This window comes from Acomys russatus, chromosome 4 (assembly GCF_903995435.1).
Source record: "Acomys russatus chromosome 4, mAcoRus1.1, whole genome shotgun sequence".
Taxonomy (NCBI): Eukaryota; Metazoa; Chordata; class Mammalia; order Rodentia; family Muridae; genus Acomys; species Acomys russatus.
This window is the reverse complement of record NC_067140.1, coordinates 4582509-4696206: the sequence shown is the minus strand read 5'-3', so window position 1 is coordinate 4696206 and position 113698 is coordinate 4582509. Positions and strand designations below refer to the sequence as shown.

At 45.3% G+C, this 113698-nt stretch overlaps 4 protein-coding genes, 1 non-coding gene and 2 pseudogenes across 5 annotated transcripts in view; 1 reads left to right on the top strand and 6 right to left on the bottom strand.

The window, feature by feature from the left end:
- Positions 1–4318: 4318 nt before the first annotated feature.
- On the bottom strand, positions 4319–15538 carry LOC127188348 (NADH dehydrogenase [ubiquinone] 1 beta subcomplex subunit 6-like; annotated as a pseudogene).
- Positions 15500–96620, top strand: Pigu (phosphatidylinositol glycan anchor biosynthesis class U). Its single transcript, XM_051143574.1, has 12 exons — positions 15500–15666; positions 26431–26495; positions 34540–34599; positions 35648–35710; positions 40725–40834; positions 43323–43423; positions 59223–59320; positions 73715–73869; positions 76219–76362; positions 77685–77809; positions 83165–83307; positions 96470–96620. The coding sequence occupies exons 1-12, from the start codon at positions 15537–15539 to the stop codon at positions 96581–96583; spliced, it is 1308 nt and encodes a 435-aa protein (XP_050999531.1). The 5' UTR covers positions 15500–15536; the 3' UTR covers positions 96584–96620.
- LOC127187567 (40S ribosomal protein S12-like) lies at positions 55919–56534 on the bottom strand (annotated as a pseudogene).
- LOC127188767 (U6 spliceosomal RNA) lies at positions 64842–64946 on the bottom strand. Its single transcript, XR_007830608.1, has one exon. It is a non-coding gene; the product is annotated as a U6 spliceosomal RNA (small nuclear RNA).
- LOC127188303 (protein transport protein Sec61 subunit gamma-like) lies at positions 73299–73639 on the bottom strand (the record flags this gene model as incomplete). The annotated part of the gene is made up of 1 exon (XM_051144804.1): positions 73299–73639. A coding segment is annotated over one exon (264 nt), but the record flags the coding sequence as incomplete, so codon positions are not given.
- A 452-nt stretch (positions 96621–97072) lies between the features above and the next one.
- Map1lc3a (microtubule associated protein 1 light chain 3 alpha) lies at positions 97073–98694 on the bottom strand. Its single transcript, XM_051143573.1, has 4 exons — positions 98451–98694; positions 98088–98143; positions 97898–98004; positions 97073–97652 (listed from the first exon to the last, which is right to left on the bottom strand). Exons 1-4 carry the CDS (start codon positions 98488–98490, stop codon positions 97481–97483), a joined length of 375 nt encoding a protein of 124 aa, XP_050999530.1. The 5' UTR covers positions 98491–98694; the 3' UTR covers positions 97073–97480.
- A 14839-nt stretch (positions 98695–113533) lies between these two features.
- Dynlrb1 (dynein light chain roadblock-type 1) overlaps positions 113534–113698 on the bottom strand; it is a 20298-nt gene continuing 20133 nt past the window's right edge. The window contains exon 4 of the mRNA XM_051143572.1: positions 113534–113698. This exon is cut by the window's right edge and continues 167 nt beyond it. The gene's annotated coding sequence lies outside the window, so the exon portion shown is untranslated.

Sequence of the window (113698 nt, the reverse complement as noted above, 5' to 3'; positions counted from 1 at the left end):
TCTGAAAGTCTGAAAACTCATGGGAAAGTCATTTAGGAGTCATCTGATTATGTTTACCGCTGAGGAGAGTGAAGTCTGGATGCGGGTCTCAGCCTTTAATCTGTGTCTCTCAGCCATCCCCCTAGAGTTCAAACTCAGTCAAGTTTCATGCTCTCAGTATCTAGCATAGACAGCTAACAGAACTGTGGTGTGTTTGTGCAATAGACTCATACTCAGCAAGAAAAAGGAAGGGCCTTCTAACGCTTGACACAAACCTAGATGAAATTAAAAAAAAAAAAAAAAAAAAAAAAAAAGAAATGCTCAGCCGGGCGTGGTGGCACATGCCTTTAATCCCAGCACTCGGGAGGCAGAGGCAGGCGGATCGCTGTGAGTTCGAGGCCAGCCTGGTCTACAAAGTGAGTCCAGGATGGCCAAAGGCTACACAGAGAAACCCTGTCTCAAAAAAAAAAAAACAAAAAAATAAAAAAAACAAACAAAAAAAAAAATTAAAAAAAAACATGCTCAGTAGAAGGCAGACACAAAAATGACACATTGTACAACTGCACTTGTATGGAATTCTAGAGCAGACAAGTTACATACACTGACAGACAGCAGATCCATTGTTGTCCAAGGGTGGGTAGAAGGGTGATTACAAAGGGAGGTGAGGAGGCTGGGCAGTGGTGGCGCATGCCTTTGGTCCCAGCACTCGGGAGGCAGAGGCAAGTGGATTGTTGTGAGTTCGAGACCAGCCTGGTCTGCGGAGTGAGTCCAGAGCAGCCAGGACTGAACAGAGAAACCTTGTCTCGAAAAACAAACAAAAAACAAAGGGAGTTGAGGTCCCCACTGTGCATGTGTACCCACACCCATGTACCTACTCATATACCTACATGACGCCCCCCCAAACACTTGATGTAATATCTCATTAAAGCAACACCATAACCCAACATAGAAGCTACTTTTATTATCTCTACCTCACAGCTTGGGAAACTGAGGCACAAGGCTTGTCAGCTGCTGAGTGCCGAGACTGGGCTACGATCTTCCCATCTTGCTCTGGGGCCCATCATCTTAGGCACTGATGCGTTGCCGCCCATCAGTCTGACTTTAGAATAATAGCAAAGTCTTTTTGCCTCCAGACACCTGCTTCTCTGGCAGCAGCAAGTCCAGTGTTGTATCTTCCTTAGTGAAACATCGCCGCTTTTAGCCGCCTCCTGTAAGGCTACTTAAAGGAGTGACGGGCTGACGTCTTTTACATCTAGTCCGGTGGGGTTTTCAGATGCCTCCCCTGAATGGACTCCGAGAGAAACTTACAGGAGGAAAAGAGCGGCTAGAAGAATAAAGAAGTCAGACCAAATGTCCCATTTTTCCTGGACTGGCTCTCCCCAACCTTCTGTTGACGGGACCTCTGGAAATACGACTACATAATCAGTTGGCTCTGGTCCTCAGCCCACAACACTGGTAACAGGAAGCCGAGTGGGTGAGAGGCGATAAGAGGAAGTGCTTGCATGATGCCTCTCGGTGCCCAGGTGCCTATCTCCAAGCCCCGCGACCTTGGGAAGGCTGGGGGAAGGAAACGAAACATGAGGCCTTCATGAAGGAGATTTGGCTTCACTCTGCTGCCACCTGAAATCTATATTATTGATTAAAATAGATATTAAACAGTGCAACAATTTACTTATAACATTGCATAAAATACTGTGTAATTTAAAAAGTGTAAATAAGCCAGGCGTGGTGGTGCAGGCCGTTAATCCCAGCACTCAGGAGGCAGAGGCAGGTGGATCACTGTGAGTTCGAGGCCAGCGTGGTCTACAAAGTGAGTCCAGGGCAGCCAAGGTTACACAGAGAAACTCTGTCTTAAAAAACCAACCAAACAAACAAATAAAGTGTAAATATAAAACTCAACCAAGGTCACTTTTATTGCCTTTTAAAGATTTTTATTTTAACATTTTTTATTTTATTTTTAAGTGTGTGTGTGTGTGTGTGTGTGTGTGTGTGTGTGTGTGAGTGTGTGTGTGTGTGTGTGTGTGTGTGTGATTTGATTCCCCTGGAGCTGCCAGATGTAGGTGCTAGAAACCAAACTCAGGTCCTCCACAAGAGCCATAAATACTCTTAATCACTGCACCATCTTTCCAGCTTCTGACCTTGAGCTATGTAGCCACAGATGACCTTAAACTTCTGGTCTTGTTTCCCCGTCGTGAGTGTGGGCCTCTGACATCACACTCACTTTATTCGGTGCTGAGGATCTGAACCAGGGTTTCGTGCATCCTAGGTAAACACTCTACCAACCAAGCCACATCCCCAGGGCCCCTCACTTGTTTTTGTTTTCCTTTGTTTTGTTTTTGCTTGTTCATTTGGTTGGTTGGTATTTCAAGGCAGGGTTTCTCTGTATAATCTTGGCTCTAACTTGCTCTGCACACCAGGCTGGCCTCAAACACAGAGATTCACCTGCCTCTGCTTCTCAAATGGTTTGTTTGTTTGTTTTCATACAAATAGAGACATTGCTCTACACACTTTTTTCATTTTACCTTATATCTTAAAAACTGTTTATTAGTGTGCAGAGAACCAAGTGTAATATCCAATCATATGAATGTACTACAGCCAGTTCTCAATGGAAAGGAAGGCTACTTCAAATAGCTTATTAAAAACACTGTACTTCGTATTTGTCTACATAATTTGACTTTAAAAAAAAAGTCTCATTATGTAGACAAGGCTGGCTTCAGACTCAGAGATCCACCTGCCTCTGCCTCCTAAGTGTTGAGATTAAAATCTTATGTTGCCATGCCAATTTAAGTATTTATTTTAAGCTAAGTATGATCCAATGAAGTCTAAATAGTTGAGGTAATTTTAGAAGCTTAATTGGGGCTGGAGAGATGGCTCAGTGGTTAAGAGTACCGCCTGCTCTTCCAGAGGTTCTGAGTTCAATTCCTAGCAACCACATGGCGGTTCACAACTATCTATAGTGTGATCTGATGCCCTTTTCTGGTGTGCAGGTGAACACGTAAATACAGCACTCATACACATAAAATAAATAATTAAATATTTTTTTTAAAGTTTAATTGGGGTCAACAATTAATAAATGGAACCTCATGAAACTGAAAAACTTCTGTAAGGCAAATCTTTAGCCGCATAGTTAATTTGAATTCACAATGAGCTATGAAAAAAACCTGTCTCAAAACAAAACCCCTGAAGAGAGATTCAGGGGTATCTATCTTCAGACATAGAAGACTGATTAGTATATATACTTCAAATCTAACCATGCAGCTTTCGACTTCTGTCAGTGATGCACCAGTGTCGCGAGTTTACTTCCAGCCTTGGCCTGTGTGCTTCCTTCCGAGCAGGTGCTCAGTTGGTACTTGAGGAAGGTTCTCTTCTGCAGGACCTGGGTGGACACTTGAGTAGGAAGGGATGCGCAGGGACCAGGAGCTGGCTGCCCCTCACTCACCATGAGATCCCCGTCACTCGAGGTATCCTAGTGGAAGCTCAGGACCAATATTTACTCTGTCACAGGCCTTGGGCTGGTGTCCCCAGAGCTGAGTCAGTTGAGTCCCTGCCCTCCCAGAGTTTGATACTCACAGAGCAAAAGTAAACAGACAGCGGCGATGGGCAGTTCACTCAGCACGGAGCGTGACTTCCTTTTCTGACGATATCTGGAACTCTTTGCCACGTAACACACTGAAATGCTGGAAACAAAAACAAAAACATTCCTTTGAACATACAGCCGACTCCTTAATAAACAACTGGGCCCTTTAACAGACATTTGACCTTAAGACATGCTCATAGTTGGAACTAAAATCCCAGATACATCTGGAAAATTTGAAGGCCCAAGAGTTCATCTGGCTCTTGGCAGAGTGCCCTGTCGTTGTCCCAGAACGTGAGGAGGCTTGTTAGACAGGAAAAGCCTCTCCCCAGGGCCTCCCACCTCCCTTGGGAGGCTGGCAAGAGATGAGTCTGTGGTGTCCTCAGATCTAATGAGGCGTAGTTTGTTTGTTCAGATTTTGGTTTTTTATTTTTAATTATGTGTAGGTGTGTGTGTGTGTGTGTGTGTGTGTGTGTGTGTGTGTGTTTACATGAGTGCAGATGCCTGAGGAAGACCAGAAGAAGGTATTAGGATATTAGATTCCCTGGAGTTGGAGTTACAGGCAATTGTGAGCTGCCTGAAGGTGCTGGAAACCAAAGTCTGGTCCTTTGGAAGAACAGGAAGTGCTCTTCCCCCACCTGCCCCCCCCCACAAACCCTGGGACTATGCTTTATTAGTTCCTTTTCCAGTAAACAGATTCAATAAATACAGCACTTTAGGGACATACATGCTCTTACACAAGTCTTTTAAGTTTGTAAGTGCTCTTCAAAGATGTTGATCAGGAAAATCTTTCATTGGTGGAATTACTTCTCCAGACTCCAGAATTGTATCACCTCGGAATATTCTGGGCTTCTTTTCAACCATGGCATATGGTTTTGTAGCCATGTGATATTAGACATAATGGTGAATAAACCAGAGAGGTATAGGCGCGTGAGAAAACAGTGAAGAGACTTGGACTGATAATGCCTTACACGTTCTTCCACAGGGCCCGGTCTCGCCAAAAGTTATTCCAGAGTCGCTCCAGTGGCCACATCCTGTGCTGGGGCAACACAGACTCCCAGGGTCTCAATTCCTGGTCCTTCAGCCATCGCCTCCTTAGCGGCCTCGCAGCTGCTGCAGCTGCAGCCTCTCATCTGGGTACTGGGGCCCTCACTTACATGCAATCCCCGCTCCGCAAAGCGACCCTGAGGCGCCTCAGAAGCGGAAGCGCTCTCAATAGCTGGGTCATCTCTCCAGCACCAGGCACAGAGTTTTCTGCCCATCCGCTCTTCAGGATGTACCTGAGAATATGCAACTTAGCTGCCATGTAGAATTATCTCCTAGGTACCCACTAACTCACAGTGCAATTGTTTGTTTGTTTGTTGCATGTAAGACAGGAGTACAAGGGGCTGCCTCGTTCTTCCTGTCCATGCAAGTCACAGAGCTGTTTAGATGGACAGATGGCTCCCTGTATCTCAGAAGAATCATTCAGATTTTGGCCTTGTCTTACATGCTTGGCTACACTTGCCGAGGAGGTTGCCAGCTGCTCTTGGGGTTGGGTGCGTTCTAACCTCAAATCCAAAAGAAAAGAGTAAATCCATGTCCCCAGATGGCTCATCCAAATCTCAGACGTGAGTTTTGTTGGCTGCGAATGCCCTGTTGTGGGTCATGTGCTCATCCCCCCAACCAGTCATGATGGTAGGGCCTTAGCATGTATTATATAATTTAAGTCCTATTCCTGGAATGAGGGCTAAGGAAATCAAGGTCTTGCTAGGAAGAGAAAGTGTGTGTGTGGGGGGGAGAATGGGGGAGGATGGGGGGAGGGGCCTGGAGGAGGGTGGGGGCGAACAGAGGGAGATGGGTAACAAACAAAGACAACGAATTGTACCTTCTTTCCCAGAGCAGAGAAGGATGTGTATATTTGGGGCAAGCACATGAAGAGGCTGAGTTCGTAGCCATGGAGGTTGTGGCTCTTAGGGAATCTACAGAGGTTCCTGTAGAGGCCTGGGGAAGAGGAGCAAAGCTACAGCTTTGGGCTTTCGGCATAGTGACATCTTACTTAGCATTGTTTACCTAACAGGATGACTTTGGTAATTGTGACATTTGTAGGTGCAGAGTAGGAAGGAAATTGGTAGAGCTGTGGACACTGGGTCTCTGAAATCCGTCCTAAGGAAGTACATAAGTCTGAAAGCCCAGATCCTCTGTTCTTTTCCTTTCCTTTTTTTCTTTTTGGTGCGTGGTGTGTGTGTGTGTGTGTGTGTGTGTGTGTGTGTGTGTGTGTGTGTGTGTGTGTGTGTGTGTGTGTGCTTAAAACAATTGGGGTGGAGGGTTGAGGAAGGAAATAACTGTGAGCTTTCTAGTGAACCTCACCAGAGACCCTGGCCTAGGGACAGGAGGCTGCTCCTCTAGGAGGCTGGTAGGACCCTGGTGTCTGGGTCTAGCGCCACCACTGGTCTGCTGTGTGTTCCTGAATCTGGCACTGTCACTCTCTGGGCTCTTGTTTCCCAACACATACACAGGACTAGGTCAGGTCCTTCCTGTTTCTTCAGTCTCCAGAATCCATTTGATTACCTCCCCCCCCCCATCCACTGTTGTTATTGTTTGCACTGTTTATTTTCAAGTTGTTATAGTTCATTACTTCCTGGAGAAAAAAATCATGGTCAGTGTACATCAAGCGAAGGTTTCCTTCATAGCAACCCTAACTTCTGTCGTGATCTGCTTGACTTTATGTTGCTCAACCTGGCCTCGAGCAGTCCTCCTGCCTCAGCCTCCGGAGTATCTGGGACAATAGTTTATTAGTTTCTTTTGATGTTTTACCGAGTTCTTTTCCTTTTCATCCAGGCACATCTGGAAAGTCTGTGCTTGGGTTGATTTCTCTGCCTAATTCAAGGAGTTGTATATGTTGTTGTCGTCTTGAGACAGGGTCTACATGTGTAGTCCAGGATGGCTTTAAAGTCATGATCCTCCTCCTGCCTTCACTGCCCAAATGCTGGGATCACAGACAGGAGCCACCTTGCCAGCTTGGACTGTTAATTTGTCAAAGATGCTTTTGCTGTTAGCAAAGCAGTCTTTCAAATCTGATGTGTTCCTGTAAATGTTTATTTCTGAAACTTCTGGCTAGGTACCATTGCTTCCCAAGGGTAGAATATGCGTATTGTAGGCCTCATTTGTATATTGGTCTTCTTTTCTTTTCTTTCTTTTTTTTTTTTTTTTTTTTTTTTTTTTTGTTTGTTTGTTTGTTTATTTGTTTGAGACAGGGTTTCTCTGTGTAGCCTTGGTTGTCTTGGACTCGCTTTGTAGACCAGGCAGGCCTCGAACTCACATGGATCCACCTTCCTCTGCCTCCTGAGTGCTGGGGTTAAAGGCGTGTGCCACCACCGCCCAGCTGGTGTTATTTTCTTAATAAAATTGTCAATGGTTGGGATGTCATGAACACCTTCTCCTAGCTGGCTGTCCTGTCATTCATAACTGGCAACCGGTTATTAGGCAGTTGGGAAGGTAACGTTTCTAGTTGTGTTTAAAATGTTTATATAGGGGCTGCAGTGATGGCTCTTCAGTTAAGAGCCCTGGCTGTTATTCCAGAGGGCCCAGGATCCCTAGCGTGCCACACTGAAGCTCACAGATCTCTGTAACTCCGGTCCTAGGATATCTGAGCTTGAGGCAGCCAAGACAGACTACATGATGGATGGTCTTCCAGCTCTGTTTGAAACTCTGCAGTGGATTTCCTGTTCTTTTTAGGTTAAGAATCCAACTTCTTAGCATCATGGTCCCCAAAAGCCATCTGACTCTGACCACTTGTCCAGTTTTCCTTTTCCTTCTTGTTCCCATCACTCCAACCACATTGGCCTCCCTGGTTGCGAACTCATAGTGACTTCGGCCTTCTTCCCCGACCCCATGCACACCGCTTCCAACATTTTACACCAGTGACTCAAACTACTCCTGTAGACCTCAGCTGAGCCATCACCTCCTTGCCCAGTCAATCTATAAAACAGCTCTCCCATTCTTCATTATCTGTGTTCCTGGTCGATAACCACCAATGTCTAATCACTAACCCTAATAGTTTTGTCTGCTTAGACTCCAATATAGAAAGGTTGTGCCCTTCACACCACCATTAGTGTTTGCCCCACCCCCACCCCAATGGAGCATCAAATATCATTCATCTTCAGTGAACTGACTCCACCTAACTGCTTTCAGAATGTGCTATTCAAGGGCTAGGGTGGTAAATTTCTCGCAGATCCATTTCCCTTGCTGCCATGTACATGGCTAAGAGGCAGGTGCAGGGCCTGATCACAGTCAAGCCCATTGTCCTCTTTCTAAGAACAGTGAGCCCTGAACGAGGGGCACAAGTTTTCTTATTCTAGTGGTGAATAATTCGAGTGATTCAAGTTGTCTTATCTAGTGATGGAAAAGTTGACCATCGAGATGGTTCTGCTAGTGGGAGCCAGTGTTGTTGCCTACCTGAATCCTGACTTCTCTGAGTCGGGCTCCCCAGTCTAGTCTCTCTTTTAACACCACATACTCCCAAACAGCATTCTGATTTGCTTTTATTTTGAAAATGGGCAGAATCAGTTTGCTATTTTGAATCCACAAAAATGTATCAGGTGGGTCCTGTGCCCATCACACCTAGCGCAGTGTCCAGTGGTGCCTGGGTGCTCAGTAAGTGGCAAATAAAAAACCGGCCCAGCCATGTGGCTTCATGCTGTTTACTTGGTGTTTCAGAGCCTCAGTTTCTTGCTCTCTTAGGTGGCTCAGCTATCATCTGGGATGTTCAGTTTCTCAAGAGAGGACCCACTTTGCTTACAGTTTCCTTTCTGTGAGGTTCTCTTCTTCTCCAGCTCCACCTACAAAACAATCCAACATGCCTCAGCCCAACCCAAACCAAATTTCTCTCATTTTCCCAGTCAGAGCAACTAGCCACAAGATTTAGAGCTTGCATAAACATCCTGCTTGTGCCACCTGCTATGTGACTTTGGGAAAATTACCAAGTCTTGTGCCTCGGTTTCCTTATGTGGTAACGGGGACCGAACAGTAGTTATAATAGTGTTTAGACACATAGAACACTTGTAGTACATGGCCCACTGTAAGCACTGTTTGCTGACTTATTCCTCTTTTCACCCTTTGGTTACATAGGCTAGTGGGCATGTGTATACGCCTTTCAGTGTGATGTTTTTTACGGTATGGGTTCTGAGTCCACAACATCAGGATTTCCGGGAGAAATATGGGCTGAGTTTACTGTAGTGAGTCATAGTTTTTAGGGAAGACTGGAGGAGTTTACATTAAAACAAAAATGCTCGGGCCAGTGAGATGGCCCAGCAGGCATGGGCCTGGCTCCAAAGTTCAATCCCTGGGGCCCACATGGCAGAGGGAAAGAACTGGTTCAGTTCAGAGGTGTTCCGTATATTCACTACAGTCCAAGTTTAGAGCATTTTGGTTACTTCACAAAGAAGCGTTTTATCTTACCTGCAGTTCCAGCTTCTGGGGAGACTGAGAGTTCAAGGCCAGCCTGGGAAACTTGTCTCAAAATAAAAAGTAACAGTCATGGTGGCATATGGCTGTAATCTCAAACTTAGGAGGCCGAAGCAGGATGACAGCAGGAAATCCTAGGCTTGTCAGGACTATGTAGTGAGTTCCGAGGCCTCAGGGTTTGTAGCAAGATGCCACTGTTAACACACGTGTGCACAGAACACACATACACACACACAGACACACACACAGACACACACACACACACTGCAGGGCACTAGGAATAAGGATCAGGGGATAGACTGCACTTGTGAGCATGCCCGAAGTCCTGGCTGCAATCGATCTCTGCACACTGTAAGTTGGGCATGGCGGCGCGCACCTGTACCTCCAGCACTCAGGTGGTATAGGCGGAAGGATTGAAAGTTCAAGCCGTCTTTGGCTGAGGCCTGAGTGGTCTAAAAGAAGAGGGAGCAGAAGGAAGAAGAGGAGGTGTGGGGGAGGGGAGGGAGGAGAGAGAAAAGGAGGAAGAGGAGGGAAGAAGGAAGAAGAAAATTAATGCTGGCACACAGCTCAATGGTAGAGGGCTTGCTCAACACGGGAGAGGAGAGACTGTAGGTTTAACCCCCCCAGTGCCACAAGAAGGAAGAGGAGCAGAGGAGATGGCACCCTCTCCTGCTCTCTAAGCCACCCCAAGTCCTAGCCTTCTCCTGTACAGTTGCCTGTTCCGAACATGCCATATAAGTGGACTTATAGAACAGATGGTTTGTGGTCTGGTTTACTTCATTTAGCAGAATATTTTCAGGGCTCTTGAATGTTGCGGCATCTCTCAGCACTTTTATTGCCCAGCTATGCTCCAATGTATAGATAGAGGATCTTTTGTGTACCAATTTGCGTGTATTTTTACTTTAGTTTTATGAGTAAGTTGTCCACACTTGTGTGGACATATGTTTTCGCTTCTCTCAGATACATAGCAAGAGCTGCATACCACTGAGCTACATGTCCATAGCACACTCAACATGTTGTGGAACTGCCAAACTTGTCCAAAGTGGCTACATTGTATGTTTCCACTTGCAATGTACATAGGCATTTGTTTTGCCAGACTATTATTTTGCTTGTTTTCTTCTTTCAGCCATCTCAGTGAGTATGAAGTGTTAGGCCACATTGACTTTGATTTGCCCTCTCCCAGTAACCAGAGAGCCTGAGTGTCTTTCCAGGGGGGGTGGGGAGGCTCACCTGCCATCTGTGTATTTTCTTTTTTTTTTTTTAATTTTTAAATTTATTTTTATTAATTTATTCTTATTACATCTCAATGGTTATCCCATCCCGTGTATCCTCCCATTCTTCCCTCCCTCCCATCTTCCCCTTACTCCCCTCCCCTATGACTGTGACTGAGGGGGACCTCCTCCCCCTGTATATGCTCATAGGGTATCAAGTCTCTTCTTGGTAGCCTGCTATCCTTCCTCTGAGTGCCACCAGGTCTCCCCATGCAGGAGATGTGGTCAAATATGAGGCACCAGAGTACATGTAAAAGTCATACCCCACTCTCCACTCAACTGTGGAGAATGCCCATCTGTGTATTTTCTTTGCTGCTGTGTCTGTTGAAATGCTCTGCTCATTTAAGAATTTGTCTTTTTTGGCTGGACGTGGTGGTGCACACCTTTAATCCCAGCACTCAGGAGGCAGAGGCAGGTGGATCTCTGTGGGTTTGAGGCCAGCCTGGTCTACAGAGTGAGTCCAGAACAGCCAGGGCTACACAGAGAAACCCTGTCTCGAAAAACAAAACAAAACAAAAAAACAAAATTGTCTTTTCATAATTGAGTTGTGAGAGCTCTTTATATATTCTTAGGCCAGCAAAGCAGCTCCATAGTAGAAGCATCTGCTGCCACTCTGGAATGCTCCAGAACACACAATCCCTGGCGTTCATATGGTGGAAGACAACTAACTCCCACAAGTCCTTTGACCTCTATATGGATGCCATGGTGTATAACTGACCCACCCCAAATAAATAAATGTAAAAATTAAGGGGCTGGAGAGACGGCTCAGGAGTTAAGAGCATCTGCTGCTCTTCCAAAGGACCCGAGTTTGGTTTCCAGCACCCATACTGTGCAGTTCACAACCTTCTGTAACTGTAACTCCAGGGGATGCAGTGCTACCCTTTTGCTTACGTGAGAACTGCCCTCATATGCAGCTACACTCACATGGACACATACACGTAAACAAAAAAAAAATATTTTTCTTTACATGTTTTGGATAAATTCTGACACATGATTTGCAGATATTTTTTCCTCCTGTAGGCTGTGCTTATTTATTTTTTTGGTGTTATCTGTTTTTAATTTTGATGAAGTCTATAATGGAACACTGTTCACAGGGCATAAAATAGCTACTAATCTGAGCAGCTGTGCCATTCATAGGCGACCCTCAAGGTCAGGCATGTGGCCAGTCCCTCATAAAAGACTCTAACCTAAGTTTCTGGTCCTCCCTCCCTCTCACCCCCTAGCCTCCCAGTTGCATATATATTCATTTCAGGAGGTGTTACCGCAGATAGCGGGTGGAGATTAACTGAAGGGGGCATTCCATCCATGCAGCTTTTGGAGGCTGTTACCCACGCTGAGTGCGGCTTTACAGCGATGCAGCTGTTTTGGGTCACACACGAGCCTCTGAGTAAACCCTATAAATCCATTGGCTCATCAAAGCTAGCCTTGGGTCGAACTGTTTCTCTGTTCTGTCCTAGGTGTTCTCTCACGGGTAAATAGACGTTTGTTCTCATCTGCCCAGGAAAAGCCCAGCGAGAGTCCAACTTATTTCTTCCTTTGTTGCCCATGTATTTGGTGTTATAGTATAGAAACCAATGCTTGCTGTGCGTGGTGGCGTTCATTTTTAATCCCAGCACTTGGAAGGCAGAGGCAGGTGTGAGTTTGAGGCCAGCCTGGTCTACAAAGCAAGTCCAGGACAGTCAGGGCTGTTACACAGAGAAACCCTGTCTCGAAAAACCAAAAAGAAAAAGAAAAAAGAAAAGAAACCAACGCTTAACTAGGGATCATGAAGTGAAAATTTACTTTTGTTTTCTTCTGAGTTTTAGCTCTCGTGAGCCTTTTAAAAAGGACATTGCGATATCCATATTTCGGAACCACTAGGTTGGACCTCACTTCCATTCATAATGGCTGGTCATGGTTTCCCCAGAGACATAAAAGAACTTTTAAGATATCTTTTAAAATGATGTAACTAGGAGCGGTAGCGATGTGTCAGCGGCTAAGAGCACTTGGCTGCTCTTCCAGGCTCAATTCCCAGTACCCACGTGGCCACTCACAACGGTGCAGAACTCCATTTCCTGCGGATCCAGTACCGTGTTCTGGCCTCTGCAGGTACTTCACACATGTGGTGCAACAGACATACATGCAGACAAAATGCCCATATGTGTAAAATAATAAAAATTTAAAATATGTTTAGAAAGAGGGTGTAATTAACCCATCTGATGTGTGCTGGGCTCTGGATACGTGTTAAGCGTTTCACTGTTACAACCCTTTCAGTCTGTACTATGGAGTTGATGCTACGGTGGCTTCCACTTCTCCTAATGCGATATGCATATACCAACATCTATATTTTAGGAAGAAAAATGTACAGACTACACAAGCTCATGTTAAAGAGTGTGTTTTTGGATCTTGGATCCAAAGATGAGTGTTCTTCTGTTTTCTTTTATGAACTCACCACCCTCTGCTTTTGAGAAATGAGCCGGAGCTGACTTGTACATTCGCCTAACATTCTGATCCCCCTCCCATCTTCATTTATGACTTGTTCTGAAAGGTTTGTTTTTCTGGACCTGGTGGTGCATGCCTTTAAGCCCAGCACTCGGGAGGCAGAGGCAGGACGATTGCTGTGAGTCTACAAATTTGAGTCTGGGACAGCCAAGGCTACATAGAGAAACCTGTCTCAGGGGGAAAAACCCGATTTATATCTCTCAAACCAACTCTTCAAGTTCTATAAAGGTAGAGAGGGCACAGTTTTGTCACCACATTATGGTGTCTAGCACCCCGACAGGCATGGGGACATGGTGACCTTTTAGAAGTGTACCCCTGGAGAGTGGATTAGTTTAGTTGCAGTCCATGTGTGTAGCATGCTCCCATACCTCAGGAAGTCTACAGATGAAAACGTCTGCTACCACTCTGTTTAAAATTCTCCAGTGGAAGCTGGGTGTAGTGGGGCATGCTTCTGGTCCCAGCATTGGGGAGGCAGAGGTGGGACTGCCTCTGACCTCCACAAGTACTCCACAGCCTCCCTTCTGCCATCAAAACTAAAAAGTATCTTTAAGAAAAGGATTGCCACAGATACAAAGGCCCTTTTTTTGTTTTGTTTTGTTTGTCTGTTTTTTTGTTTTGATTTGTGTTTTGGTTTTTTTCAAGACAGGGTTTCTCTGGCTGCCCTGGACTCTCCTTGTAGGCTGGGCTGCCCTGGAACTCTCAGATATCCACCTGCCTCTGCCTCCTGAGTGCTGGTTTTAAAGGCATGTGCCACTACACCAGGCTATGAAGGCACTTTAAATCATATAGAGATTGCTAGGACAGCCAGGGAGTACTTGGCAAGACTTCATCTCAAAACATAAAAATAAAAACAAAAAAGGCCCAGTGTGGTGGCACAAGCCTGTAATCTCTGCACTGGGGAGGCAGGGACAGGAGGAGCCAATAGTCAAGGACTCTTCAGATACACAGGGGATTCTAGGCTACATAAGTCCCTGTCTCTGAAAACCAGGGTAACTGAAAATAAAAAAAGAAATAAAGTTTTTCAATGGTATATCGTTAGTACTTTGAACAGTCTCCAAACTGTTAACTACAGCCTAGAGGCCCCTGCTCGCCTCTTAGGTGTTTCTCCTTCCATGACAACTGTTCTCCTCTTCCTGTGGGCCACACTTGTTTCTCTGCTGATCCTCTTTTTAGTTGTGAGCCTAGCCTTTAACAGCTGAGCCATGTCTCTCTCTCTCTCTCTCTCTCTCTCTCTCTCTATAGATATATATATATATATATATTTGTTGTTTCCTGACTCTGATTCTGTTCCTATGCTTGGTTCTTATTCTGTAGGTCTCATCTAAAATGTCAGTTTGGCCCCGCAGTCTTCTCTGACCAGCTTGTTACGTCACCACCGTCCCTTCTCCCATGGTTATTCTCAATCATGCACCTTTTCTCTTAAAAAAAAAAAGTGTTTTTTTAATCTTTAACTGAAACATCTTATATACGTATGGGTTACAGAATGACAACCCAATACTTGCATACATTATATAGTAATCATATAGGATAACAGGCATATGGCTTCAGACACTACGTGTGTTAGGAACACTCAAAAGACTCTAGTACCAATTTAAAAATATTCAGTAAGTTTTGCTAACCGTGGTTATATATATATATAGATGCACTGTTCCATTTTCTTCATGGATCTAAAATTTCCTTGTATAGTTAATTATTATTGTTTTTGTTGTTGTTTTTGTAGACGGGGTTTCTCTGTGTAGCCTTAGCTGTCCTGGACTTACTTTGTAGACCAGGCTAGCCTTGAACTCAACAGCGATCCTCCTGCCTCTGCCTCCCCGAGTGCTGGGACCACGCCTGGCTTTATTCTAGCTAATTTTAAAGCACTTACCTTAGCGTCATTCCTATATTAACTAATGAAGTGGTATGCTGTTAGTGCATATTTACTGGCTCTCCAACCCCCTGACTTGTAGTGTTTACTGATTTCTCAGCTGCAAACACTCCCACCTGAAGGGATTTCAGGCAACCAACCTGATCTGAGAAAAACAGAAGCGCATCATTAGGCAGTATTTGCCACATTAGCTGTTCTGGTTATTATTGTCAGTTTCACACAACCTTAGGATCATTTGGAAAGCGGAAACCTCAGTTGAAGAATTGCCTCCGTCAGACTGATCTGTGAGAAATCGTCTTGATTTTGAAATTGCTTAATGGGAGAATGCTCAGTTCGTTGTAGGGGAATCATCCCTGGCCAGGTGTGTCTGTGTTGTGCAAGAAAGCTGGTTAAGCATGAGCAGAAGGTCTGTAAAATCAGCCTTCTTTCACGGTTTTAGTCTCAAGATCCTGCCTTGAATTCTGATTTTCCTCGGTTAAATAACTTGCTGAAGGTCACAGAGCTAATAATTAACCACTCCAAAGTGTTTCCTCAGTGTCGGGAGGATGGTTGGCCTCTAATAAATACACACGTCGCGCTCTTTAAATATATAAAGGTAAATATTTTAACATTAAAAATATGTGCACGAATGAAATTATTTCTTTAAAGTTTGCTCACGATCTCAGTAGAATAAATACAGTATTTTTTCACTTCTTTTGCGTTACCAGAGGCGCAGGTCAAACCTTTACTGTAAGTTTGACACATTCCGCTTTCCGTCGTCCTGTCGCAAAGCCTTCTGGGAGTGGTAGTCCCCAGGTCGGCGGGCTCCAGCAGCAACAGCCGCGCTCGTTTGACGGAGGTACTACAGTGTGGCGCGCAAGTCTTGAGGCTCTTCCGCCTTGCCTTTGCCCTTCCCGCCTGCGCGCCCGCCTCAGTTATCATGGCGGCTCCCTTGGCCCTGGTGCTTGTGGTGGCCGTGACCGTGAGGGCGGCCTTGTTTCGCTCCAGTTTGGCCGAGTTCATTTCTGAGAGGGTGGAGGTGGTGTCCCCACTAAGCTCTTGGAAGAGAGGTGAGGCCACCAATTAGAGTAGGTCCGTCCGCGCTGTCCCAGCCTCAATGAATTGATTTGGAGGTGGAGAAGATGGACACTGGCGCGCGGTTCTGAGGAGACCGACCCGCGCCTGGGGTCCTTCACGAGCTGAGGGCGGAGCTATGGTGCGGAGGATGGGATGTGGAGGTGGAGGTGTGGAGAGTGAGCCCCACTACCCGGGAGATGGGTATCCGAGGGGGGCGTGTCCCCCCACTGTCCGCGGAAGGATGGACGTCCGGAGTGTGCTTTGGGGCTGGTGGAGGGTTAGGTTTCCGCAGCGGGATTGCAAGGCAGTGTCGTCCCGAGTAGCCGCCGATAGTGGAGGGGTGAGAGGAGACGAGGGAGGGAAAGAATGCCTGTGCAAGTCACGTCTGCCCGCCCAATCTAGGACTCGCTGTGAAGTTTTTGTCTTTTGTTGTTGTTGTTGTTTGTTTTTTGAGACAGGCTTTCTCTGTGTAATCTTGGCTGTCATGGACTCACTTTGTAGACCAGGCTGGATTCGAATTTACAGAGATCCTCCTGCCTCTGCCTCCCGAGTGCTGGGATTAAAGGCATGCGCAGCCCGGCTGTTTTTGTCTTTTTTTTTATGTATGTGTATACATTTTTCACAAAACCTATTGCGTACTGTCCCCTCTTACAAGACACAGAAAGTGGGCTGAAAGAGTCCCAGGCCAGTAGAGGAGACAAACAAGTCTTTATAATAATTTCTTTAGTGTCTGACCCGGAGTAAATGGTCCTTCCTTTTCCAGAATGAAGGCGTGAAGGATTGAGTTTGGAAGAGATTAGAAAAAGAGGAATACCAGGTTGGAGAGGAGCAAGAAATACTTGAGGATGTGAAATACCCAGAGTAGAAAAGATGTGGCTTAGGTTGGGAGTACAGGTTGATTTAATACTTATTTATTTATTGTTTTTTCAAGACAGGGTTTCTCTGTGTATCCTTGGCTATCCTGGACTCACTTTGTAGACCAGAGCTCACAGAGCTTTGCTTGCCTCTGCCTCTAAAGTGTGTGTGCGTGTGTGTGTGTGTGTGTGTGTGTGTGTGTGTGTGTGTAGGTCGGTCGGAGAATACTTGTGGAAGCTGGTTCTCTCATTCCACCATGTGCTTTTACTCAAATAAAGTAATTCTTAGTATATGTCAAGGAGTATAGTATGCTTTTAATACTTTCCCCCCCCTCACTTAGCCCTCACAATGATTCTTTGTGGTAGATGGTAGTATGCCCCCATTTTACATATAAGAAAAATAAGATTAAAAAAGAATAATTTGTCTCAGGTTTGCAGTTGGCGAGTGGCAGTGGTAATTCTTGTGCGAGGTGTGTGTGCGTGATGGCTTTGTCTCTTGTGGTAGAGATGCTTAGTTCCTACACTCTGGGTACCAGAGCACTCAAGGCTTCTCTGGCTCCTGCTTCCTCTGCTCTTAGAACCTCATACACGCCTGCACTAAGACTTTCTTGGAGCTAGGCGTGGTGGCATGGGTCTGTAATCCCAGCACCTGGGAGACTGAGGCAGGAGGATCCTAAGTTTGAAACCAGTCTAAGCTCCTTACAGAAGTCAATGCCAGCAGAGTTACATAATGAGATCCTGTCTCAGAAACCAAAACCAAGCAGTATTCCTCACCTTACAGAAAAAAGTTACTTGTTTAGCTCTGCTCCTCCTGTAGTGTTATGAGCTTCTGGAAGGACTGCTGGACTCATGCCTAAATTCCTGGATGCCTGGGATTGAACAGACGTGCAGTTAGTTACTATTGAAAATGCAGAAGAAATAAAAGCACAAGCTGCCATTTAGGTAAAAGCATTTAAAGAGGAGACAGCGTTGTGTATGATTTCTAGAGTCTTAGGAAGGAAGCTGGGCACCGTGGTGCAAGCCTGTAATTCTAGCACTCGGGAGGCAGAGGCAGGTGGATCTCTGAGTTTGAGGCCAGCCTGGTCTACAAAGTGAGTCCAGGATAGCCAGGACTACACAGAGAAACCCTGTCTTAAAATAAATAAAATAAAATAAAATAAAGTAAAAAGAATCTTAGGAAGGATTTGAGTCTCTGGCTCTTCCATTTATTTCCTTTGTGACTTCTTGTATGTGAGACAAGACATTAAAGTCCGTGTTAAGGCACAATAAACTAAAACATCAATTCTAAGGTCTTGAGTGTAGAGGAATTTTAATTCAGAACATGGGTGCTCTGGCAAGAGATCACATCTGAAGACCTTTTAGGTCTGTGTGATCTGGCTGGATTACAAACATGCCTTTAATCGAGGAGACAAGAGGCAAGCAGATCTGAGTTCAAGGCCAGCCTGGTATAGAGCAAGTTTCAGGTAAAGAAACGCTCAGGTCCAGGTGTGGTGGCACATGCCTTTAATCCCAAACAATGAAGGTAAAGTTAGTTTGTAGAAGGAAGTGCCCATGTTTGAAAGTGATGTCTAATTGAGTGGCAGAAAAAGTGACGAATCAGGGAAAGATTTGACAGAATAGGATATTATGCCCAACTCTTAAGAGGAGAGAGAGGAAAGGGAAGCTACTTAAGGGGCAATGCGCAGGGGGTGGGGGGTATGCAGGTATGTTTACCTGGAGAGCTTCACAGAGAGATTGAATGAGAGAACAAACTAAACACAGATGAACACTGAATGAGAAAGAGCCAGGAGGTTAGACAAGATTTGGAGTTAGTCTGAGGTCAAGCAGAACAATTCTGGTTGAGAGAAAAGCCAGGTTGTATAAATCAGCTGGGAAGAGGACTTTGATCCGGAACAGTTGAGTTGAACCAGCCAGCCCAGAGCTCAGTAAGAACCAGAAAGGATGATCTTATTCAGCAGTGAGCCTCAGGGGCTGAAAACATTCTTGGCCTAGGTTGGATTGTACGGAGGCTAGAAGCTTCCAGGACTAGGCCTAGGATAGGAGACTGAGGCAGTATTCCTCTGAGACAACAATTGAAGCAGGTGAATAAAAGTTGTTTTACACTTGAGTTTAGGAGCTAGAGCAATGTTACATCGGTTGAGCTGAACTGGTGAGTTACAGAGGATATGGCAGTAAGGTTCCGAGTGTGCTAACAGTGTGATGCTTAGACATTTAGATCTCTGTAGCTTAGGGCCGGGCTCAGGCTAGACAGATTGGTAGTCACACAGTTTATGGTTCTCTCTCTCTCTCTCTCTCTCTCTCTCTCTCTCTCTCTCTCTCCCTCTCCCCCCTCCCTTCCCCTCCTTCCCCTCTCCATCTCTCTCCCTCTTCCCCTCCCTCCCTCTCCTTCCCTCTTTCTCCCTCTCCCCCTCCCTCCTTTCTCTCCTCCCTCTCTCTCTCTTCCTCCTCCTCCCCCACTCTCTCCGGATGTCCCACCCTAATCTCTGTTATTGCTCAGCATTGGCTACTTGGTTTTTATTGGCAACACAGAGAACAAGTGGTGACACATTTACATAAACTTGAAACAGGAGATATTTAGAATAAACATCGCAGTGCAATACCCAGATTGATCTAGATAGTGGGGTAGGGAAATCAGCATTTGAACGAACAAGGGTAAACTGTACACAGCCCACAGGTACATTATGCCAACAGGATTTCTCTGTGTAGCCCTGGCTGTCCTGGACTCGCTTGGTAGACCAGGCTGGCCTCGAATTCACTGCAATGCACTTGCCACTGCCTCCTGAGTGCTGGGATTAAAGGGGCAAATGACAAGCATTTAAAAATAGTGAAGTAGGATCCATTCTGCTTTTACGTGACATTTTGAGATTTTTGAGTTACCAGCTCTTCAGATAAAGGGTCCTGTGTCCTCATAGTCTTTGGTTGGCTGCAATATGGGCTTGCTTATTTATTTATTTATTTATTTATTTATTTATTTATTTAGACATTGTGTGTGTTCGTGTGTGTACGCAGTGTGTGCACAGGTGTGTGTGTGTGTGTGTGTGTGTGTGTGTGTGCGTGTGTGTGTGTGTGTGTGTGTGTGTGTGTGTGTAGGCCAGATTTGATGTTAGCTGACTTCCTGGTTGTGTTCCACCTTATTTTCTTAGAAAGGATGTACTGGTTTGCTTTATATTGGTGTGATAAAATACTGGCCAAAACTAACTTGGGAGGAAATTGTCTACTTGGTCTATGGGTTACATCTTCAGGGGAGCCTGAGGCAGGAACCTGAAGCAGAAACTGAAGCAGAGACCATAGAGGAAAGCTGCTCTCCGTTACTTCCCTTGGCTGCTTCCTACCTTTCCTGTGCGGCCCAGACCTGCAGTGGCCTGGGCCACCTGACATCAGTTACTGCTAAACAAATACCTAACAGACAAGGCCATACACAGGTCAGTCTGGTGGGCGCAGTTTCCCAGTTGAGATTCCCACTTTCTCTAGGTCTCTCTCTCTCTCTCTGCCTAGGTACTTGCCCATCTTAGTCAAAGATTACCACTGAACTATAGCCCCAATTCTGAGTTTTGCTTTTCCTCTCAGTCTTTTGTTAAACTAATTTTAGCCAGCTGAGGCTACATGAGACACTGACCACCACCACCCTAAAAGAAACAAACAAACAAAAAAAAAACAACCAGAAATTTTCTAGCTTTATAGTATTGGCACGTTGTTATATGTTAGAATCTGGCAGCTTGAGTAATTCTTTTGTTGTTGTTTCAGACAGGGACAGATATCCATTGTACATATTAAACACAAAATTTTAATTGTTTTAGATCTAATAATGTCCTTGTTCATAAATCCTTTATTTTATATTCTTGTTTTATTGCTTTATCTTTTACTTTAAAAATTTTTTAGCACCTAATGAAGCTCCTTGTGTGGCTTCAAGCCAGCAGAGAACAGGCTTGCTCAAGACAAAGCCTTAGTCTTTCTCAGCTCCTCTGAAACATTTGGCCTTCAAGATGGCAAACTGCTAGGAGCTTCTCTTCTCCAGAACTTTGCAGAAACCCTGTCATACCGTGTCACTGATGGCAGCTCTGGTCTTGGTTGTGGCAGCTTTTGCTCATGCCTGCTCACTGACCAATGCCCCAAGGTTATTGATGTGGAGAGTCGGGCAGAATCTCGGCTTCTTTAAGTGGTAACCCTTCCTACCAGCTCTCCCTGTTCATCCGGTTCATATTTGCCAAAGTTGATCGTGAGTGCTTCCATACTTACTAATGATATGTGTCTGAATGTGGCCGTGCTTGTAGCTGATGTGACCATGAAGCTTCTGGCTCTTCCTCCGCAGGGTGGTAGTAGTGAAAAGGAAAGCTCCTTTGAAAGAATAAGTGGGGACCCTAAGATGTCTCCATGGGTAAAGTCACCAGATCTGACAACCTGAGGTCAGTCAAGGTGGAAGCAGAGAACTGACTCCTTCAGTTTGTCCTCTGAGACACACACACACACACACACACACACACACACACACACAGAGAGAGAGAGAGAGAGAGAGAGAGAGAGAGAAAGAGAGAGAGAGAAAGAGAAATAAAAGAACATTTTGAAAAGAAAAAGTGAACATTGCGTGTTTATAAAAGTTTTTTTTTTTTTTCCCCTCAAGCTAGCCTTGAACTCTGTTTTACTTTATTTTTGGATTCAGGGTCTCACTGTAGCTCAAGCTGGCTGGAGTCTGTGAGTAGACCAGGCAGCCTAGGACTTGGAGTCTGTGAGTAGACCAGGCAGCCTAGGACTTGGAATTCTGTAAGTAGACCAGGCAGCCTAGCACTTGGAGTCTGTAAGTAGACCAGGCAGCCAAGGACTTGGAGTCTGTGAGTAGACCAGGCAGCCTAGGACTTGGAGTCTTGTCTCTGATCCTCTTTAGTGCTAGGATTACAGGGGTGAGCGGCCATTTTCAGCTTGTTTAATTTCTTAAACATTGAATGAATCATTAACAGAGTCTGAAGAGAATTTTGTTACTCTTCTAGCTGAGATAGGAAATACACACTGTAGGCCCTAGGAAAGTTTTCTTTTTCTTTCTTCTTTCTTCCTCTTCTCCTTCTTTTTCTTTTTTTTTTTTTTTAATTTTGGTTTTTCAAGACAGGGTTTCTCTATGTAGTCTTGGCTGTCTGGACTCAGTTTGTAGACCAGGCTGGCCTCGAACTCACAGCGATCCACTTGCCTCTGCCTTCCGAGTGCTGGGATTAAAGGTGTGCGCCACCACATCCGGCATGGAATGTTTTCATACATGTGTACCAAAATCATGAAAGTGATGGAAAGAGTTAATCATAATATAAACGTATCCAATTCAAATAGTTTGCATAATGAAATATGTTATAGTGTATGTTACGTTTAAAAATCAATAGAATATTTTGAGTTCATGCCTTACATATTTTAATGTTACAGTAAAGAGTGTTTCTTTTTTGTTGTTATTTGTTTGTTTGTTTTCTCGAGACAGGGTTTCTCTTTGTAACCTTGACTGTCCTGGGTTCACTTTGTAGACTAGGTTGGCCTCAATTTCAAAGATCTGCCTGCCTCTGCCTCCCTAGTGCTGGGATTAAGAGTGGTGTTTTTATAAATGTTTACGTTGACTTTTTCCGCAGAGCAGTTATCCATGAAAGACTATGATGCTACAGTTAATCATCAGATAGCACAGGCACATTCTAGGCCACTGCCAGAGACTGCTCTAGCAAGTTTAGTGATGCACAGTGTCTAGCAGAGGCAGCTCTGGGAGAGGGTGTGGAGTCTGTCCTCCAGCTCCATGCTTGAAGACCTCCCTCTCGACTAAACAGGCATGGTGGACCCTGGTGTTCCCATACAGCCTCATTAGGTCTGATCCCCAAAGGATTTCTCTTGAGGTAAGATGCCTTTGGCTTAGGTCGAGGGAAGTCTTGTGAAGTGGGCTAATGAATCCTCTTCTTGGGTTTCCAGTAAAGCTGTTAGTGAGAGTTTAATAGCTGTCTTACTGGGCAGCTCTTCACTGCTCCTTAATGGGTTTTCCCTTTTGGTCTTAGAAAAAAGGACCGGTTACGGATGTCTCTGTAAACATTTATATATTTACTTACTGTGTGTGCATGTCCTTTTCTACCCTGTGGGGTCCTAGGATTGAGCTCAGGTCATTTGGTTGGCAACAAAGCCTTTACCTGGTGAGATAGATGTTTTGCTAGCTCCAGTTAAACGGTCTTGCACAATGAGGCTTTAAAAACATGTTCCCCAGCTGAGTGCAGTGGCCCACACCTGTAATCCCAGCACTCGGGAGACAGAGGCAGGCTGGGCCTCTGTGAGTTCAAGGCCATCTTGGTCTACAGAACAAGTCCAGGACAACGAAGTCCCAGGACAGAGACACCCTGTCTTGGGAAACAAACAAGCAAACAAGCAACACTGTTTACTATTATAAATTGTTTAATTAATTAGCTTTTCTTCTTTTGGTTGAATATATAAAGCATTTTAATATTTATTTTCCCAGGTATTTCTTGTCTCTGTCTCTCTCTCTCCCTTCTTCCTTCCTTCCTTTCTTTTTTCCTTTTTTCTTTTTGTTTTGTTTTTCCCAAGACAGGGTTTCTCTGTGTAGCCCTGGCTGTCCTGGACTCACTTTGTAGACCAGGCTGGCCTCGAACTCACAGCTATCCACCCGCCTCTGTCTCCCGAGTGCTGGGATTAAAGGCGTGCACCAATGCCACCACTGCCCGTCTTGGCTTTTTCCTTTCGTATTTGTTTGTTTTCAGAAGGACGCTTGCAGTGTAGTGCAGGCTGGCCTTAGCCTTGAGGCCCTCTTGCCTCCGTCCCCGGAGTCCCGGCACTGCAGCCGTGTGCCGTGATAGCTAGCTCTCCAGGCGTGTCCCACCTGCCATGTTTGTTCTCTCTCAATTCAGTGAGTTTAAAGCTTAACGTTAGAGCTGAGTATAATCACAGCACTTAATATACATGTAAAATGTCATAATGAAGCTCATTCTTTTGTGCATTTAATGTTAATAAAATTTTTCTTTAAATTTTTAATAATTTGTATCGTATTTTACATGTAGTATATTGCCTGCTCGTCTCAGCATTTTGTGGACAGCTTTCCTTCACTTAACGTAGATATGTAGTATTTTTTTAAAGTGTTTTTAAATTTTATTTTATCTGAGTGTATATATGTGTACATATGTGTGGGCAGGTGTGGTAGAGGCCAGAAGAGGGTGTCAGATCTGGATCTGGATTTATAAGTGGTTATGAGCTGCACACTGTGGGTGTTGGGGACAGAACCTGGGGCTTGGACATAACAGCAGGCTCTCTAAGAGCCATCTTACCCACCCCTCTAGCACTTTTTTGATGTTAACAAAAACTTGAAGTAGTTTTATTTATTTAAAAATTTTAGTGTGGGGGGGGGCGGTGCGCACACACAGTGCCTCATGTGTGGCGGTCACAGGAAAACTTGAAGGAGACATTCTTTCCCTTTCACTTTAGGATCTGATGATTGGACTCAGGTCATCAGTCTTGGCAGCAATCACCTAATCCTCTGAGCCATTTTGCCAACCCTGAAATGTTAGATTTTCAGAAGAGTTGCAGAGGGGCTGGAGAGGTGGTTCAGCAGTTAGTCGTGCTTTTCGGTCTGTCCCAGTACTGGAGTTTGGATCCCAGCGTCTCCATCAGGTTGTTTACAAACTCAGTAACTCTAGCGTGAAGAAATCTGACAGCCTCTTCTAGCTTTCATGGCTATCCACAAACACACGTGTGTGCACAAACACACACTCAGTCGCTGTTTGTGCTTTACTCACTATTTGCTGTAATATAGTGGTTTCAGTCAGTCAGTTAATGTATTAGAGCTGAGCAGGTAGTGGTGGCGGCACACGTCTTCTAATCCCAGCACTCAGGAGGCAGAGGTATATGGATCTCTGAGATGGAAGCCAGGCTTGTCTACAGATCGAGTGCCAGGACGGCCAGGGCTACACAGAGAAACCCTGTTTGGAAAAACAAAAAGCAAAGCAAAATAAAAGGAATTGTGTTGCTTCCCTGTTGTTGCCCAGCTTCCGGACTACGGCTTAGCCCATGCCCTCAGTTCCCATTCAAGGTGCTGTCTCCTTAGTGACTGCCAGTCTGGGGCGTGCGGTTTGTTTCCTTTAAGACTACTGGGCAGTTACTGTGCCTGTGAGTCGGGGTTGTCTGGTGTCTCCTATGGTTAGGCGGAAGATATGGTTTTTTGTTTGTTTTTGGTACTATACCACATTGTTAGCATGACGTCCACAGAAATGTTCGTGTCACCTCATCCACGAATCATGAGATGCTTGATAATACAGTCAACATGTCGATGATGTTTTGAGGGATCACCTGAGTAAAGTGGGTAATGTAAGATTATGTGAAGTTACTACTTTTCCTTTGAAAATGCTTTGTCTTTTATATGTTTGCCCCTAACTTGAGCATCCACTAATGATGGTTGCCTTTGAAAACCATTCTCTTGGTCAACCAAGTGACGGCTTCTTGTTGCGTCCTCATTCTTTACTTTTTACCCTTTTTGTCCTGGTGTTGAGCTTAGACTCTCCAGGACAGCCAAGGCTACACAGAGAAACCCTGTCTCAAAAAAACCAAAACCAACCAACCAAACAAACAAAAACCAAAACAAAACAAAAAGCCTAGCCAAGCAGTCACTACAAAACAAACAAAGAAGACCAATTTCCCTCTTCTTCCCAAATCACCTATAAGGTTAGGATCAAAGGCACACTGCTAAAAAGTACATACTACTCTGTAGAAAAATGACACACATGTCACTGAAACAGGTGGCACAAGACAGTGACTGCTATTTCACTATCCTGGACAGCAGTTTTTAAGCCTGCTATTGATTTTGTTAATTGTGTTTTGGAATAGGGTAGAATATACATAAAAGGAATGCTTTAGAGTTGATGGAGGTTACAAGGAGGTAGAAGTATATGTTTTTTTTTTTTTAACTTTATTTTTGTTTTATTTATTTATTTTTTGAGACAGGCTTTTTTTGTGTAGCCTTGACCGTCCCGGACTCACTTTGCGCACCAGGCTGGCCTCAAACTCACAGCGATCTGTTGACTTTGTTTTTTAACAATTAAACTTTATTATACAACCCAACTAGCTTATACAAGAAGGAAAAAGGTTAAAGGGACAAAAGAGTGAACCTTCCGATAGCCGTTCCACGGGCCGGGTCCTTAGGTGTCTCTCTGGCCTGCATGCTGGTCCAGCTGGTCCCCTGCTCTGCAAGCTCTCTCTGCAGCCGACTTTGTTATTCTCTCTTCCCCAACTGCCTGAGTCACATGGGAAGGACCGTCTCCTTTTCCTGGTGAGGGTCCATTAGAAAGACAATAGTCCAGGTGGGGTTCCCAGGTCTGGTTCCTGAATTTCAGACCCAGGATGGCTCCACTCAGTCTGTCACAAGGTATTTATGGGTTGCGCCAAGGGTAAAGCCCACCAAGACTGCTCCCACCTGTAACAAGGCTTATTCTTTCCCACAGCGATCTGCCTGCCTCTGCCTCTTGAGTGCTGGGATTAGAGGCGTGCACCACCATGCCTGGCTCAGTGTTTACTCTTAATTGTCAAGCTATTTCTCCAACCTTAGAAGTTTACAGTTTAATATAAAACTTTGTTATAAAGCATTGCCCCTGATGCAAAGGCTGCTTTGTACAGAATATTCCATCCTTGAAATTTAATTGTGTGTGTGTGTGTGTGTGTGTATGTGTGTGTGTGTGTGTATGCATGTGACACATTCTTTGAGAATTTCATACGTGTGTACAGTCTCAAGTTTTTTTTTTTTTTTTTCAAATCAAGATCTTTAGCCACTTGCACGACCTGAGGTAGAGGAATTAGATAAACTCAAACATTTCTTGGTCCCAGGAAAATCTAACCTTTTAGGTGATGACTATTTGCTGATGTCTCTAAAGTCTGAGTGACCTTGTATTTCTTCCTTTTTAGTGGTCGAAGGCCTTTCGTTGTTGGATTTGGGAGTGTCTCCATATTCTGGAGCAGTATTTCATGAAGTAAGTGTGTGTTTTCTTTTTTGGCACTGAGAGTAGTTTATAGTCATGGGTACCAAAGCCTGAGCTCTACTCAGTACAGACATTTAAGAAGATTTGTTTTGATAGGCATTCCTTTTTGTGGAATCACAGGGAAAATGATCCACGTTAGGATTGTAAAAGGAGAGAGGGAGGGAGAGGGAGAGGGAGAAAGAAGAGTCAGTGCTCTCATATTGTTGAGGTAGAGTCTCCATACACAAGCTGAGCTGGCAATGAAGCTTCTGGATAATTCTCTTGTCAGGAGTGCTGAGATTAATATGAAACCAGCTTTCTGTGGGTTCTAGGGACCAGACAAACCAAAGTTCGTTAGACTTGGGCAGCAGGTGTGCTTACTGAGCCATCTTTCTGGCTTGGGGAAACATCTGTGAGCCGTCTTTAAAAATAATTATTTTTAATGGCAAGTTTTGAGCAGCTCTCAGTCCATGTATAGTTGTATGCTAAGTGGCATGTAATTGGTTTTTTGAAAATGCTTGCCCATGAAAGCTGTGACATTGGTTTCCTAGAAAGCCCACTAAAGGTTGTTGAAACCATAAAATTAGTTCCTTTTTTTTTTTTTTTTTTTTTGGTTTTGGTTTTGTTTATTTTGGTCTGGTTTTTTGAGACAGGGTTTCTCTTGTAGTCCGGGCTATCCAGGACTCACTTTGTAGACCAGGCTGGCCTCAAACTCACAGAGATCCACCTGCCTCTGCCTTTGCCTCTGCCTCCTGAGTGCTGGGATTAAAGGCGTGTGCCACCATGCATTTGGTTTTAGTTTTTTGAGAGAGGGTTTCTCTGTGTAGAGTTGACTCCACTGGAACTCTTTCTGTAGACCAGGCTGGCCTTGGACTCAAGAGATCCACTTGCCTGTGTCCCAAGTGCTGGCATTAAAGATGTGCACCACCATGCCTGACTACACTAGACTCCCACTGTAATCCTAGTTTTAGCCAAGGCAGGAGGACTGCCATGTATTTGAGGCCTGCCCAGGCCTGGGCTATGTGAGGCTATCTCAAAATACTAAAGCAGCAAAAATGTAAAAAAAAAAAAAAAAAAAAAGTCTTTGTAAGGTCTTTGTTACCTGTCTCTCTCTTTTTTTTTTTTTTTTTTTTGTTTTTTTTGGGTTTTTCGAGACAGGGTTTCTCTGTGTAGCCTTGGCCATCCTGGACTCATTTTGTAGACCAGGCTGGCCTCGAACTCACAGCGATCCGCCTGCCTCTGCCTCCCGAGTGCTGAGATTAAAGGCGTGCGCCACCACGCCCGGCTCTGTTACCTGTCTCTTGGATTACTGTAGAGCTTTCTTGTTAAGTTTTTCCTGGTTCAGTCTTGCTCGTTTACTCTTCACTCTGCAGTCAGGGACATTTTTGTAAAACGTGAATCTAAGTTTGTCACTGTGGTGCTTGGCACCTCTTTTTGTGGACAAGCTCAGCCTCATAACCCATGTACTTAGAGAACTGTTCAAAGCTCTCACCGAGGTTCTTTCCCAATTTTCTTTCCTTTCTTCCTCCTTCCATTCCTTTTCTTAAACAGGGGAACATGTGTTTTACATCCACATAACAGCCCACTAGCCCCAAGGTCCAGTGTGAAGTGGGCCTTGGGTGTGCTTCAAAACGTGGAAAGTGTTTGTTCCATATTTCCTGTTGTCTAATCATCTTTGTTCATGCCGTTCTCTTTTTGTTCTAAGCTTTTTTTGTGCCTGGCTTTATTAATGAGACACAAACTTAGATTTCACTTCCTCCAGAAAATCATCCAGCATCACTTTACACTAAGTTAACTGCTCCTGCTTTATCACCCAAGGAATGTTACCCTTCATGGCTTATATTCCTGTTCCCTCCCTCCCTCTTTCTTTCTTTCTTTTTTGTTTTTTTTTTTTTTCTGACAGGGTTTCTCTGTAGTCTTGGGTGTCCTGGAACTCAGAAATCTGCCTGCCTCTGCCTCCTGAGTGCTGGGATTAAAGGTGTGCGCCATCACTGCTGGCTCATGTCCTATTCTTTTTGTTGTTGTTGTTTTGGTTTGGTTTTTCAAGGCAGGGTTTCTATTGTAGTCCTAGTTGTCCTGGGCTCACTTTGTAGACCAGGCTGGCCTCGAACTCACTGTGATCTACCTGCCTCTGCCTCCCAATCAAGTTCTTTTTTAAAATATAAACTAACAAGATACTCGAATAGGGACTGGAGAGATGGCTCAGTGGTTAAGAGTGTTGTCTACTCTTCCAAAGGGCCTGGGTTCAGTTCCCAGCACCACATGGCAGCTCACAAGTGTGACCTCAAGTTCCAGTGGATCTGACTCCCCACACAAACATACATGCAGGACAAACACCAATGCACATTAAATAAAATTAAAATTTAAAAGAAGGTACTTGAATGATAAAAATCCATTAGTAGATAGTTGTAATACTTTTGGAACTTTGAAAGAGACAATGGATGCCTGTTTTTTAAAAAAGTAAAAATTTGACGGTGGGTAGCCAACATTCTGAGATTTAGCTTATATTAGGCATTGCAGCAATTACTTTGTACACATAACTGCCTTTACACTTCCTAGAGCCCTGTGAAATAGATTTGTTTCAAAATTTGCGTGTAGAGGTGTTTTGTCTGCATGCATGTTTGTGAACCCCTTGCATGCTAGGTACCTGCAGCGTTACAACAGTTGTTAGCAGCTATTTTGAGTCCTGGGAACTGAATCTCTGTCCTCTGGAAGAGTAGCTGGTGCTCTTAACTACTGAACCATCTCTCCAGCTCCTGAAATAGATAATTTTCCCAGTGTGTATCAGAGGAAGCTAATGCTCAGAGAGGAAAACAGCTTGCCTCAAGGCCACACAGGCACAACCTGCCACAACTATGGATTCAAATCTGACTCCAACTCTAAAACTTCCCTCTTCTCCACCACAGCTTGTTGTTACTTTCTAGAAAGCCTGTCGGTGCGTATCCTGCTCACTTTTCTTGTAGCAGGACTCCTTACATAGCATAGGCTGGCCCAGAACTCACCATGTAGCCTGGGCTGGCCTCAGCTTCTCAAATACTGTGACCGTAGACGAGAGCCACTATTCCTGGCTCAGAGTATATAGCTAGCTTTTTTGGGGGTGGGAGTTGGTAATGGAGCTTCCACTTAGGGCTTTGTGTATGCTAGGTTAGTGTTGTAGCTCTCAGCTACACCCTTAGCCCTTTTTATAGCACAATTTTTGCATGCAGTTAGGGATGGTAGGGATAGATGCTTCTGAGCCACCACTCTAAAAGCTAATTATGCACTTCCTTTCTGATTTTGCTGGTGAGCTAGCTCATAGTAGTGGCCCAAGAACCATGTTGGCAAGGACAAGAGTAAAGAAGAAGAAATACCAAATTGTTTGTTTGAAGACAGCGGAAAGTACCAAGAAAACCAGAACTTAGGAGCAAAGTTCACCAAGTGAGGCTCGGGGGCTGGAGAGATGGCTTAGTGGTTAAGAGTACTGGCTGTTCTTATAGGGGACCCTACTTTCAACATCAGCACCCCTGTCAGGCAGCTCACAACTGCCTATAAACCCAGCTCCAGGGGATCTGATGCCCTTATCTGACGTCCGCTGGCACCAGCATTCAGGTATAGACAGACAGACAGACATACAAATATACACGTAAATAAAAATAATAAAATTAAATCTTTAAAAAGTAGTGAAAGCTGAAAGTATGGTGTGCACGCCTTTAATCCCAGCACTCGGGAGGCAGAGGCAGGTGGATCACTGTGAGTTCGAGGCCAGCCTGGTCTACAAAGCGAGTCCAGGACAGCCAAGGCTACACAGAGAAACCCTGTCTCAAAAAACAAAACAAAAACGATAAAAGTAAAAGATTGAAAAGGCTTGGTTTTAGAATGCAGCTTGTTAGTACAGTGCATGCTTGTGTGAACAAAGCCCTCAACTTGATCCCTAGCACTCATAAATCCAGGATGGTGGCACACAGCTGCAATCCTAGCACTTAGAAAGTGGAGCAGGAGGGTAAGGAGTACAATATCATCCCTGGCTACTATCTACTGTGAGTTTGAGGATAATTTGTAGTATGTGAGACTCTGTCTCCTAAACCCAAAGAGCAGAAGAAAGGAAGGAAGGAAGGAGGGACGGAGGGAGGGACAGAAGGAAGGAGGGAAGAAGGGAAGGAAGGAGTGTATCATGTAAATACTAGTTTGAAGAGTTAATGTAGCTTAATACTATTATATGACTTTAAAGCCCAAAACATAACAAAGAAAAAACAGAAGCCCCGCCTTACTAGACGTGAAGAGGATTATTGTGTAATATAAAAATTGCTCTGCCCAGGAGCTAGCCATTCCACACAGAGCTGCATCTAACTCCCAACTTCACTCACAAAGCAGGGGAGAAGTGTGGCTTGCTTGGCAGAGTGCTTCTCTAGCATGCACGAGTCCTTGGGCTCATTGCACAACCCTGAATAAAACTGGGAGTGGTGGCACACACTTGCAATCCTAGCACTTTGCAGGAGCACCACACGTTCAGGATCGTCTTCAATACACTTTGAGTTTGAGATGAGCCTGGCCTATATGAGGCTCTGTCTCAGAAATAAACAAACAAAAGCACAAAGCAAAAGGAGAAGTAAATATGTCAATATGACTGTATTGGAACGTGTGTGTGTGTGTGTGTGTGTGTGTGTGTGTGTGTGTGTGTGAGAGAGAGAGAGAGAGAGAGAGAGAGAGAGAGAGAGAGCGCGCGGGAGAGAGACTGACTCACTATGTAGCTATGTAGCCTGGTTGCCTGAAACTCAAGGGGGTGGGGGCTCACTATGTAGCCTGGTTGCCTGAAACTCACATCTGTCTGCCTGCCTACCTCTTGTTTCCTGAGTGCTAAGAATAAAGGTATACACTACCATGCCTGGTGATAGTGGGATATACACTTAAGATTTATTTACTTTTCATGGGTGTGGATGCTTTGCCTACATGCACAAATGTGTACCACATATATGCCTAGTATTGGAGGAAGCCAGAAAAGGATATCAGATTCCCAGGAACTGGAGTTACAGATAGTTGTGAGCCAGCATATGAGTGCTGGGAGCCAAACCCAGGTCCTGTGCAAGAGCAACAAGTGCTCTTAACTGTTAAGGCATCTCTCCAGTCACAATAGTAGATTTTTTTGTTCGTTTGCTTTATTAGTTTTGTTGTTTTTTCGAGACAGAGTTTCTCTGTGTAGCCTTTGCTGTCGTGGGCTCGATTTGTAGACCAGGCTGGCCTTGAACTCATAGAGGTCTGCTTGCCTCTGCCTCCCTGAGTGCTGGGATTTCAGGCGTGTGCTACTGCATCCGGCTAATAGCGGATGTTTTTAGCCTATCTTTTTCCATTAATAATAGAACAGAGACTCAAAAATCAATAAGGATGTAGAAATTCAAAAAACCATTACCAGAGTCCAGAACAGTGGTGTATGCCTTTAGTCCCAACACTCGGGAGGCAGAGGCAGGTGGATCTCTCTGAGTTTGAGACCACCCTGGTCCACAGAGCAAGTTCCAGGACAGCTGGGGCTACACAGAGAAAGCCTGTCTCAAAAACAAAACAAAACAAAACAAAACAACAACAGAATCATTGCCATACTAATTATATGTAGAATAATGTGCCTATAAATGTTAGTATGTTCAGTTTTTTTTTAATGTATATGGAGCACTTGCCCAAGCTGACCAGATGATAAACCATAAAGTAAATCAGAACACACTTTAAAGTTATTAAAATCACGCATTACACTTTTAATGACGACAGCAGAGTTGAGCTATAAATAAGCTATAATAATTTAAAAAGAAGAGCTGTGGTCAGTGGTAGAGTGTTTGACTAGCATGTACAAGGCCCAGGGTTTGATTTCCAGTACTTTAAAAATAAATAACAAGTTGGGGCATGTGGTGCACGCCTTTAATTCTAGCACTTGGAAGACAGAAAGGCAGATATCTGAATCTGAGGCCAGCCTGGGTTACAGAGTGAGTTCTGGGACAGCCAAAGCTACACAGAGAAGCCCTGTCTTAAAAACAAACAAACAAACAAACAAACAAACAAACAAATATTTGGAATTAAGCCAAGTACTCTTTTTGTGTTTGTATTAATGATGTATATAGGACTCAGACATAAAGAATACACTACCAATGAACTGCATCTGCATCACCCCTGGGCCAGTCTGTACATTTTAATACATTTTAAAGTAGTCTCAAAGAAGAAATGTCATGGACATTAGAGAATGTTGCCTTCTTAAAAAGAGTTACTTTTAATTGTGTATATGTGTGTGTGCTGTGTGTGCAGGAGGCCAGAGTATCAGGTCCCCTGGAACTGTAACTATAGGCAGTTGTAAGCCGCCTGATGTGGGTGCTGGGAACCAGGCTCCGGGTCTCTGCGAGAATGCCAAGCACTCTCAGCCGCGCTAGGCCTTATGTTTTTAACTGAACAGTAATGGGAAAAAGCAACACACCAAGTCGTTTGTGTTGTCGCTAAAGCCACATTGAGAGGAAAATGTATTGCCTCAAACAAACAAGCAAACATATTGGAACCACTTTACGTTGAGATGAAAATTTATATAAATGCCTAGAAAAATAATGCTAACCTAGATTAGTAAGCCACAGCAAATCAGAATGTTTAATATCTGAGAGAAATTGAGTCCACAATTTAAGTCTCTCAAGCAAAACAAAAGAAAAACAAACAAAACTTCATGAAGCCAGGCTCGATAGTACACCTGTAACCCCAGTCCTTGGCAGGCCAAAGCGGGAGCATCGGGAGGGAGCTTAAAGCCATCATTGGCCACAGAGGATGTTCAAGGCGAGCTTGGCCTACATGAGACCTTGTCTTAAAAACAACTTAAAAACAAAGGGAAAAACCTCAGCCAAGATTAGCTTCACAGGGACTGAATTTTCTCATTACCCTGGACAGGATTCTGCAGTAGAGCCCAGGCTGGTCTTGAACTCTCCATCCTGCTGTAGCCTAGGTGTTGAGATTTCAGCAAGTATCACCTTGTGGGTTTCTCCCCAGGTCTCCCAGGAAGAATTAACATTCTTTTTGTTGTTGTTGTTGTTGTTGTTTGTTGGTTTTTGAGACAGATTTTCTCTGTGTAGCCCTGGCTGTCCTGGAACTCACTCTGTAGACCAGGCTGGCCCCAAACTCTGAGATCCACCAGCCTCTGCCTCCTGAGTGCTGGGATTAAAGGTGCGCCACCACTGCCCATCAAGGCAAGAATTAACATTCTTATACAAATTTATCAGAGACTAGAGGAAGGAAATTTTCCTGGTTTATTTATTCAACAATTGTGGTCTACTATGGAGTGTCTGTCCTTCCTTCCATTCATTCATTCATTCATTCATTCATTCATTCATTCATTTTTTAGACAGCATCTCATGTAGCCCAGGTTAGCATGGAACTTGCTGTGTAACCAAGATGACTTTGAACTTCTGATTCCTGTGCTCTCCTGTTCCCTGCACTTAAATTCTGGGATTATAAGAACTCACCAGCAGCCAGGCATGGTGGGACACACTTTTAATCCCAGCACTCGGGAGGCAGAGATGGGCAGATCTCTGTGAGTTCAAGGCCAGCCTGGTCTACAAAGTGAGTCCAGGACAGCCAAGACTACACAGTGAAACCTTGTCTCAAAAAACAAAACAACAAAAACAACAAAACAACAACAAAAAAACCTGACCAGCATATTGAGTTTTTGAAGTGCTGGTGACCAACCCTGGGGCTTTTTGTATCCTAAGCAAACATCCTACAAATAGAGCTACAAGTGCCCAGGCTAGCCTTGAACTCCTAGGTTCAATCTGTCTTCTCACCTCACTCTCCTGAGTATCTACTGAAGTGTGACCCACCACGCCAAGCATGCCAGGCAGGTATCTAACTAGCATCAACTTTTGTTATTTCCTCTGCCATGTTCTATTGATGGCTTCAGTGATACCCTATGATTCAGGGTACTAAGCTGTTTAATTAGTTCAGGATACTGTTGCAGGAAGGATCAGGGTTTTCAGCTGAATAAGTTTTTCCTCATCCCCAATTTGGAAAATGATAATTTATATCAAAGTTTAACTTACTTTTTTTCATCTTTGTTTTTCTCCCACAGACTCCATTGATAATATACCTCTTTCATTTCCTGATTGACTATGCAGAATTGGTATTTATGGTAAGTATCTTTTCAGAGAAAATCAATATCTGTATGTACTTTTAATGTTACAGATTGTTTCTAAGAGAATAAGGAGCTGGCACACGCCTCTGTCCTAGTGTTGGTGCGCCAGAGGCGGGCGGCTCCCTGTGAATTTGATGCCAGCCTGCGCTGTACAGCAGGTTCCAGGCCAGCCGGGGCCACAGACCCTGTCTATGGGAAAGACATGGAAAGGAAGGGCAGGAACTGAAGTTTTTTAGGGGGGAAAAAAAAGCCAGGACTTAATATCTTTAATCTGGAGCCTCTTTTAGGGTGGTGCCATGGAGTATGAGGAACAGGCAGGGACTTCTGACAGCTCTGCTTTCTCACTCTTTAGTCTCTGGACTGTGTAGTCTTCAATTTTCTAGCCCCAAGACTCCGTGGTTGGCATTAGCTGTGCCAGTTTGGAGGGCATCCTGAGTTTCCTAAGCACACTGCCAAGAGATTCTAGGGGTCTGAGGCAGCCTCCAAGGGCAAGAATTGAAGTTTGAGGTGACCGTGCCAGTACTGAGAGCAGAGCAGGCTGAAGCATTAGAGCTGAAAATCTGGTCAGGATATCATAGGAAACCCTAAGTCTCCATAGTTATGGCTGCTGTTTACTGAGCGCTTAGGATGTGTGAAGTGCTTGATACCTGGGGCTTACAGGTCAGTGGGTATCATTCTGAGCTTTGTTTTTATATATATACCTTTGGGGTTGGTTGGTTGGTTTGTCTGAGACAGGTTCTCACTATGTAACCTAGGCTGACCTTGAACTCATGGGAGTCCTCCAGTCTCATGGGATTCTAGATGTTAACCAAATGCCTGGCTTATTTTCATTTCACTCGCTGTTCTAGAGATCTGGGCTACCGGATTGAATGGGTCATAGTCTAGGGGGTTCTCTGTCATACCTCCCTGTGTAAGCCTTGCCTGACTGTGAGTCTGGAACTTGTGGTTAGTGCGGTCCCATCTCAGAGCTCTTCAGGCCTGGCAGCATTCCAGTGTCCTGTACTGACTGGGTTCTGTTTCCTCTTACTCCTCTTTCTCTTGACAGATAACAGATGCTCTCACTGCTATTGCCCTGTATTTTGCAATTCAGGACTTCAATAAAGTTGTGGTAAGTCATTAGTGGGTAGGACAAAGATGGTGGGATTTGGCAACTTGCTTATTATGGCAGAGAATCAAAAGTCATGTACTTAAAGGTCCAACTATTTAAAGACGTTAAGAAGTTAAGCAGGCCTGGTGAGATGGCCCATTGGATAAAGGCACTTGCCAGCAAGCCTGATGACCTGAGGATTAGTGAAAGTCATCTTCTGACTTCTATTCATGTGCGGTGCCATGTACACTAACACACACACACACCTCTAATAAATAAGTAGTGGTGCGGCTGTGTTGGCTTACGCCTTATGCCTAATTATATACTATCTAAAACAAGATTTTTTTAACTTGTTTATTTTTTAATTTAATTTTATTATTTTGTGTGTGGGTATTTTGTGTGCATTTATGGCTGTGTACCACATTCATGCTGTGCCCTAGAGGCTGGAGGATGCTGGGTCCCCTAGCACAGGAGTGAATGAGTGAGCTACCATGTGGGTGCTGGGAATTGAACCCCTAGTCTCTGCATGGACAACTGCCCTTAATTACTGTACCATTTCTCCAGCCCTTAAAATAAAAATGTAAAAGTCTTCCCTTTTATCAGTTCATTTTATCAAAAGAAAAATTGACATAGACTTTAACTCAGTGTATTAGGCCTCTTGAAGTAAAATTGGATTTATTGTTGATAAATCTTTTTTCCTTCAGAGAATAATTTAGGGGTTACAGATTGAATACAGGGCCTTGGAAAATGCTAGACAAGTGCCATACCACTGAGCTCTACACCCTGCCCCCCCCCCCCAGCCCTAAAAGAATGACCTTAATTGGAAAATTTGGCATATTGGGCTGGCAAGATTGCCCAGTCAGCACACATGCCTGCTGCCAGCCGTGGCAACCAGGGTTCACTCCCTGGACCCACATGGTGGAAGAAGAAGAGAACTGACTCCGGCAAGTTGTCTTCTGACCTCCATAAGTGTACTGTGGTACAGCCGGGCGTGATGCTGCCCAGCTTCAACCTCAGCACTCAGGAGGTGGGCGGATCGCTGTGAGTTCGAGGCCAGCGTGGTCTACAAAGTGAGTCTAGGACAGCCAAGGCTACATAGGGAAACCCTGTCTCAAAAAACAACAATAAAAGAATACTGTGCATCAGTTCTTATCTTTCGTAATAGAAATCTTAAATTTTGAATAATGCATAGATAACCTAGTTATCTTCTTTGTGCCTTAGTGTAGGACCAGGCAAATGGAATATGAACTGGGTGTGTGTCCCTTACCTGGGTTTCTCCTTTCTTCAGAAGCAAAGTAGAAAACAAATAATGGAGTTAGTGACTTCACCCTGGAGTTGATGTCTTGTTATGTCTTAAAGATGGAAGTTACCTCACAGCTCTGAATTACTATCCTTTTAATTATTGTACAATAAATAATTTTAACATTAAAAAAGAATACTGTGGTACATGTGAGCTCCTACACACAAATAAGTAAATAAGTATGAAAAAAGGATTGCTATAAAGTTTATTCCTAATTATGTAATAGCCAAGAAGAAAGCATCATGGGACCATCTCCATGAGCCAGCTTCAGCAGGCCACGTGTGTGTCTGGTGCCTGCAGAGGCCAGGGTGCTGATACCTGGGAACTGGAGTTATAGACAGTTGAGTGTCACCATGGGAGTATGTAACTCAGGTCCTCTGCAAAAGCTCTTAACAGCTGAGCAATTCCTCCAGCCTCATTTTTGTGTGTGGTTTGGTTTTGTCTTTGTTCATGTTTTTGAGATAGGGTCTCAGGTAGTAGGTCAAGATGATCTTGAACTTCTAACCTTCCTGCTTCTGTCTGCTAAGTGCTAGGATAGTGGGCACATGCCACCAAAGTGTGCTCTTTTTTTTTTTTTTTTTTTTGTTTTTTCGAGACAGGGTTTCTCTGTGTAGCCTTGGCCATCCTGGACTCACTTTGTAGACCAGGCTGGCCTCGAACTCACAGCAATCCTCCTGTCTCTGCCTCCCGAGTGCTGGGATTAAAGGCGTGCGCCACCACGCCCGGCTCCAAAGTGTGCTCTTATTCCCAAGACTAAACTAAAATTTGAAATATTTTTGTTTCCCTATTTCCAGAGTTCATATTATTATGACATCGAATCTCTTGATTAGACTGAATTGTGTTTACACTGTGTCAAAAATGAGCTTATTTTGAATGACAGTCTTTTTATTCTTTTCTTTTGTTTATGCAGAGCTGGGAATCAAACCCAGGGCCAGCGCTCTGGACTGAGCTATGTCCAGCCTTTTTGTTTGTATATTTGAGACATAGCACAAGTGGACCTAGAATTTGTGCTCCTCCTGATTCAGCTCCTTTAGTGCTGGGATTAGATGTTTGTTTCACTCACATGTGAATGCGGAAAGTAGCAGCTGCTATCACATCATACACTGCTCCTTTTTCTTTTTTCAGTGTTTATGTATGTGAGGCTGTTTACTTCTGAGCTACACTCCAAGCCTTTCTTACTTTCTCTCTCTCCTCCCTTCCCTCTTCTTTCTCTTTCTTTCTTCCTTCCTTCCTTCCTTCCTTCCTTTCTTTCTTTCTTTCTTTCTTTCTTTCTTTATTTCTTTCTTTGTTTCTTTCTTTCTTTCTTCTGTGTACACTTGGGATGGCACACAGGTAAAATACAATTTGCAGGGAGCTGGAGAGATGGCTCAGCAGCTAAGAGCACTGACTGCTCTTCTAGAGCTCCTGAGCTCAATTCCCAGCAACCACATGGTGGCTCACAACCATCTATAATGAGATCTGATGCCCTCTTCTGGTGTGCAGGTGTAGAGCATTCTCATACATAAGATAAAAATAAAATAATTTAAAAAAAATACCAGTTGCAGGTATTAGTTCTCTTTTTCTGCCATGTTGGTGTCAGGGACTGAGCTCAGGCCATCAGGCTTGATGGGAGGCTCTTTTGCTCTCTGAGCCCTCTTGCTGGCTCTGTTTGCTTTTCAGACAGAGTCTTTGTATATAGTTCAGATTGGCATAGAGCTAATGCTGTAGTCCTGATTAGGCTGGAACTCAGGATTTCCCTACCTCCTAAGTGCTGGGATTACAGGTGTGTGCCACCACACCTAGATATCATATACTATTGTTTAAATAGAATGTTAGCACGTGGGTTCCCGGAAGGCTCTATTTTGTAAAGGAGAGGGGAGTCATCTTCAGTTGTCTGTGAGCCAGGAAACAAAGTCTCCTGCCCATGCCCATGTGAGCAGCCCTAGTGAAACTCCACCCATTTCCCTCTCCCTCTCCCTGTGTGTGTGTGTGTGTGTCTCTCTCTCAAACACGCGCGCGCGCGCGCGCACACACACACACACACACACACACACACACACACACGCAAATTAATATAGAGAGGTTCTGGAAAGATGGCTCTGTGGTTAAGAGCACTGATTGTTCTTCCAGAGGACCCAGGTTCAATTCCCAGTACCCACATGGCAGCTCACAACTGTTCAAAATCCAAACCCTTCTTCTGGCCTTTAAGGGTTCCAAGTACTCATAGGTTCACAGACACATGCCCCAAAAACACCTGTAAACATAAAGGAAGATAGAGAAGGGCTCATTGGGATAAAGTGTAACACGGCAGGAGTAAGAAATAGGGAGGAAAGCAATGGAGGGTTTGGCTATGATCAAAAATATCACTATCTACATTTATGACGTTATCAAAGAATAAATAAGTTATTCTTTTAAATATTTATTTATTTATTTATTATTTATACACACCTGCATGTGAGCCAGCAGACCAGAAGAGGGTACCAGATCTTACTATAGATGGTTTGAGCCACCATGTGGCTGCTGGAAATTGAACTCAGGACCTCCGGAGGAATAGCCAGTGCTCCTAACATCTGAGTCCCAAAAAGTTATTCTTAAAAAGTCTCCATTTGCCTGGGTGTGGTGGTGCACACCTTTAATTCCAGCACTTGGAAGGCAGAGGCAGGCGAATCTCTATGAGTTCTAGGCCAGCCTGGTCTACAAAGAGAGTTCCAGGACAGTTAGGGATACACATATAAGAACCTGTCAAAAAAAAAAAAAAAAAAAAAAAAAAAAAGAACCTGTCTCTAAAAACAAAACAAAACAAACAAAAGTTTCCATTTGTTAAAGAGATTCTGACGTCACAGCCTGGAAACATTTCACGTTGGTAGGACTTGAGACTTTATCCCTGTAGTCTGCACAGCATCCTGGAAGAGTGGTGCTGAGCAGACTTCACACCCACCCTCTCCTGGTGGTGGCCAGTTGATCTTGGCAAATATATGTTAGCCTAATTTGTCCTTTCCTGCAATTATGTTTCCCTTTTGAAACTCACACCCAAGGATTTGTTGGGCTACATCAGGGAAAGCAAAGAACTTCCACACATGACTACTTCCTAACTCTTTAGCTTCCCAGCCCCCTTTCTTCATCTTCATTCTTTGGCCCTTCCTCTATGGATGTATCAAAGAAAACCAACCAAACAAAACAACCTTTGGAATAGAAGAATGAGGAAGGGAACCTGAGATCCCAGGCACCCAGATCGTTGAAACTGCTTCAACATGTTTTGCTGCTGGGGTTTCAAGCTCTGCCACCACTGGTGTGACCTCCCGGAATGACTAAGGACTTTGCCATCCATTCCTTCATTCGTTTCCCACTGAGCTAAATGTTAGGCGTACACAGAGGGCCAATTTGGTAGCCAAACCCTTGAGGAGCTTATACTCTAGGGAGGAGCCAGGCAGTCAGTGCTCACACTTCTCACTGCCGGGAAAGAGTGTGTATAGTAGAGAGTGTATGTACACTTCCCAGAAAGTGAGAGCTTAGGCGAGCTCCCAAGGAAGTGTGGAAGTTAACTAGGCGGGGGACCTGGGAGCGTGAGGAGTGTTGGCTGTTCGTGCGCTGGAACTTGGTGCGGGTTAGGTGGAGGGGTAACAAGTGGAGCCCAGCGAGGCAGGCTAGGACAGACAGTGGGGTGTGGGGCAGGACAAAAAAGGTGTTTGTCTCCATCCTAAAAGCAATGGCAAATCGTCTGTCTTATGTGTCTTATGCACCCTCCCCCACCTCTAGTTTAAAAAGCAGAAGCTTCTCCTAGAACTGGACCAGTATGCCCCAGACGTGGCCGAACTTATCCGAACCCCCACGGAAATGCGGTACATCCCTCTGAAAGTGGCCCTGTTGTAAGTACTCCCCACAAGTCAGAGCTCAGTGCCAGCAAATGCAAGGAAAATCTGATGAGACGTTCCCATGCTGTTGTACTTTTAAAGACTTGCAGCCTTAGTCATCGAGTGTTTGCTGTAGCTCTCTTGCACAACGCGGGGTTTGGCCAGCAAAAGAGACAGAGCCATTCTGTCTTTGTTGAGACAAAGCCTCACACAGGGCCATGCACAATCAAACCCTTCACACGGGGCTTCTGACCCAGTGCTGGTCTGGGCTCCAACCTGACTGTAACTCGTGTTGCTAAAAAATGGTAGTTTTTCACTGGTCATGTACTGAATACAGTTTTGTTCTTCATGTAGCTGCTGTTTAACGTAGCTTCTGTAATTCATGTCCGATTTAGTTCCCTGCTTATAATTCAGAAAACTGACGTAAAATCCCATCTGGGTTAGATGAGCAGCATGGAGGAGTGACACCAGCTGATGCTTTCAGGAAGCATTCTGCAGGAGTAATTAGAGCTGCAGTGAGTGAGATCCTCTGAGATGAGTCTCAGCTCTGTTAATCAACTGTCGGTCATCAGATATTAATAACATGCGAGTTTCTAGGAACACATACTAAACAAAGCATACATTTCCTCATGGAAAAACATGCCCTCAGAACCTGTTAGAATTAGAGGCTGGACATGGTGTCACATGCTTGTAGTCCCAGCCACAGGCGGCCTAAGGAAGGAGGGTTGCTGAGTTTGGGGCTAATCTGTGCTGTGTAGTGATATTCCATGTCAGAAAACAAGAGGCCGGGGAAGGAGCTTGGTAGAGAGCTTGCATAGTGCAAACGAGGCCCTGGGCTGGCCCCTGGGGTCAGATAAACTGCGTGGGGTAGTGCTTGTCTGCAACCCTCCTGCTTGGGAAGGGAGACAGCAGGATCGGAGGTTCAAGGTCAGCTTTAGCTGCAGAGTGAGTCTGAAGCCAGCTTAGGTATTCTTCAAGTGCCTCCTGAGGGCAGAGTACTCTTTGGAAGCCTGTGTATGGATTTCCTATTCAGCATTCCGGGTGCATGTCCAGGGAGTCACCCTAGACATTCTTCAGTGTCACCCACTGTTTAGAAATGGTTTTGTGTTTTGTCCTCCCATGAGATGATTTTGGTGTGGCAGTGCTCAACTACATATTTCAGGAATTTGATGGGAACTACTTGAATAGGACCAAGCGTTTAACAACATAATGGCTCCTTATAGACTCGTGTATCCCGAGGCTAGTTTCACAATAGCAGCACCCGTTTCTTTAATGGTTGTGTAACAAGTCTATCTGATTGCTGGGAAAAACAAAAAACAAAAACCCACCAAACCCCCAAGAGTTCTGAGGCCTTTGGTTTTAGAACTACTAATCTTACTTTCCCAGGAGGTAGTAGTATTAGATTTAAGGTCTTTATTTGCAAATCATTATTATAATCTTTTTCTAAGACACTGGTGTGTTTCTTCCTTTCTGATAATCAGAATTATGTAACTGGCCTTTCTTCCTTTGTCTGCCAGGAAACTCAGCTAGGTCGAGGCTGGTTTTTGTGCAGCTGTAACTCTTTGGTTTTCCTAGCTTTGCTTTACCTGTTCTTATGTATTTCCCTGGTCTTGATTGTGGTTGGTTTCACTTTATTACTGTTTTTTTTTTTTTTTTTGCTTTTTGTTCTCATTTTAGCTGATGCAAATCTTTTGTAGAGGCAGGACAGGAATAAAGAGTCCATTCTCACTGGGTGTGACGTTCCAGCTCAAAAGCACTTCAGATTCGTGTTCTGATTCCATTCCTTCCTACCTTAAGGGAGAAGACTGCAGCTTACCTCTTTCACAGTGGGAGGTCACATGTCCTGTGAGGCTCCATGGAGCTAGCTCCTAGAGCTTAGAGGACACCCTGTTCCAGATCTGGCTCTGCTTGACTACGAAGAGGGCTTAGGAGAACGAGTATTGGCTTTAGAACCAGGAAGAGCTGATTCTGGAATGTATTTAATAGCTTTTAAAAGCTTGGACTAGTCATGTAGTCACTGAGTCTCAGTTTCTTCATTTACAAAAGTAGGATGGCATTGCTGGGCCACATGGCACATCCCTGTGATCCCAGCACTGAGGAGGCGGGAGCCAGAGGATCGGGAACTCAAGGCGAGCTTGCAGTACATGAGACCCTGTCTCAAACCCAAAACTACACACACACACACACACACACACACACACACACACACACACACACACAACACTAAAACCAAAACCAAGACTACACTGTTTTTGCTAGTTTATAGGATCCTTGTGGTTTTTAAGTAGAAATATGACAGTTTTGCATATGTCTCATAGCATACATAATGTTGACTGCCTTTATTCATTGAATCCAGTCCCACTTTATCCTCTTCTGTTTGGGATAATAGTCTAAGAAGTTTTCTTCCTTCTCATAAATGAGTTGAACTTAATGGCTGTGGTGGCCAGGGCTGTCTGGTCCATTGATCGGGTTTACTGATGACCAATATGTATGCTTTCCGCAGCTATCTCCTAAATCCCTACACGATCCTGTCTTGTGTTGCCAAGTCTACCTGCGCCATCAACAACACCCTCATTGCTTTCTTCATTTTGACCACAATAAAAGGTAAGGTCTCCAGGAAGGGTATAAAATGTGCAGGGCTTTATTACACTTAAGCTCGGGGTTTTTTGTTTGTTTGTTTTCTTTTAAGCAGCACAAGCTGACATGGTAGCACATACCTATAATTCCAACATCTGGGAGGTTGAGATAGGAGGATTTGGAACTCAAGGCCAGCCTATACTAGGTAGCAAGGACTTGTCTCAAAAAGAAAAAAATAAAACCCTACAATATGTTTTTAAATTACATACAAATAATATAAGACTATTATAGACAGATTAGATAAACCAAGAGGAAAAAACTCCTGAAAACCTACCACTCAGAGATTCACTGTTGACATAATTTTTTTTTTAAAGTTCTAAAATGTTCTAAATGAATTATAATGAGGATGCCAGTTTTCTGTAACTCCAGTCCAGCTTCCTTATCATCTCATCTTGGTAATGCAGATCTTTTGTAGACACAGGATAGAAGCAGGCAAGAACCAATCCCACTGCAAAATGTCAAGGCCAGCCTCTGTTGTTGTGAGTCAGGCTGGCGGAGGATAACTCTGAGCTGCTGACCCTCCTGCCTCCACCTCCTGAGTGCCCGTGCTACAGGCTTGCGCCATCACTTCTGCCTAGGCCAGCTCCCTTGGAACAGTAGCTGCTGTTATTTACGTCTGTGCTTCTGAACTATATAGCTGCCTCACAAATGATAACTTTTAGGCATTTTTAATTATGTTCCATTATGAGAAATGGCGATTTCTTACAGCACTTTTGTATCAATGTCCCTGCTTCCTCTTTGCTTGATTTTCTTATATCTTAGTTTCGATTAAATGAGTAATAGGGTTGAGTGTGTAGCTTGGTGGTAGTGTGTACTCAGCATGTATGGACAGGGTCTTGCTTTTAATCTCTTACACCAATAAATTATCATCACTTTTACTTTATTACTTTTAAAAAAAAATGTGATTACTCTGTTCTTATACCACACCTTATTTTTCCTGGGACTGCTTGTGTTTCATTTTGGTTTTGTTTTGTTTTTTATTTTATCTATTATTATTTTGTGTGTGCATGATGTTCATAGGGACACACATGCCCTGGTGCACATGTGTAGGGCAAAGGTCAGTTCTGTGTTGTTTCTGCCTACATTTTTATGGACTCTGGGATGGAGTTTGGGTCATTAGATTTTCACAAAACATCTTGCTTGTTTTGTTTTGAAACAGGGTCTCACTATGCTGTCCTCTCTAGCCTGGAACTCAGTATGTAGACCAGGTTGGCCTTGAACCCACAGAGATCCTCCTGCCTCTGCTTCCCCAGCACTGGGATTGTAGGTATGTGTCACCATTGATTGATGATGTCTCTAGCCCCCAAATGTACATTTTTGTTTGTTTTGTTTCTTTGAGACAGGGTCTTACTTTGCAGCTTAGATTGGTCTAGAACTCAATTTGTAGAACTCCATACTACCCTTAAAATGCCTCTGTCTACCTAGTGCTGGAGTTGTAGGTGTTTATCATATACCTAGTTTTAGACAGTTTGGTGGCTCAACAGTTAAGAGCACTGGCTGTTCTTCCCGAGGACCTGAGTTAGATTCCCAGTGCCACATGCTATCTCACAATCATTCGTAACTCCAGCCCTAAGGGATTCAGTGTTCTCTTCTAGCCTTTACAGGCACTGTACACACTGGTATTCAGACATACACACAGGCAGAGCACTCATACATATAAAATAAAAATGAAGGTTAAGGGCTGGGCATGGTGGTGTACGCCTTTAATCCCAGCACTCGGGAGGCAGAGGCAAGTGGATTGCTGTGAGTTTGAGGACAGCCTGGTCTTCAAAGCAAGTCCAGGACAGCCAAGGCTACACAGAGAAACCCTATCTCAAAAAACTAAAAAAAAAAAAAAAAAAAAAAAGTTAAAATTTTATTTTTATTTTTAAAGATTTGTTTATTTATTGTATATGAGTGCTTTTTCTGCAGAAGAGGGCATCAGATCACATCATAGGTGGTTGTGAGCCACCGTGTGGTTGCTGGGAATTGAACTCAGGACCTCTGGAAGAGCAGGCCACGCTCTTAACCACTGAGCCATCTCTCCAGCCCCAAAAAGTTAAAATTTTAAAAGTAATATTTCTCTTGTAATCTGTTCTTGGTGGTTCAATGCTAGTTTTACTTAAATGCTGTCATGTCACTGAGGGCTCTGGAGAGATGAAGTACAATACATGTGATTGACCTGCCATTTCAACCGAAAGTCTCTTCCATTCACATATGGATTATATATTTCCAGTTTCCTCACATTCCTCTTTCAGACTTTTAGGTGTTATATATAATAACTAGTGCCACAAAAACATTATTTTGAGGACTGGAGAGATGGTTTAGTGGTTAGGAGCACTGCCTGCTCTTCCAGAGGTCCTGCGTTCAATTCCCAGCAACCACATGGTGACTCACAACCATCTATGCCCTCTAATGCCCTCTTCTGGCATGCAGGTATATGTGCAGATATAGCCCTCATACACATAAAATAAATAAATAAATAAAATCTAAAAAGATATATTATTTTGGCCAGACATTGTGGCACATGTCTTTAGTCCCAGTACTTGAGAAGTCAAGGCACGTGGAGCTTTGTGAATTCAAAGCCAAGCTGATCTATACAGTGAGTGCCAGGAGACCTCCATAGTGAAATCCTTACTATTTGAAAAAAAAAAAAAAAAAAAAAAATTAACAAACCATTCCAAAACTCAATCACAACAGACACAAAAGGCGTGAGTTGCCTTGGCCATGGTGTGCTGTCACAGCCGATCTCTATGGATGTGACTTGCTATCTTAGCTATCTTATCAGTTTCACTGTGGCTCGTTTGTGCATCAGTAGCTAGCTGGAGTTTGCCAATTCAGCAGGTTCCCACTCTGCATGCCCGTCATCCTCCTGCATCAAGGGACCAGCTTAAGCCTGCTGCTCTTACAGGAATGGCAGAGGCATCAGGCCCAGTCAGGCTTGACTTTTTAAAGTTTCTGCTTGCTTCACATGCATTGCTGTCCCACTGATCAAAACGTAATACATGGGCCGATTGCGGTGACGTATGCCTGTAATTTCAGTACCCAGCAGTCAGAGGCAGGAGGATTGCTACAAATTAAAGGATAGCCTTGTCTGTAATAGTGAGTCCTAGTTCATTTTGAGTGACAGTGAGAACCTAACTCAAAACAAAATAGCACCAATAAAAGAACACGGGGAACTATGTTTCTTGCCCACTATGGGAAGGCATTGTAAAGTTGGCAGAAAGCATGGGCATAGGCAGGGATGGAGAGCTGAAGCTACTAACATGGTCCCATATATACTATAAACATTTGCTCTGTTGGTTTGTTTTGTATTAGTTACTTTATATTGCTGTGACAAAACACCATGACCAAGGCAGCTTATAGATGAAAGCATTTATCTGAGGCTTGAAGTTCCAGAGACATTAAAAGCCTTTCACTGTCATAGCAGGAATATGGCAGCAGGCACTGACCTGGACCAGCTGCTGAGAGCTTACATCCAGACCCATAAGTAGAAGCAGAGAGCACCTTGGGAACGACAGGAGTCTTTTGAAACCTCAGAGTCCCCAGAGATACACCTACCCCAACAAGGACGCACCCACTAATCCTTCCCGGACAGTTCCACCAACTGGGAACCAATTAGTCAAACATATGCGCCTGTGGGGGAGAAGGGCATCCAGGCTGACCTCTGACTTACAGTCCTCTCTCTTTAGTCTTCTGAGTTCTGGGATTCACTGTGATCATATCCAGATGTAATCTGGGTTTTATTTTGTTTTTATGAATTGTATTGATTTTGTATCTGAATGAGCGTGTGTGAGCATGGGCACGCATGCCCCAGCACACTTGAGATGAGAAAATAACTTTCGGCTGTCGGCTCTGAGGCTTGGACTCATACAGACTTGTGTGCCAAGTGCTGCCCCTGCTGAGCCATCTTAAGGACCCAATCTGAGTTTGTTTTTTCTTTGAGGCAGAGGTGTAGCCTTGACCTCTTACTTGCTATGTAGACCAGGCTGGCCTCACTCACAAAGATCTATCTGCGACAGCTTCCCTAGTGCTAGGATTAAAGGCATGTGCCACTTCAACCAGTTCAAGTCTGTAATTACTGAATACCATGCCATTGTGTGAGTGAATATATGGAGACTCTGCTTTAAGATTTAAGTTTTAATTGTGTATATATGTGTACGGGGGTATACACTCTGGAGAGAGTGTTGATCCTTGGAGTTGGAGTTACAGCTGGGGATTGAACTTGGGGCCTCTGGAAGAGCAACATGTGCTCTTAACCACAGAGGCATTTCTTCATCCACCTCACTTCACTCCTCCTTTTTTGAGAAGAGGTTTTGGTATTTAATTCAGGTAGACTTCAAATTTACAAAGTAGCCCGAACTTGATTCTGAAGGCCTCAGCTTTTTGAGTAGTAATGTTGTAGGTATGTTTTTTTTAAATGTTTTTTAAAAGATTTATTTATTTGATTGTTATTTATATAATATTCTGCCCATATGTACACCTGCATGCCAGAAGAGGGCACCAGATCTCATTATAGATGGTTGTAAGCTACCATGTGGTTGCTGGGAACTGAACTCAGGAAGAACAGACAGTGCTCTTAACCTCTGAGCTGTCTCTCCAGCGCTGTAAGTATGTTTTAACCACCATGCCCAGCTTAGAAATTCTTTAATCAAAGCCGGGCGTGGTGGCGCACACCTTTAATCCCAGCACTCGGGAGGCAGAGGCAGGCGGATCGCTGTGAGTTCGAGGCCAGCCTGGTCTACAAAGCGAGTCCATGGTGGCCAAGGCTACACAGAGAAACCCTGTCTCGAAAAACCAAAAAAAAAAAAAAAAAAAGAAATTCTTTAATCAATTTCTACTATTTAGTATTTAGGTGATTTTCTAATATTTAGCTATTTAAATAATATCACAATTAGCTTCATCATGTATATTAAGTCTTTGCATTTACAACCAAATGAAATCATTGTGCTTCTGCCTCATGATTTCTTAAATTTGTTGCTAACTTTATATTCCTATATTCCTTTTTTGTTTGGTTGGTTTTTTTTGTTTTGAGACAAGGTCTCTCTGTAGCCTTGGCTGTCCTAGACTCGCTTTGTAGACTAGGCTGGCCTCGAACTCACAAAGATCTGCCTGCCTCTGCTGCCCAAGTGCTGGGATTAAAGGCGTGGGCCACCGCCCGGGTGTATGAGAATCCTTATTTCCAAGCACTGTTGCTTAATCATCTGCAAAGTCAGAAAACAGCCGTCACGTCACACCGGCTGTCATTGAACCATTTGTGCGCTGGCCTTTAGCAGGGTAGCCCATAGGAACGGTGCGTCGTTCAGAAGACATTGTTCTTTATTTGGGCCTTTTAGTTTAATTTATTGGGTTATTTATAATAATTATAGCCTGGGATGTAACTCAGTGGTAAAGTCTTGTATAGCATGCATAAAGCCCACAGGTTCAATCTCCAGTATCGGGGTGGGGGGGGTGGCGGGAGTGGGGGAAATACTGATTGTTTAACTTGAACTGCATTGTTATGAAGGTTGTGGTCATTTTGCAATAAACAGTTCTTTTTTTAAAATGTTTGTTTTGGGGCTGGAGAGATGGCTCAGGGGTTAATAGCACTAGTTGCTCTTCCAGATGTCCTGAGTTCAATTCCTATTAACCACATGATGGCTCACAACCATCTATAGTGAGATCTGGTGCCCTCTTCCGGTATGCAGGCATGCATGCATGCAGAACACTGTGTATGTAATAAATCTTTAAAAAACAAACAAATGAAGAAAACATTTGTTTTGTTTTTCAAGACAGGGTTTCCTAGTGTAGCCTTAGCTGTCCTGGATTCCTTTGTAGACCAGACCAAGCTGGCCTCAAATTCACAGAGATCCACCTGCCTCTGCCTCCTGAGTGCTGGAATTGCAGGTATGCGCCACTGTACCTGGCTACGAAACAGTTCTTAACAATAAAGCATTTTTACAGTCTGAACAGTCCCTGTCTCAGTCTCTGTCTCTGATGCTAAGCTCAGATAGGCTGTTCCTTACCAAGATGCATGTGTTCCCCAAAAGAAGGGATGTATGCTGCACCCCACAAGAGCACTTGCCTTTGGAAATACTACCTTTCTATTTTTTTTTTTTTTCTTTTTCTTTTCTTTTTCTTTTTTTGTCTTTTTTTTTTTTTTTTTAAAGAGGAATTGAGGTAAATTTATTAGTTAAATACTGGTTTTACAGCCATTTCACCTTACGGCAGTGCTAACGTGTTGTGGAGGAGAGGAGCATGGGAAGGCGGCCTTGAGGGAGGACACAGTGTAAATGATGGCCATGACTTAGACTCTTGGTTCAAAGTTATTCTCTGCTACAGTCAGTAAGGTTTAGGGGTTGGGACTGGGAGCTTGGGGTGCAATAAGGTGATGCCACAGTTGGCTACAGCTCTGTGGGTGGTGAGGACGAGGAAGCATCTTTGGGGCCTCCAGTAAGGGTAGAGGCAGAGGGAGAAGGCCAATTCTAGGACAGCTACAAGCAACAACGATCTCCTCAGGCCCGGGGACATCCTCTTCCATCTGCCACTTTGTCTTTTCACAAGTTTCCTTTTGTTTTTTCTGCTTTGAACTTATCTTACAATGACTCTGTACTTCCTAGAGAAAGTATCCGAGCTAGAGAAAGGCCTGGATCCAGGTAACTGTCTGACTTGAAGCCACGGCTTGGCAGGCTCAGAGCCAGCAAGCTGGAGTCCTGGAGCAGGACTGTGCTACAGGCACAACCTCGAAAGGGAGCCACGGTGCAGAGGCGCACAGTAACCAAAACTGCCTCAGGAGCAGGTTTTGTTCCTCCTTGGAATCTCTGTACCTTTCTAATTTTTTTTAAAACCTTATTAGGGGTCTTGTGAGGTTGTTCAGGTTAGACTTAAGCTTTTGGGTTCAAGGAACCCTTCTTGCTCAGATGTTGACTCTGTTTTTTAGCAATTAAACTTTATTATACAACCCAACTAGCTTATACAAGAAGGAAAAGGGTTAAAGGGACAAAAGAGTGAACCTTCAGATAGCCCTTCCACGGGTCGGGTCCTTAGGCGTCTCTCTGGCCCGCGTGCTGGTCCAGCCGGTCTGCTGTTCCCACGCTCTCTCCCCCAGCTGCCTTTGTTGTTCTCTCTTCCCCAACTGCCTGAGTCACGTGGGAAGGACCATCTCCTTTTCCTGGTGAGGGTCCATTAGAAAGACAATAGTCCAGGTGGGGTTCCCAGGTCTGCTTCCTGAATTCCAGACCCAGGATGGCTCCACTCAGTCTGTCACAAGGTATTCATGGGGTGCCCCAAGGGTAAAGCCCACCAAGACTGCTCCCACCTGTTACAAGACTTATTCTTTCCCACCCTCAGCCTCCTAAGTAGCTGGGAATACAGATATATGTCACTATGACCAGTGCTGAAAATGTCACTTTCATTCATTATTGCTATGGCGGTTGTTGTTATTATTGTTGATATGTCAGTTTAAAGAGTTACTTAAAAGGCAGTAGGGTCCCAAGTTCAAGGCCTACCCTTGCTTACATAGTGCCTCAGAGGGCCAGCCACCCAACTTAGACCTTGTCTCAAAAATTTAAAAGTAATGCCAGCCATAGTAACACATGCCTGTAATCCCACATTTGAGGAGGGGGCCACATGAGAGTCAGTATTCCAAGGTCATCCTCAGCTATATAGAGAGAAGCCTGAGGCTAGCCTGGGTTGTATGAGAGCCTGCTTACAAAGCAAACAAACTGTAGAAAGAGCTGGCAAGTTGACTCAGCAGGTGAAGGAGCCTGCTACTAACTTGGACAGTCTGAATTTGGTTCCCTGGACCCACATGATGGAAGGAGAGACACGGCTCTCACAAATTCTCCTGTGGCTTCCATATTCTCTTTTTGAACACACACAAACTGTGAAAAAAAGGTTCAAAGAAAATCTTAGGGCTATAGGTTTTGGTTCCAGAGGGAGGCTTTTTTATTATATAACTCGATGTCTGTTGAATAAATTCATAGCCATTTAAAAAATCTTATACACAGTTTTGTTTAATATTTTATGGACATTGCAAATTGACTTAATAAATTTGTATGGCCTTCCCAGGAGCCCATTTACCAACAGTCTTAAAATGTTTCCATTTTTGAAGTGGGGCACGGTGGTGCATGCCTGTAATCCCAGCGCTCGGGCAGGTAGAGGCAGGAGGATCTCTGAGTTTGAGGCTAGCTTGGTCTACAAATAAGTCCAGGACAGTTAAGGCTATACAGAGAAACCCTGTCTCAAAAAACAAAACAAAACAAAACAAAAAGGTTTGTATTTTCAGGAGATGGAGAGATGACTCAGTGATTAAGATTGTGTATTGCTCTCACAGAGGACCTGGGTTCAATTCCCAGCACCCACATGGTGGCTCACAACCATCCATAACTCCAGTTCCAAGGTATCCAATGTCCTCTTCTGACCTCCAGGGGTACAAAGTACACATGTGGTACACATTTGTACATGCAGGTAAAACATTCACAAATAAATATTTAAAGTTGGCATTTTTTAACTTAATCTACTTTTTGTTTTTGAGACAGTGTCTGAATATGTATCTCTGGTTTTCCTGGAACTTACTATGTATAGCAGACTGGCCTTGAACTCACAGAGATCTGCCTGTCTCTGCTTCCTGGGTGCTATGATTAAAGGCACATGCCACCATGCCTGGCTTATTTATTCTACTTTTGAGGGCCTATCCTACAGTAATAGAGAGGGTTGGGGGTGTGCCTCACTTGGTAGAGCATTTGCCTATCATGCACGAAGCCCTGTTTCGATTCTTATCACTGTATGAATTTTGTGTGTTGGTCTACTTTCTAATGTAATACAGACATTAAACACACAGTTGTCATTTTCTTTGTGCTTTTCATCTTAATTTTAAAAAAATTAGAAGTAGTTCAAGCACTTGTTAAGAATAAGAGAAACTTCCAGTACTTGGGGAAGCAGAGGGAGCCAGATCTCTGTGAGTTCGAGGCCAGCCTAGTCTGCAATGCAAGTTCAGGACGGCCAAGGCTACACAGAGAGAACACGTCTTAGGGGGTGGGTGGGGGCAGAATAAGAGAAATCTAGGTATACCAAACAAAAGCCAAGTCCTCACCCTACCCATATCTCCATTTCTCACACACATTTGCTCTGAGCCCTGACTCTTCCCTGTTGGTGGACATTTGTTTTCCATTGCTGTCTGCTATAAATAGAGACTATCACCGTGTTCCTAACCTATTGAAATATTTGAAGAATTCTCTCAGCTGCATCTCTCTGAACCACTTGACTCTTCAAGTATATTAATAATGCCTAGTAATAGTTTATTCAGTAAAACTGAATCGGTCGTACATTCTTCAAGTCCCGTTTCTGCGTTTTCCACTTACATTGCATAAACAGTAAAAGTAAAGATAGTATAATTCACTTGCATTAACCTTTTTGGCTTTTTGAGACAAAATCTCACACTGGCCTTTGTTTATTTTAGTTCAGATATAGACTGAGATCAGGATGGTGGTGCAGCGATACAGTGGGGCTGGAGTGAGTGTCTGGGCTGATCTCCATTTTCTCTTTCTATGTCCTGATCTGTAAGACAGGGATGGTAATAGTTATTGAAAGGCCTGCAATTTATGGCATGTGGCATGCTCACAGCCCTGTTTGGGACAGAGAAGGTACCCACCGACAAAAGAAGAGTAGCTTTGTCAGTGGTGTGGCTAGACTGCTTTGAGAGCCTTCCCTGTTAGAGGAGCTCAGTTGGCAGGGATGTGGGCACACTGGGCTCTGCCCTGAGCTGCTCCTCTACCTCCTGCTGCCTCAGATGCTGGTGCAATTTCCTTTTTCGATAGTCCTATGGGACCTCAGCCCATTTGGCCAGTATTCCAGTGTGTCCCACTGCCTGCCTTCCCCGGGACAGGTCACTGTCTGTGACCCAGTCCCTTACTAAGTCCATATCCTGGCTTCTCCTTGTCTCATTCCTACATCTCTTTCCTGCTGTGCCGTGCTGCTGTGCCACCCACCCAGGCCCTCAGGAAGGTGCAGTCCCCTAGAGGCACCTTCTTGCAGAGGCTTGTTTGGCTCCCACCCTGATACAGAGTGTTGGAAAACATATTCAGAGTTAGATTGGCTAATGTCATTCCATGATACGGCAGCCAGTCCTCCTATCCACTTACCTAACTCATCCTCATGTCTCTGTGCTCGGGCCAAAGGTGAAGCTTTGCTTATGAAACCTAGTGCTTGTGTGGGTGGCACTAGCAAATACTAGTAAGTTGTATCATTTGGAGGCAAAACTTATATTCCTCTTGTCACAGTTCTTCCCAGTGAGGCAGTATTTCAGTTGTAGACCTGTAGATAGTTATTTTGAATTATTTTTGCAACTAAACCCATCATGCTTTGACCTCTGCCTGCTTGTTGTGACTTTAGATGGTAACTTTTTATTGAAGTATGTCAGCTGTACACAAAAAATGTAAAAGCTGGCCTGGGAATGTAGTACGGGAGTGCTTGCCTAGCTAATACAACCCTTAGCAATTCATAAGCTAGGGGTGGTGGCTTCTGCCCGCGGACCTAGCATTTGGAAAGTAGAGAAGTTCAAGGTCACCCTCACCTACATTGCAAGCCCAAGGCCAGTCTGAGCTATGGAGGACCCTCTCCTACAGGGAGTGGTGTCTTCTTGTGGATGCTGGTGACACCGCTGGCTAACCTGGGTCCTAGCACTCGTTGCCTTGTAAATCGTCATATGTCTTTATAGTGGTGGCTCCTGCATGTTTCTGTGTTGTTGTTGGAGGACCTGAAGTATTCTAGGCTGAGCTTGAACTCGCTGTATGGCTGAGGTTAACTGTGAGCTCCTTGGTTCTCCAGCCTCCGTTTCCCTTTCCTGGTACTATAGGCTTTCCCCACGGCGCCTGGCTGGCCAGTCACTCCTTCCCGCTTCCCCATTCTGCCGTGTTGCTAGTTAACATCCACCTATTGGTACGCCATGCTCTCTCAGGCTCCCGCTTTGCATATGCTGTTCCCTTAGATGCTGGGTTGCACTGTTCAACACTCAGGTGTCAGCATCGCTGATGGGTGTGGCCTGCCTCCACTCACTTCTTTCTTATGTTTTGTGTTGTTTACTGGGAACTCCATGAGGACGTGAACTGAGTCACCCATCTCCCTGACTCCCAGCATATGTCTGGCACAGAGCAAACTCTGGCAGTGTGTGCTTATTGCACGGTTTGTCTGAAATATTTGGTCACCTTTTGCTTTTTTTCATTTCCTCAAAACTAAGCAGCTCTTTCAGTGTTTGTGTGCCCCCAGGCCTGTCTTGTCACCTCATACCCAGACACCAGGCCGCTGGCAGTAGTAGCACCATCCTTCTACCCCCGAATTGAAGCCTCAGCCATCCAGCCATTATTCTAGAAAGCACCCCATGCCAGGCCCTGCCATATGCATTCCCAGCTGCTTGTCTGCAGGGTCTGACCCATTGTAAGTCGATTGCGAGTCATGTTATGTCTTCTTCCTGTTACATTACCCCCTGTCTAATGCTTTGTGGCTTCTTCCTCAAGGGCATTGGTTTGCTTTATTGGTTTTTTGTTTTTGTTTTTGAGACAAGGCTTCTCTGTGTAGCCCTGGCTGTCCTGGAATTCACTCTGTAGACCAGGCTGGCCTCGAACTCACAGATACCCACCTGCCTCTGCCTCCCCAAGGCTGGGATCAAGGCATGTGCCACCACATCCGGCTGTGTGCTTGCTTTTCAAAAGGATCTTTGTGTATTACTGAATGGGGTTCACTCATCTAGTCAGTTATGTATTCATTGTGTGTGCTTCAAAAAGTGGAAGCGGTTCAGAATTAAGAAAGACTTCCTGCCCCTGAGAAATTCCCAAGACAGACGGGAGAAAGGGCAAACTGGTATTATTAGAAGACAGCAGGTGAGGCTCCTTAAAACGAGTTAAAAGGGTGGACTGGGGAGGTTGAGCAACTTTAGGCTCTGTACTTAACCTTGCTTCTGTGCCTTGCTTTCTACACCTGTGAAATATGATTTTATCATAATAAATATGTCACAAGAAAATGAGCTGAAAGTAGTTCTTTCCCAAGTCTGTTGTGATGTTTCCCTGAAGGCCTCTTTGAGTCTGGCACATTCTTGAGATAGACATTACACAATGCGTGTTACCTAGTAAGTGAGCAGTAAGCGTTAGCTGTAACGACTTTGGTTAACTCTGCTTGGGGTCCACTGGCCACTGAAGAGTGACAGGGAAAGAGATCATTTAGGAAGAATAGCCTGAGCATAGACTCGTGAGTGGAGCAGCCTGCTGTTTATAGAACTGTGGAGTAGGCAGTGTAAGTGGGAGGAAGGATGTGTGGGCACACAGGGTGACGTGAAAGAGACAAAACAGATAGTGAGGATCTTGCTAACTTTTGGAGTCTGGATTTAAGTTGATCGATGAGGTGGGACTTCAAAAGTTTGGACAGTTGATCTACCTACCTACCTACCTACCTATCTGTACAGGCTGGCCTTGAACTCAGAGATCTGCCTGCCACTGTGTCCCAAGTGCTGGAATTAAAGGTGTGTGCCACCATCACCTGGTGGCTTTGTTTTCTTAAATGAGCCAATTTTAAAAATTCATCTCTTGCTCTGAGGACCTCTTCAATAACATTCTTGGCTTGAAGTTCTTTGGTGTAGTCCTTAGCCACTACACAACTGCCACCAGCCACTTTATGAGGGTCCTCCTCTCGATCACCCCTGCAAAGGCCCACCCAGTCCTAGTTTTTTGCTGTCGTCAAATTTAATTAGTTTGATTTGGTGCTCTTCACAAATGGCCTCCACCAACTTGACATAGCTAGGCTTTTCACAACTGGGTGCGAGCAGACAAAGATGGGCTTGGCACATGTCTAAGTCTTTGGCAGCTTTGAGAAATCCACATGGTAAGCCACTGTGCATGGGAGTGTTTTTTAGTACCTCCCGTTTAAAGCAGGATAACAGCTCCAGCAGCCATGCCTTGTTTGGCCATGGCAGTGGGTTATGGGTAAAGTCCAATCTTGAATACACTTGAGCCTCTGCTGCCACGTGACATGGCAGCAGTGGGGAAAGACTGTTTTTACTTTTGAGACAGGGTCTCAGGTAGCCCAGGATGGTTTCGGCTCAGCCAAAGGTGGCCTTGAGCCCCTATGCTCCTGCTTTGCCTCTGGAGTGCTGACATTACAGGTGGCTCAGTCTTTGTAGATAAGCCACTGTCTGTTTTAGAAGAGGCAGTTGGTTGATGCTTCTGTGAAGGAGGGGCCATGTAGAAAGAGACTGCTGAACACTGGTGACAGATGAGAGCAAGAACTGACCTAAGAGGCAGACCTGTGGGCTTGGGCGCTGGTGGAAGAGGGGACGTGGAGCTGCGGTATCCAGCTGGGCTTTGATGCCACTTCTTTCCTAAGATGTCCGTGCAGGCGTTAGCGGTATAGCTCAGTGGCAGAGCACTTGCTCAGCAATGTCCTGGGCTGTAATCCATAGTACTAATAAAACAACTAATTTTGATTTAGATACTGTCCAAGGGCTGGGCGTGGTAGCAGGCATCTTTAAATCCTAGCACTCAGGAGTCAGAGGAAGGGAGATTGCTATGAGTTCAAGGCCAGCCTGTTCTACATAGTGAGTTCAGGACAGCAGGGCTATGTAGAGAGGCCATGCCTCTGAATTAATTATTTAAGAGGAAAGCAGGTTGCTTTCCTGACCCTCAGAGCACACTTTCTAAGGCATTTCTCAGTTCATTCTTCTCCCCTAGTAGCCGTTTTTTCCTCTCTTGGGTCTATAGACAGCTGTTCCAGAGAAGCAATTATCGATCCTAGGCAATTAGGGCGGGAAGGAGCTGTGTTATTTCACTCTCTGCTGTCTCCTGGGGCAGGGAGTGAGCTGAAGGTCCTGTGTTCTAGCCTCCCCACTCTGACAACACGTACACGGACCTTTCCTCTCTCCGGCTACTGGTTATGTGGGAAAGCATGTGAAATAAAAAAACTCTATCTAGCATTTCCCCACTCTGAGCCAATTTCCCAGAAATCTTTACTCAGACTTTTGGCAAGGTCAAGGAATCCTGAGCCTACTTTGCTTTGAGCACCTTTCTCATGGGTGCCACCTCCCTGGCTCAGGGGGACCTGATTATGATTCCAGGGTGTATAGCTCAGTAGGTGGGAGGAGGCCTCTCTTGGAGTCAGGACTTGGGTAGGGCCTGCTGCTGTCTCTGCTCAGTTGTCTGAGCAAGTACCTGAAGTCCAGAGCGCCTTGTCTGGCATTCCTCAGTACAGTGGGACAGCCGTGTTGCGGGAATTCTGTCCTCTGCACCCAGCCTCTTCCTCTCCCTGCTGTTTTCCTACTTACTGTTCTTCCCACCATGAATCCTTAGTCTGTAGTTTCTTGGTTTGAAGAATTGAATGTTCAGAATTCTTTTTCTATTTTCTCATTTTTAAAAAACATTTCTATTTTTTAAAGATTAACATACAAAATAATGGTTTTATCATGGCATCTCATATATATATAATACTTTATTTTCATTTATTCTACCCTCTCATATCCTACCTCTCTTCCAGATTGTTCCCCTCCTCCTTGGTTCCTTTTTTTGTTTGTTTGTTTGTTTTTTGAGACAGGCTTTCTCTGTGTAGCCTTGGCTGTCCTAGACTCGCTTTTTGATCTCACACTTATCAGAGGAAACATGAGTGTTACTGGTTTATAAGCCATAATCATTAGGAGACGTGTGTTTTGAACCATTATTTTCAACTGATTTGTTTTTTGTTTTGTTTTGTTTTGGTTTCGGTTTTTTGAGACAGGGTTTCTCTGTGTAGTCTTGGCTGTCCTGGTTTTACTCTGTAGACCAGGCTGGCCTCAAACTCACAGTGATCCACCTGCCTCTGTCTCCTGAGTGCTGGGATTAAAGGTGTGTGCCACCATGCCTGGCTCAACTGATTTCTTGGTCACTTTGGAACCTGTATTGAAACTTCTATCTTTGGTTTAAAATACCTGAAAGGGAATAGCTGCTGGTTTTTTTTTTTTTTTTTTTTTTTTTTTTCAAAAAGAAAAATCAGTGCCTTTCCTAGAACACAAATAAAACAATGTACTCTTAGCTGGACGCAGTGGCTTGGAGGACTTAGATAAGAGGCTTGTTGCAAGTTTGATGCCAGCTTAGGCTACAGAGTGAAACCAAAAAATAAAATAAAATAAAAGACCAATGATGTGTTTTTTTTTAAGATTTATTTATTATTTATACAGCATTCTGCCTGCATGTGCACCTACAGGCCAGTAGGGAACACCAGATCTCATTATAGATGGTTGTGAGCCACCATGTGGTTGCTCGGAATTGAACTTAGGACCTTTGGAAGAGCAGCCGGTGCTCTTAACCTCTGAGCCATCTCTCCAGCCCCCAGTGATGTGTTTTTATTTAGGAAAAAAAAAAAAATGTGGCTTCAAGATAGAGGCACAACAGAGTGATGAGCTGTTCTGAAGTGCAGAGGGCGAGGTCTCATAGCTCTGAATATCATGAACAATAATTGCAGGCTTAGTAACTTGATTTATTAGATGTGGATGTTAATAGTTGTTCTCTATTTGTAAATCTTTGGGCTGAGGTTTTACAAAACCTTTCTGGCTCTGAAAAATTCTTCAGAAACATGTCTGTGGCATCGCAGGTTGCTAAAGGTGGGATATTTTGACTTCCTTGGTTTCCTTTCATGGGAACTAAGCCAAGTTTTTTGGTTCTGTTTGAGTTTGCAGAGTGCCTTGCATATCAGGAAGCACTTGGCAGGCAATTGAGCTGTCAGGAGTTCTGTGTTAATATGGATTTGTTGAGTGAAATCCTGATTGACCAGGCCACACCTTTGTTTCTTTTCACAGGCAGCGTTTTCCTCAGTGCTATTTTCCTTGCCTTAGCAACATACCAGTCTCTGTACCCAGTCACCTTGTTTGCCCCCGGACTGCTTTATCTTCTCCAGGTAAGCACTTGCTGGTGCCAGTGTCCAAGTGACACTCAGTACGTGGCCTGGTCCCTTCTGGGGGGAAGGAAGGGTGTGGGCCACTAACAGCATTTGGAGCTAGGGGTGTAGCCCAGTGGTTGGGTGTTTGCCTAGCACACATGAGGCTCTGGTTCAGTTTCTAGCACCACAAAACCAAACCACACAGCTTTTAAAAAATGTAGCTGGGGTTGGGCCTTGAACCAAAGATGTCTTCTGTTAGAAAAGACTAATATGAAACAAAGGAGACTTAATGGTCACTAAGTTTTAACTGTGTCTGTCATTGCATGTGTGTAGGGACAATTCACTTACAATATTTGTAGTTAGCCAGGCATTGACAATGCATGCTTTTTAGACCAGCACGCAGGAGGCAGAGGCAGGTGGATCTACAGAGTGAGTTTCAGGGCAGCCAGAGCTGTTACACAGAGAAACCCTGTCTCGAAAACCCAACCAACCAAAAAGAAGATTTGTAGTTGGGCTCCACTAAACACTGCATTTTCTTTGTTTTATCGAATATACGTAGACCTCTTTGAGCTCATTTAAAGTTTTTATTTATTTATTTATTTATTTATTTATTTATTTACTTGTTTTTTCTAGATAAGCCTCGGCTATCCTGGGCTCGCTTTCTAGACCAGGCTGGCCTCAAAGTTTTTATTCTTAATAAGAGCACTTGCCTTGCAAGGTTCTTTTAATGATTAAACAAAATGGCAAAGTTTAAATTGCATCTGCAGTTCATTCTGCACTAATGGTAGGTAGCAACCTTTTTTGAGGCATGATCACAGCCGGCCTTACACATTACATGTGGCTGACCTCTGTACTGCTTTGGAACCCAGGCCACATTGCAACGGCAAGAACATAGTGAGTGGTCACTACTGACCACAGTGACCAAAGAATCCTGAGGGCTGACACTTATGGAGAACAGCACACATGTGAGGCACTAGACACCATCTCATTTCAACCTTAACAGCTTTATGGGGTAGGTTATATCATTAGCTACAGAGTAACTAAATAGATTTCACTTAGACACATGAATTAAAACTGGAATTTGGGGAGGCTCAGTCTCTCATCTCAGCCATGGAATGGCAGCACTAAGCTATGAGCTCAGGCAGTCCGACTCAGGAGTTTCCAACCATCCCTTTTTTCAGATTATACAGGACGCTCACCCCAAGCCTGGGGTGTAGCTTGGCGGTAGAGCACACCAGTCGACATTCACAAAGGCTCTGGGCGTGACCCCCCTACTACTCCCGTGCCCCCATAAAACAAAGCACGTGTTAAGTCAGGAGCTAGGCACTGCGTGCAGGACCCAAATGGACGGACCCAAGTCTGTTCTTAGAAGAGAAATGTTTGCTGAAGGCGTGTAGCTGGCAGCACCGGGATTCAGATGCACACGTCTGGCTCACACTCACTAAAACAGGTCATGTGTTATCATGTTATGTTACTTGGTGGTAATAGAATCATATTGATGTGTACAGTGGTAAAAGGTTAACTTATTCCTCTTTATTAGTAATATGCGTAGTAGAAATTTGGTTTTCTTCTTTTTTGTACTGAGAGTTGAATGTAGGACCATACACATGCTAGTCAAATCCTTTACCACCAAGCCAGATCCTCAACCCTTTTCCTACTTTTAAAAAAAATTTGAAAAACAATCTACTAAATTGCCTACTCACTATGTAAGGCAGACCTTCTCGGTAACTGGAATTACCTGCTTGCATTACCAGGCTGAGCTTGAAATCAATCAATCCATCCTCCTTTCCTTCCTTCCTTCTTTCCTTCCTTCTCTCTCTTTCTTTCTTTTTCCTATGTACCTTCCTTCCATCCTTTTTTATTCTTCCTTTCTCCTTCCTTCCTTCCTTCCTTCCTTCCTTCCTTCCTTCCTTTCTTTCTTTCTTGTCATATACATGTGTATATGTGTGTCCATGTGAACATCCAGAGGCTAGAGGAGGAGGTTGAGTATCTATCCTGTTCTGGCATTCTCTTCCTTATTCCCTTAAGACAGGCTCTCCACTGAACTTGGATCTAGGCTGGTAGCGAGAAAGCCCTGTGCATCCCCCTGTCTGCCCCAGGCAGTGCTAGGGTTAAGGGGTTTTTGCAGCCATGCCTGGCATTGTATGTGAGTGTGGGAATTTGAACTTGGGTCTTCACGCTTGCATCGAGAAAGTAAGTGCTCTTACTTTCCGAGCCATCTTCCTAGCCAATGGAAATTTTTTCTTCATTATTTTCTTTGTCTTTTTTGTTTTGTTTATTTTTGAGACAGGGTTTCTCTGTGTATCCTTGTTGTCCTGGGCTCACTTTAAAAAAATTTTATTTATTTATTATGTATACAGTGCTCTGCCTACATGTATTCTTGCACAGCAGAAGAGGGCACCAGATCACATTACAGATGATTGTGAGCCACCATGTGGTTGCTGGGAATTGAACTCAGGACCTTTGGAAGAGAACCCAGTACCCTCAACCTCCGAGCCATCTCTCCAGCCCTGGACTCACTTTTTAGACCAGGCTGGCCTTGAACTCACAGAGTTCCACCTGCCTCTGCCTCCCTGAGTGCTGGGATTACAGGCATGTGCCACTGTGCCCAGCTTCTTTATTATTTTCTAATTAGATCTAGAGCTGTGAAAAGTTCTATAGTAATTATATGCAAACCAGATTGTTCATCAGAAAGCTTGAGCCAGCCTGTGGCTTACAAGCAGTAACCACAGAGGAGTGACCTGTCTCCTTGTCTGCCAGCACTGGCTTTTCAGATTAGATTTATAGTTGCTAATTTAGTAGATGAATCATTATATGGTGAAGTTACTTTTTTTTTTTTTTTTTTTTTTTTTTTTGAGACAAGATTTCTCTGTGTAGCCTTGGCTGTCCTTGATTCTTTGTAGACCAGGCTGGCCTCGAACTCATAGTGATCCTCCTGCCTCTGCCTCCTCAATGCTGGGATTAAAGGCGTGTGCCACCACACTCAGCCTTGTTTTGATTTTCTTTTATGTTCTTGTTGAATTCAAGAATTTTCCACATAATGGTATGTATTTGCCGTGTGTGTGTGTGTGTGTGTGTGTGTGTGTGTGTGTGTGTGTGTGTGTGTGTGAGAGAGAGAGAGAGAGAGAGAGAGAGAGAGAGAGAGAGAGAGAGAGAGAGAGAGAGATTATGTCCAGGTGAATATGCCTATGTGTGTACATGTGGAGGCTATTGCTCTCCACATTTTTTTTTTCCTCAGAGTCACATATGGTCACTATGTAGACCAGGCTGGCCTCAAACTCACAGAAATTTGCCTGCCTCTGTGTCTCTAGTGCTGAGATTAAAGGGGCATGTCACCACACCCAGCGTCTCCTCTCCACTTTATCTTTTGGGAGTGTCTCTCACTGAACTCGAAGCTCACTGACTCAGCTAGACTAGCTGGCCAGCAAGCCCCGGGAGCCACCTGTCTCTGCCTCCTCAGAGCTGGGATTACAAGTCCATGGCCCCATGCTAGACTTTGTAGGCACACTGAGGAATCTGAACTCAGGTCTCAAGCTTGTGCCACGAGCACTTTACCCATGGAGCCAACCCTTTAGCCCGAGTACTTCCTTCCTTCTTTTCTTTATCTTCCCTCCTTCCTTCATCCTTTTCCCCCTTTTGCTTGACCCTCCCCAGCTGGGACTATACATGCATACACTCACTCCCTGCTGGACTTTCTTTCATATGCGTTCTTTATCCTTTAGGACATCTGACCCGAGGCTTGCCTCCAAGTCTAATGACCCTAGTTATATATGTCCCAGAACCCAAATGGGGAAAGAGAACCAATTTTCTGAGGTTGTCTTGTGACTCCCACATGTGCACTATAGCACATGTGTGCACATATACATACACACAAATTATAAATAAATAAATGTATTGTTAAAAATATAAAAAGAAAACTTGAGCCTGAGTATAGCAGGTTGTTAATATTTAAACTAAGTATGAAAACAAACAAACAAACAAGCAAAAATCTTAATGATAAATTTGATGATTGCATCATTTCACCTTTTTTTGCATACTTAAAAATTTTCAGAATAAGAAAAGGATACTAGGACACAGTTTTAACAAGTTGGTTTGGATACCTTTGTCTGGCTTTCTTCAGTTCCCTCCATCACAAAATAGGATAGCAGGACAATGAGATGGATCAGCTCGTAAAGCATTGCTACACAAGCCTCGTGACCCACTGAGGAAGAAGAGACCTCACTTCCTGAAGTGGTCTACTGACTTCCATATGCATACCATGACACGGGCATGCTGTGCTTATGTCTGTCTGTCTGTCTGCCTGTCTGTCTGACTCTCTCTGTCTCTCTGTCTCTGTCTCTCTCTCTCTCTCTCTCTCTCACACACACACACACACACATTAATAATAAATTTAAAATGGGGTAATGGTCCCTGCTGGCAGGGCTAATGTGTGTTGTGTATCTAAAGTACAGTTTAGTGAGAGCTCCACAGATACAGTTACTTAGTATTCACACGGCAATGACGTAGTCATGGAAAGGACAATAGTCACCAGCTTGTAAAACAAGGACTGATGAGGGAAAAGGCAAATTACTTATTTTCCTCTTTGACACAGTAGCCCTGCTTCCATTCTGCTGGTAGAGTGTCTAGAGACTGCAATATGTAGATGGTGGATAAGCTAGTGTCCCATCAGAACCGAAGGCAGAGACTTATTTTTCTGTTCTCTCATGAGACACAGACAGGATCAAAAGCAGGGATGGTGCATCTGGCTCCCTGGTGAGTCACTGGTGAAAATGATAGTTTGAGCCCATCTGGTCCCTTCCCCCAACTCTGCTCTTCTTTTGACCTTGGCCTGGAGCCTAGTTTCCAAATTAGAGAGACCTTCCAGTGTTATGATCTGATAGCATGCAGAATAAAACCGAGAGCCTGGTATATCCCGTGCCAGAGTCCACAGTGAGCATCAAGCTGAGAGCACAAGACCGAAAAGCCGAGCTGGTGCCCTTCATTGTGATGCATGCTTGTAACTCCAGCACACAGGTCACTGAGGCAGGGGGATTGTCATGAGTTTGGGACAAGCCTGATTACAGAAAGAGGTCCAGGCTAGCATGGGCTACATAGAAGAAAAAAAACAAAAAACCCAAAACCCAAAAACCATAAAAAAGAATGGGGGTGTGGAGAAAGAGAAAGCTTGAGGCTATTCCGCTGGTAGGGGGAGACGAGGAGCAGGGGTTAAAGGAGCTCCTGGCACAATCTAGGAAGTGTAACCCCTTTCTTCCTTTTCCTTTGGAATTCTTTTTTCTTTTTGTCTTTTTCCTTTCTGTCTGTCTTTCTTTCTTTCTTTCTTTCTTTCTTTCTTAGGTTAAAATCTACATGGAGGCTGGAGAGATGGCTCAATGGTTAGGCGCTCGAGTCCTAACACCCACATGGTAGCTCACAGCTGTCTGTAACTCCAGTTACAGGGTAGCCAACACCCTCACACAGACACCCATGCAATCAAAACACCAGTGCACGGAAAATAAAAATAAGCAAATCATTCAAAATCTCATGGATTTCAGAGAACATTAAAAATATGGACTGCTTCCCGAATTTGCATGTCTTCCTTGCGCAGGGGACATGCCAGTCTTCTCTGCCATGCCAGCTCTAGTCTATATGCTGCTGAAGTGATCATTTTGCTTGGAATTCTTAAAGCCTTGGACCCCCATGAGTGGTTTGAAACCCAGTTCTCTTTCAGTGACAATATCAGACACCAGGCTCTTTTGTAGGCACTGTTTTGATTTAAAAAAAAAAAAAAAATACTATCTGACCTCTTGTTTTGGATTGAAGAATATAAGTCTGTGATTTCTATGTTTTTCTGTGTCTCAGGATAGGCCATTTCGTGCTGCCTCACAAGGGAGTCAGACTCATCAGGCTTTCCCTGACCATTTGCAGTTACATCTTTCCCAGGCGTTCCTTAGGAGGGGCCCTTATTTAGAGTTTTACACTCTGCTCCATTTTCAGAAACAGAAACAGCTTTGTGTTGTTTGTTTTGCTTCCGGGAGGGTCCAGGGATGAGGCAGAAGGGCTGTTAGCGGTCTCCTTTTTATAAATAGGCAAAATACAGGGCAGCTCTTGATCATGTGTTTATAACCCACTGTTCTGAGAAAGCCTTGAACTCCTGGTCCCTCTGCTCCCTACTCAGCTCCTGCAGCCTTGTTATGTTCCATGCTAGTGAGAGACCCAGTCTCAAAAACCAAGGGACGTGAGCAGTAACTAAGGAACAACACCAAAGTTATCTACCATGTTCCATGTGCACACATGTACACACATATCTAGGTGTACACAGTCACAAAAGCACATATGTACCCATAAGTAGTGGGAAATGCAAATTTAAAATGAATTTTTAAAAATGCAGTCCTCTTCATGTATATATGCACATGTGTTTATGCTTACATGTGTTGGAGGCAAGTGTGCATGCAGGTGCACATGAACATGTGTGCACCTGCCTGTACAAATCAGAGGAGGATTTCATTGATCACTTTCCACTACATATATTGGGGCAGGCTATCTCTCTTAAACCCATAATTTGCCCGGGCGGGCGTGGTGGCGCACGCCTTTAATCCCAGCACTCGGGAGGCAGAGGCAGGCAGATCACTGTGAGTTCGAGGCCAGCCTGGTCTACAAAGTGAGTCCAGGACAGCCAAGGTTACACAGAGAAACCCTGTCTGGAAAACAAACAAACAATTAAAAAACAAAAGACAAAAACAGCCCATACTTCGCCTGCCCGCTGATCTTGTTGCAGCTTGATGCAGGTATCCCTCGTCTTCATGTTGCGAGTGCTGGGATTATAGGCGTAAGGCACCATGCCTGGCTCCCTGGGTTCTTGCTTGAAGATTCCAAGAGCATTAAAAAAAAAAAAAAAAAAAAAAAAAAGACCATTGTTTTGTTCCAACTCCCTTTAAAGACATGATTCTGATAACTGGACTTTCTCCTTTTCATATGAAGAAAATGGTTTCCATGGACATGCTTTAGAGCATTGGGAAGACAGAAATACATTTCTCTCCTTTTGGGGCTTGAGTTCAGTTCAGTGATGGAACACCGGCCTAGCATGTTCAAGCCTCTAAGGTTGGTGTCTATCCCTGATAAGACCCTCCCCTTCTCTAACAGGTCCGGATTCTATCATGAGAAGCCATCAACCAGCAACTTGAGACTTATGTTCCTAGATATTTATGTATGTTAGTAATAGTCTGACTTCTGGGATATTGCAACTACTGTTTAAATATTTTCAGGCTGAGGGTGTACATATCCATGAACCAAATCTGTCCACAGATGGGTTTACTTCATCTTAGTATTTAATTTTAGAAATAAGTTCTAAGTGGGGTTGGGGAAATAGTTCCATGGATAAAGCACTTGACACGGAAGCAGAAGGACTTAAATTTGGATCCCCAGAGCACATACAAATTCAGAGTGGGCACGGCAGCCCACGTGTGTTCCCGGCATGTGGGACCCAGGGTAAGGGAGTCCCTGCAACAAACTGGCGAGCTAGACTGGCCAAACCCTTGAGTTTGGGGCCACAGTGAAAGACCCTGCCTGAATATGATATATAAGATGGAGAGTGATAGAAGATTTCTAGGATCACTTCTGGCTTCCACAGGCACATAGGTGACCCCTACCCCTGAGGTGTAAATATGCATACACATATACCACACAAATACATTTTAAAAGTTGTATTTTTCAAAATTTACCGTAAGAACCTCCATCTCTGACTTCTTACATATGTGTATATATGTGTCTTTGTGTGCAAGTACATATGTGCACATGGGTATGGAGGCCAGAGGACAATCTCTGACATTGGTCATCAGGCACTGTCACATTTATTTGTTTTGTTTGTCTGTTTGTTTTTAAGCAGGGTCTTTCACTGGCTTAGAACCCAACAAATAGGTCAGGCTGGTTAGTCAGTGAACCCAAGAACCGCTCCTGCCTTCACCCCTCCAGTCCTGCATTACAAGCACATACACCACATCCGACATTGATTCGCGTACATGTTGGCAATCCAACTCGGGTCTTCTTTTTTTTTTTTTTTTGGTTTTTCGAGACAGGGTTTCTCTGTGTAGCCTTGGCTGTCCTGGACTTACTTTGTAGACCAGGCTGGCCTCGAACTCACAGCGATCCGCCTGCCTCTGCCTCCCGAGTGCTGGGATTAAAGGCGTGCACCACCGCGCCCAGCTCAAACTCAGGTCTTCATATGTGCAAGGCAAGTGCTTTACTGATAAAAGCCTTATATTTGCACAAATCCACCACATAAAGCATACCCTCCTAACTTGACCATAGTCCCCTCTCTGTCACACTTGTTCCCTGTCCTGCCCCTTAAGCATGTGATACGTGTTTGTGTCTATGTATGCAAGTGCTCATGGAAAGGTCTAGAAGCAAAGACTGATCAGTGAACATCCTTAGTGCCCCTCCTGTGATCTAGAGGTGCCATTTTCCCATGAAAAGAAATGAGTTTCTAGCTGGATGTAGTGTAATCCCAGAAATCAGGGAGGCAGAGGCAGGTGAATGTCTGTGAGTTCGAGGCCAGCCTGGTCTGCAAAGCAAGAAGCCAGGACAACCAAGGCTACACAGAGAGACCCTGTTTCAAGAAACAAAACAAAACAAAAAGAGTTTCTTAGAGAAGTAGTTGATTCCAGCACAGGGTCATCATAGAATGCTGTGATGCCCGATAACAAGGAACCAGCAGCTGCTGAAGTCATTCCAGAAGTCTCAAGAGTCAACCTGAAGAGTCTCCCGTTGACCAAAGACGGATTCAATAGGCTAAGAGTTACCGAGGACTGAGAAAGGAGCACAGTTGGTAGAATACCCGGCCCGGCTTTCATTCCTAATGCCCCATAAAGCAGTCAGGTATGATGGAACATGTCTGTCATCCCAGGACGGGGAGGTGGAGGTAGGAGGACCTGAAGTTCCAGGGCATTCCCTGCTAGACAGTGAGTCTGAGGCCAACCTGGGATACATGAGACCTTGTCTCCAAAACCAAAACAAAACAAGGGCCATGAGATGGCTCCTCTGGTAAAGGAGAAGGCTGATGATCTAAATTGATACCTGGACCCCACATGGTGGAAAGAGAGAACCAACTCCTGATAGTTCTCCGCTAACCTCCCTCTGTGCCACACACACAAATAAGTACATACAGGCCATTGACACAATACAGTGAATGGCTCTTGCATGACACCCAGGGTTGACCTCTGGCTTAACACGGACACACACCACCACCAACAACAAATGAATTTCAGTGTTTGAGGCGTGGTGATTCATTCCAATAATCTCAGCACTTGACAGTGCAGGAGTATTGCTGTGTTTTGTGGCCAGCCAGGCCTATGTAGCAAGAGACCGTCTCAGCATGGTATTGTGGCATACAGCTGTAATTGTAACGCTTGACAGGAGGATCATGAGCTCAGGGTCATCCTCAACTAAACAGTAAGTTGGAGTCCAGCCTGGGCTACATGAGATCCTGTCTCAAAAGAAACAAATCAAAACCAAAACCAAAACTGTGTTTCAGGTGCTGGAGAGATGGCTCAGGAGTTAAGGGCGTGTACTGCTTTTGCAGAGGCCCTGAGTTCCAGCACCTATGTTGTGGGTCACAGTTGTCTGTCCCTCTAGCTCCAGCGGGATTAAACGCCTAACCGCCTCTGGCTTCTGTGGGCACCTGCACTCACATATGAACATCCACACACAGATATAATACCTGCACATAATTAAAAATAGAATAAAATTTTTAAAAAGAAAGATTATTCAAAAACAATGAAAAGAATTACTGAGACAGGAGTATTGACATACGTTTGAGGCCAGCCTGGGTTACAAAGAGAGGCCATCCTTGGCTACATAGAGAAGCCAGCTATGGGTACAGAGTGAGTCTAAAAAAGAAAAGAATTTCACTTATGCCTTGCAGTGCAATAGGAGCAGTCCTGAAAGATTAAGTGCAACTTCAGTTTTTATAAATAGACACAGTAGACATTCTTCATCATGTTATCATTTCGTGGCTGTGTTCCCCACAGAACTTACCTTAAAAATAAAATTGCAGCTGGAATTTGCAGTTTGCTAAGGAAGAAAACATTTGGCATTCAAATGTCAACGGTAACACAGTGAAATAAGTCACTGAGAACAAGGCCCAAACAGGAACGTAGGTGTTGCTTATTTTCTGCCTCCACTTCCATCGGGCAGAGTATGGGCATTTAGTCATATCTAGTTTATAAGACTTAATTCTTTTTTTTTTTTTTTTTTTTTTTTCCTGAGACAGCCTTGCCTGTCCTGGACTCGCTTTGTAGACCAGGCTGGCCTTGAACTCACAGAGATCCACTTGCCTCTGCCTCCCGAGTGCTGGGATTAAAGGCGTGTGCCACCATGTCCGGCCCTAATTCTTTTTTAAAAATTATTCTTAAAACTTTTTGTTAATATTTACTTTTATAGCCGGGCGTGGCGGCGCACACCTGAGTAAAATTCCCAGCAACCACATGGTGGCTCACAACTGTCTGTAGCTCCAGTTCCAGAGGATGCAACACCCTTTCACAGACATACATGCAGGCAGAACACCAATGCAAATAAATAAAATTAAAAAAAAAAAAAAGAAGAAGAAGAAGAGTAGAGCTGTAATGTAAGCTTAAAGAGGTGCTCTGGGCTGGGGCGGGCTCCTTCCCTGTTTTACACTGTTTGTTTCCTGACAGTCTTGAACTCTTAAGCAGATAATAGAGTACATGTGCAATGACAATGGGAGGGAGACTTCTCCAGGGGAAACAAGAACCAGCCAGCGATGGACGGAGTAGAGGCTGGGGAGGGAGCGATGTAAATTACAACAAGGAACAGTGACACATTGAGAATGCCATAATGGGGGCTGGGTATGATGGTGCACACCTGTAATCCTAGCCCTTGGGAGAGAGGCAGGGTTGTTTCTCAGCATCCATAATTACAGTTCCAGGCCATCCAAAACTTTGCTCCGCACCAGGCATGCACATGGTCCACCTGCATACATGCAGGCAGAACACTATACAAATAAAATAATCTTTAAAAAAAGGAAAATACGGCCAGGTGCGGTGGCACAGGCCTTTAATCCCAGCACTCAAGAGGCAGGGGCAGACGGATCGCTGTGCGTTGAAGGCCAGCCTGGTCCTCAAAGTGAGTTCAGGACAGCCAAGGCTACACAGAGAAACTTTGTCTCGGAAAACTAAAAAAAGAAAAATATCACATTCTGGACTTTAAAAATAATTATAGTTTTGCCTTTTATGACTAGTTAACAAGTATCAGCCAGCATGCCTAGATCTATCCTAGAACTTGATACAGGTGAAATACAAACTTTTTTGTGTGTGCTATGCTTCTTCCAAGTAGTCTGTGAATCAGTGGTGCTTCTGCAGACATTCCTTCTTATTTAGGTGTGGCCTTACTCCTGCAGGCACACTACACCTGGCTTACTGCAGCCTCCCGTGTGTGTGTGTGTGTGTGTGTGTGTGTGTGTGTGTGTGTGTGTGTGTGTGTGTGTGTGTGTGTGTGTGTGTGTGTGTGTGAGACACAGAGCACACATGGAGGTCTGAGGACAACTTTTGAGAGTCAGTTTTCTCTTTCTCCTGTGTGGTTCTTGGCAATCAAACTCAGGTGTCAGGCTTGGCCTCTCAGTGCTTTTCTTCGCGTGAGTGCCTTCAGAAAGATAATTGGAGATTCTGCAAACCTGTTTGCTTTCAGGATTTCAGCGACACATATTTTACTTATTTTTTGAGACAGAGTCTCGCTGCGTGGCCCAGGCTGGTCTTGAACTCTTGGAATTCTCTTACCTTAGCCTCTGTCATACTGAGAGACTACACGTGTGAGCTGCTCTGTATGCCGTCTTTGTCCTTTGATTTATAGCTTCTCTTTCCTCTGAAAGGCAGAGAAATGTTGACTGAAAATATGGCCCCCACCAGTCATTTTTTTAAACAAAGTCTCAAAGTAAAAAAAAGAAATAAATATTTTCTTTGCCATTTTGTTTCATCTTTGCTTTTTGGGGGGAGAACGGGAACAAAGTCTCATCACATAGCTCTGCCTGGCTTGGAACTCACTCTACAAACCAGGCTGGCCTTGAACTCACAGGGACCTGTCTGCCTCTCGCTCCTGCGCATGCACCACCATGCCAGGCAAACATTTGCTTTGAACATATTTATTGACCACTATAGGTAGAGCCCGTGAGATGCCTTGCTGGGTTAGGAAATGGCACCTGCTGCTAAGCTGGGTCTGCTTTCTGGGACCCTCATGGTGAAAGTTGAGAGCCAGCTCCTGTAGATTGTCTCTGGCAGGGTGTGGTGGCCACACTACCAGCACTCGGGAGGCAGAGGCAGGACAAAGCAAGTTCAGGACAGCTAGGCCTACAAAACCTGTCACCTGTTTGTCTTCCCTGCCATGGCATGTGAACACCGCAGCACCACACACATAAATAAATAGAATGTAATTTATAAAGTCTTTTTTTTTTTTTTTTTTTTTTTCTTTTTACTTTGGGAAGCTATTGTGACTTTAGTGTCCATCCTTTTTCTTTGCTTGCTTGTTTGTTTGTTTATTTTGTTTTTTTTGAGACGGTTTCTCTGTGTAGTCTAGGCTGTCCTGGACTCACTTTGTAGACCAGGCTGGCCTCGAACTCACAGGGACCCACCCGCCTCTGCCTCCCGAGTGCTGGGATTAAAGGAGTGCGCCACCACGCCCAGCTGCTTGTTTGTTTTTGAGACAAGGTTTCTCCCTGTAGCCCTGATTTTCCTGGAACTCGCTCTATAAATCAGTCTGGGATTAAAAGTGTGTACCGCCACTACCTGATTTCTTTTTATTTTTTTAATTACATTTTAAAATGTATTTTTGTGGTGATTGCACACACATGCCACAGTGCGTGTAAGGTGGCAAATGGAGAACTTGTAGGACTAGATTCTCTCTTCGGTCCTGTGGATCTCAGATTTAGGGCAAGCTTGGTGGCAAATGCTCTTAACCATCAAGTCATCATGCATACCCTTCTAATATAAAGGAAATAAACTTTTATGCTTAAATTCCTACAGTATATGTATAAATAATACATATATTGTTGGATGTAATTTCAAGATAGCATAAATGTTCTTATTTTCTGTTGATGATTTGACAATTTTCTGTTGTAACCTTACATGTTTGAGATTTAGCTATGTTGACAATATATCAATGCAGTTTGTATGTCATGTGCCATTGTCCCATTGCTTTTTAGTATCTTCTTATTGGTATTTTGTGCACAATGTCTCCAGGATGCACACCTCACAGCGATCCACCTGCCTCTGCCTCCCAAGTGCTGGGATTAAAAGTATGTACCACTACACCTGGTTTGTTTTGAGTTTTTTGTTTGTTTGTTTTTTGGGTTGGGTTTTTTTTTTTTTTTTTTTTGAAACAGGGTTTCTCTGTGTAGCCCTGGCTGTCCTAGAAGAGGATGCTTGTGTTTTTGTTTTTCTTTTATCTGTTTTATGAAAATAATCATAAGCTGGGTGTGGTGGCACACCCTGTGATCCCAGCACTCTGGAGGCAAAAGCAGGTGAATCTCTGTGAGTTCGGCCAGCCTAGTCTACAGAGCAAGTCCAGGACAGCCAGGGCTACAGAAACCCTGCCTCAGAAAAACAAAAACAAAAACAAAACAAAAAAACCCCAACCAACCAAACAAACCAAAAACAAAAAAACAAAAAAGAAAAAAGAAAACAAGAAAGAAAAGAATCCTCACTAGGCAGTGGTGGTGCAAGCCTTTAATCCCAGCACTTAAAAAGCAGAGGCAGGTGAGTCTCTGAGTTCAAGACCAGCCTGGTCTATAGAGAAAGTTCCAAGATGGCTAGAGCTACACAGAGAAAGCCAGTCTCCAAAAAAACAAAAAAAGAAAAGAAATAGCAGAATTGTAAACCTATGTGTCATGGCTTGATTTTATAAGATTTTTTTCCCTGTTACTAAAATCTGATGTTTGCTATGGAAAAATGTTTATTTTGAAATTATTTTAATTTAGAAATAGGAAACATCATAGGGGGCAGAAAAGAAAAGAAAGACACAAAGTATGCAGGCAACCCTTTACTTCATGAGCTTGTCACACTCTCATTTGTTCACTAGTTCCCACGATGAGACTCAGCCACCCACAATAATGTTATTGATGGGGGTGTGGATCAGTTTCACAAAGAAGCCAATGAATCCCATAATAGCAAATCCTATTGCTGTGGCCATGGCGATCTTCTGGAATTCTTTTCCATCGGGTTTGGTGCATCTTTTAACCAGCCGAATTGAGTCCTTTACAAACTGTCGACTTGGCTCAACAAATTGCATTACCTGATCCGTGACTTTGCGGGATGGCAGCTTGAGAGAGAAGAGACACGTAGCGTAGGAGAGGGTTCTATAGGATCTTTATGCATTAGCTGGTAACCGTTTTGCCCCTGGTGCCCCTAAATACCCTGTTCTCCTCTCTCCTAGCGGCAGTACATCCCCGTGAAAGTGAAGAGCAAAGCCTTCTGGATCTTCTCTTGGGAGTACGCCCTGATGTACATAGGAAGCCTGGTGGTAATCATTTGCCTCTCCTTCTTCCTTCTCAGCTCCTGGGATTTCATCCCTGCAGTCTACGGCTTCATGTAAGTACGGACCTCACTAGAAACTTCTGGAAACTGATTTGTTTTCATTGCTCGTGATGCAGTTGGGGAGAAAACTATGCAGTGTTTACAGCAGGGACCCTCATACTCTAAGATGCCTGAGGGAGCCTGGCGTGCAGACTGCTGTCCTGTCCCTAGGGCCTTTGATTAAGTAGTTCTGAGATAGCCCAGTAGATCACAGATTCATGTCACATTGGGAGCGGGCTCTTGCTTGGGACTCTGCACTGTTTCCTTGTGGTAAATTCTAGCATAATAACTTAGTTAATTTGAGTTCTTTGTGTTTTGCCTCGGATAGACATCTATAATGTCTGGTGAATAGTTTTTCCCGGCTTTCTTTCCACCATGCCAAAAATTCTGTTCTTTTTTTTACTACTCAGGAAAGGAAATGTCATTGTCTTAAGACACAGACTTAATCTAGGCAAGCCTGGTGGCGCACTCCTGTAATTCTCGCAGTTGGAGGGTGGAGGCAGGAGGGTCAGGATCGAGAGGAATCTTTGGGGCTGGAAAGAAAGCTCAGAGGTTAAGAGCACTGGCTGATCTTCCAAAGGTCCTGAGTTCGATTCCCAGCAACCACATGATGGCTCACAATCATTCATAATGAGATCTAGTGCCTTCTTCTGTTGTGCAGATGTTACATGGAGGCAGAACACTGTAAACATAATAAGTTAATAAATCTTTAAAAAAAAAAAAGAAAAGAATCTTTGGCTATATATTAAGTTCAATTGCAGCCTGAGCTGTGTTACATAGGCCCTATTTCAATACAACACACACACACACACACACACACACACACACACACACACACACACACACACACACACACACACCCCTACTCACCTACCTATCTACCTTGGTTAGGGAACACTGTGTCTCTCCTACCCTTTTTCTCATTCATTGTCTTTTTAAAATTATGAATTAAAGTTGGGTGTGGTAGCATATGCCTTCAATCCTAGCATTTGGGAAATCTTTGTGAGTTCAGGTCCAGTCTTGTCTACATAGTGAATTTCAGGCCACTCAAGACCCTATCTCAAAAAGACAAATAATACAAAACAAAACCAAAAGCATTCAATCAAATAAACCCAATAAAATAAAAATAATAAGATTATAAACTGGAGCTGGGTGTGGTGGCGCATGCCTTTAATCCCAGCACTGGGGAGGCAGAGGCCAGCCTGTTCTACAGAGAGTCCAGGACAACCAGGGCTCTGTGTAACAAAGAAACCCTGTTTCAACAACCGCCCCCCCAAAGAAAGAATATAAACGGGGATCAGTTTCAACACTGCTTTTTTCAAATAACAAAAAATATGGTAGGAGCAGCAGATAATACTCTTGTCACTGCCCAGCCTAGTGCCCCTTGCTGTCTATTCCTTTAAAAGGCACACACACACACACAGCTCAGCCCAGTGGTAGAGTGCCTTTATAGCATTCTTGAAGTCCTGAGTTCCATCCCCAGCACTGGGGGAGAAACAGCAAAACCCAAAACCCACAAATACTTGCTTTTGTGAATGTGTGTGTGTGTGTGTGTGTGTGTGTGTGTGTGTGTGTGTGTACACTTAGGTAGCATGGACATTTTTGGAAGAGCCAGTATTGCAGCCAATTCTTGTAAGATTTAACTAGACAAAAGTCTAAATTTTTCAAATGAGTTTTGTTGCCCTGGGGATTTTTGCACAACCTGTTGATGGCTCCTTAAGCCCTTGAAAAACTGGGTCGCAGGCTCAGACATGCTGTTTCCTGGCTCCTGCTATGAGGATGTGGAACACGATTTGGGAGGAGCAGGTTCAGAGAGCTTGTTCCTCTGGGCAGGTCTTTTGAATGCCCAAAATAGATTTTGTTTATTTAAGTCTCCTTCCTCTTGCCAGACTGGGTAGCTCCTGATTGTGAACTGGTCTGATATGGAAAAGAGGGGCTGCTCTCTTTGATTTCTAGGGTGGACTCTTTTTCACTTCAGATGCTTTTAGCTTGGCTGGTTTTTGTTTGCTTGTTGAATTTAGTATCTGGCCAAGAATGATCCTCCTACATTCACATTTGGTTTTAATGCAGTCTTGGGGATTGAACCCAGGGACTTGTGCGTGCTAGGCAAGCACTCTACCAATTGAGCTGTATCCCCAGTCCTTAGCTAGTATATATCATAGCTTCTATTTTCTGCCTCTTCAGCCCTACATTTGTAAATTATCTGTATGGGGTTATCTAGGGAGCTCTTTACACTGTGCCCTTTAGAGGGATGATGTCGTCTTTGGTCTCCTAGTACTGACCCCAGGCCTTGAGCTAAAAGCAGGGCAATGCCAACCATTTGTAACTCTGCTCTTTTCTCTCCCTGTGTTTTCTTAATTCCAGACTTTCTGTTCCAGATCTCACTCCAAACATTGGTCTTTTCTGGTACTTCTTTGCAGAGATGTTTGAGCACTTCAGTCTCTTTTTTGTCTGCGTGTTTCAGATCAACGTCTTCTTCTACACAGTCCCTTTAGCCATCAAATTAAAGTAAGTGTGAAGACCTGCTGCTAACACATCCACCCTCCGCCATGTGGCCCGCCTCCCCCTGACAGTACCTATAGACGTGTACCACCTGCCATCAGGCTTGTGGCCTTTCTGATAGGGTCAGTATTTGAGAGTCACACACAAGTACAGGTTGCAAGGAGGATCTGTTGGAGGCCTGGTCCCCTGGTCTCACCTGGAGGTGCCCGGGGCACAGAACTACTTGGTCCAGTCACCATTCGAGGCAAAAGCAGAGGTTACACTGAAGATGTAGTTGGGGAAAATGGGTCCTTGATATGCAGCCCAATTATGATTTGTCACAAGGGACTCTAGTTGGGTCATTTGGGAGGCTGGACAGGCACAACCATTAAATTTTTATTGTATGTTTTTGCAGGGGTAGGGGTGGGGGCTAAAGAGATGGCTCAGGTTAAGAGCACTGTCTGCTCTTCCAGAAGTCCTGAGTTCAGTACCCAGGAACCACATGGTGGCTCCCAGCCATCTTATAATGAGATCTGATGCTCTCTTCTGGTGCGCAGGTGCACATGCAGGCAGAGCACTGTGTACATAATAATTATATCTTAAATTTAAAATAGAATTTTTAATGATTTATTTTATGTACATTGGTGTTTTACCTACATGTATATCTGCATGAGAGTGTCAAATTCCCTGTAACTGGAATTACAGACAGTTTTGAGCTGCCATGTGGGTGTTAGGAATTGAACCCGAGTCCTCTAGAAGAGCAGCCAGTGCTCTTAACCTCTGAGCCATCTCTTCAGCCCCATGCACATCCATTTTTAATGTTCTGGTCAGTTTTCCTCAAATGGAGCTTGTTGTGTAGCTCACATATACAGTGTAAGAGATGTCATGTGCCTTTCTAGTTCTGTGAAATGGGTTGATAGCAAACTCAGCAACTTGGAGGCCAGCATTGTCTCCCTGCTGACATTCCGTTTTATAGTTGAGGAATTGTTGCTGAAAGAGATGGGACATTTCTCCTGAAGTCACATAGCTCTCAGTGCCCAGCTTTGATTCCTGAGGGGCAGGCCCAAAGCTGGTATAGATAGCAGGTAGCTATTGATGGGCACTGCCTATAAACTGGTGTACTGGTGTTTGTCTGGTGTTCCTTGCCATATCTGGGCATTTCTTGATCTCTGTAGTTTTCTGCTCTTGTACTGGGGCCTGGCCCATCCATGCCTGTGAGTAGGAAGGCAGCCTTTGCCAGCAGTACCTCTAGGGAGCACTTTTGGTTTATGTTGTGGGATCAGGAGTCTCTAGAGTGGGCCTAGTCCCTGACTAATCTTCCACTGTGTGTCTTCCCTGCCCTGCTCCAGGGAGCACCCCATCTTCTTCATGTTCATTCAGATCGCCATCATCTCCATCTTCAAGTCCTATCCAACCGTGGGGGACGTGGCCCTCTACATGGCCTTCTTCCCTGTGTGGAACCACCTCTACAGATGTGAGTATTCTGACTGTCTTCACTGGGCTGGAGTCAGGTCCACCTAACTCCTGGGTGAAACATTTGCTGGGCACCTGTTGTGCTGGTAGCACTGAGCAGGAGGAGGCAGCCTGAAGTGTGCATGTGCCCAAGCGCCCCCTGGTGCTGTGAGCACACAGATGACTGCCACTTACAGAGCACTTGACTGTGTACCCGACCATTGCTGCTCATTTGTCTTTGCATCAGCCTTTGAGGTAAGAGTCTCCTTTATACAGATAAGAGAACTGAGGTACAGAAAGACAGAGCCACTTGCTCAAGTCATGACTTCTAAGTAGGAAGACGATTGTAGCCTAGCTCTGTGAGCCTTGCCCAGTGCAGTCCAGCCTCGAGTCTGTAATGATGACCATGTCCAGTCTGTACTCCAGTAGTTGGCTACTAGTATTATACAGGGACTGAATTTCTTCTTCTCTCCTCTGTTCCAAGTTTTTTGAACTAGGGTCTCATGTTGCCCAAACTGGCCTTAAGCTCTCTATGTAGCTGAAGATGACCTTGAACCCCTGACCCTTCTACCTTCGCCTCTCAAATCAGGTGCTACAGGTGTGTACTGCCACGCATAGATTTTTTCCCCCATTGGGTGGTTATTTTTTTTTGGTCTATGACAGAGCCCAGATTGTAGCCAAGACCAGTCTGAAATCCACTATGTAGCCTGTCAAATTAGAAGCAGTCTTCCTGTCGTAGCTTCCTGAATACCGAGATTACAGAGATGCGCCATGGTGCCAGCAGAAATGAAAATTTCATTTAAATGCAAATGTAGGACGTCACATATGACCAGGCTTCCTACTGGACAATGGCCAAGCGTCCCATTGAGCAAGAGTAACTGTAGCCTTGGGCTGTAAACATCAGATTTCCTGCTTCCTACAAAGACTCCTCTCAGTTCTACCCATCTCTCTGGAGGCTCGCTTAGGGCAGATTTCCTTTGCCTCTGTGGTTCCACCATCCAGCATAGATCGTGACACAATAGAATCAGCAAATGTATATGTAGAAGGGCTTTTGAAGGCTCCCTTTGAAGGAAGCTGGCCCAGTTACCCTCCTGGCTCTCTGTCTTCCAATGGGAGGGAAACTGATACACAGCCAAGTGTCGGAAGTGAACTCCAAGTGCCAGCTTCCAAGGAAGTTAGTTCTTGTTGTTTTGGGCGTGTCTGGCTATCAACCAGGAAGTGAAACTGACCAGCTGCAAGTAGGAAATCTACCTGTAAGTGTGGCCCCAGAGTGAAGGTAAACAGCTAAGTGGGCAGGCCAAGCCCAGGCCAGGTGTCTCTTGGGCCTGGGGGAGTGGTGACCAATCCGAGCTGACTGAAGTTACCATCTGCTGCTTGTGACATCCTCATTTCACAGGCAGGAGTCACCTAGAGATGACTCATGAGGCAGTCAGGATACAGGGACATGCCTCTGTCTGTGGGAGGGTCCGGCTTCAGGTGCTGGTCTTGCCTGCTCAGAAGCGGGTTGTTTTCCTTAGCTGTCTGTCCTGCACAGAGCGTTGCCCTTTCTCAGAGGCACTGTGCGGCAGTCTCACATTGCTGCCTTTGGTAGACAGACTAGCTACAGCCTGAGTATACATCTTGCCTTTCCCAGGCAGCTGTTGGAGCCTTTCTGAGCCTCTGAATTCTCCTTTTCCATCTGACTGATGAAGAGAGTAAGTGGAGCACCCTGGGGTGTTTAAAAGGCTGAGGCAGGAAGACAGTAAGTTTGAGGTTAGCCAGGACTACATAAGGGACTTCTAGACTATGTAAGGAGAACTGTCTCAAAAATAAATGTATTTTTCATGGGTATCTTTTAAGTTTGAGAAAGAAAATAGGTGAATAGTGCTATAGTTATCACCAGTAATAATTAACAAGGAGCATCCCCTGCATATTTCTGCCATCAAAGCTTTGTGCTTAGCAGCCAGAGACATAAAAATAAATATATATCTATATATTAACATATAATTAATATGTTATATTATATATAATAATTATAACTAATAAATTTATTTAAATTTATAAATCTATATAATTTATTATTATATAATTATAATTTTTATAATATATTTATCTTGAAACAATCATAAGTTCTAGGACAGCCTGGTCTACAGAGCTAGATCCAGGATAGCCTGGGATACACAAAGAAACCTTGTCTCAAACACCCCCTTCCCCCCCCCAAAAAAAAACCAACAAAAAACCCCTTGAAATAAATAATTTTATGCCCACAGGGATGATGAGGCAGAGAAGGAGAGGGAGTTTCCAGAATCCTGGGTGACCTAATAGCATCTGTTAAGTGGAGGCTGTTACTGACCGGCTGAGCAGGGAGTTATAGGGACAGCTTGTCTGAAGTGCCTGCAGAGAGTAGGCCTGACACACTTTGCACTGTATGCACTGTTCGGGAACTAGTATTGTTCGGAGCACCTCTTTAGGACTTATTATCTATGAGTTATACTCACCTAATGTCTTTAGCCTTGGCCTTGGGACCTCTGAATAGACATTTTCTGAAGTCTTTTGTCCTAGTTGAATATAGCTAATTATTGTAGGATGTCCCATTGAAACACTAGCTGCCAGTATTGAGCTCCCTGCTCCCATCCCACCTGTTTTCTTGTATTGCCCAGTGGGGAAGAAATGATGAATAGGTCCTGCCCTGGACACGCCTTTAATCCCAGCACTCGGGAGGCCGAGTTCGAAGCCAGACTGGTCTACAGAACAAGTTCTAGGACAGCCAGGGCTACACAAAGAAACCCTGTCTACAAAAAGAAAAATAAATAAGTGAGTAAATCATTGGCTTCTACAGCCTTGGGCCAGGATGAGTCAGGCAGTTCATACTCAGGGTGTCAGAGAACAGCTGGTCCAGCCTACAGTGGTCCAGCTGCACCGCCACCTGCCACAGGGTTGGAGTTGAACATGTGCTGTTTTGTTTTGTTTCTTAACTATTGTGTAAAGGTAACGAATGTTGATTAAAATTGAAATAAATTCTAAGCGTTCTGCTGTAAGTTCCTGTGTATCTAGCATGTAATTTAAGAAAAGAAACAACTCTGACTGCTGAAGCCCCCTAATTCTTCTATACACTCCTGATGAGACCAGATATGTTAGGTGACATTTTATTTCTGAATGCCTGAAGCTTGAGAGGGAAAGGTTCTTGTCAGAAGTTCCTGGGCTTCAGAGCGGTGCTACAGATTGAGTAAGCCACGCAGTGAATGTCTGGGGAACTTGACTCCACCTGACCTAGCAGGTCTGATGAGGGGTGTAGGCCCTGGTCATCTCTGACACCTCCTGGTGCCTGGAACAAACTGTCCTGTGCCCCCGGTCCCCAGTTCCATCTGCTCTGGCGTAGGGCTTTAATCTCCCAGCCTTCCAGCCAGCAAGAGTGATAGCAGTTCTCTGCTCCTGCAAAGGTCACCACTGGCCCGAGCCCAGCTGGATACCAGTGACGGTCTCCCAAGCACAGACCGGAGGCTGCACCCACAGCCTCTTTCACTTTTGAACCCCGCTCTCTTTCCTGTCATCCCATCTAGAGCCAAGGTCAGAGAACCAGGAGTCACTTGGGCTGCCAGGTCCCACAAGTCTTATTCTAGAAATAACATATGCTCTTTTCATCCATGGGATTTATAGAAGATGAGATAGAAACACTGGGAAATGAAATCTAGATCACAGCGTGGAGCAGGAAGCTGATTGGTTCTCCTTTCTTCGGTTTGTGATCTTGCTTGATAACATCAGTCTAATAATGCTCGCTGTCAACATCGCTTTCCCGGGCGTCTTCCTGAGGTAGAGGAAGAGGCACAGGCTTCCCCGGCAGATCTCAGGAGACCTGAATCAGGGCTTTGGCCTGTCAGTGTTGGCCATCCAGAACTATGGAAATTTCAGATCAGAAAAGACAACTTTTCAGGACTCCAGGCTAGTGTCCAAATTAGGGGATTTCCTATACCACTAACATTTGAAAAACAGCTGATGGTATTGCCAGCTTTTTGTCTGTTTGTTTTGTTTTCCAAGACGGGGTTTCTCTGGGTAGCCTTGGCTATCTTGGACTTGCTTTATAGACCTGGCTGGCCTCAAACTCACAGCGATCTGCCTCTGCCCCCCAAGTGCTGGGACTAAAGTGCACCACCAAGCCTGGCTAGAATGACTCCCACCCCCCCACCCCCACCCCCCACAAGATAGGGTTTCTCTGTGTAGCCTTGGCTGTCCTGGACTCACTTTGTAGACCAAGCTGGCCCCGAACTCAGAGATCCACCTGCCTCTGCCTCCCAAATGCTGGGATTAAATGACTTTTTAAACAATAATAACAAAAGGTTACTTACCTTCTTTGTAAGGAACGGACACGATGGTGTGTATGTGGACGGTGGAGGCAGGAGGATCAGGAGGTGAAGGTCATCTTAACATCAAGTGGAAGGCCAGCTTTGGCTTCAAAAACAAAACAAACAAAATTAGTGAGTTGTATGTTGGCAACACTTAGCTTTAAAAATAACTTCAAACTACTTTGTCCTACAAAGAGGAGGGGAGGTGGGAAATGAATGAGCTGTGGCTGCAGAAATGGCTCAGTGCTTAAGAGCAGTTGTTACTGTGTTATTGCAGAGGACCTGGGTTCAATATTCAGGTGTATCATAACTGTCCATAACCCCAGTTCCAGGGAATCTGACACTGTCTTTTGACCTCCCTGGGTACCAGGCACACACATGGCCACAGACGTATATGCAAGTAAAATGCTCATATACATAAAATAAAATAAAATTATAGCCTGTTGTGACATGCACTCAACACTTGGGAGGTAGAAGCAGGGGTATCAGGAATTGAAAGTCATCTCTAGCTAGTTTGAGGCCAGCCTGTGCTACATGAGACTCTGGTGTGGGAGGGTTGGGAGGAAGAGAGATTTGTAAGTCATATAAGGAAGAGTAAATGAAGGTCACTTAAAGGGCAAAACAAACCCTGAGACAGTGTGTTTTTAGCCCATGTGGGCTGGGGCACCATGTAGACCCACTGCAGAACTCTAATGATGCTAGCCCGTGCCCTGCTCTCACCCATGCCACACTGCCATGTCGTATCCCACTGGGGAGTTTGGAGATGAGGAGACCCTGTGTCTTCATGAAATGGCCTCACTGTTATGCTGTGGAACATTCACGGAATTGCTGATTGTGGCTAGTCTTAGGCAGACAAGCCTGCAGTGGGAGGAAAGTCTCCAAATACAGACCCCAGCAGTTAATGGGCATGGGGAGCCATTGGCTGGGGTCTGCAGTTTGCCTTCTAGCATACAGTGTTTCTGGGAATGCCCCACCTTTGAGCCACATGAGCTGCTCCCTGTGTGACTGTCACAGCAAACAGAGTGAGTGCTGGGCTAACTGACCGTCTGTCTTTGCAGTCCTACGGAACATCTTCGTCCTCACCTGCATCATCGTTGTCTGCTCTCTTCTCTTCCCTGTCCTGTGGCACCTATGGATTTATGCAGGAAGTGCCAACTCTAATTTCTTTTATGCCATCACATTGACCTTCAACGTTGGGCAGGTAAGAGTTGAGGGCAGCACAGGGTCAGGGGTTCGTTTCGAGTCCCAGGCTGTCAGCAGAGGCCCTGGGTTCCCACCCTATAGTTGTGACCATGCAAGGGTGGGGGAGGGGAACACTCATTGTCACTGAGCTCACTTGGGTAGGGGCACTAGGGGAGGGGACAGTGTGAGACTGAATCTGTTGTACATGTGTTGGGCGTCATGCTGAGCGCGCTTCATACGTCCTTACAAGATCTAGAGGAGACAGTGTTCTCCAGCAGTTACAGTCCAAGGGCTGAAGCTCTTTGCTCATAGTCAGTGGAGCTAAGAAAACACATGCAGGTAAGCCCTGCTTTGGAGGCACCCCACTTTTATAGTTCTGCGTGTTGGCACTAACAGTAGGAATGCCAAGTAGAGTATGCCGAGTAGGTGGAGGGTAAGATGGCGTGTGGACTTAGAGGGCAGCAGAAGCAAGGCAGGGAGTTTGGGAATGAGATGGGTTGGCCAGTAGGTGAACAACAAACCAACAGTGTTTCATAGCCCAGGAGGCTTCAAAGCAACAGTGTAGCCAAGGATGACCTTGATCTTCTGATCTTCCTGTTCCCGATTCCCAAGGGTCCACCGTTCCTGACTTACGCGGTGCCGGGGAGAGAACCCAGAGCTTCCTGGTTCCTTGGCAAGCATTGTAACAACTGAGCTATGCCCCAAGCCCCTTTTGTTTTACTATTTTTATTTGTTTGTTTGTTTGTTTGTTTGTTTGTTTTAAGGCAGGGTTTCTGTGTAGCCTGGCTGCCCTAGGACTCACGCAGTGGACCAGGCTGGCCTTGAGCTCATAGCGATCTGCCTGTCTCTGCCTCCCAAGTCCTTCGATTAAAGCCATGCACCATCGCTGCCCAACTATTATTCTATTCTTAAAGGGATTCATAAGTCTCACTTTTTTCTTTTTTTGTCTTTTTTTGAGACAGGGTTTCTCTGTGTAGCCTCGGCTGTCCTGTGCGCACGTTGTTGACAAGGTTGGCCTTGAACTCACAGCGATCCGCCTGCCTCTGCCTCCCAAATTCTGGGATTAAAGGCGGTCCAGGACTGCCAGGGATGTTACACAGAGAAACCCTGTCTTGAAAAAACAAAAATAAGCAAGCAAAACCCAAAAAGAATGCTAGGAGAAGAGGAGTGTGGTGGCTCACGCCGGTATTCCAGCATGTAGGAGCATAAGGCAGGAGGAAGTCCAAGAGCTGGAGGCTAGCACAGGCTATCCAGTGGTGCAGGCTAGCCTAAGAGAGAGAGACATTGTCTCCAAAGAGCGGTGCAGGGAGGCTGTGGAGACAGCTCAGCTGTTAAAGCCCAAGCGTGAGAACCTGAGCTCCATCCCCAGTAATTACATTAGAGAGCCATGCTCAGCAACACCTACCACTGCATGGGGAAACGAGGCAGGGTCCCTGGAGCTTGCTGGCCAGCCCATCTAGCCAGGCTCAGGGAGAGATTCTGTCTCCAAAAATAAGGTGAAAGGTGACTGAAGAAGATGCCCAACATCAACCTCTGGTCTCCCCACCCACAGGCACACATGTCCATGTGGACACACCCCGACACAAAAGCAAAGATTGCTAGACAAACACTGTACACTAAGTACATTCCCATACAGACGTCTGTGTGTTTGTTTTAAGATGGCTTCATGGCAGTCCTGGAAAGCTTTGAAGTTGTTTCATAGGCAAGGCTGACACTGAATTCTTTTTGTTTGTTTGTTTTTGTTTTGTTTTGTTTTGGAGACAGGGTTTCTCTGTGTAGCCTCGGCTGTCCTAGGCTGTCTGTAGGCCAGGATGGCCTCAAACTCACAGAGATCCACCTGCCTCTGCCTCCTGAGTGCCGGGATTAAAGGCGTGCACCACCACGCCTGGCTTTATCTAGCATTCTTAAGACCCTGAGTTTGAGATCCAGCAGGTAGAAAGAAAAGTAGGAAAAAAAAAGGAAAATGAATATCTGCCTGGGTCCATCCCTCTCCACCCAGACTAGAAACTGGTCATTTGGTCACGTGTGGTTTAGGCTTTATACATTCACAGACAGCTGTGAGGACACACGCATGCAAGAAGAACTTTTTGGTTTGTGTGAGTCAAAAACATCCTAATCTACAAACTGTTCCTTGACTTAGTGTTTTCACATAGAACACTCACCTTGAGATAAAATTTTCAATTATTTTTCACACTGAGTCTTGTTGGGTATAGTGGCACATACCTTTAATCCCAACATTTGAGAAGCAGAGACAGATAGAGATCTGTGAGTTCAAAACCAGTCTGGTCTAACTGAGAGTTGGGGCCAGCCAGGGTTACATAGTAAAACTTTGTCTCAAAGCAAACAAGCCGGACTTGGTGGTGCATGCCTTTAATGCCAGTGCTTGGGAGGCAGAGGCAGGCAGGTCGATGTGAGTTCAAGGCCAACCTGGTCTACAAAGCAAATCCAGGACAGCCAAGACTACAAAAGAAACCCTGTCTTGACAAACAAACAAACAAAAAACAAAAACCAACCTACCAAACAAACAAACCCAAACAAGTGGAACAGGTGAGGTGTCTCAGCAGTTAAGAGTGGTGGCTGCCCTTGCAAAACACTGGGGTTTGACTCCCAGCACCCACATGGTTGCTCACAGCTCCAGGGGATCCTTCTTTGGCTTATGTGGATGCCAGTGTGCACATGGTGCATAGATAAACATGCAGGCAAAATACTCATATACATAAAATAGTAATACAAATAATTTTAAAAAATGAAACAGCCAAGGCTGGTGTCAAACCTGCTCTGTAATTGAAGATGACCTTGAACTAGTGATCCTTCTTAGTCTGCCTCCTGAAAGCAGAGATTACGGCATGTGCCGCCATGCCTCCTTTTATGCCATGCTGGGGACTGAACCCAGTTTCATGCATGCTAAACAAGCGCTCTACCAACTGTGCTCCATCCTCAGCCCCCTGAGATGAGTGTCTGTAGTGACACTGTGGTGCACTTGGCCAGGTCGCCCTTAGCTCTCGGGATCTGAGGTTGCTGTTGCTTCTTCTGCTACTTGAAGTGGAAGAGGCTTTTGTATTCTTCCACACAGTTCACATATGTATAGCAATGCTTTTAGGGTTGATTTAAGTAGTGGCATTTGCAGAATCGGAAGGCATGTGAATGTTCTATTTTTGGAAGATATTAGCAAGTTGCTATTCAGATTGTGACTGCCAGCAGAGGTCCAGATAACTATTAGGCAATCTTCATATCTGTCCTTGGCCTTCCTAGGTCTAAGCCCTGACCGTAGAGAGCTAGCTCCCTTGGCTTCAGTGGTTTTGGAGGCTGTTGACCTTGAGTTTTGGTGTTGCTGCTGTCAGCACATCGATAGATCAGTAAAAGGATGCCTCAGGAAGGAGCATTTGTTTACTAAGCTGTCACTCTAGTCATATAATTTATTGTTCTGAGCTGGATATGGTGGAATATGACTGTATTCTAATATTCTGGAGGATGAGGTATGAGGATTTCCATGAATTCAAGGCCAGCCCAGTCTATATAGGAAGACTAAAATAGAATATAAATAGAATTCAATTAAAACATACAATAAGCCAGGCGGTGGTGGCGCATGCCTCTAATCCCAGCACTTGGGAGGCAGAGGCAGGCGGACTGATGTGAGTTTGAGGCCAGCCTGGTCTACAAAGCGAGTCCAGGACAGCCAAGGCTACACAGAGAAACCCTGTCTTGAAAAAATAAAATAAAACAAAAAAAGCTATTAATCTGAGTTGACTGAAGAAAAGAGCTCCTCACCAGGAAGTGTATACTGCCCTTGTCCTTGGATCTGTGGAGCTAGTGAGTACAGATATGGAACATTTAGAATTTTAATAGTTTGGTGCCACCTTAGACCTGTCATGAACCTGTCTTGCCTTGCTATCTATTTATTATTTATTTATTATATGTATATATATATATATATATGTATATACATACATACATATGACCTGTGTGGGACCCTACCAGACACAGAACAGACTTGTGTGATACACACGTGCATGACAAGTGTGTGGCGGTCAGAGAACACCTTTTAGTAGTCAGTCCTCTCCTTTTGTCTTTTCATATCCTGGAGATTAAGCTCAGGTCACCAGGCTTACAGAGTAAGCACTTTACCTGCTGAGCCCACTCACTATCTCTTTCTTGCACCCCTCACACAATCCATTTCCTTCATAGCTGTGCTATCTGCCTCCTTGTTAGACAAATGAACTTCTAGAAGGCAGGAATCTACTTGTCTTTCCCTTCTTATAGGGTCCCGAACTACCAGATCAGTGAGTGTCACTGTCAAGGTTATTTTTATAAAATTGTGTTTGTTTCTCAGTTTCTCTCTTACTCTGGCTAGCATTAAAATAGTTGAGACTCTATTATGTTTGTTTAATAAGCTTCACAGCACAATAACTGAGCAGTTATTACTCCATTCTTAACCCTCTAAGCTAATCTGGCTTCCTCTTTGTCAAAATCCCCAAGACACTTGCACTTTGTGGCCTTCCTGATCCAGCTCCTCTGATATCTCCCGACCTCTGCCCCATGGCTGAATGCTCTACTTCCTCCTCTAACCCCTCCTCCTCTGGCTGGCAGGAAGTCCAGCCTTATTCTCTCCCCTGCTCAGCGATTGGCTGTAAGCTGCTTTATTGGCATACCAGGGGACAATTGGGGAGTAGTATTTACACAACATTGAGACAGGAGAGCCTCCAAACAGTATTGGGGGGGGGGGGCTGTACAGAAATTAGCTTTGAATTACACAATAACCTTATGCCTACATGTCACAGAGCAGCTGCTTAGAAAAGTATTTGTTGAATGAATGAATAAATATAAATGAACAAACCAAAGGCAGCCAGAGAAAACACCATGTGATTTGTGGCCAGATGTGCATAGTTGGTGGAGGAATCCATTAGGAACAAAATGACTTTCCTGTTGAGAAGCCAGAGAAAGCCAGAGGGACCAAGGGGTAACTGGATCCGTTAGCTTAGGAAGGAGAGGGGAAGGGAAGCTGGCTGTGGTGCTGATGCTTATAATCCCAGCACTTGGGAAGCAGAAGCCAGAACTCCAAACCAGCCCAATGGGAGAAGTCAAGCTAGCCTGTATATACCTTGTGTCGGGAGGGGAAAATGTGGCGGGGGGCTGCATGAAGAGGGGCACTAAGGGGGTCCGAGAGTGGGGGAGGGAAAGAAAGGTGGAGGTGAAATCTCACATCTGTCTCCACCATCTTCCCTCTGTCCAAACGCGGTCCCTTTATGTCCTCCACAGCGGAGCCCAGTCCTGCTTTCAGGTTGGCATTTCTGCTGAGATATCAGGCATTCAGGGACATACGCTCATTCCACAACCTGGTTTTTGTTTTTGTTTTTGTTTTTTTTAAGATTTATTTATTATGTATACATTGTTCTGCCTGCATGTGTGCCAGCAGGCCAGAAGAGGGCACCAGATCTCATCATAGATGGTTGTCAAAGCCATCTCTCCAGCCCCCAACAGCCTGTTCTTATGAATGCCTTTCTAGCAGGCAAAGGTATATTCCTCTGGCCGCCTCCTTTCCTCTCTAGTACAGGCAAATAAGAGCTGTTATGTGTGGAGCCGGGCGGTGATGGCGCACGCCTTTAATCCCAGCACTTGGGAGGCAGAGGCAGGCAGTTCGAGGCCAGCCCGGTCTACAAAGCGAATCCAGGACAGCCAAAATAACATAAAGAAAACCTGTCTCGAAAAACAAAACAAAACAAAACCAACACAAAACTAAACAAAACAAAAAAACAAAACAAAAGAGCTGCTCTGTGTGCCAAATGGCCACAGATTCCAAATAGGTGCCCAGAACCCAGGCCATCATTGTCAAAGTCAGCTTTATTTATATAGACTATGTAGCACATATTGACCTATTGGGTTTCATTAAAGTCCTGCTCTGCTCAGGTTGAAAAGTGTCATGGCCTATTACAGACTGAATGTATGTAGATTATGTTACCCCTGCAGGGACTCCAGTGACTAAGGCTGTTCTCTCTCTTGGGAGCCATTAAGTATTTCATCATGTAGCTCACATTGTTTGGTAATTACCATTGCCTCAGAGTCAGTGGCAGGAAATGACAATAGTAAAGCATCTATTGAGGCATGTGTGCTTGTGTGTGTGTGTGAGACAGGACATTGAAATCCACTGGGTGATTGCTTGAGGACTCCTACAGTCCCCTCACTGGTGACCTTTGGCAGGTGACATAACTTCTTTAGGTTACAGTTTCTTTGTCTCAGATTCCAGGGTGATAGCCACCACGTCACATGGTGTTTAGTGGATCTGATACTACCTGTGGGTCCTGTTGCCATCAATCCCATGCTGGCATATGAAATGTGAAGAAGAGGCACCCTTCAGATGCACACAGCAAACTCCTGGTTCAGGCCGTAAATGATGAGAGGAGACAGGCTCTCTTTCCTGTCCTCTAAAGTGTTGAGACAGTGTCTCCTGTACCCAGCCTTACCTCCACTCCTCATCTGCCTGCCTCTACCTCCCAAATGCTGGGTGTAACAAATTGATCAGTAATTTGTGTACACACACACCACAGAGAGCTTGTTTGAATTAGGCTAAAGTGTCCCAGTCACCCTAAAGAAATTTAAGAACAGAGAACACAGGGGAATCTTACTTTAAAATTATAATTAGTGGTGGCTCATGCTTAAGGAAGGTTTACAACGAGCTGGCCCCATGTGAGCTCTTTAATGTGGATCACGTGCTTGTTTGACCTTCTGGATCTTTCTCCGTGTGTTTACAAGTATCATGTGCCCATGGAGAGTTTGTGTGTATGTAAGTATGGTTCATTATGATGAAGGTATCTGACATTCTTTAAAAAAAAAAAAAATCTTGGTAATCTTCCATTACTTGAATGTGAGAGGAGCGTCCTATTTGTTTAAGTCCTGCATGAGAGAGCTCACAATGCACATGCCGCTCTCTACAGCCCTTTGGGTGAATGAGACATGGGCTCCTTCCACAGAACCCACAGTTTGGGAGAGAAGGATAAACAAGCAGGGCCCAGCAGTGGGATGGGGTCAGTGCAGTGCTGGGGGCGGGGAGCCAGGGCTGGCAGTGCTGCTGAGGGCAATGGCTTCTAAATACAGTTCTGGGGGAACATATAGGACTCCGCTGGCTTCTAGGAGGACATGAGAGAGAGAAGGGGAAAGCAGAGAAGAGCGGAGTGCTGTGTGCTGCTGCTTGTGGCTGTGCGGCTCTGGCTGTGCTTTCTGACAAAGAATGAGAACATTTCAGATTGCAGTGGTTAGTGCTCCCCAGCCCTTGGGGACCTCATTATGCTGAGGGTCAGGCTGAGCCATTAGTTTTCAAAACTAAATAGACTGGATTTAGACTCTGCAGATTGTATGCTGCCGGGAAGAGAAGAGGTTTGAGCCCAGAATCCAGTGTGGAGGAGGCTGTTGTATTCGGTGAGAGGCTGTGCTCTTGGGTGTCTTCACTTGGAAGGCAGTTGTAAGGACACAGGATGGTGTTGGACAACAATGTTTTTGAGAATTGGAAAGGGCCAGGCAAATCACAGTTGCTACCCTGGCACCAGACCACTGCTCCACCTGTGAATTCCCTGGCCTTTTCTTTGTTTGAGACAAGCTCTTATTAGCTCGCTCATGCTTGCCTCAAACTGACTAAGTGGCATAGAATGACCTTGAATTTCTGACCCTCCTACTCAGGTGCAGGGCCTGTGGCGCCACACCTCTTTCCCTGCTGCTGTTGGAAGGTGAAGCTCTGTGTACTGTCCCCCTCCCTTGCCGTGTCTGTCTGGGTGTGTGAGCGGGTGGTCCGAAGCCCCAGCTGCACTATCGGCTGCCAGCCTCCTCTGGCTTCTGCTTGCCTAGACTCTAGGCAGGTGGCCAAGGAGTCAGCAGTTTGCCAACTATGGCTGCCAGTTGACGTTCCTGAGAGGGTCAGCGTCTCCCACAGACGAGGCCTATGGAGTCATGACATGCTGAGGTGATCACACCTGTGCTTCTAGGAGGCTACCAGCTAGCAGTTGATTGGTCAAGGTGGATAGCCCAATTGACTCTGAAGTCTCAAACTTATTTTGCCCTTTCCAAAAAGAATCTGGGAGAGTAATGGAGCTACAGACCGGGAAGACCACCTCCACAGGGGTTTGTTAGGGCCGGCAGTAGCGTGCCGTGGCTGGTGCTGGTGCCAAGCCTAATAGGTGTAGGCGATGGAAAGAACAGAGTTTTGGACGTAGACAGGCAGGCCTGATGATGTAGTCTGCCTTTTCACTCACACTTGTGACCTGGTTATAAACGGGCCCCAGCCACAGGAGCTGTGAAGTTTCTAAAGGGTACTTAGCAAATGCTTATTTCTGGCTCTTTCCTGTCACATCTGTGTTGAAGCATGTTCTGGGTCTCATTTCAGTTTTGATTTTGTCCACTGTGGCCCTGGCTACCTCAAAGTCTCCACCACAGACCAGCAGTGCAGCCCCTGGGGCCTTTATAATTGCCAAGGAGAGGGAGAAAGTCTGGCCAAGCCACACCTGGAGGGTGATGCCAAAGGCTAAGGACGGGCACATGCACCATGAGTGTGAGCCCTATGCCAGCCCGGGCCTGAGGGTCCGCAGCTGGAGCAGATGCCACCCACCGTGGTCATGTAACTGAGCAAGGGGTTACTATGGGGCTGCTGCTCAAGGCATGGGGCAGAGGGAGACTGCAGAGCTGGTGTCGGCACATGAAGGCATGCGGAGCGCAGGAACCCAGGTGTGCTGCAGACACGGAAGCAGGTAGATCACAGTGAGCTCATTCAAGCCAGCCTGGTCTACACAGTGAGTTCCAGAATAGCCTGGGCCACAGAGTAAGAAAAAACAAACAACAAAAAGAGCTCCTTCAGGGGCCAGGAAGTTAGGTAAGGGAGACCCTTGCCCTGTACCCCTGCCAATACATTACTGTATTGGTGCCAGACTGTGGTAGTATATTACTTTAATCCTAGCACTCAGGAGGCAGAGGCAGGCAGATCTCTGTGAGTTCAAAGGAAACTGGTCTACCTAGCAGGTTCTAAGCCAGAGCTACATAGTGAGATCCTGTCAAAAAAAAGGGGGGGAGGGACTGTGTTGGGGATAAAAGGAGCTGTGTGTGGAAATAGAACATAAGGAAGAGGCTAGGTGATCAATCACAGAGGGGGAGCTTCCAAAAACAGTCCTCAGGGCTCTGAAGGCAGAGGGACCCCTATGTCATTGAGAAGACCACTATGGTGGGTAGTAAACCAGAGCTTATTAGTCTCAATTTTATACATGAGAAAAATGAAATTTAAGGGTCTTCCTAATTTGCGCATGCTTTTGCTGTCCCCTGTCCAACTTGCTCCTGCTCAGAAGAGGCAAAGGGGTTGTGGGTTTGCAGCTGTTGAGAGGGTGACTCCTAAGATCTCATTTTACCACTGAGCTATGCCATTAAACCCTCGTATTTTGTTGTTGTTTTGGTATGTGTGTGTGTGTGTGTGTTGTCTGTCTTTGAGACAGGGTTTCTCTCTGTAGTCCTGGTTGTCCTGCAACATGCTTTGTAGATGAGCCTGGCCTCAAACTGCAAGATTTGCCCACCTCTGCCTCCTGAGTGCTGAGATTAAAGGCGTGGGCCACCACTGCCCAACTCTCTTTGCAGTCTTTTTTTTTTTTTTTTTTTTTTTTAGTTTTTTGAGACAGGGTTTCTCTTTGTAGTCTTGGCTGTCCTGGACTCACTTTGTAGACCAGGCTGGCCTCAAACTCACAGTGATCTGCCTGTCTCTGCCTCCCGAGTGCTGGGATTACAGGCGTGCACCACCATGTCCAGCTCTCCTTGCAGTCTTAATGGAAAGCCCCAGGTGCGGGCTTCCTCTGAAGAGTCAAGCTCCATGTTAGCATTCTGTCATCTCTCTGTGGCCATGGCACCCACCCAGAACTGAGGAGACTCAAGACTGTCCACATGAGTTAGGCCCGTTCCTGTACTTCATGACACAAACTTTGGCACACTGAACACCTACACGCCCATTATAGAGACCCTAGCGGTAACCCTCTGCAGTGTTTGCTTGGTACAAAAGCTATCTCTTAAGCCATCTTTTATTTATTCCACTGTTGTTTTTAATTACTATTTTATTTTCTGAGCAGACTCTCATGTAGATTAGTTATCTTCCAGGTACTTCAACAACATGCCCTGCTCCCCACCCCACCTCCTTTTTAAAAGAACATTTAGTTTGTTGGGGTGGGCACGACATGCCACAGCACACATGTGCTCCACCATGTGGGTTCTGGGGATGAACTCAGGTCAGCAGGCTTGGCATCCGAGCCCTCTGAGCCATCTCACCAAATCATCCTGGATTTTTATTTCAGCTGGGTGTGGTGTGGCAAAGTGGTGGTCACTTTGTAGACCAGGCTGGCCTCCAACTCAGAGATCCGCCTGCCTCTGCCTCCTGAGTGCTGGGATTAAAGGCGTGCGCCACCATGCCTGGCTGCTCTGCATCTCTTATCTTTGTTCCTCATAACCTTGACAGGTTTAAGAAACACTGGGCAAGGCCCAGCATGGTGGCACGCCTTTAATCCCAGTACTGGGGAGGCAGAGACAGGCGGATCTCTGAGTTCAAGGCCAGCCTGGTCTACAAAGCAGTCGAGGACAGCCAAGGCTACACAGAGAAATCCTGTCTCGAGAAACCAAAAACTAAACAAACACACAGAAACACACTGGACAGCTCCTAAGTTATGTTGGTCTCAGGTTTGTCATTAGACTGAGACTTGTTATTTTCATTCATTTCTTTTTAAATAATCCCAGGGTTCTGGAGAAATGCCTCAGCAGTTAAGATCACTTGATTCTCTTGCAGAAGACCCAAGTTTGACTCTCAGCACCCCCATGGTGACTCACAACCTCCACAGCCCTAACAGGGACATACACTGTGTGCATACACGCAGGCAGGCAAAACATAGAGTAAAATAAATTTTTAAAAAATTAAAAACCGAGAGAAAGAGAGAGAGGGAGAGGGAGAATATCCCCAGACTAAGTTCTCTTGTCAGTATCTTTTCATAACGTGCCAGCCGTATGATTTCAGTTAGCTGATGCTAACTCTACACACTTGGTTTAGTTTGGGAGTTTGCTTTGAAATACAGAATTGCTGTAGCCTAGGCTGACCTGGAACTTAGAGTAATCAGTCAGGCCTAAGGCCTTTAATCCCAGCACTCAGTGCTGGTAAATCTGAGTTTTAGGCAAGTTTGGTCTACATAGAGAGTTCCAGCACAGCCAGTACTACACAGAGAAACCCTGTTTCAAAAAATAATAAGTAAGTAAAACATACGGTATGCCATCACCACTCTGGACAAAGTCACTGCTATCACCTAAACAGTACCAAAACCACTTCCCAGGGCTCCCAGCTTTCAAACCCTCTCCTGCGCCAGGCGGCCAGAGGGAGCTTTTCAAACCACAAATCTGATCATGTTACTACTTGACTTGAGTTCTCCCAAAGGCTTCTCGTGCTTCAGACCCTTAGAGCTCCATGGCCCTGCACCCTGTCCTGCCACACATCACGTCATTTCCCTGTGCTTCCTCTCTCTCTCACCACAGGGTCTTTGCTGTTTCCTGTGCCTGCGACATTTTCATCTACTCAGTCTGTGTCTGTCCTTCACCTGCCCCAGATTAGACCCTGACTCGTCAACCTCTCTGCTGATACACTTATTCAAACTGCAACTTGACATTTAACCATGTGACTGACTCATGATGGACCCTGAGTGATCCTGCCACTGTGGCATTTGCCTGACCCAATTCAAACTAACCCCAAATCAAAAGGGCCAACATCTCAGCTCACAGTGACTGAGGGCTTTGTCTCACATGCACACTTGAGGCCACAGTCCACGACCCTGTTTTAGCCCAACTTACCCAACACTGGAGTAACTGGAGCTGGCAGGGCACTGCCCACCTCACCAAAGGAGGGCAGGCTCCCTATAGAGCCACCACAGTTCTCACATGGCGGGTACTTAGTGATAGAGTGGACAGATCAGAGGTTGAGCTCAGCTGGGATCCGGGTCTTCAGAGCCCTGTCCTGGGTAGCTGTACGATTTTCTGAAGGTAAAAGAGCAGCTAAGAACCTTGGAGAGGCCAGAAACACTGATAGTCTCTGGACACATTCTAGCCGTTCACTGGTAGGCTAATGATCTATTTTACAAATAGGGAAATTGAGGCGGAGGCATTCAGTTAGTTGGACCAAAGCCACACCTGGAGGTCTGGACTATTGTGTCTGCACCCTTGAGTGTATGATGTGCCAAGGGACCAGTCCACAAAAGAGCTCTGTAATATATAAGCCGGGTTGAGGCCGCAGTTATTGACCTTGAGCCCTGGGGTTTTCTCACCCAGGCCCTAGGATGTTCTGTCTAGGAAAGGGAAGCCCAGTCCTTGTGCCAGGTTAGGTGAGGGGCAAGTGCAAATTCAGAATTCATCACACAGTGATGCACTGTCTAGGTCAAAGGAAGACAAATCAAACTAGCCACATCTGGAATAAACACTTGTCTTTTTTTTTTTTTTTTTAATCACGTTAATGTTGGCAATAGCTGGGCAGACGTTGCTCACACCACCATCAATCCCAGTGCTAGGGGACAGAGGCCGTCAGAGCTCTGAGGCTGAGACCTGCCTTCCACATGCTGAGATTAAAGGTGTACACCACCACCGCCCAACAAATTGTGTGTTTCAATGCAGAATTCCTGGGCTGTGTGTGGGGGGAAATATTAGGCAATTCTGTGTCCTGAGGTCTTGGATAGAAGGTTTACTAGGGAAGGGTGTGGTGGCGCACGCCTTTAATCCCCAGCACTTGAGAGGCAGGTGGATTGACCTGAGTTCGAGGCCAGCCTGGTCTACAAAGGGAGTCCAGGACAGCCAAAGCTACAGAGAAACCCTGTCTCAAAAAACAAACAAAAGGTGGTTTACTAGGGAAGGCTAGGTGGGGAGGGCCTATGGGCAGAAGCAAGGCATGTGCACCACTGTGGGCAAGAACACCGGTCTAGATTCTCAAGGATGGAGGTGTAAACCAGGAGTAGGGAGAGAAGATAGAATACAGACAGCTGCCAGTAAGGTCTTTCAGGGCTACACATGTGCCAAGAGGGAAGGACGTCTCTGGACAGGCTTATAGACTGGGAGATGCCAGGCAGGAACTAGCCTGCCTGTTTAACCCAACAAAGGGCAGTGTTCTGTAAGGTCCCTGTGACTTCTCATGCTCTGTCTTCCCCTGCCAGATCCTGCTCATCTCTGACTACTTCTATGCCTTCCTACGACGGGAGTATTACCTCACACACGGCCTCTACTTGACTGCCAAGGACGGCACAGAGGCCATGCTAGTGCTCAAGTAGCCCTGGCTGGCACAGAGCTGCATGGACACGAGGGGGAAGGGACAGAGCCGGGCCAGGTCCCTCACCAGGAGCCGCCACCAGGCATGTCCTCAGGCAGAAGATGTTCAAGTCCAGGGCTACAAATCTCTGGCACCAAAGGGGACTCATAGCTGGCAACAAGGCTCACGGGGAGACGCTGGGAGCACCCCACTTGGACCCCCACTTTGTGACTGTGCACAGACTGGAGGGGGAAGCAGCAGGTGAGCAAGGCTTCATAGGCTGTGGCTACTTAATAAATGTGGTGTTTTTTGTTTTTTTAAAAATCTTGTTCTCATGACATCTCCTGAATTGAGGTAAGTTTGGCCCCAACTACTGCATGGTATCAGTACTAAGGGTTTCTAGGAACCCAAAGCCCACAAAATACAAGTTTGTGTGTCCTTGACTATGTGGACACAGTCACCTAGCAGCCCCCCCTATGCCCAAACAAGCAGCTGGAGGCAAAGGGCCAGGCAGGCCTGAGCAATCTTTATTCTGCAGAGGAAATGACCACAGATCCATACACTGTGACAAAACAAGGGGAGCCAGCCTTTCAGGGGTGGGCAGGTCCTGGCAGGAGGCAAAGCCTCAGGTAGATGAGGGACAAGATGGGCAGACAGGCAAGGGCCTAAAACAATGACAAACCACATAGAGCAGGGTGCTGCTCCCCACTCCCAAACCCAGCCAGCACCCAAAGGAACAACCATGACATGACTGGCCCAGGACCCACCCAGGACATGGTAGGCTGGCTGATGGCCCCTACCTGGAAGAATGGGGGGAGGGGATGTCACATCTCTGCTTAACCCACTGGGGACTGAAATAGTTTAGGAGCCAGGACCTCTCGGGGAGAGCCTGACCAGAACTCCCAACCACCCCTAACCCCTACTCTTGACTCAAACCGAAGGTTTCTTGGGAGGCATAGACCATGTAGAGGAATCCGTCCTCATCCTTCTCCTGTTCATAGATGTCAGCGATGGGCGTGGACACGCTCACCATGCTGTGCTGGTTCACCAGCAGGAAGAAGGCCTGCGTGGGGTTCAGCTGCAGGCGGCGCCTGTGGAGGCAGGAGGGCATGCCAAGTGAGGAGGCCTTCCCCAAATGATCTTTAATGGTTCATCACAGCCCGGCCTAGAGGTTCTCACCTCTTTACTGAAGCTCAACCCAACCCCGACCTTGACCTTTCCCAGCCTCCTAGAACAGGGGTCCCATATCTTGTCACCTCGCCCCATGCCACCCTAGAAGGGAGCCTGCCGCCTGCCCCCTGCCCCACCCAAGGCCTGTAGGAGGCTGCCCACGCACCGGATGATCTTGACCAACTCGCTCATGTTAACATGGTCTGGGACCAGAAACTTGGTCTTGTCCAGGACAGGCAGCTGCTTCTCACCCTTGTACCGCTCGATGATCACCTGAGAGTGGAGTGGGTGGGGGACTCGTAAGTCAGGGGCGTGGCCGGGCAGGGCGTGGCGGGGGGGGGGCGCTAAAGACTCACCGGGATCTTGCTCGGGTGCTGGTCGCGGATCTGCTGCACCTCCTTACAGCGGTCGGCTGCGGACAGCGCTCTGAGTGAGGCCCAGCGGTGCTGAAGCCTCCCGCGACTCCGCCTCGCCGTCCCCGAGGGGCGGCTCCGGGCCCGCCCCGCCCCAGCGCCCGCCCCCGGGGCCGCCGGCCTCACCGCCCTCCACCCGGGGACGCGGTAGAGGCGGGCGACCCTGCCAGGCCTTGAGGCCTCCCCACCCGGGGTCCGGACGGCCGGTGCCTGACGTCATGGGGCTGACGTCACCTGCGGCAATCGGGGTCGACAGGCACCCCCCATCCCTCAGTCCCCACTGTCATTTCGCCCCCAGGGCCTCACCGAAGCTGCGCCGCTGCTTGAAAGGCCGGTCGGAGGGCATGGCGCGGGCCCTGCGGGGCGCGCAGCCGGGGCTCCGGGGCGCACGGCTCAGGGATGTAGCTGCGGTTCGGCGCGCCGGGGGCTCCGGGGCTCGAGCTCAAGGGCTGCGGGGCTCGCGCTGAGCCTGGCGGTGGCGGCTGCGGGAGATAACTCGCCTGGGTGACGTCAGGTCACAACATTCCTTAAAGGGGAGGCCGGCGCGCCGCTCCCATTGGGCCGACGGAAAACCCGCCTGCCCGGACTGTGACGCCACGGCGCAGACAGCTTGGATTCCCGGCGCAGGTCGCGAGGGGGCGGGGCTCCAGGGCGCGTCACAGCTTTGTGACGTCACGGGCGCCGAGTTTGTCTCTTGGCCCCTCAGACTGAGGGGAAGCCAAGCAGTCGTTGCCTCCCAGGCGTCTCTACACTGCGGACCAGATCCTGGACAGAATTCAGATCCTTCACAGAATTCAGCATTAGAAGACTAAGGTGGAGCGGGGCGGGCGGGACGGGGGGAGGCGGGGAGGGTGGAGCACCGAGGCTTTTACATTTATGTACGTGTAAACGAGTGTGCGAGTCAGAGGATGGCGTCGGATTTCCTTAGGCTGGAGTTCCTCTCGGTGCTGGGAACCTAACTGCGGTCCTCTGTAATAACAGCAAAGTGCTCTTAACTGCCGAGCCATCGCTCCAGCCCCTCACCCAGGCTTTAAAAGAATTCTAGAACAGCCATAGAAAGCATAGTCTTCCAGTGTGAGGTTAATAAGCAATTTAGATAAAGCAGGAGAGAAAAATCATTGAACGGGAGGATGTAACCGAAGGAGTTAACCTGGCGATGGAGAACACTCAGAACTGACAACACACGAAGTGAGAATTCACAGGTGGAGCCCCTAGTAGGATAGAAACACGTTTGGTCTGGGAATGTTACTCAGGATAGAATACTTGCTTAGCACGCGTGAGGCTTAAGTTCAGTGGGGGAGGGGGCGGTATAAGGGGGGCACACACGGACACGGAGAAGCAGCTCCGGAAGAACTTTTTTAATTGATTGAAAACCAGGATTAATGCCAGTTGTAGCTGGCTCACACTTGTAATCCTAGCTCTCTGGGAGCTTGAGGCAAGAGGATGTGCCAGAGTTGAGGGAAGGGAAAAAAAGCATAAAATAAAAAGAATTTTTAAAAAGGCCATTGCTTGAAAAAAAATTAAAGAATGTACTTCAGAAACAACAAAAGGAAGAAACTGGATGGAAAATGGTGAGCAAATTAACGGATACATGTGTAATCAACCTAAACAAGTAATGTGGATATAAATAGTAGTGACTGTGTGGTGCAGAAGAGACAAGTTCAGGTCGCAAGAATTCCTGAGGAGAAGGCAGTGGAGCTACGCGTGCCTTGAGGCTGGGGAGTGATGGTACACTCCTTAAGCCCACCACTGTGTAGGCAGAGGCAGGTTGATCTCTTGAGTTCAAGGCCAGCCTGATCTAGATGGTGATGTTTGGGGGGAGGGGTTGTTTTGTTTTTTAAATGCTCTAGGGGGCTGGATTTCTTTGGAGAGATTTGATTGTTGTCTGCTTGGTCAGATATATGTTTCAGTGGATAAGAGCACTTGCCCTCAAACGTGAGGACCTGCACTCAATTTCCAGGATATGTTAGCTCAAAGAGGCTGCCCCCGCAGAGGAGATGGACCAGCCGTGTACACCATCTAGCACCTTCTCTAAGATGTTAACATGCCTAGTACGTGGCAACCCCACATTCGGGGAGAGGATTAGTTTTCTAAATTATGCCCTTAAATGTGTGTAGTACCCTTCACTACTCTCAGACACCATCCCCTTCGAGAAAGTCTGTAAGTATAAGGATTGGCCTGGTTCTCTGCTGGTTCCAGCTCCCCTCGTGGTGGATAAGACAGAATTATTCAGTCTGACTCAGGACCTCTCTACTGAACCTGGAAAGGATTCCGTGGTGGTAGGAAAACAGCTCCTACAAGCTATCCTCTGACTTCCATGCACAGACAGCAAATAGATAAATATGTTAAAAAAAATTTTTTTTTAAAGTAAACAAGAGGGCTCATTAAGAGAATAGAAATGTAAAGTGCGGTTTGAAATACAGAAAAAGACGGGGTAGTGATGGGCACTGAAGCGCAGCAGCCAGAAGCAGATTGTGAAGGAAAGTAAGTAGGACAGTAAATAGCACAGAAGCAGAGCTGGAGGAATCTTTTATATTTGCCTATGAAAACACGAAGTGCTGAGGATGTAGCTCAGTTGGTAGAGTGCTTGCTTCCCATACAGGACGCTCTACTTTTGATCCCCAGCGTCACATACACATAGACTGGGTGTAGTTTTACATGCCTATAATCCCAAATTATCGGATTGGGCAGAAAAAGTAAGAAGGAAGGTCATAATGCTTACAGGCAGGATGAGTAGGAACAAAGTGAAATATATGTGTGAAAAGTCAAAGTAAGACCCATTTCTTTGTATGCTAAGGGAAAAATTAATAATAAAAACATAAAACCCGAGCCAGTGAGATGATCTGGATAAAGAAAGGTGCTTTCTGCCAAACCTAGCCACCTGAGCTCAATCTCTGAGTCCCATGTGGTGAGCCGGGGAAAGCCGACATCTGCAAATTGGCCTCTGACCTTCACATGGTGAGAATACAAACAGTACAAAATGAATGGTTTTTAAAAAAGACACCGACTGTACCAAATGTAATATGGAAAAGGGTGTACAAAGAAAACCAAATGAAACAGAAAATTCACACAAAGGAGACTGTAATTCAAAGGTCACTCCTTATTAAAGGACTTAAGGGTCCCTACCAAGTGAAGAATCATTCTCCAGGGAGAGAGAATTCTGAATTTCTCCCTTCTGAGTTTATGAAAGGCTGAGCTGCATGTTGTGAATGCCTATAATCCTAGTGTCTGGGAGGTAGAGGCAGGAGGGTCAAAGTTCAGGGTCAGTGTGGCCAATGTGATAATGTTTTTGGTAGGTGGGGCTTGGAGACTCACCTGGAATCCCAGAACTCTGGAGACTAAAATCAGAGGATCATTGTGACTTCAAGGCTAACCTGGCCTACAAAGCCAAACCTTGTCTCAATACATAGGACTCGCATACGCTGTTACAACAGAAAAGACTCTTGGAGTCAAGTAAGGAGCAGACAGCAGCAAGCATTTGAAGTGCAAGAGCTAAAGATTTTAGACTCTGTAGTCACGGGTGCACCCTGGTCTCCGGCAGCTGCTCAGCTCTGCGGCATCATCAGGGCAGCCTGAATGGCACAGCATACCCCAGTAAGGTTTGGTTGGCCCAATTTTTCTGCGTCTCAGAGTGGACAAACCTCATAAACAATGACACAGGAGACTGAGTGTTCCTACAGCCAATAAGGATAGCTGGAAGAAGTGGGTCAGCCATGGCCTTGAGGGAAGTGGTTATACCTGTCTGTTGTCCACTCTGCACTTGCTCTACCTGACACCTGTGTGCTGCCTTCCCTCCAGGCCTCTTACACCTTGGTCTCTGGGACAGCCCCTCCAGAACTTACAGCTTCCTCCAGTTTTCTAAGTGAACTGTCTCATGGATGCCCTAAACTTGACCAGCCAGAACAAACACAAGAACTCCCCAAATGTACTCCAAACTGCAGTGATTCATGACAGTTTGCTCCCAAGGCACATCCTCAAATCCTGGTGCTCATACTTCTGTGGTATTTCTGTAATCTGACCACACTTTGCCACCACCACTACCATATGGGCCAGAACCATCACCGTCTCAGAGACAGTGCCTCTGCCTCTGCCTCCTAAATGCTAAGTTTAAAGGCATGTGCCACCATGCCAGCCTGTGCCCTGCTTTTTAAACTCAAAATTTGTGGGAAGGACTGTCAGCTTTGTCACAGGTGAAAGCAGTCTTGGCAGGCTTTGCCCTTGGACACACCATGGATACTCCCTGAGATTAACCTTGAGATAGACTGGGTGGAACCATCCTGGGCCTAAAATTCAGGAAGCCGACCTGGGGACTCCACCTGGACTATTTTTCTAATCAACCCTCAATGAGAGGAGACCGACCTTCTCACGTGAGGCCGGCAAGCAGGTGGAGAGGAGAGACCAGCAGCAGGTTGAGACCAGGTTTGAGCGCACGTGGATTGAAAGGAGGATCAGCAAACAGGCCGGACCAGCACGTAGGCCAAAGACACCTAGGGACCCGTCCCATGAACCAGATACCGGCAAGTTCAATCTTTTTTCCCTTTAACCTTTTTTCCCTCTGTGTAAGCTAGTTGGGTTGTATAATAAAGTTTAATTGTTAAAAAACAGAGCCTACAAGCCAGGCGTGGTGGCGCACGCCTTTAATCCCAGCACTCGGGAGGCAGAGGCAGGCGGATCGCTGTGAGTTCAAAGCCAGCCTGGTCTACAAAGTGAGTCCAGGATGGCCAAGGCTACACAGAGAAACCCTGTCTCGAAAAAAAAAAAAAAAAAAAAAAAAAAAACCAGAGCCTACAAAAAGTTTTTGTGGGTTACCTGCTTATATGAATTGCAGTCATCACTCAAGCTCAGGTCATTTCTTGTTTTTGTCTTCTTGTTTGGTGTGCTGTGTCCGTGTCATTCCCAGCCCCCGCCCCCCACGCAGACAGGGTCTCTCTGTGAAACAATCCTGGCTGTCCTGGTCTCACTTTGTAGACCAGTCTGTCTTCAAACTCACAGAGATCTGCCTGGCTCTGCCTCCTGGGTACTGGAATTAAAGGCGTGCACACTGTGCCTGGCTCAACTTCTTGTTTTTTCATTTTTATGTGAATATGCGTTTTACCTGCACACATGTCTGTGTACCACTTGCATGCCTGTTGCCCACAGAGGCAGGAAGAGGGCATTGGAGCTTCTGAAATTAGAGTTGCAGATGGTTGTGAGCCACCATATGGTGCTGGAAATCAAACTCAGTCCTCTGGAGGCGTAGTTAGTGCTCATAACTGCTGAGCCTTGTCTCTACCTCCCATAGATCATTTGTTTTATATTAGTACATAACTTGTGTAGCCGTCTTACTTTTTCGCTTGGGCAAATATTGAATGGAATTGCTGAGTTGTGGGGCAAGATGAGCATTTACTTTAAGACATTGCCTGGCGAGGATTTTAAATTTAATATGTTAGTGGCTCATGTCTTTATTCCTATCACTTGAGAGGTATATGTAACAAATTCGATGTAGCCTAGGCTTCCTGAATCTGTGGCCTTAAAAAAAAAAATCCAAAGAATTAATTAATTTAGTGTGCTGTGTTGTTTTACTTTTTATTTTCCCATTCCTTTCAACTAAGACACAAGCCCCCTAAGGGCAAGGTTGCTTCCTTACTCTCCCTGTTACTGCTCAGGAGTGAGCCTGGAGTCTTCCTCGTGCAGAGCAAGCTCACCACCTTCTGGTCCCGAGGTTTCTTCCTGTTTGGTTCCTGCCATATTCCAGCACATAGACAAGATGTGGCCTGTACACAGGTTGGTGCTAAGTAAACAGACTCTGAATGAGTGACTTCTTCTCTTGGGGTCTACTGTGTCACGTTCCCTGTCGTCTTTGCCCCTCCCCCCAGGTTGTGTGAGAACTGACTTTGTGGCTAGCCCAGGTGCTGGGACTCAGACAGTCAGACGATAGATGGGTGGTATCTCGCCGCGGCTGGTATGTCCTCCATTGCTCTACACCTGCCACCTCCTTGCCAACCCACAGCTCCTGGCTTGGATCTGTGAGCCTGAAAAAGGGCCAACAGCTGGGCTTTCCTAGACCTGTCAAATGAAGGTGGAGCCATCCTAGTATGGCCAGTCACTAATTGCTACTCAGTCTGTTTGTTTGTTTGTTTGTTTTTCGAGACGGTTTCTCTGTGTGGCCTTGGCCTTGGCTGTCCTGGACTCGCTTTGTAGACCAGGCTGGCCTCGAACTCACATCAATTCACCTGCCTCCGCCTCCCAAGTGCTGGGATTAAAGGGGTGCGCCACCACGCCCAGCTTGTTACACAGTCTTGAACAGGCCACATTCCCTCTCTGATCTGACAGCAGGTACCCGAGACAGATCTAGGCCCAGAGTAGCTTTGTAGCTCACTATATAACTTGAGTACTTTAGGCTCAGTTTCTTTATCTGCTTTTAGAGATTCTCAACCCCCTGTGGGGTTTACACATCACATATCCTGCATGTTAGATATCTGCATTGTGATTTGTAACAGTGGCAAAGTTATAGCTACAAAGTAGCTACGAAATAACTTTATGGTTGGGGCCACCACAACACGAGGAACTGTTTTAAAGGGTCGTAGCATTGGGAAGGTTGAGAAACCACTGTGCTAAGTAGACAGAGTGCCAGAACCTACTTTTGAGAGTGGCACTCAGGAGGACAGCACAGTGGTGAAGTGAGCAGGGATTACCTGGCTTAACTTTAGCACACCTACACTGGGGTCTCATTTACTGTACTAGTATACTGGTTTTCAGACATGGAGGACCAGAAGGACAGGGCATAAGTCATCAGGGTCATTATGTCTGAGTAGGTTACTTCCTGCTTATAAACTCCATGGAGAGTTTTCCAAAGATTTGAGGGAACTAAGACCAATTCAGGAATCCTCCAGTCCACAAATCACAGACTGCCTCACCCGCACCTCAAGCCTGCCAGCACCACCAGGGAAGTAGAGACCACGATGACCAACCTCACTGTCCACAAAGACCTTAGTCTTGATCTTTCCCTTCTGCTGGGTCTTGTTGCAAATCCCTTCTTCCCTCCAGCCAGGGGAGCACTCAGGCGTGTGTAATGCTGACCCCTAAGTGACAGGCTGCTACCTCCTGGTGATCTGTGTCCTCACTGTCTTGCCTTCACCAACACTGGCCTTCCAAACCACCCTGTGAAGCGCTCTTCCTGGGCTTTTCCACCTTACACTGTGCTCAGGTGTTCTCAGCTACCGGAGACCTGGTGTGTCCTCTGGTCCCACCTATGGGCACACCAGGTCTCCTGTAGCTGAATATGCCTATGACTCCATCCTGTGTGTGTGTGTGTGTGTGTGTGTGTGTGTGTGTGTGTGTGTGTGTGTGTGTTAGGTAACAGAACTCACAGGAGAAGGTTCTCTCCATCATGTAGGTCCTGAGGACTGAACTCTGGGGGCATGCACTTTCTGCTGACCTGTCTTGCTAGCTCCAGATCGTTTGTTGCGTGTAAAGCACTGTTTCAGTCTTCCGCAGATGAACCCTGTCCTAATTCAGACAGTTTGTGTGACCACTCACTCTCTGTCCTTTGCTCCTTGAAACAAGGTGAGGCCTTTGGAGCTCTTCTCTCCCTTCCGTTCTCGTCCTCTTGCTCTGGTGAGTTCCTTTGAAACAAGGTTTATTTTTATGAGATGGTTTCTCTATGGCTGTGGCTGCCCTGGAACTCACTCTGTAGACCAGGCTGGCCTTTAATTCACAGAGATCCGCCTGCCTCTGCCTCTTGAGTGCTGGGATTAAAGGTGTGCACACCATCACTCAGCTTTCTTCCTTTCTTTAAAAAAGAAAATTATTATGTATACAGTGTTTGCATGCATGTATACCTGCAGGCCAGAAGAGGGCACCAGATCTCATTATAGATGGTTGTGAGCCACCATGTGGTTGCTGGGAATTGAACTCAGGACCTTTGGAAGAGCAGACAGTGCTCTTAACCTCTGAGCCAGCTCTCCAGCCCTCTTCCTTTCTTTTTTAAATTGTTTAGCGGTGCCTCACTGAGTTACTCAGGTGGTGTTTGAATTTTCTCTGAAGCCTGGGCAAGCCTTGAACTACAGATGCTCCAGCCTCAGCTCCTAAGTAGATGGATTACTGATGTGAGCCCTGGGCTAGGGTAGATGACATGAAAAAGTCAGGAGGCTTAGTTGGTAAAGGCACTTGCCGCCAAGAGTTCCAGGACCTACGTGGTTAAAGGGAAGAACTGGCTCCACAGATTGTCCCCTGGCCTCCATGTTTGTGGTGGCAGTGCACCCACACACACATACGTGTATACACACAGCATTTAAATAAGTTTTAGTTTTTTGAGTTTATTTTATTTATAAAAACATTGTGCCTACATGTATGTGTGTGCACCATGTGTATGTCTAGTGACCACAGCCCATAAGACAGCGTTGGATCCCCTGGAACTGGAGTTACAGGCGTGGTTGTGAACCATCTGTGAGTGCTGGTAGTCACATTAGGGCCTTCTGGGTAAGCTAATACTCTGAACAGCAGATAAACACCAATTCTCCAACTTTCTGGGAGTTCCATAAATTTTTCTTTTTCTTTTTTTAAAGTTTACTTCTTTATTAAGTATACAGTGCCTGCATGTACACCCGCAGGCCAGAAGAGGGCACCAGATCTCACTATAGATGGTTGTGAGCCACCATGTGGTTGCTGGGAATTGAACTCAGGACCTTTGGAAGAGCAGTCAGTGCTCTCAACCTCTGAGCCATCTCTCCAGCCCCACAGATTTTCTTTTTTTAATGTTCTTTCCCCACTTTACTTTCCCCTTCTCTACCCATCCAAGTTTGTGTCAATTTTTTAATCCTTCAAGGCCAAATTTTTGATATCTAATACCATTGGATGTGTGGTCTTCTACTGGAGCATGGTCAAATTACCATTGGCAGGGTGTACACTCTAGAGAGAATTGCCTCTTCCTCCCCCAGCAGCTCACAGGTGCCCGTAGTTCCTGGCCTGCAGTGGGAGTGTGTGCTAATTCCTCTTCCTGCTGAGATCTGGTGTGACTTGGGCTTGAGCAAGGTTTGCACATGTTGCTGCAACTATCAGGAGTTTACGTGTACATCTGCCCTGCTGCATCCGAAACATGTTGTCTTTTAGTCACTCACTGTCTCAGGCTGTCACATTCTTTCCTCCACCTCTTCTGCAGTGATCCCTTAGCCTTTGCAGGGCGGGGGAGGGGGGAGTGTTATATATGGTCGCTCAGTAGGTCTGAGCATTTTACAGTCTCTGAGTCTCTGTATTACTCAACATCTGTTGCAATTAGAAGCTTGCACATTGGTCTATGGATAGACCGTAAGTCATTAGGGGTCAGTTTAATGTGTGGCAGCCTAACAGTAGTGGGTTCCCCCTAAGGCTTGTGACCTACTTAGCCATAGGTTCTTACCCAGTAATGTTGCCAAGTATTGGTTTCATCCTTTAAAGAGGGATTTAGATCAAGTCAAAAAGGGGTTGTTCTTCTCATGATGTTTGTGCCACTGTTGAACCAGTAGGTCTGTATTTCCAGGCCAGTCATTCTTGTAGCTTGAAGGATTCTTAGCTGGGTATGACTGACAATTTTTCTTCTCCAGTAACTTGCATAGCACTTTTTCTGAACTATGAAAGCCAACTAACCGGTAGGGATAAAGCTTCCAGGCTCAGACCAGCTCAGTTCTTGCCATGTTTTATGACTCAGGCATGTGCAGTCTTCAGCTACAGGCACTTACCACCTGGAGGATAACCAAGGCCAGTAGAAGTAACTCATGCCTGTCACTGGATTTCGGTTAGCCTCTGATGTCTCGGAGGGCTGCTGTTGTCCTGTTACCTGGTAACTCTATTTTAACTCTGTGTGTGTGTATGTACGTGTGTGCATGCATGCGTTTGTGTGTGGTGGTAGATTTAGGAAGCTGCTGCAGTAGTAGCTTTCTGTACGTATTTTTTCAGAAGATGGTGTTATTTATCCCTTGATCTGTTCTTGCCTCTACCTTGTCCTCCACTTCCTCACCCTAGTTTCACCCTTCCTATTCCATGATTCCTTCATACCAGTGCAGTTTATCTCCTCTCCCTTGAACACAGCACCACAGTAATTTCCTGACCTTCGTGAGTATTCCAAATGAAACGCACACATCTGAAGACTTAAAGCTAACATCACAGATGAAAGAAAATACATTTCTTTCTTGTTCTGGGTTACCTTACTCAGAATGATTGTTTCCAGCTCTATCCATTTACCTGTGAGTTTTATAATTTCATATTTTAATTAAACAATATTCTGTGTAAATGTGCCACATTTGCATGCATTCATCAGTTGATGGACATCTAGTTTGTTTCCATTTCTTGGCTGTTGTGAATAGAGCAGCATTAAACATCAATGAACAGCTATCTCTATATAGGACATGGAATCCTTTGGGCGTGTAACCAGGGGTGGTATAGCTGGATCACATAGTAGGTGTATTTCCGGCTTTTTGAGGAACTTCCATACTGATTTCCATGGTGGGTATGCCAGTTTGTTTTCCCACTAGTAGTAAGTGTTCCATTTCCCCCATATCCATGGCAGCATTTTTTTTTTTTTTTTTTTTTTTTTTTTTTTTGGTCATTTGTGTTTTGTTGTTTTGAGACAGGAGGATCTCACTATGTAGCCCTGGCTGTCCTTGAACTCATAGAGACCTACTGCTTCCTATGGAATCATGGAAGTAAAGGCCAGTCAGTGCCCTGGCTAGTCAATGTTTGTTTATTTTGTTTTAGCAATTCCCTTTGGAGTAAGATGAAATCTCAGAGAAGTCTTAGTTTATGTTTATATTTTCCTAATGGCAGAGGATGTTGAACTTAAAAAAAAAAAATTTATTATTTATACAGTATGATCCTCGAACATTTTCTTTAAAAGTGTCTCTCAGCCATTTGTATTTCATCTTCTTAGAACTCTGTTTATTCTATGTCACATTTTTTAATTGGGTTGTTTGATTTTGAGTTATTCTAGATACTAGCCCTCTTGTTGGATGGATAACTGGTAACTTTTTTCCTCATTCTATAGACTGCCTCTTCACTTGTGTAATTGTGTTCTTTGCTGTACAGAAACTTTTTAGTTTCATGAGGTCCCATTTATTAATTGTTGGTCTTAATGTCTGTGCTGTTGAGGTCCTTTCTGTTGAGGAAAAGTCCTTTCCTGCCAGGCTGTGGTCACATAAGCTGTTAATCCCAGCACTTGAGATGCAGAGGCAGGCAGTTCTCTTTGAGTTCAAGGCCAGCCTGGTCTACAGAGGGAGTTCCAGGCCAGCCAGGGCTACACAGAGAAACCCTATCTTAGGGAAAACAAAACAAAACAAACCCTTCCCTGTGCCAGGTAACTCAAGCACGTCCTTTGCTGTTTCCTGTCAGAGTCATTGTGTCAGGTCAGATGGTGAAGTCCTTGATCCATTTGGAGCTGAGTTTTGTGCAAAGTGAGAGATAAAGATGGAGTTTCATCCTTCTACATGTAGCTATCCAGTTTGACCAGCGCCATTTATTAAAGATGCATGGTGCCACAGGACTCATACTCCGGTACAGAGACAGGAGGATCTCTGTGAGTTCAAGGCTAGCCTGGTCTACATAGTGATTTCCAAGACCACATAGAGATCTTGTCTCAACCCCTATAGTTTCCAACACTAAAGATGCTGTCTCTTCAGTGTTTACTGTTGGCTTCTTTGTCAAAATTCAGGTGCCTGTAAAACTGTCCTTCATTCTCATCATTGAGTCTCTTCTGCCAGTACCATGCTGTTTTCTTTACTATAGCTGTGTAGTGTAACTTGAAACCTGGATGGTGCTATCTCCGTTGGTGGCCTGAATGAGAGTGGTCCCCACAGGGTCATATATGTGAATATCTTGTCCTTAGTTGGAACTGTGTGAGAAGATGAGGTGTGGCCTTGTGGGAGGAGGTGTGTCATTGGATGGGCTTTGAGGTTCAAGAAGACTGCTGCAGCTCCCAGTGCTCTGTGAACTCTCAGCTGTTTCTTCTTTTTGCTACCACAGACTCTGACTCTGAAACAGTAAGCCAAATTAAATGCTTTCTTCTTTAAGTTGCTTTGGTCTTGGTATTTTATCATAACAGAAAAAGTTAAGATACCTCCAACAGATTTTTTGTTGTTTGTATTGTTTTGGAGATCCAGTTTTGTTTTGTTTTCAAATGTATTTCCATGTGAAATTTAAGATTTATTTTTCAAATTCTGTGAATGTGAAGAAGTGAATTGGGGGGATGGAGAGATGGCTCAAAGGTTAAGAGCACTGGAGCACTGTCTACTCTTCCAAAGGTCCGGAGTTCAATTCACGTCAATCACGTGGTGGCTCACAACCATCTATAATGAGATCTGGTGCCCTCTTCTGGCATGCAGGTGTACATGCAGGCAAAACACTTTACGTAATAAGTAATCTTTAAAAAAAAAAGTGCATTGGAATTTTGATGGAGATTTCATTTAATCTGTAGATTACTTTGGGCAGAATGGCCATTTTCACAATATTAATCCTACCAGGCCATAAGAATGGGAGGTCTTTTCTGGTATCTCCAATTCTCTTTTTTTCTTTTTGTGTGCACGTGTGTGTTAAAGTTTTCATTATACAAGTGTTCTCCTTTGGTTAGATTTATTTCAAGGTATTGTTAGGGCAATTGTGAATAGTCTTGCTATATATTCACCATTACTGATTTTTTTGGGTTACTTTTGTGTCTTGCCACTTTGTTGATTGTTTTTATCAGCTGTAGGAGGTTTTGGCAGTCTTTAAATATAGAATTGTATGATCTACAAATATATTTTGACTTCTTGTTTGTCTCTATTTGTCTCACTGCTCTGAGTTCTGTGTTGGACAGGGGTGGCGTAATGGCATTCTGTCCTGTCCCTGGTTGTAGTGAAAATGCTTTTTAGTTATTCTCCAATGATGAGTAGGCTGTGGGCTTCTTGTGTCCCCTGTATCTGTCCTCTCACTGGATGCTGGATTTTGTCAAAGGCCTTTTCTGTGTCTAATGAGCTAATATGTGATGGATTGTTGAGTATTGATCTACATATGTTGAACTCTCCAACTTGATTATTGTAGATACTCTTTTTGATAGTTCTTGAATTCAGTTTGTAAGTATCTTATTGAGACATTCTGTATCTGTGGTCATCCATTGAGATAGTGGCCTACAGTCTTTCTCTTTTGGTTCTTTCCAGCCCGTATAGGGCATTTTCTTGATTTATGGCAGTTATCTCGCTGGCCTTTTGTTCTTTTATTATTCCTACCTCTCTGTGTGTTAATCTCCTGTAGGGCACAAGTGTCTGAGGGCTTAATCTGAAGAATTAGGATGTACTGGTCTGGGGTGGAGCCCACGCATAGGTGTGTGCTGTTTTTTGTTGGCTGTCTCATCTGCAGTGGACTGCTCTTGATGCTGTGCCAGGTAGGGCAGAGCCTCCTGGGACGGCTACCTCATAGCAGTGTGGTCTGACCACACAGGAGATGTGCAGCCCTGGCCTGGACTCACATGAGCTGCCCTCTGACCTACACGAGGCCAGCTCAAGAGTTGGTTTTCTCTTCTAACATGTAGGTTCCAGAAATCAAACTCAGGTTCAGGCTTGGTGACAAATGCTTATACCAACTGAGCTGCCAGACCCCAAACTTTTGAACTTTTTACCTCTGCCTCCTAAGTACTGGTTACTTAATTAAGCCATTTCCAGCTTGAGTGAGTGAGTGAGTGTGCATACACACATGCCACAGACATTTTTGGACTACCTTTTTGGGTTTTGTTTGGTTTTTGTTTTGTTTTTTGAAACAGGGCTTCTCTGTGTAGCTACTTAAATTTTTTTTTCAATTTTTGAGGTTATAATTACGCCATTTCTTCTCACTAAACCCTCTCATATAACTCTTCTTGCTCTCTTTCAAATTCAGTTCTCTCTCTCTCCCTCCCTCCCCCTTTTCCTCTCTGGTATTTTGAGACAGGGTTTCTCTGTGTAGCCTTGGCTGTCCTGGCCTCGAACTTACCATGATCCGCCTGCCTCTGCCTCCCGAGTGCTGGGATTAAAACTGTATACCACCACGCCGGCCTTCAGTCTCATTAATTCTGACTTAAAAAAAAAAAAAAGATTTATTGGGCTGGAGAGATGGCTCAGTGGTTAAGAGCACTGACTGCTTTTCCAGAGGTCCTGAGTTCAATTCCCAGCAACCACATGGTGGCTCACAACCATCTACAGTGCAATCTGATGCCCTCTTCTGGCCTGTGAGTGTATATGCAGGCAGAGCATTGTATACATAATAAATAAGTCTTAAAAAAAAAAAAAAAAGATTTATTACTTATACAATATTCAGCCTGCATGTGAGCCAACAGGCCAGAAGAGGGCACTAGATCTCATTACAGATGGTTGTGAGCCACCATATGGTTGCTGGGAATTGAACTCAGGACCTTTGGAAAAACAACCAGTACTCTTAACCTCTGAGCCATCTCTTCAGGCCCCTGAATCTTTTTTTTTTAATGCAGAACTTCATAAATCCCAGGTTGGCCCTTTACTTGTGCATGCCCAGTGTGTGTGTGTGTGTACTCTGGGGACTGACCCCAGGGCCTTGCACATGCCAGGTGCGTGTTCTCCTAAGTAAGTGGGTAACATGAGTCTATATGTGGAGGCCAGGAGAGGGGAGCTAGTCAGAGGTGGTTGTGAGTGTCCTTGGCGAGGACAGTATGCTCTCAGCTGCAAAGCAGTGGCCCCAGCCCGTGGACATTCGCTTGTTTCTTCAGCAGTATACTCTGCCTCAGTGTCTGACTAACTAGAACTAGAAAGCTGCGCCAGCCTTTTGTGTGTGTGCAACAAGGAACAAAAGCCAAGAATGCAATGCCAAGTGCAGGTGGTTCTCAGGGTGGTAGGCAGCCGCAAGTGTGGAGTGTGGAGCCTGAGGAGATGACCTGGTAAGGCCCCCTGCGTACAACAGTGCTAGGGGCAGGAGGCTCATCACCAAAACCAAGCTCACTGGGAAAGGCTGAGGTCAGCTACTGAGGAAGACTGTGGCAAGACAGGTTACCTATGGACCCATGTTCCAGCTGAGAGGCCCTGGGGACTACTTGTTCCCTCCCACCTGGATTACTCCCAATACCCCAGGGCTCAGGCAGTTTTAACACAATGATGTAAGGAGCTGAGGTACACCAGGTGCATTGTGGATACTCGCCAGACATCACTCTCTTCCTCTGCTCAGTGCAATGCAATACAAAGTCATTGGCAGCGCAGATGATGAAGAAAAAGGAGTCTAAGGGGTAAGAGGCCCAGGAACCAGGGCACCATCACATGCCAAGCCTTGTTCAGGAAGTGTGCCACAGGTGCTAGGAGCAGGCCCAGACACTGAAAACCTGCCAGTGACTAGAAGCCATGGGTTTGGTCAGCTGACCATGTGCTAGCATAGGAATAGGCCTGTCCTGTATAGCAAACATACAACAGCCAGGGTGGGGTTTGAAGTTATTTTTAGTTAAAGAAAAAAACGGGCTTTCCGAGGGTCACAAATTGAGCCGAAGGTCAGAAGGAAACTGGGTGTCGGCCTGGAAATGATAATTGGGCTCTCCTGGGAACTGACTGGATCATCAGGCACTCCTTGGTGGAGAGGGCAGAGCT

What these genes read in the sequence shown, in the direction of transcription:
- Map1lc3a (XM_051143573.1), bottom strand. Translation starts at nt 98,490, where the DNA reads ATGCCCTCCGACCGGCCTTTCAAGCAGCGGCGCAGCTTCG. An exon ending in AGCACCCGAGCAAGATCCCG is followed by an intron (nt 98,005 to 98,087) that starts GTGAGTCTTTAG and finishes CTCCACTCTCAG; the next exon opens with GTGATCATCGAGCGGTACAA. An exon ending in GAGTTGGTCAAGATCATCCG is followed by an intron (nt 97,653 to 97,897) that starts GTGCGTGGGCAG and finishes CTGCCTCCACAG; the next exon opens with GCGCCGCCTGCAGCTGAACC.
- Pigu (XM_051143574.1), top strand. Translation starts at nt 15,537, where the DNA reads ATGGCGGCTCCCTTGGCCCTGGTGCTTGTGGTGGCCGTGACCGTGAGG. An exon ending in AGGACTTCAATAAAGTTGTG is followed by an intron (nt 35,711 to 40,724) that starts GTAAGTCATTAG and finishes CCCCACCTCTAG; the next exon opens with TTTAAAAAGCAGAAGCTTCT. An exon ending in TGACCTTCAACGTTGGGCAG is followed by an intron (nt 83,308 to 96,469) that starts GTAAGAGTTGAG and finishes TTCCCCTGCCAG; the next exon opens with ATCCTGCTCATCTCTGACTA.